General features: G+C 33.0%; 13 protein-coding genes across 17 annotated transcripts; 6 read left to right on the top strand and 7 right to left on the bottom strand.

The window, feature by feature from the left end:
• The first annotated feature begins 4,740 nt into the window (after positions 1-4,740).
• LOC130809072 (probable methyltransferase PMT2) lies at positions 4,741-10,346 on the top strand. Its single transcript, XM_057674701.1, has 7 exons — positions 4,741-5,204; positions 6,504-7,152; positions 7,278-7,488; positions 7,647-7,941; positions 8,677-9,051; positions 9,167-9,244; positions 9,417-10,346. The coding sequence occupies exons 2-7, from the start codon at positions 6,511-6,513 to the stop codon at positions 9,649-9,651; spliced, it is 1,836 nt and encodes a 611-aa protein (XP_057530684.1). The 5' UTR covers positions 4,741-5,204; positions 6,504-6,510; the 3' UTR covers positions 9,652-10,346.
• A 2,919-nt stretch (positions 10,347-13,265) lies between these two features.
• On the top strand, positions 13,266-15,077 carry LOC130809073 (protein PHYTOCHROME KINASE SUBSTRATE 1-like). The gene has a single exon (XM_057674702.1). The coding sequence runs from the start codon at positions 13,452-13,454 to the stop codon at positions 14,931-14,933; it is 1,482 nt and encodes a 493-aa protein (XP_057530685.1). The 5' UTR covers positions 13,266-13,451; the 3' UTR covers positions 14,934-15,077.
• A 1,237-nt stretch (positions 15,078-16,314) lies between these two features.
• LOC130809074 (sphinganine C4-monooxygenase 1-like) lies at positions 16,315-22,153 on the bottom strand. The gene is made up of 2 exons (XM_057674703.1): positions 21,369-22,153; positions 16,315-17,134 (listed from the first exon to the last, which is right to left on the bottom strand). The coding sequence occupies exons 1-2, from the start codon at positions 21,600-21,602 to the stop codon at positions 16,583-16,585; spliced, it is 786 nt and encodes a 261-aa protein (XP_057530686.1). The 5' UTR covers positions 21,603-22,153; the 3' UTR covers positions 16,315-16,582.
• A 3,010-nt stretch (positions 22,154-25,163) lies between these two features.
• Positions 25,164-29,788, bottom strand: LOC130809071 (origin of replication complex subunit 6). Its single transcript, XM_057674700.1, has 10 exons — positions 29,465-29,788; positions 29,325-29,371; positions 29,140-29,244; positions 28,801-28,881; positions 27,155-27,266; positions 27,014-27,076; positions 26,831-26,918; positions 26,662-26,732; positions 25,582-25,681; positions 25,164-25,488 (listed from the first exon to the last, which is right to left on the bottom strand). Exons 1-10 carry the CDS (start codon positions 29,690-29,692, stop codon positions 25,409-25,411), a joined length of 975 nt encoding a protein of 324 aa, XP_057530683.1. The 5' UTR covers positions 29,693-29,788; the 3' UTR covers positions 25,164-25,408.
• A 3,177-nt stretch (positions 29,789-32,965) lies between these two features.
• On the top strand, positions 32,966-39,280 carry LOC130809070 (UDP-rhamnose/UDP-galactose transporter 6-like). The gene is made up of 6 exons (XM_057674698.1): positions 32,966-33,170; positions 34,571-34,793; positions 35,613-35,797; positions 35,906-36,106; positions 37,666-37,827; positions 38,651-39,280. The coding sequence occupies exons 2-6, from the start codon at positions 34,667-34,669 to the stop codon at positions 38,966-38,968; spliced, it is 993 nt and encodes a 330-aa protein (XP_057530681.1). The 5' UTR covers positions 32,966-33,170; positions 34,571-34,666; the 3' UTR covers positions 38,969-39,280.
• A 695-nt stretch (positions 39,281-39,975) lies between these two features.
• Positions 39,976-47,140, bottom strand: LOC130809069 (DEAD-box ATP-dependent RNA helicase 36). The gene is made up of 6 exons (XM_057674697.1): positions 46,460-47,140; positions 42,440-42,762; positions 41,969-42,172; positions 41,725-41,806; positions 41,443-41,541; positions 39,976-40,365 (listed from the first exon to the last, which is right to left on the bottom strand). Exons 1-6 carry the CDS (start codon positions 47,063-47,065, stop codon positions 40,210-40,212), a joined length of 1,470 nt encoding a protein of 489 aa, XP_057530680.1. The 5' UTR covers positions 47,066-47,140; the 3' UTR covers positions 39,976-40,209.
• A 3,824-nt stretch (positions 47,141-50,964) lies between these two features.
• Positions 50,965-57,646, bottom strand: LOC130809067 (uncharacterized). 2 transcript variants are annotated; one of them, XM_057674695.1, is made up of 8 exons: positions 57,509-57,646; positions 57,200-57,287; positions 57,029-57,064; positions 56,776-56,913; positions 54,418-54,504; positions 52,279-52,326; positions 52,077-52,153; positions 50,965-51,449 (listed from the first exon to the last, which is right to left on the bottom strand). In XM_057674695.1, the coding sequence occupies exons 2-8, from the start codon at positions 57,272-57,274 to the stop codon at positions 51,308-51,310; spliced, it is 603 nt and encodes a 200-aa protein (XP_057530678.1). In that variant the 5' UTR covers positions 57,275-57,287; positions 57,509-57,646; the 3' UTR covers positions 50,965-51,307. The 2 variants fall into 2 exon arrangements, with proteins under 2 accessions (XP_057530678.1, XP_057530679.1); XM_057674696.1 differs by lacking the exon at positions 57,029-57,064 and having other exon boundaries at positions 57,509-57,629.
• Positions 57,647-60,618: 2,972 nt separating this feature from the next.
• LOC130809065 (cullin-3A) lies at positions 60,619-65,666 on the top strand. The gene is made up of 2 exons (XM_057674692.1): positions 60,619-61,190; positions 63,526-65,666. The coding sequence occupies exons 1-2, from the start codon at positions 61,033-61,035 to the stop codon at positions 65,564-65,566; spliced, it is 2,199 nt and encodes a 732-aa protein (XP_057530675.1). The 5' UTR covers positions 60,619-61,032; the 3' UTR covers positions 65,567-65,666.
• Positions 65,667-66,675: 1,009 nt separating this feature from the next.
• Positions 66,676-71,320, bottom strand: LOC130809066 (uncharacterized). Of its 3 annotated transcripts, none has more exons than XR_009040767.1 (10): positions 71,047-71,318; positions 70,770-70,889; positions 69,562-69,644; positions 69,266-69,349; positions 69,098-69,173; positions 68,929-69,001; positions 68,761-68,834; positions 67,617-67,657; positions 67,219-67,298; positions 66,676-67,120 (listed from the first exon to the last, which is right to left on the bottom strand). XR_009040767.1 is itself a non-coding variant. In XM_057674693.1 (10 exons), exons 1-9 carry the CDS (start codon positions 71,168-71,170, stop codon positions 67,232-67,234), a joined length of 795 nt encoding a protein of 264 aa, XP_057530676.1. In that variant the 5' UTR covers positions 71,171-71,320; the 3' UTR covers positions 66,676-67,120; positions 67,219-67,231. The 3 variants fall into 3 exon arrangements, 2 of the variants coding, with proteins under 2 accessions (XP_057530676.1, XP_057530677.1); XM_057674693.1 differs by having other exon boundaries at positions 67,617-67,710; positions 71,047-71,320; XM_057674694.1 differs by having other exon boundaries at positions 67,617-67,710; positions 71,061-71,312.
• Positions 71,321-73,160: 1,840 nt separating this feature from the next.
• LOC130809064 (uncharacterized) lies at positions 73,161-83,481 on the bottom strand. 2 transcript variants are annotated; one of them, XM_057674690.1, is made up of 23 exons: positions 82,999-83,481; positions 81,772-81,902; positions 81,186-81,270; positions 81,043-81,096; positions 80,862-80,953; positions 80,627-80,730; positions 79,830-79,902; positions 79,310-79,715; positions 78,481-78,804; positions 78,222-78,410; positions 78,031-78,126; positions 77,876-77,939; positions 77,110-77,237; positions 76,771-77,017; positions 76,109-76,337; positions 75,813-75,936; positions 75,674-75,732; positions 75,479-75,575; positions 75,216-75,405; positions 74,475-74,576; positions 74,265-74,389; positions 73,949-74,008; positions 73,161-73,505 (listed from the first exon to the last, which is right to left on the bottom strand). In XM_057674690.1, exons 1-23 carry the CDS (start codon positions 83,035-83,037, stop codon positions 73,401-73,403), a joined length of 3,123 nt encoding a protein of 1,040 aa, XP_057530673.1. In that variant the 5' UTR covers positions 83,038-83,481; the 3' UTR covers positions 73,161-73,400. The 2 variants fall into 2 exon arrangements, with proteins under 2 accessions (XP_057530673.1, XP_057530674.1); XM_057674691.1 differs by having other exon boundaries at positions 78,222-78,389; positions 82,999-83,358.
• Positions 83,482-95,916: 12,435 nt separating this feature from the next.
• On the top strand, positions 95,917-97,174 carry LOC130809063 (transcription factor TCP15-like). The gene has a single exon (XM_057674689.1). It carries the CDS (start codon positions 96,064-96,066, stop codon positions 96,958-96,960), a length of 897 nt encoding a protein of 298 aa, XP_057530672.1. The 5' UTR covers positions 95,917-96,063; the 3' UTR covers positions 96,961-97,174.
• Positions 97,175-102,351: 5,177 nt separating this feature from the next.
• Positions 102,352-105,113, top strand: LOC130809062 (40S ribosomal protein S9-2-like). The gene is made up of 3 exons (XM_057674688.1): positions 102,352-102,493; positions 103,202-103,583; positions 104,676-105,113. The coding sequence occupies exons 1-3, from the start codon at positions 102,466-102,468 to the stop codon at positions 104,857-104,859; spliced, it is 594 nt and encodes a 197-aa protein (XP_057530671.1). The 5' UTR covers positions 102,352-102,465; the 3' UTR covers positions 104,860-105,113.
• A 9,010-nt stretch (positions 105,114-114,123) lies between these two features.
• Positions 114,124-115,110, bottom strand: LOC130809061 (uncharacterized). Its single transcript, XM_057674687.1, has one exon. It carries the CDS (start codon positions 114,933-114,935, stop codon positions 114,402-114,404), a length of 534 nt encoding a protein of 177 aa, XP_057530670.1. The 5' UTR covers positions 114,936-115,110; the 3' UTR covers positions 114,124-114,401.
• Between the last annotated feature and the right edge of the window lie 3,412 nt (positions 115,111-118,522).

The raw sequence follows: 118,522 nt of genomic DNA, 5'->3' as shown, positions 1-118,522 counted from the left end.
TAAATCTCCATGAAGAAAGGCATTATTTACATCCAATTGATGGACAATCCAATCATGGTTGGCTGCAACTATAAGGATGCACCTAATAGTAGTCATTTTGACTATTGGGGAGAAGATTTCTTCATAATCCACTCCTTGCTTTTGATTGTAACCCTTAGCTACCAATATTGCCTTCAATCTTTCTAAGGTACCATCTAACCTTAGTTTGACTTTATATATCCATCTATTTCCTATGGGTTTCTTATTATATGGTAGGGAAACAACATCCCAAGTATGATTATCTAACAGAGCCTTGATTTTCTTATGCATTGCTTCTACCCAATTAGGATCTGTAGAGGCTTCTGCATAAGTATTAGGTTCTTCATACTTTTGACTAATCTTTACAGTTTGTTCGTTCAAGTTTGAGAGTGCACAAAAACTGATCAGGTTGCACCAATGTGTATATGTTTGTGCAGTAGAATTACAATGATAATCTTTTAAGTATCCTAGATATTTCTTCACTCTTTCTGGTCTACTGTGTGCATTATTATGTGAAGTCTCTTGTTGTACCAATGTGTATATGTTTGACACCTATAACTTTTCATGTGGTGTCATATTATTCAAAGGTATTAAGGGCATTTTATTAATTGTGTGTGCTGCACTAAGCACACAGTCCCCCCAAAACATTGAAGGGACTTTAGATTGATAATATAGAGTTCTAGCCACCTCCAAGAGGTGCTTGTGTTTCCTCTCCACCACTCCATTTTGTTATGGAGTTTCTATGCAACTTGATTGGTGTAGAATACCCTTACTTTTGTAAAAGGCTAGAGTCTCACCCTTGCTAAGCTCATGTGCATTAACGGTTCTTACAATTTTGATTTGTTTACCATTGAGTCTTAGCAAGCTCATAGAAGGTTTTAAAAACCTCTAAAAAATTACTCTTATTTTTTTTATGAATATCACCCATGTGTATATTGTGAAATCATCCACAATAGTGCAAAAATTATTGCATTTCAATCTTGTATTAAATTTCAAAGGACACCAGAGGTCAACATGAATTAATTGAAAGGAATATGTTGTTTTTGTTTGTTTCCCCAAGGGACATACAGAACATAAGAAGTTTCTATCATAATCTTTACATTATTGCAAATCTAGAAACAAAATTTCTAATCTACTAAATGGCATATGTCCTAGCCTGAGAGGCCATAGTTTGACCTTCTCTAGGCTTTGTGTCACCTTTTCTTGCAGACATACAATAGATTTGTATGTGTCTGTATTGTTGCTTTCATTAGTAGGTGTTCCATATATATTCAACAAATCTCCATTTTCTATAGGAACAAGTCTTTCTTCAACAAAATATAGGTTGTTTTTCAGCTTACTAAGAAGCAAAGGCTTCTTCAAAGCCTCCTGCATAACACACATATTTGTAACAAAACTAATCTTATTTCTGTCTTAACATAGTCTGTTCAAAGATATTAATTTGTATTTGAAGTCAGGCACATATAAAACTCTATTTAGTTTTAGACCATTATTCAACTAAACTGTTCCTATGAACTTTACCCTGACTTGTGCACCACCTGGAATGATAATAGTGTTTTGTTTTCCTATAAGAACATCATGTTTCTTGAATAAAGAAATATCACAACAGATATGATCAGATGTCCCACTATCAAGAATCCATCTTGAATGCTTTAAAACATTTAAACACAACTTACCTTCAAGATGTGTTGAGGCTGCCATTGAAGGTTCTTTGTTATTGTTGTGATCAGGTTGTGTATTCAGCAAGCACATTAGCTTATTGTACTGTTCTTGAGTCAACTTGGGCTCAATATATCTTTCTTCAACTCGAGTGTTGTTATGTGCAGCATTAGCTTTCCTAATAGGATCTTTTCTCCATGTATTTGGTTTGTAATTTGTAGGATAGCCATGAATTTTCCAACATCTCTCCATAATATGCCCCTGAATTTTACAATGGTCACAGTAATTCCTTCCTTTCTTGTTCTACAAAAATTTGCCTTTGTCCCCATATTTCTTCTTGTTGTCAACTCTGCATGCTATAGGAGTTTCTTGTTCATCACTTGATATGTTTTTACTAAGTTCCTGATGTGTTTGCTCCTGCATTAATATCCTGTATGCTTTCGCTGCTAATGGAAGCTCCTTCATCATCAAAATATTGCTTCTAATGTGTTATATTTTGGGCTCATCTTCATCAAGAATTTCATCAATCTTCTTGAATGTTGAATCTTGACAATCTTTTTGTTAACTTCACAGCTACATCCTGAGCAAACACAGGCAGGAGTTGGATCAAGATTGTCCAACTCATCCTATAGGCCTTTCATTTTGGTGAAAAAACTCTCCACACTCTCATCTGAGGATTGTATGGCTTTACTAATCCTTTCTTGGATTGAAAAGAGTTGTGCACATGAAGTTTGACCATATCTTTCTTCTAGTTCATCCCATAATCTTTGCTTGTTTTCAGCCATTGAAGGTTATTGCTATCTTCTCATCAATAACAGACAACAGCCAACCCATGACAACATTGTTGACTCTGTCCCAAGCCTTAGTATTCATAGTGCTTGTTGTGGATCTCTTTACTGACCCATCTACAAACCCCATTTGGTTCTTGCCATATAGTGCTATCACCATGGTCCTCTTCCAATCTTTAAAACCCACTCCATTAAAGATCTTTGCAATGATTTTCTGCCCTGAATCTGTTGAATGCAAAAAAATTCACACTAGAGGGATTTGATGTAGGGTCTACACTTTTTGTGAGACTGGTTCTAACCATTGTATTCATCAAAGAAAGAAAAAACAGAAGGGTAGAGGATGCAAGAACAGAAGGGTCGTTTGCAAAAGAGCCTAAAGCACTGATACCATGACAGAAGAAAGGAGAAAACAAAGAAAAAACAGGAGTAATCTTTATTTATTAATGAGAATGAATGAATTACAAAGTTACAAGAACAAGGTATTTATATACTTGGAAAGAAATCAAGAACTATATAGGTGTCCCTAACTAACTAAACCTAAGTAGTTAGTTATAACAACCTATAACTAACTACATATAAAACAGAAACCCACTTTGACACACAACAGCCTTCTGATATAGGAGCAAGTTGTTCTTGAGTAACACCTTGAGCAACATACTAGCCAACAGCATCATTGTCATCATCAGTAGTCTTAATAAAAAACAAATTGACTTTTCCAGGTTACTACTCGATGATACATTCAATAGGCCATCCTCCTCTTTTATAAGTTTGCTTCCATAGAGTAACACCATATTCAACCACTAAATTTTGAAGAGAGAAAAAAATTTCACATCTTTAATTTAGTGAAAATATTAATAATTTAAAAGGTATGAACTCTAATTTCTCTTTTTCTCAAAGTGTTGGTTTAATTTCCAGAACTAAAGTGAAATGTGAGCATGGTTTTGAAGCAAAGTTGCGAAGGGCAAAGAAAGTCTTCAACGGTGCTTCTCCACATCGAAAAATTCATTCTTCTATCAAACAATGGAATTTAAAACCTTGCTCCATCTCCCATCTTGTTTCTTCACCAAAATCCTATCTTTCACTCACAAAACTACCCAAGATTCTAACCTAAAGCTTTGATACCAAATTACTAATTATTGTGAATGGGCTATGATGATTGGTGAAGAACAATCAATAATAAAAATGCACAAAGAAACCACAAAAGTAGAGCAACAACAGTGAAGATTCAACCTTTAATGTCAATCTCTCACAAACAACCTAGTACAAAGGAGAAGGAACTCTAATGGATGAACCCTAGTTGCCTCTCTAGTATTAGTCTCTCCCTAACCCTAATGATGTTCTAAGACCCTCTTTTTATAGCCCCACAACATATTAGAAGACTCTAGGACAAAACCTGAAAAGCCCACAAAAGAACCCGCAAGAAAACAGAAACCGACTGTTTCGTGTGCTATTGGCCGCTTAGGTGAGCAGATCTACTCGACCGGTCGAGTGGTACTTCACCTGTCTCTAATCCTCGAGCCACAAGTTGCCTTGGTCTATTGGCCTCCTGGGTCATTGCCTCGTTCAAGGCACCTTGAACTCCTTCTTGAATGCTTCTTTGCCTTCAATAAGACACATTAGATCATCCACCTTGATCATTTCATCAAGTGATCCAAACTTCGATCTTTCATAACCCATGACAATCACATCTTTACTCTCAAGAGTGCAAGATAGTGCATGAGCTATGAGGTGATCAAATTCTTTATTAATGGCTTGAGATTTAAGACATGACACAATACTATGATATACAAATTCATACATTCTTAACCTTTTGTTGAATCATGCATATGATGTGTGTTAATATTAATCAATATGTGCGATGCATGTGTGAAATATACCTCAAGAATTTCTTTTAATATTTATGTAATAATTGTTATTAATTAGTTATTAACAATAAATTGAGTTGCTAACAACTCTTTATCAATCATAATAATCACATTTTATTTATTAGACGTAGTAATATATATTTTTAAATTTTTTTTATAAATCTTAAATGTGAAATAAGTACAATTTAACAATTTACATGAATAATATGAATCTTTTATCTATTCAATCTATACGAATAAATCTTTTAAAAAAAATTTATATATCCATTAAGAAAATGAATTTTTATAATAAAAATAATCGAATGAATAGATGTAAATTAATCACACTTGTGTTGGAAAAAAAAAGAAAATCAGCCAGGAAGTGAGGCCGACAAACATTTAACTAAGGAAAAAAATCCAAAACTCAAAGCATAACAACTCATGTCTGACGCCGTTGATTCCGATACCGCCATCCTCTGTTGCATATCTCTTGTCCATCCGATCTCCTTCCCTGCATACACCCGTGGGATCCACCTACAAAAATACAATATGATATCAGATCTTGCTTAAATTTAATCTTTCATAAATACATCCATCTACTTGTTATTCTTGTTCTACACTGCTATAATTGCACTGCACTCCCACACTCCTGCCCATTGGCCATTGCTACTCTTTTCTTGATCTCTAAAGTTGGGTCACAAACCAAAAGAAAAACCAAATAAAGCTAAAGTTTCCATCTTTCTTTTCTTTTCTTTTCTTTTTTTCCCTAGGAATTTCATTATTAAAACTGGTTCCTTTTCTGGGTTGACAGTAGCAGTGTAACAGTAGCAGTAGCAGAAGAAGTCACAATTGACAGATTCCACTGTTATTCTCTTTCATTTCTTTGATGCTTTTGGTCAGTTTTAGTCTTTTTTTGTCAATTATTGTTAGATTTTGTCCACTTTTTTTTTCCACCAATGAGGTTTCTTAATGGGTTTGTTGATTATGCTTTTGGAATTTTAATTTTTGCATTGGGATTCTATGTTTCTGGGTTTTTTGATGCATACATTGGAAATTTGGTTGATTTAGGTTAATGGGTATTTTTTAAAGCTTGATCTGGTTGGTTTAGCTGTGATTTTCCTAGTAATTTTAGTTAGATGCCAATGGATTTATCTTTACCCTAAAAAAAATTGCGAAATTTGCCACATATATGAAATTGATGATTGTTCTTGAAAAAGAACTGTTCTTCTTTTGGCTTTCTGGATTAAAGAATTGCCTTATACGTTTCCTAATTGGATGAAAGAATCAATCTTTTCCCTTTCTTATGCTTCATAGTTACATCGGAAATTTGGTTGATTTAGGTTAATGGGTATTTTTTGAGCTTGATCTGATTGGTTTAGCCGTGATTGGCCTTGTAATGTTGGTTTAGATGCCAATGGATTTATTTTAACCCTAAATCAAAATTGGCGGAATTCGCCATATGTATGAAACTGATGATTCTTCTTGAAAAAGAATTGTTCTTTTTTGGGTTGCTGGATGAAAGAATTGCCTTTTATGTTTTCTTATCAGATGAACGAATCAACCTTTTGCCCTTTCTGAGTGGGTTGTTTGATTATTACATTGCTTTTGAATTTAGAAATTCTGTACAGAAAAGTTATGTTTCTGGGTATTTTGATGCATACATTCAATATTTGGTTGATTTAGGTCAATGGATATTTTTCTTAGCTTGATCTGGTTGGTTTAGCTCTGGTTTCCCTGTATTGTAATTATATGCCAATGGGTTTATCTTAACCCTAGGCCAAAATTGGCGGAATTTGCTGTATATATGACATTGAGGAGTATTCTTGAAAAAGAATTGCTCCATTTTTGGGTTGCTGGATTAAAGAATTGTCTCTATTTTTTCTTATTGGATCAAAGAATCAACCTTCTTTCCTTTCTTAATCGAACCAATCTTTCGTTTTCATAGTATTCATAGGATTTTATTCAGATGGTGATTGATTTTTTTCTTAGATTGTACTCCAGTATGTTGTATCTATTTAACTAGTCTTAACTAGTCTTTTCCCTATTGGAATCATCTTAATATGCCACTTCTTTCATAGAACTCATATCTAAACTTGTGTGATTTCCCTTGGAATTGTATTCGGTGTTTGATAGATTATAATTATACTTGATATTTTATTAGAATAATCTTAAATATCCATGGTACGAATTGCAGGCAGAAAATGGCCCACAAAACATCTGGTGACAGTAGGACAAGGAGTTCTATATCAATATTTATCGTAGTTGGTCTCTGTGGATTCTTTTATCTATTGGGGGCATGGCAGAGAAGTGGATTCGGGAAGGGAGATAGTATTGCTATGGAGATTACTAAAAGTGGGACAGATTGTGCAGTTCTCTCGAACTTGAATTTTGAGACTCATCATGGCGGGGAGATTAAGACTGGCGATTCTGAAATTAACACTAAGATGATTGAGCCGTGCAAGGCTACGTATACGGATTACACTCCGTGTCAAGATCAACGGCGTGCAATGATGTTCCCTAGAGAGAACATGATTTACAGAGAAAGACACTGCCCTACTGAAGAAGAGAAGCTACATTGCCTTATCCCTGCTCCAAAGGGATATGTAACTCCATTTTCCTGGCCTAAGAGCCGTGATTATGTTCCGTATGCTAATGCACCTTACAAAGCTTTGACAGTTGAGAAGGCCATTCAAAACTGGATTCAATATGAAGGAAATGTCTTTAAGTTTCCTGGTGGTGGGACGCAGTTCCCTCAGGGAGCAGATAACTATATTGATCAACTAGCTTCGGTCATTCCGATGAAGAATGGGACAGTTAGGACAGCTCTAGATACGGGGTGTGGGGTATGTTGTACATCTCGTCTTTCAATTGATCTCCTTTATTAGTACTTAGTACACAATACTTGTTTCGTCAGATGAAATGAAATCTGTAATATTTGTTTCTCATGTTGACTTAAATTGCTGTGTAGGTTGCTAGTTGGGGGGCATACCTTTGGAGCAGAAATGTCATTGCAATGTCATTTGCACCTAGAGATTCTCATGAGGCTCAAGTTCAATTTGCCCTTGAACGGGGCGTACCTGCTGTTATAGGTGTTCTTGGAACAATAAAAATGCCTTATCCATCAAATGCTTTTGACATGGCCCATTGTTCTCGGTGCTTGATTCCATGGGGTGGAAATGGTAAGAATTTTTTCTTGGTTGCTATTTGCTACCAAGGTTGAATCGGAAACAATCTCTTTGTCATCACTACTGGGAGCCACTTAATGGCGTTGGGTAATGGAATGTTGTGTTGTTCTTTGGGTAGTAGCATTGCAACATTTTGTACTTGTGTTTTGCAGGTGGGATTTATATGATGGAAGTTGATCGTGTTCTACGACCGGGTGGTTACTGGGTTCTTGCGGGTCCCCCTATCAACTGGAAGAACAATTACAAATCATGGCAACGTTCTAAGGAGGATTTGAAGAGAGAACAAGATAATATTGAAAAGACTGCTAAACTTCTTTGCTGGGAAAAGAGGCACGAGAAGGGTGAAATTGCCGTTTGGCAAAAGAGTCGAAATGCCAATTCGTGTCGTAGGAGACAAGCTGACTCTCAGGCTACCATTTGCAAATCCACTAATCCTAATGACGTTTGGTACTGTTCTATCTTTGATTGTATACTCGATCTTCTTTTTACTCTAAAATTTTTAATTATAGGTCTCTGCTTTTAACTGATAGTCCTTTTTGTTTTTTTTTTTTTTTTTTGCAAATTGGGAAATTTATATATAAAGTAAGTCCCTAAGAAGAGACTAAGACACATTAAAAGGACATTTAATGTACCTCTCAGGCATATAAAACCACGTAGGGAAAAAGCCATTGAGAGAACATAAGATGTAGGGCGCCCTTTAAAGGATAGTGGACAAGCCACTATACACCTAGCTCGTACCTAAAGGTATGGTACAAAACACCTAGATCAAAGAGGTCATACACCTGAAGGTGAGTCACAGCCCGACTCGCCTAATCACCGGAAAGCCCAAAACAGATGGGCCTACCAAAAACACCTAGAACCTAACCCTAGGGAGCCCTAACCCTATATCTTTCTGTATTGCTTAGTGGAATTTGTGCTTATGAGTTCTGCTAAATCTTTTCTTTATCAAGAAAGATAATGTGTCCCTTCTATTTTTTGATATTTTTGGTTCTCGTTGCAGATCACTATCTGGGTAAGTTTACTTTAAAAACATCAGCTATCTGAAGAGAGTTTAGTAGGTTGTCCTTAACTATGAGTCTCCAATATAATTTTTGAAGCCAAAAAAAAGAAAAAGGAATGGAATATTTCGATTTCTTGTGGAATCAAAGTGAGTTAATAATTGGTTTGTCTTTTTGTTTCAAGGTACAAGAAAATGGAGACTTGTATCACACCATTCCCTAGTGATGGTGCTGGTGAGCAGGTCAAGCCATTCCCCGAGAGGTTATATGCGGTGCCTCCCAGAATTGCTAGCAGATCTATTCTTGGAGTTTCAGTTGATGCATACTTGAAGGACAATAGTTTGTGGAAAAAGCATGTCAAGGCTTACAAAAAAATCAATAGCCTACTTGATACTGGTAGATACCGGAACATCATGGACATGAATGCTGGGTTAGGAGGCTTTGCTGCTGCAATCCATTCTTCCAAACTGTGGGTCATGAATGTCATGCCTACAATCGCCGAAAAGGATACTTTGGGTGTTGTATTTGAGCGAGGGCTGATCGGCATCTATCATGACTGGTGCGTGATGACTTTTTAGCTAGCTAGATTTGATCTGTGCAGTGAATTTGCTGTTTTTACTTTTCTGTTTCTTCATCCATTCTTGGTTTCGATTGACTTAGCTTTCGTGATGCAGGTGTGAAGGTTTCTCTACATACCCAAGAACTTATGACTTCATTCACGCCAATCGTGTCTTCAGTCTGTACAAGGGCAAGTAAGTCTTCAGCTTAGGAAACTATAATTGTAGTAACATATAGGACAAATGCTCTGGACATGGGTACGGAAACGTGCACGGGTGTGGATCCGAGTATCCAGTATGGAAATTATATGAAAAGACGTGATCTTTTGTCCGTGTAATTCTCAATCGTTTCATTTGATGAATGCAGATGCAACTTTGAAGACATTCTTATAGAGATGGACCGTATTTTGCGCCCTGAAGGAGCAGTAATTATTCGGGATGAAGTGGACGTGTTGGTCAAGGTGAAAAAGATAGTAGCTGGTATGAGGTGGGACACAAGGATGGTAGATCACGAGGACGGTCCCTTGGTTTCCGAAAAGATACTGGTTGCCGTTAAGCAGTACTGGACTGTCGATGGAGGTAACAGCACATCTACCCAGTGACAAAGCTGAAACAAAACCTGCGAGTTACCACTGAGTTTCTGATAATATCACACGTTCTAAAAGTAAAATCACAGCTACTGTTACTGAAAGTGAGCGCTTCTTGTCATCGGTTCCTTCAGCCAATGATATTCTCGATAGCTTCCTAGGTTTGTCTGCTTCGACTTATGGCTACCCGTCATAGTAATTAATTTTAAGCGATAGATATATAGTCTCCTTTTGCTGGGCGAAAGAGAGTGATTAGCATGAACTATATTTACTGTCACAGTTCGATCACACTTCTCGAGTCTGTACTCCCCTCAATTTTTTTGATTCTGTGTACTGCTAATTTATTTGTCAATTTCTGTATGTTAACAGTGTCCAATCTCCATGAGCATACAAATTTCTAGTAGTAGTATTTCTAGTAGTAGTATAGTAGTCTAGTAGATGTATCTGATGGAGAATTTATTTGTTGTTTCAAGTTTCAACCCATACAACTGTAGAAAGAATTGAAAGGAAAAAGATAGATGTAAAGGAAGAGAATTGCTGAACAATCTAAAAATAATTGAAAGGAAAAAAGGTACTTGGTGAAGGGAGATAATTGCTTAACATAACATCATTTGGCTACTACTCGAAATTTGAGAAATTACATTGTTTGGTAATCGGCTTTTTGGTCATGTTGGGTGATATTTTCGGAATGTTTGGCAATTAGTTTTTTTTATTGGCATTTAGCTTTTGGCTTTTAATTTTAAGTCAAATAGTTAAAAAAATGTTTGATGAATTGCTTTTAATATAGCTAAAAAGCTAGCTTTTAAACCAAAATTAAAAAGCTTATATTATTAATATAAGAGTAAAGCTTATATACATTATATACCCGACCTCAAAATTGTGCCGAGGTGGGAGCCTAATAATGTTAGCTAAGTTAATGAAATATTGCTGTAATGAGTAGTTTACTAAGGTCATTGGTTACTGAAATTAGCGTTAATATATGTTGGGTCTTAATCATCAGGTTATAAGTTGAATTGATTTTTTGACATACTATTAAAAGCCCAAGTTAAAGATTTGAATCTCCTTAGTCCGTCCTTTCAAGTGAAATTAGCGTCAAGTATGAGCAATACTGTCTTATATTCACACTTTTAGTTCAAAGACTCTCACTTATATTGAGGTTTCAATAATAAACCTTGGTTGAGGTTGGTTCCTTGATACATTTTGGTAATAGGTCATACACAAACCAAGCTCTACCACAAAAACAGACAGTCCAAGAATGAGAACCACAAAAGCAGTTTTGGGACATGAAGGAGCCAGCAAAGCCAAAAATGTTGATGCCCAATCATGCACACCAATCACTATCCATTCGTCAATCTCTCAGTTAGTGTTTGTGAAATGTGCCCAAATATGACAGTAAGCATTCAATTTTCCTCTTTCAATGCTGCATAGATGGGAATTTGGAATGAGCCCGGGCCGGGTCTCCTTATCACCATTTTAGTCTACCAATTATATGAGTCTCTACTCTCTACTCACAGTTTTGTTCCCTGTTTTTGAGAGGGAATTTTTATTACATCATGAATTATTGTCAATTCGTACCTATTGTCAATGCCAGCATATAATCTGGAAAATACAAGACCCATATATTTCATAAGTCAAGAAGATACCATCCCAAAACCATATCGATTATGAAGGAAGCACTTCAATGACTTAAAATGTGCACACTATCTTTAATTCATCAATATGGACAAACCATCTCAACAATACTGATATAACTAAAGATTTAAAGGGCAGGAAGCCTCTTAACTTTTATAAGATGTCAAAAGTTCAAATATTTGTCTCCTCGGTTTCTAACCCAAATTTTCAAGTCTAAAGATTAAAATTTGTTCTCCTCAACTTTTGATCCAAGTTTCGCCATTTGGTAAGCCAAATACTCATATTTACTATATATACGTTGAACCAACTCGATTACTATAGTCTATATATACATAATACATTCTTCTATGTTAAATGTTCAAATGACCGAGACTATAACATAGGAAGACTCGAGCGAAAAATACTTTTTTAGATAAGTTAAGAATGAAATAATATCTTCCACTTAGGTTAAAAATTTAAGCTTATGTATTCCTTTTGAAAAAAATAGATACAAAATTTTACGATACTTTTCAGTCAATTCAGTTGCCACATAAATACATTGTCATGTAAAGCTTCTCTATAATTACAAACATTATAAAAAAAATTATTAAATAATATTGATAATGGCGTTATTTCAGCATGTCTTTTCAACTAAGTATATGTAACATGGTAATGTATACATGGTTTGTACATAAGATATTTATGGTAACCCAATCAGTTGGAACAGGCGAACAGAGATTATTAATGGAAAGTTATGTATAAGCTAAAAAGAATATTCCATTCATGAATTAAGATGCATGGTAATCAACTAACTATCACATTGGTAATTGTTACAAGCCAATTGGAGTAAACTTGTACTTTATATTCTTTTATAAATTGACATGCTTGCAATATCAAGTATAATCATAGGTTCTATACTTTTCTATATATGATAGCTTTTTAAGAAATTGTATATAATAAAAAATAAGGTTAATTTTTATAATTTTTCTTATTAAAATTTACAATAACTCATATGATTTAATATTGAAAAAATAAGAAATAATGTTAAAAGCTCTAAAATATGTTATATATTTTATTATTATGATAAAGAATCAAGTCAACCAACAGCTTAAGCTTATGGTTTAAGTTTAAGATATCTCATATACTCTATCATACCTCCTCACACTAGAAGTGTGTATGTAATTGATGTTCTCCTCATAAATGACGTTAAATATTTCACTTTGTAATGAGGGATGAACGAGATTTGAATCAGTGACATTTCGTTATATCGGTTTCTAATATCATGTCAAAGAATCAATTTAACCAAAAGTTTAAGCTTTGATTTAAGTCTCGTAATATGTTATATACTATACCATGAAAAAAGACCAACACACTCTTTTTGTTATGTGATATAAGAAAATATATATAATATACATTATAAAAAATTCAGCATGCAATTATGATTAGTAGCAAACTCAAGATAACAGAATAATAATATAGATGTTGATGTGTTTTCATTCAATTCAAAATATTTCTAATGTTGTAAGGATTTGTTTTGTTTAAACTAAAGAGAAGCTCCTCTTTCCAATTCTCTTCCCTCCATTTCTCTCTTTTTTTATTAGTAACGAAATGAAGGAAATGCAATCTCTCGCCTCTCCTTCTCTTCATTTCCTTTTATCCAAATATAGTGTAAGTGCCTATCACATAGGGAGATTTAGAGGGTCAGATATACGCAACCCTCTCTTGTTACCAATAACAAAGATATTTTTTCCGATAAACCCTGAAATTCAAATATCATCTGCAACAAAGTACAAATGTCATAACGAACCTTTTAAGATCATCCTTGCTTGACTACTTGGATGATACAAACAACAAACTTTGAATTCACACCTTAGCTTCTCCATGCGCAAAATTTGCAAACAATTCAATGAATTAATCATAAAGCTTTTTAATCATCCATTATTTTCTAGTGATAATATGCTCCTTTTCTTTACCTTCTTTTTCCTAGACAACACAAAATGTTTAGTCATTTTCAGTCGCTTTGTATTCATCTAACTGCTACAATTTGATGTTTACTTGTATATTACCTTTATTGATGTATATAATTACATTCCCTTCTCATTCTTTGTAGAGTCACTATCCTCCCACATCTTAAATCCTCTTTGTTATCCCAAACTACTCATAATCCTTAAAATTGGCCTAAAAACACATCTAAAAACTTGTACATGGCTTCACTTACATCATCCATGAACACCCCCCAACCGCCTTCTTCCATAAACAACACTACCACCCTCCGCGAAGCTTCCTTTTCCTCCTACCTCAATAACTCCGATGAAAAGTCCATTCGTAACCTCATCGAATCTAGCCAATCCCCATCAATTTTTAAGCAAAATCGTCAACAAAACTCGAGGCAAAACAAGGCTGAAGATGGAGAAATCGACGTTTTTAGTGCTGATAAGTACTTTAACAAAGGCTTAACTGAAACACCTTATAACACCAACTCAACACTATCAAGAAGTACAAAGTATCAAACTTTGAAAATGAATCATGAAGATCCTACTGAAGTCAACAACATGGGGCAGTCTAACAATAAACTTAAATTGATTCCATCTCGAACTCCTAGCAGTAGTCAGTCTGAACGCAGTGCGAATAGTCAGAGTGCACTACTCAGACGATTTCACAGAACACCATCGAGAATTAGCACCAACACTGAAACTAGCCGAAAATTTCAGGGTGCAGGAAAATTTTCTTTTCTTACCTGTTCTTGTTGTGATAAGAAATCGGTTGAAATCGATCCAAAGTTTACAGATCATGTTGATAAATTCAGTGAAATTCCCTTAGGGCCGGGGTACAGTAAAGCTGGTACAATACCAAGATCAATAAAAACAAGCCTAGATGCGGCTGAGATCACAAGAATGAACAAGCTTCGAGTACTCGACAACACAGATCAATTTGTGTATCCGATCCTGAATTCTCCCTCGTTGACAGCAATCGAAAAGTTGCAGGATCAAGGCGAGGACACAAGGAAATCACTAGATGTTTTCGGGTCTAGTGATTTCGATGAGGGGAGTAAAAGATTTAGTCTACAAAAGAGACTAAACATGTTAGCTTGGGATACAATTCCAAAAGCAGAGGAATCCAACACTTCTGGTGCACCTAGTGAGACTTATAAAGACGTAGAAAGCGATGCTAGTTCCGACTTATTTGAGATCGAGTGCCTATCCTGCACAGCAAACCCGGTAATGCAATCCCCTCGATTGGTACCATCAGATGGGAGTGTTACCCCCACGTCTAGGTATGCACCGAGTGAGGCTAGTATCGAGTGGAGTGTTGTGACTGCTAGTGCTGCAGATTTTTCGTTTGGTTCTGATTCTGAAGACCAAAGAAGTAGCACACTACGATCAACTCGACATAAGATGGGCTTAAAGATGAACACATCGATGAAATCGAGTGTAAATAAAGATGTACATAAACCAGTTTCGCGTAGTATGTTAGGGTGCCAAAGCCAGAAATCTGTGAATGTTGCTAGGGAAGTTCATAGCAAAACACCTCCTAGAGGGAAATCTGAGAGTCAGAGGATGCAGAAGGTTCCAGAATGTTTTGCTCCTGTTACAAGGTTTCAAGCAGAGACTAAGATGGGTGGATTTGGTCATAAACAAAGACAAAGACAAAGTTTTAGTCCTGATAATCTTTTCTATATCGAATAGCTATTTGTTGTCTATGTTTTTATTTACTTTTTTATTTTGTCATGATGATTTTTAACTTCTTTGTAACCTTAGATGTTTTAATCTTCATAATTCTTGACTAATTTTGTAAAATAAGTTTTATAAAATTTTTATGTTTGATTTGAGAATATTAACTAATTTGTGTCAAACTATGAAGTTTTAGAGATCATTTGCTATTATTATATATATCTATTATTAGTAAATAAATAAATGACTTAGATTTCATATTAGAATAATCAATGAGATTTAAATAATTATGGTAGTTGGCTTTAAAAGTCAGACACTATTAAATTGTCTAATAGTCAATAATTTAAATAGTGTACTAAATGTAACACATCAACTCCCCTTAGATTCATTATTGGTTCAAATTGATCCAAAATCAACTAAACTTTTAAAATTGAATAAAAAAATAACATTTAAGATACAAGATTGAAATTCGCCGTAAACACAGGAATACAAGATTAAACTTGTTAAAAGACAAGTGTAATGCATATTCTTTTGTGTTCTTTAATTTTTTTTTCCAAATTATAGGGCAGGCTGAGAGAGGATAAGGAGAGGAGAGGAGAAGGATAGATGAGAATTAAATCTATAACTTTTTTGAAAAGAGCGTGCTCTCTAATTATTGGAGTATAAGATTAGTCTTGAATAGAGCTGGTTAATTAGAAAGACGGGTCCTTAATAAATTTTATTATAGCATGTCAATAGCGTTGAGGGTACATATGATGTGCGTGGAGGAATATTGAACCAAACAAATTTCTAAAGCCAAGGAAAGCTAATAAATAAAGTGGGCATCAATTTCATTAAATTTAAAGGGAATATTTGTCAAATGTTCATTAAATTGGATTTAAAATACAGGGTAAGTTATACTTCTATAATTATAAACGGTTAGGTATGACTTTCTTCATTTATATTTGATGACAAACAATTATAATTGAGACTTGAGAGATATAGCCTATAGCTGGCTTTAGTGAGATGTGATCCAAGGTACTAATAATGGGTCCATGCTTGCTTGCCCATTCAAGTTTATAGCTAATTCCATAAGATAGGATTAGATTTTTAAGTTGGGGCATACTCTAGTCTGAGTTTATTTTATGTTGGATTATTAGTTTTTGATCTTATGTCGGTTTGGATTTTAATTTAACGGCTCATGTGTTTTAATATATTTTCTTATCTCTATAATCTTTTCCAAAAAATTATTTTTGGTATAAAAAATATCTTATAAAAATTCAATATAAAAATTCAAGATCTTCTAGTCAGAATCCATTTTAGTTTTGTACTTGTGTATTAAGTACTATCAATCCTTTCACGAACTGATTTTTTTCAGTCACGATGAATCAATTCAAATTCTGCGACTCGATGATCCTTATCTAAGAACATTTCGAACTAATAAATCAATACATTGTCGATGAACCAACAAAGGGAGGCCATCCCGGAAAAGGTAATGCTGATGTTTGCAACTCTACACGATTAAATTCTTTGTTCATGCATCAAAAAACTTCATATAGACACGAATAAATAAGATTATAAAAAACCAGCATGTACATTAAAAAGACACATATCGAAGATAGCTCGAAAGGAATTTAGAGGATCGGACTAGCAAATAGTGGTACATCACATATAGCACTCATTTATCAATCATCCTTACACTCCTTTGTCGGTCGTGCCTCAAATCCACCCCCGTCTCTAGGCTCTAGCGAATAAGGCATGTAGGTTCCAAGGATCTTGTCCCACATTACAAAGAACGGCTGCGAGAAGTTGTATTTGCTGCCGTAAAGCTGGTGGTGCACATCATGATATGCAGTATTATTTTTGAAAAAGATGTGGAAAAGATTACCGGGAAGCCAAAGGCCGCAATGATCATCCACCGTCTTGATGGTTGCAAACGAAAAGAAGAATATGGAGGTTCTTGGAGTCATTCCCGAGACAAGAAAGGATAAGGCTCCCCCAATAGTGTCGAGGATAAGTCCCTCTAAGGGATGGTTATAAAGAGCCCCGTAAGCATACGGGACAACAAGACGGTGATGCTGGGAATGGATATGGCGGTACAAAAATTTGTTATGATGCATGTACCGGTGCATGAAATACTGCCAGGTATCTAGAACCATCATTGCAGTAATAAATTGGCGGGCGAGAACAAGTAGATTCGGTTGCTCTTTTGAAGCCTCAACAGCACTTCCTGTCACCTACATGAAAGCAGTTCTACTCAGAAAAGGTGAAAACTTAACAGTTGTAATGCTAAAGAAAATTTCGAGACAATCGGCTTATTTACAAGAAAAGCTTATCCAGTCATAATGTCAAGACTTGAATCCATTACAATCGAAAACCAAAGTATGGATTCTTGGCTCCTGGGATAATATGAGTTAAAGTTGATTTATTATGAACCAGTTTCTAAGTCGTAATTAAACCCACAAAATTAACATTCGTAAACCTAATGTCAAGAGTAAAGACCTACTTCTAAATCCTTTAAGCCCCATTTTTTTCAGTTCTTGGTATTGAGTATTGACTAATGAGTATCATACATATATTTCAAAATGATGATACCTACACCCCAAAACCTAAAGCGTGTGTTCAACTAGGAAAACAAAACCTTCTCCAATCCAATGCCTCTGTTTTCTATCTCCTCCGCTCCTTTAGGGCTTCACCATTTCTCTCCCGCTTTCAGCTCCTCCCACCTAACTAGCAAAGGTTTTCCCACCTCATTCCACCACCTTAACTCAGCACCCCATGAGCGAAGTAAATGGACAACTTTAGATTAACACCTTTTCTTGATAGCCGACTAAAGTATAATGGGTCATAATATCATATGCGTTTCTTACTTATGTGAAATTGCAATTGATGTTTGCAATCGAAGGTCAATCTAAAACAACCTCCGCATTTAAATGTTATACTTTAAGAAGGGAATATAGTCTGGGTGTTAAATTTAGGCTGAATTTATTGTGAATGCCAGCATGTTATGGAGGAAACACGAGGTGAACGCACTCCTTAAGCCAAAGAGATATCATCCCCAAACCATGTGGCTATAGGAGATTGGGCTCCAATAGCTTATAAAATGTGCACACCATCTTTAATTCATCAATGTGAAATAAACCACCCCAACACTAGGAATTCATTGGGTAGAACGAACAATTCATTGTTTTTGTCAAAATTTTCTGAACACAAAATATGGGTTACAAATATTCCATGCCCAAACCTGATCCACATGCCTGAAATTAGTACACACCTTCATTAAACTTCTCATGCAATCATTCCTTTCCTTGTCCAGTTCTTCGAGTAAATTGATTAAGTTAAAGATTACATTAATATATTTGGTATTCCCAAAGGATCAAACACTTTGTACAAGGTACTTTCATTTCCATACACCTAAGTGTAAAAAATCTTAACACACCAGCTTTAGTGCACTATGGACGCCACATCACAAGACAGAGCTATTTTCAAACAAAAAAAAACATGCATGTCAAAAAAGATGGCACTTCAAATCAGACATGTGAAGACACCACACACAAGAAAGATTGCACTACGATCAGTTCACTTGATTCAACCTCCACAAAAATGCATATAACAAGACTACCAGCTTGATGGTTCATGTCCCATCTATTCCACCAATCAAGGTTTCCAATTAAGGGAAGACCCACAGTGTCTAGGATAATCACTCCATTAAAGATGAGTGGATTGACATTGAATCTCTCTTTAGCAAAATTGAGTAAAGGTAACCTCAGGCATAGAAATGTAAAATCGAGAACTACGGTGACTAATTTGATAGTAGGAGACTTATAAACTCAGCAGATTGAAAAAAATACATAAAGTACCACAAGTAACAAATTATTACAATATATAGTCTATAGTCATAAAAAATTCCATGGAAGAAAGAATATAATGAAACCATGTGTGTCCACATTTAAATGACACCACCTTCACTTAAGAAGCTAACTAAGTAACAATGTCTGCATACTCATGATCTGGAGCATGAGGTAGACTATAGACATTACACAACAAACTCACAGCAAACAAAACATTTACAATAAAAGTTCCACTCAAAATACATGTATTTTCAACTTTAATTAATATTAGACCTCTATAATAAACTTAAACCAGAGGAAAATGCCGGAAGGTTAGAACTACGGGGTATTTCAAGAAAGAATAAGTGAGACGAAAGATAACTTGTAGATGGGCGTGAGAAGCGATATGATGTATTTAGACTTACAAGATCATATGGTAGTCAATTAAAATGAATGGGAGAGTATATTGATGGATGACCATAGTATCTAAAATCTTGCTATCTTGGTTCATGCTATGATGCACAGTGCCACTTTAACTGCTGCATGCACTCAAGCGCACTTTTTAAAAATAAGAGGCGGCATGTGTTCTGGCGTTAATCATTTGACAAAAATATGCATGCATTGTTTTAGCATTTGACAGTTCATATACTAGTTAGAATAACAAAAGGGAATGAACCTGAGAATTACAGAAATGATCAAAATAAGCTCAATATGTTTAAAATTCTAACCCATACTGTCATACACTACATAAGTATATTGAGTATCGAATAGTCACCTGTCCAGACATCATAACGCCACTGAATCTTTCATTAGAAAACAAACTATTGTGTTTACACCAAAGCATACATGTATGAACCAGAACATTATTAGGGATTGGTAGCCCAAGAATGTGAAAACTTTCATTCAATAATTACTCAAAACAAAAAGCTATACATGCAACACAGCAGCTAAACTCAACTTTTCATCCTCAAAAAGTCAAGTGCTGAGCCACATAGTTGGTTGTGGAATTGCACCCACTTAGTTAATATATTTAACTTTTTTCTTCCTAAAAAAATTTTGAGATTACGCATTTTATATTCTATAAAATTGACTACTTAACTCCACTAAAAATTTGAATTGATATGAACCCACTACAAAAAATCTCTAAATCTGCCACTCATAAGTCCCCCATTTCGTTTCCCGTGTTCATCAACATTAAAATGTAAAATAAACGTTAAATAACATTATCATCCTTATGGTCCCCTTTTCATAGCATAACGCAGCCAACTACTTGAACAGAGAAGGCAGCACATTCGGGTGGGGTGGTAGGGGACTATCAAATTTTAAAATGTTCTCCAATAACTAAGTAATTTGTCCCAAACAAAACTCTTTTCTTTCCAAAAAAAAATGTCAGATTTTGTATTTCAGGCCACCTCAATTGAAAGTGAAACAGCTACTCCTCGTCATACCACATCATCCTCTCAGCCCAAACAAAGTCACTTTCCAATAGCAGCTGTCATGTGCATCACTTACAAACAAACATCAACAACATAAAGCAACTCTTCATGCTATCCTAAGTTATGTTACTAGGACTTAGGTACCAATGTCGGATACTGGTACGTGTCCAAGTATCGAATATGTCTAAATATTCAATTTTACGCCTAAAATGAAGTGGTCTAAGTATCATAGCAACGTAAGAGCATCAAGGATCAGACACGAGTACATGAAGAAAAATGAAGAGCCCGAGTAACATAGATCCTGAGCTAGCATTTCCTACTACTCAACCAATTATTATTTCCATTTGATTGGAAACTGGAGAAATATATTCTAAAGTTTACAATTCTTTCCAAAGATAAAGTAAACGCTTAAAAACAAAATAGCCTTCTTTCTGGTCCTCAGCAAGAGAGTCATAATGTGTGTCTGTACTAGATTTCTGAACAAATCCTCCTCTTAAAGCTTATCATCAATGAAAATTAAAACTCCTACAAATGTTCCTAGATGTCCTCTTTACAAGAATTTCATAAAAATCCCTTCTATTGCACAGAAAATATTCCTTAGAGGCAAAGTCAAATACATGAGTGATTCTAAGCATATCCAAAATGTCCGACTAGGGCTGTCTAAACTAAAGAGCCTCAAATGTTAGTTAATATTACTTTCCTTTAGCTTTTTGAAGAAAAAAAATTGCACCCCTGGTGAATTGCTCAAAGATTGTCCTTTGCCATATATTAATCATTTTCATTGGAGGTCATAATTCACTCTGGTCAATTTAAGCCAGAATCAGCCATGAACATCATCAAGACTCCATTTTAACACACCCAGAACCCAAACCAAAGACTGCAAATTGCAATAAGCTTTTACAACAGAAGAACAAGCCATAAAATTAAAGCTTTAATGAACAAGTATGCATAAGAGGGACTGAAATCATTCTTTTAATCATACCACAAACAAGTTTATAAAACCCAAGTCAAATAAAGCTTCAATTAATCACAATTAACTCATATCTCCATCAAAATAACCAATTAAACAAAAAGCTTTAAACAATTAAACTCAAATCACCAAGGATATCTTCTAAAAAAATTCAAATCAATCAATTTAAACACCAACAACATAAGAAATACTTTGATCAATATAACGAAGTAGAATTTTTAGAAAAAATACTAACCGCAAAGAGGATAATAGCGACAATAGCTTGAACAGTTTGTTGAAGAATAACACCCTTAATAACAGTAGATTTAGAAACTAAATTCTTCTCATCTTCATCCTTCCTGGAATGTAAACGGTAATTATCTAAAGAACCCATCATCATATAAATGCCAGAGTATACCCAATACACAATAATTGGTGCAAAAGTTCCCAATATTTCATCAGATACCTCTATGTTACCACCCATCTTCATCTTTCTTTCTTACTAAAAAAGATGAGATTTTTAACAATTTTTCTTCAAGAATCTAGAAAATATTGCATACCCAAATATTAATTAGTAAAGATAAATGAAAAAGATGAAGAATTTAAGATGAAGATGATCCGAACAAATAGAAGAATAGAGTACGAAGCTGAATGAAATGATTTGGCTGGAAAAAGAACAATAATTGGACGAAATTTGATTCCTGAGAGAGTATGAGGAAGAGAGAGAAAAATAAATTAGGGGAAAAAGGAGAAAATTCAGCCACAATAAACGTAAAAAGAAGGTGTAGATGTTAATTAGGGTTTTATAAAATTTAAATTGGGGAAGAAAAATTGAAACTTGAACACAGATTGAGATATTCTTTCTGGAAACTGTGGACCTATCAAATATCAAACAAATTCAACAAATTAGGAGTGATAAATGTGATATTATTATTCAAATATGTACGGCTGAGACCTAACAGAATAATTGGGCCATTTACTTCGTTGATTAGTCGTAATTTGACTGGGCTAATGGTAACAAATGTGTTATGTCTCCTACTTCTAGACCTAATGCTCAAGTCAAAACTATATGTGTTGGGAAGGAAAAAGGGACTATAAGAGGCCAATTCAAAATTTTATCTAATAAAAAATGTGAAATTCTTGTAAATTGTGTTAATTGTTTGTAGTGAAAAATACTCAATAATAGCAAATACTTTGTCTAATTAAGAGTTAATATCTTATTTACTTTTTGCATGTTTGGCAATGTAGTAATTTAATTTTTAATATCTCTAAATAATACAGAAACTCTTGCAATGTATAAAGTTATTAGTATAAAAGTATATATAAATATAAATTTTAAATAGAAATGCAATTACATATATCCATATAAAAATATAATAATTTTTATGAAATAGATAAAATTTTTTGAAATATATTGTGTTTTTGGTGAAAAATTTTGCAGATTTTACATTGTATCAGTCATAATTAGGGCGATAGCCATATAAATTTAATGGGCATTGAGTAAATATGAGTTGATAAGACTGATTTGTCATATGTGTGATGGATAAGCCTTGTGAATAAAAGATGAATATGAAAATTTTAAATAATATGAATATAACGAAAAAAACTCAGATCCACCTACAATTAACAAATAAAACTAAACTAATTTCTGATAAAAACCAACCCCAATGCCCAATTTTGATCACCAACATGTATTTTAGAATAAAAATATATAAAATTAAGCATCTTAAATTCCAATCATAATAAAAATTCATTCTTTCATAGAATGAATTTTTTTGACAGAAGAATCATTTCGTAGAATTTAGTAAATTCATGAGTAAACTATGAGCAAGCACTCTAAATACAAATTATTTAATGTCATGTTTGGGAACTATGATTTCATTTGAAAATTTAGAATTTGTTCAAATTTATTATTTGGCAAATTAAAAATTTTCAAATTTGAATTTGAGTCATCAAATTCTACCATTGTTTTTAAAGTAGTTAAAGTTGAGAATTTGAGAATAACTATCCGGACCTTATCATTCTCAAATTCTTCATTTATAATTTCAAATTGAAATTCATAATTTGAAATAAAATACTTGTTTCCAAACACAACATAAATTTATTTCTAAATTAATTAATTAATAATAGTTTTAAAAAAATATTCCACAACTCAATAACTCATCATTTTTTTCCATCTATGGATAGACATACATATTGATTTAAAACCAAAAGTAAATAGTTAAAAATTAGAAAAAATATTCGAAGTGATAATTTATTTTTCACTAGTGAAAGAGATAGTTTTTTTTCTGAATTATAAGGTGGTTAAAATGATCTTTAAAGTTAAATTCAATTATTTTTTTTACTATTGTGATTATTGTTGTTAATAGTTGTACGTGACAAACATGCCAAACGCATTTGCGGTGTGACTTGTGAGAGATTATAATAAGAAATTTCTAAACAATCACCGTAATAATTACCATAAAAAAATATAATAATAAAATAAATAATTAAAAACAAATAAAATAAAACACCAAAAATCCCCCTATAAAATTAGACCACATACAGAATTTTATATGAATGTTATAATGTATATAAATGGTTTAAAGTGAAGAAAGCTCTTTTGTAAATAGTAAATTGTTGTGTTTTACTCCTTCTTATTCACCATAATTGTCCTATTTGCTTTATATACTTTATCCAATGTACTTATCTAATCATTAATATCTCTAATTGTGCATAATTAAAAATTATGAAAAGTTGATGTAAATAATCCTTGCATTGAGACGAATTAAAAAAGATCTCACTTGACTATATTTTAACTTATAGATTAATAATAAAATGCAAACTAAGAATAAGAAATAAACAACGTTTAAAAAGCAAATCGGACACTTTTAGAGAATAGGAGAAAGTATTATTACTTCTTCCTTGTAAATGTTACAATGCCTTATTTAGGCTTCAAAGTCAGTTAACACATTTGTCTAGAATTTTCTATCTTTGACATTATATTTCATTAGTGGATGTGTAGGTTTAGGACTTTCTAGGATACTGTAGATTTATTATTATTTATTTTTTTACCCTAATATCTAAGATTTTTTTTTTTTTTTTTGATTTTTTAGAATAATTTTCTAACAGTGTGATTTACGTATCTAGTAAATAACAACCGAGACTTCTTCGATTGTGACTGCCGAAATTACAAGTGGAGATTGGAGAACAATAGTTTGTAGTTTCTTCCATTTGAAAATTCAAAGTTGTGGTACTGTTTCCTAATGTCAGGAGTCAATTTTCACCATATTTGAAGACCATAAAGCCACTCCTTTTTGTTTCTAGATGAAAAAATAGTTCAATTGGTACACCACTTTTGTTTTTAATAGCTGCCAACTTAGAATTTGTTAATTATATAACATACTACCAAGTTATTCATATAAAAACTAATTAATTATGAAAATTTTTAAATTAGGTAAATTGAAATAAACTTAAATAATAGTAAAAATTTATTTTCAACACAGACATTATTATATAAATCTATTAGTTATTTTAATAAAAAAATACAATATAAACTAGGTTTTAATCCTTTAAACTTAAGTTTCAAATATACTACTTCAACCTTTGAATTGTAATGTTTTTTGACATTTTATAACTTTTCACACTATATGAAATATATTAGTAAGGGCCAAGGAGAGTACCCTTAAGCTAAAAATACACAAATGAATAAAAAAAATAAATTTTTACAATAAATAAAAAATAGCGACGTTCTAACGTAAATCCGCCGTCTTTCATCTCTCTCAAATCCTTATTAAAACTTTTATGATTAGAATATATCGGATATAGAAATGATCTCACCGATAATTTTATACATAATCTAATTGAATTCTTCCTCAAATGAAAAACCATAAAGAAAACCTCAATTCCAATCATTGAATCACTAAATTATGTCAACCACAACTACCAGTTAAGTATTACATGGTTTGTTAGCATTTTAGAATCTGGCACATGCATAACATCACCTTTAATGGATTTATTCACATTTCATAATTTCACTAAATATCTTATCTGAAAGGATTAAATAATCACAATAGAAAACAATAGATAACGTGGAACAAGTTGTTGCTTTAAGTTCATGTACTTTGACAGCCAAAAATTATCAAATCAGATGTATTTTTCGATTGTTCTGCTCTGTACATTGCCATATGAAAGCTTAGGTACAATTAAAACGGGCAAATTACACAATTTGTAAGGGGTGCAAATTCTTTCTTCATTAACATTAAGAAAAGCATGATTAATATCTAAGATTTCGATTCAACGAGAGTGTGTATATGGCTACGATACCTCCAAGTTCTGCGTATCACAAGGTATTGTTGGAAAGTTCAAGCGCGCTTGCTTTGTCTTCTTGATAGTGACTGAAAGGAACAAAAGGAACTTTTTAGAACAGAAACAGCTTCATGGACTTAAATTGTTTAATTTCCCCATTGCATTAGAATATGAAACCATACCATTTTTATCTTTTTCCTGGTTGATTGATGAAACTACAGTTGATTTCCACTCATCATATTCGTGTTTCTCCATTTGCTTACGTTTCTTGCAGCTTGAAGGCTGCAGGTAAAACAACAGATTTAATTCCATAAGTAAAGACTACCTGCACTTTCATTGATGAAGTTTTCACTACTATTACATATAGCTCTCAAACTGCCAACTTACGACATGTGGGTGTAATGAGAAGTCCACAAAACGATCTGTTCATTGGTCTCGCATACATGTTTTTTTTTTACCCTACTTGCAGTGGTTGAATGAAGAGAAGCATATTGCATGTAGGAAAATAATTGTTTATATTACATCTTACTGGGCAGTGGACAGAATCCATTAACTAGATAGGTAAAATAGTGTCAATGAATTGCTTCATTGGATCAGAATCCTTTTACAATCCCCATTATGTTGTTTTGTGCATTGATTTCGACCTTAGGAATTCAGGAAGTGTTTATGGAATTTCAAGTTAAGTATCCATCTAAGAGGCATGTCACAGTAAATTGCTTTATTGCATCAGAATCCTTTTCAGTCCTTCAAGTAAAGCTCTCCAATAAAGTTACTATAAAACTAGGAGCATGTCAGGTGCAGTTACTATCAGACTTCATAAAAGACCTAAGAACACTACTGTAAAAAAGTTCGAGATGAAAATATAGATGATATAGATAGTCCAAGTAAAAGAACATTGGAGGGAGGTTTTCTGTAATCCTTTTCATCTGCTAAGCTTACAAACAGAGTATCTGTTCCTTACACTCCAAAACTAATGCGGCTAGATTAAGATTAGATAAGGAGAAGCTAAAATCAATACAACCAACTCATTAAAACTACAACATTTCACTACCCCAATGTTGTCCCACCTATGGTGGAGTTTGGGGATCGGATGTACACAACCTTCTTTGTCACCGATAGCAGTTAGCACTAACAAATATATTGTTTTCAATTGACCTAAGTAGCTAACATTATGTGCAACTTCAAATAAATGAACTTAATGAGTTATTTTACTATAATTCATCATAATATGAAACAAAAAAGTAGAAATCTTTTAAATGTACCTCTTTCTCTTCATCAGATATATAACCACCATCTTCATATCCCCTTTTTTCAGGAAACACATCCAATAGTTCTGTAATCATATGGCAAACATTAAATTAATTCTTTCTATGATCCAAATGTGGAGTACTTAAAACATCATGGCATAAGTCTTCTTTGGGATCTCTGTACCTCTGTTTCCTTTTACTTCTTTGGGATCCTTCTTCTCTTTTGAAACTCCAAAAACATCATGACATAAGTCCTTCATTGAGTTAGAAACCTAAAATTGAATCTTCAACTATTAACACACTCAGAGGATAAAAGGCGGCAGAGTAAAAAACAAAGTATGTACACTAACAAGGTATTAGAGCTTACACTAGAAAATTCAGCTTCTGATGTACCACAAAGCTCAATCAACTTGTTTTTGTCAGCCCTAAGCTATTCGTCAGAAACAATATGTAATCATTACACCATAGACACACTAACACGAGGTAGATCAAGTAAAATATTGCGCACCTTGTGCTTCTTAGCACATAAATAGAATGCCACAGCAGTAAACACTGGTCGAGTAAAATCAGTACTACTGCGTCTACTAGCTGGAAGTGAAGCAAAGAATCGCTCCTTATAGCTGAAATCAGAGCACCACAATCAAAACCTAAAATAAAACATAATTACAAAACTCTCATTCTATTTAAGAGAATCTAGGCCTGAGTCTGCCTAGGCTATGGCCCAGGTCCTTTGATTAACAATTCTATTGATGTTGAATTGTGTAGCATATAACAATGAAAAATAACAATCAAGTTTGTGCAGCAATGAGTGTTCAATCCATCCTAATCCTGTACTGTATATTAGATTCGCCTACATCATCATCAGCACCATACGTAGTATATCCAGATTATAGAAGCTATGATCCAGAGTATGGCAAGAGATTGAATACAGCATACCATAACCTTATTAAAAGAGATAAGGAAACTAAGCAATTATATACTCCAACCTATAAGCTAGATTTCTTTAGAAGTAAGGACAAGGGTTAATAGTTTGAAGGGATGCAACTTTGTTTGCAATTTACAAACCAGAGAAATTGAACTAATCAAATGGCAGAGAAAGTTCTTTGCTGTATTTGTAACTAACTAACAACATTCCATTACCTCGATGGCACAAATGACTTCCATGCCTATGGGGATTTGGGGGTCGAATGTACGCAAGATTGAATATACGCAACCTTATTTGTTAGAGATGAGAATGAGGTTGTTTTCAATTGACCCTTGGTAGTAAACATCATTATAACTTCACATAAATAAGAAGTGCTAGTTTCTTGGCATTTAGAATCCAAAGTCATAGCAAAATACTCCTATGATAACTATATAATTACATAAACTAAAAATTGAAATTTGTCTGAATTCTCTTATGTACTTAATAATGAAGAGAACTAATTAGGCTAAGATGCCTCAAATATTGATTCTAATTATAATCACAACTCTTAGGTGTCAATTCCCTGCATCAATGCCCAATTGCAGCTTGAAATTGCCCTAAATTCTGATCAATCTAATCATCAACAAAAAACATAACATAAACCTTTGTTCAAAGATATATACTTGTACTTTCTAGTCCGAAATGAGAAATTCAAGAAGTTCAACCACTTTAAAACACACATCAACCAGTAAAACCTTTCCAAATGCTAATGATTCAGGTTACTTCTTTTAAGCCAAGTGGTTGAATCGTTGAACCAAATATGGCAGTGACCGGATTACCTACTGCTACTAAAGTCGCGCCTAGGATTATTGGTATTGGGTAAATTTAAGCAAAGTCACGAACAGGCAGGGTTTGGCAATTATAAAAATGTATCTTTTATATATGTACTTAAGCAAAGTCACAATAGGATTAGTAGAATAAAACTACGTCTTGGGTAAAGATGAATTTGGGAATTATATGTTAATTTTTGAATTGCCAATATTCAGTTGCAGTTGTGAGGTATTCTCAATTGCAATTTTCTAGCGATGCTTGAAATAGGCCATCCAAGAATCACCATCATTTAATTGAAGCAATTTTACAAACACATGGAGGGAAATCACGAGTATCTGTTAATTTTCAAACCCAAGTCAAATTTCATAACTTTTATTCTTTCCTACAAACAACATTTTTGTGGGAATAGAAACACTTACAGTTTTAATCCTTTCCGCACAAAAGGGATTATCCGAACACATCCAAATTGGATAGCTAGTTCTCTAACATCCAGATTATTCCTATAATAACATTAAAAACTATCAGCATTTCAACTTCCAACGTCTGAACATTCAATTTCAACAATATCAAAGCCTAGGTCCCAAGTTATGACATAGGGATTCAGCTATATGAATCAAAATAAATCAATCAAAGATCCTAGGTAACATAGAATGTACTTTATACACTCTATTTAAGCCTTAATCGGAACATTCAATCGAATAAAATCAAATGTGTAAATTAAAAAATAGGAAAGAAAGAAAAAGTAAGAAGAAACCTACTTCACATCAAGAACATTCTGCAGAGAATTAAATGATCTATTGTAAGCTTTCTCAGACATCCCACTCATTTTTATCGCAGTCTGCCGATCAAAGATTACTTCATATCTACAAAATCAACATCAATTCAATTAATAACCATATCAATAAATTAACATCCCAAAATAAAGGGGAAAAAAAGAACAAACTTGTTGGCGGCAATTTCTAAGCAAATGATGGCCTTGCAAATCTCACCCTGAAAAATAAAAAATTGGGCATAAAAAAATTTTGTCTAATTTTCTAATTCAAGCTTCAATAAACCTTATAGAGGGAGAAATGAAAAACATACGACACCGATAGCGGAAGAATCAAATTTGATATCGGATAGACGACGGAATTCAGCCGCTTTACGAACGACTGGTTTATTGTCGGCTAGACCGAGCTTCTTTGCTAATCCGGTTATGTCCATCGATTGATCGATTGAAAAACCGGAGTGGGAAAGAGTAAGAAGGAGTAGAGAAATAAGCATAAATTGAGGTTGATGAAAATGGTTAATTAGGGATTTGATGGATTTCATGGCGGGATGAAATTGTTTTCATTTGAATATTGGGCGGGAGTTATTTTTTCGAATCGGGCGGGATAGAAGAGATGCCAACCATTAATGCTTAGTCTAGTTACGGGCTTACTGCCATCTCGTTGGGCAACGAGCTCATGCGTGCGGGCAGAAATGTTCATTCGGGTTATTTAAATGATTTTGGTTTAGATGTTTTGGGTCGGTTTGATATCGGGTTTTGTATCCATATGGTTTTTACATAATTGTAAATCATTTTTTAAATGAGGTCAAATTGATTTTGGTTATAAAGTCAAATAAATTTTTGGTCAACAGATATATTTTAAACACCTCTAGTGCTGAGTCGGAAAAATAAAACTTGGAGATTAGCAAATCATACAATGATGTGTTTAAAAGAACAAATGTACTTAATCTTATTCTAATTAGTTATAATAAAAAAACTTGTGTTCGATTAATCCTTAATAATAAAACAATGGAAAAAAAAAACACCATCCTAAATTAAATAACATAATGAGATAAATAAAAATACTGATATTTCATGATATACCACTGAGTTTCTTCGAAATTCACCATATACCACATGAAATGTTTTAATTCACCATATACCATTGAGTTTGCGTCCGTTAGCACAAAATACCATTAATGGCAACTGCCGTCAACACTTGCCTCGTGGTTTACACGTGCCTATTAAAAATCAAAACAGAAATCATAATACAGCAGCTCTTCTGTCAGTGTTCTTCTGCTGAATGCCCGACCTTCACCTCGATTTTTCGTGCACTTCCAGTTATTTTGAGGAGGGTTCTTGGGCCATGACAGCAAGGCCCATGTGGAGAGATTCCAATTCTACCCTCGAATTCCTCCCCTGACCTCCGGTCACTTCTGCACTGCTCCATCAAGGTGGCCTGGTCATCGATATTGAACAAAATTTGTTGCATGGCTGATACATAATCTAGTATAAAGGCTGCCGACTACATGACCTTGCACACGGATTTCAGAGTGTTGTGTGAGTTATTAATAGGGTTCTTGGCTCTCAATGGCTAGGTCCATGTGCCAAGATTTCATTTCTACTGCAGCTCAAGTTCTGGATGCACCGGTTTGGCCTCCACGTGTCGTGCAAGGTGGGTTGTTCGCTGGTTGTGCTTTTGTGTTGTTCTGATGTCAGAATTTGTGATGTCAGAATGGCATCTACAAGACTTAGCTTCAATGCATCTGAGTATTCAGATGCCACATTTGTTCCTTTACGTGAGTATTCAGAATTTGTTCATTTGAGAATTTGCGTGAGCTTGGCTGAAATAGAGCATCGGAGTACATGGCAACGACTCTGGATCTTTATCACCCTTCAGCAGTTCAAGCTTTGGATCCTCGTATGCCTATCAAAAAATAACCACCATAACGAATGTAATCCATTTTTCTTGTCTTCTAGAAAAATTACTTCTAATTGTCCTAATAACAGTATGAGCATCTCTACCAAGGCGAAAAGCATGAGACTTTGAAGAAAATCTAGACTGAAAAATGGGTTCAAGAATCAACAATAACACCTCTTGAACAACATGGTTTTGAAAAGGTGGCTTATTAGAATTCAAAATCTTCTTCAATCTATTCTTATAGGTAAATTCATTGATGGGTTTTTCAGTTGGACTACGAATATACAAATCAGTTTTCATGTCCCATTTAAATTGACCTTTTACTACAGCATTACGAAGAGGAAGAAGATCATCCAATACCTGAGAGTGAATGGCGTTACGAGAAGGGAAGAGCCAGTAAAATTTGAAGCTTGAATTTAATTTTCTTGATGATAAATTTAAAAATTAAAGAGAAATTAGTACCTTTTCGATGAGGAGAGAGAGAGGGAAATGGAGGAATTCAATAGAGAGAACCTAGAGGAAGGAAGTGTTGACGGCACACTAACGGCAGTTGGCATTAATAGTATTATGTGCTAACGGACGTTAAACTCAATGGTATATGGTGAATTAAAACATTTCATGTGGTATATGGTGGATTTCGAAGAAACTCAGTGGTATATCATGAAATATCCGATAAAAAAATATATATATATAAAGAGGTAATTTTGAAAAATAATAAATATAATATAAAATATTAAATATCAACTTTTTTACATGACTAAATAGTAATGACGACTCAAGACTGTTATGAGGTTCCTTAATAGCAATACAATTCAATTTAACAATGTTAAAATCACTAGTTTATATATTTATATCCATAGAACGAGAAGAACGAGTGAATCAATTATCATTTTTTTCAAATTGAGTTTTCGTTGTGTCGACTTTTGCTATTAGAAAAGGTCAAAAGTAATTAAAAAAAGTTAAAAGTCATTTACAAATTAGTCATCATAATTCATCACTTGGTTACAATAATTGCACTTTTTAATTTACAAAGACTATAATTTGTAAATAATAAACTTTACGACTATAATTTATAAATGACATAAATTTTAGATATAATTCATAAAAGATTATTATTAATAAGGGTAACATGTTAAGTTATAAATAATTTAATATATTAAGAAGTTAATAAGGTCATTTAAAATAAAAAAAATGCCTTTAGAAATTACAATACCCTCTTAGTAAAGATAACAACATATTTCAGACATTAGAGTTTGCAAGTAAAAGTATCTCCATATTGCAAAATCATTAAAAAAGGATAAATATAAACACAATCATAAGACATATTGGACACACTTGTTAACCATTTAATTCAGATCTTGCTCTTCATCATCAAACTTTTCTTAATCAACCAAGGATTCACCGTTGAACTTTGAAGATATGCTCATGAATCAGTTTTAAGACAATGTAAAACATCCCTATTCAACTTTTAGTTTCTAAAGCTAGTTAAGCTAAACAGTGGAAGTAAATCACTAATAAATAGGTGTTCAAAACAGATTTGATGATTTGATATTTATCCGATCTTGAAATCGAACTCGACTTCAAAATAATATAAAAATCAATGTGACATGAGATTCAATTTGAATTGTCCCAAAGCACCTGACCAGAAATTGACCCAAACACACAATGTCTCGAATGAATACCTATAAGTAGAATTAACCTCATGTGTGAACAAATGCACTTGAATTCTAAAAATAACCAACAAGTCTTGTATGAGACTATACAAGCCCATACAATGATACAGGCAATCTATTAGTAAAAAATATAAAAAACTAAATTCGCACTTATACTGAAAGCGATTATTTTTTTAACAATTTAGATTTATCCAATTGGAATAGCGTTATAAATATTGTCTATTATTTCCCATCTTTGTTTTATGTATTGCTAACATTCGTCCTCCCTCCCCCAAAATCAACACAGGCAAGCGACACCCAACACAGTCACAATGCCCCACTCAGTCACTCACCGCCGGTAACCGGCCACTTCCTTCGCCCCTCTCACTGAAGTCGCCTCGCAGCACCGCAGCAGCAAGGCCATTAGCCAGCAACCAGAAACGGCGGCACTCGGCACTGGCAACACTGGTACTTTTTGGTTTTCCTTTTATTCCCAAAATAAAACGGTTTATGATAAATTATTCTAAATTTCTTTGATTGCTTTGGCTTATGTATGTTAAAAATTGTTTGTTGATTTAATTCTACAATTGTTAATTGCCCATTAATCTTTGGTGATCGATTTAGGGCTTTTAGTTTAAGTGGCTAGTACTTCTTCAAAAACTCCCCACATTTTGCTGTCCCGGGTAGGTGGTTTCCCCACATGGGTTCATGGGGTGTACGCTAGTGGCTTGCATCAGTTTCACAAACATCTTTGAGTCGACATCAAAATTTCACCTTTTTGGAATTTGTGATTCATGGAGCAAAATGTGGAGGTTTTAAGCTTGATTGAATGGGGTTTCACTTTATATTGAGATGTCCTCCTTTTCTATCTGGAAGACCAGGGTTAAGTGGATTGGTTGTGTCACTAGGAATATATTTTGTGAAACTATACCTATTTGCTCTATGTTGCATTTTTCTTTTTTCCTTTTTTGATTTGTATTTTTCTTATTGATTTGTTTTTGTTCATTTAACCAACCCATATCGTCTGGATCAAGGCTTTGGCATTTTTATTATTGTTATTGTTGCCTCTTTTCATTTGGATATTGGAGATCTACTTGAGACTTGTGTTTGGCTGTAATATATGTTCATGGAACTTGAGTTTTGATATTGATTGTGTTTCGCTGTAATATATGTTTAGACTCATATGTAACTTTATAATAGTTATGTGTAGTAATGGACTATTAGTAATCCCGAAATCTTTTCTTAGTAAACATTCACAATCTTGGGAACTATTACTCTTTTTGGGAATGGTTGTCACCTATATAATTCAAGTGCATTTCTTTAGACATGACGTTTAATCTACTCTTGGAGCTGACTGATAGTTGATATCTTATCTAGCTTTAGAAACTATAAGTTGAATAGGGTTGTTTTACATTGCCTTAAACTGCCTCATGAGCATAATTTTAATAGTGAACCCTTGGCTTATTAAGAGAAGTTTGATGATGAAGAGCAAGATCTGAATTAATTGTTTAACAGTGTCCAAAATGTGTTATGATTGTGTCTATATTTATCGTTTGGAATATGTTTTTATCTTTACTAAGATGGGATTTTTATGATGAGTATTTGTGAATGTATTGCAACTTCGGAAAACTATCTGCGTTTTTATTTTAAATGTAAACCTTCCAAGTGCCCTATATGAGAATGCTGCAGAATCCAATTGCTGTTTTCATTTCTCTAAGTAAAATCTTGTATATTTCCTGAACTTTTGCTCTTGAGACCCTTGCAAATTGCAATGAATAGTTAATTACTATTTTTTGGGTTCTTATGAGTGTTAGTATATAATGTCACTTTTTGAATGTGAATTTCATTACTTTTTTAATTGTTTGCAGATGTGTTTTTGCATGCATGTGAAGGGATTCTTTGAACAACAAATGGTCTGGACTGTGAGGACTGTATATTGAATTTTGTGAAAGTATAAATAAACAATGGCTCCATCGACTAAAGCAGAGAAGAAAGTAGTGGATGCAGCTGCTTGGATGTTCAATGTTGTCACATCTGTAGGAATTATAATTGTCAATAAAGCTCTCATGGCAACATATGGCTACAGTTTCGGTGGGTATTCTTAGCTTTATTGCTATGAAGTATGCACTACACTGCTATACATGTGTATTGCTTTAACCTTCAGTTTAACTAGTACCATGTTCAGAGCTAAATTTTGTACTAATCAAAGTTAAGGTTTAAAAGCCACTTTGCTGTGCAACTTAGGATTCATTTTCATAACTGTCATTGTTGGACATGATTTCTATATTATCTATTGACAATATGTTAATATCTACACAAGTTGAGGCTCAAGCAAATTTAGTAAAATGTTTAACTATACAATGCAAAAAAAAGCGTTAGTGCCCTTTTTGGGTTTCCTCGAGTTTTCCAGTTTTGAGAATTGGTGATGAAAAGGGCCAATTAGCTGGGAACTTAACTTTAGTATTTACTTGAGTCTTGCCATTCTTGCTTCTATGCCAATCTTTCTTCCCTAGTTTTGATTGGCTCATTTGTGTTTTCTATATGATAATCTGCCCAAAAAGTGAGATTTGATGTAGGTTTCACGGTATTTGTGTGATCTTCCAAATTTATTACTACTTCCTATTCAGCATAAATGTCACAGACTTTTGACGCTATCAATCACTCTTAAGTTATACTTTATTCTTAATCTATAAGATATAGCATAGCCATGCTAAATCTTGTTTGATTTGTCTCAATACAAAGATTATTTATGCCAATCTTTCATGATTTTTAAATGTGTATGATTTTTAATTATACACAATTAGAAATATCAATTTTTCAATACAAAAAGTATATGTTATGCATGCTAAATGTCTTTCTGATCCATGGACATTAATTCAAAAGGCTAATAGAATTTATTTCTTGTTGCAGCTACTACATTGACGGGTTTGCATTTCACATTCACAACTATTATGACACTTATTTTAAGATGGCTTGGATGTATACAACCCTCTCATTTGCCATTGCCAGACCTGCTGAGATTTGTTATATATGCTAACTTTTCCATTGTCGGCATGAATGTTAGCCTTATGTGGAACTCAGTGGGATTTTATCAGGTAAAATTCCATAATTTTTATTCCAATCTACCTTACTCTCAGTGCCGCAAAGATCAGATTCCTTAGCTCTTATTTCACTTCTGAAATAGATTAACTTTCACTTCTCAGATTGCAAAGTTGAGTATGATTCCTGTATCCTGCCTGTTGGAGATTGTGGTAGACAAAGTTCGATACTCCAGAGACACAAAGCTCAGCATAGGTCTTGTTCTTGTAGGTGTTAGTGTCTGCACTGTTACTGATGTCAGTGTAAATACTAAAGGTTTTATTGCTGCGTTTATTGCGGTTTGGAGCACCTCTTTGCAGCAATATGTGAGTTCTTATTTCTTATTCTTTTGTTATTCGGTTCTACTAAAAAATTTTCATTAATGAAAAGGTTTGAATATACTGTATTGATTAGCTCTTTTATACCACTGTTTTTATGGTATTTCTGGTGCATGTGATGATATATGTTAATGGGGACTATTTCTTCACAAAAATTTTGTTAGGGAAAATTAAGAAATACTTTTTTGGATGTCAATTCTATGTATATTAGATGAGCCTTTACAAGGGAAAGCTTTTGGGCAAAATTCTGAAATATTCGTGAGTGACCCCTGTGTCAAGCTAGTTTGATTTTCTATGTCTATTCTGAATTTTACAAGATATCTTTGTGGTCCATATAGTAGGTTCGTGCTAGACTTGGTTATTGGAGGGCTGGGGCGGGTCCGTGCATGTCTATCATGGGCTGTGCAGGTCACAAGCTTTTAATGGGCTGATTAACACTTCCAATTGAGTCAGTTTACAGTTTCACTTGTCATCATCAATTTCTTAACTCTTGCCTACCCCATTCTTTCTCGGTCTCCCCTTAATCGTTTCAATCTCTCTCTGTCATCTTCTTAAACTCACAAAATCTGAAATTCCAAACTATATTACCTTTCTCCATTGATTTCGCATTTGAATTCTTGTAAGAAAAGATCAAGATGTAAATTATAACTCTTTGCAAAGAGAAGTATGACGACAAAGAGCATTGTTCAGCTCAAATTCAAAGTCATCTAAGTTTTGACTTTACCATCTCACCCATCGAAAAGTTATGTTCTTCGTTAGCATAGCATTGATGGTTTTTGACTCTGGGGCATGGAGGTTTAACTATTTAGAGTATGGGCGAATGAAAGTTAAGAGGGAATGGAAGCATCGAATTGAGAGAGGAGATGTTGAAAGCAATGAACTAAAAGAAATCGGGCCCCACTGCACAGTGTAGATTCTAGACTCTATAGACCCTTCTTTGATTTCTTTGATTTTTGGGTGGTCTCACTTATGGCCCTTATTAATTTGAATCTAGTTTTATATCCCACCCATATGTGCGTTGGATTAGCCAGGCCCCTGACTAGGTATAATTTCTGCACAATATTCCATTAGAAATGGTCACTAAGCCCTTAGTTGGCCTGATACTCCTTTTATGTTTGCATAGACAATGAGATGTCATATATTTTTGCAATTCTATATGCATTTTTTTTTATTCAACCCCCCTCCCCCTCCTGTGCTCTTGTTAATATCTTTGTAATGTTAGAGAAACCTCCATTTAAGCTCCAATTGGTGTTGAAAAGGTTAAATGATTACCAGGGGTGTTTCAAACTTGTTGGAATCTGCTATCTAGTAGGTATTTTTAATGGGGTTTGTAAAGGGTGGAGTTAAGTTAGTTTTTTGAGGTAACTTTTTTGTGGCTCTCTCTCTCCCACCTATCTAATTGCTATTAAAAGTGAAAACAGATGGAAGCACCTCTACGTCTTACATTGGTTGTACTGTTGTCGTGATTGCAATTCATATACATTAAATTGTGGTGTCGATGACTTTAAAAGTGTATACTCTGTCTAATTACTTTTGCCTCATTGCAGTATGTACATCATCTCCAAAAGAAGTATTCACTGAGTTCCGTCAACCTCCTTGGACATACTGCACCTATACAAGCTGGATCCCTGCTTATACTGGGTCCATTTATTGATTATCGGTTGACTAGCAAGAGAATCGATGCGTACAACTACACTTTACCAGCCGTGGTAAGGATACTAATTCTTTTAATTTTTATTCTTTTGCATCCTGTACCATATTTTGCCCTTATATTATAGTTGCAACGTCACCCTTATTTTATAGTTGCAACATCCCTGTTAAACTGCGTGTAGAGTTATATGCAGATTTTGAGAGAGGGTGTGGTGGCATTTGTCTCCTCATTTTGGCTTCAACGCCTCGACTTTTCCTTTCAAATTAATTCTTCATAAAAGGATTTAAGGAGTCCTCGTGGCCAATACATGCATTTAATTCCTTCATAGTGGGTCGCTCTAGGTCTAGTTCAATTGTCTAATTTTTGTGTTTTAAAGTATTTTCCAAATTTTTAGAGGGCTTTTAGAACTTCACTTAAATTTTGTCTACTTTGGATCCGGGTCAAGCTCTCAGGTTATGTGTAGTTTTTTGGGGATTGTAGTTGGGTTTATGATCTATGGTGTTAAATCTCATTTTCGAGGCTTAATGGACATTATAAAACTTATGTGATCAGATTTAAAAGTTCTAGTCATGAATATTGCCACTTTTTATAGATCTTTTTCTCGTGAATACCTAGAGTACTGTCAATTTAGTGAGTCCACAATCTGCCAAGGGACTCTTTGGCTGCGCCCGCGCTCTCTTTTGTGCGTATGAGTTGCCGCCTTCCTTCCCTCCCAGACCCTGACTATAATTTTCTATGGGCAAGATACACTGGGTATGATGATGATAACCTGCCATTGACCCGAGCCATTTTACTGTTGACGTATGGAAAAGTTTGTTAGTTATCCTTGACAAATTTTCCACAAACAATTGCTCATTACGGGTATCTTATTTTTTTGACAGATTTTTATAACCCTCTCGTGCACCATAGCTGTCGGGACAAACCTGAGTCAATTTATCTGCATTGGTAGATTCACGGCCGTATCCTTCCAAGTGCTTGGCCATATGAAGACCATCCTGGTACTCATTCTTGGTTTCATCTTCTTTGGAAAAGAGGGTCTAAATCTACATGTGGTTCTGGGCATGATCATTGCTGTAGTCGGGATGATCTGGTATGGAAATGCTTCCTCAAAACCGGGTGGGAAAGAACGTAAGAGTCTTTCCTTACCTAAGCAGCAAAAGAACGGAGCAGACTCCTCGGAATTTGATTCGAAAGTCTGAAACCTATTTTTCCCCCTTAAAATTATCGACACTCAAAGTGATATAGCAATTACATGAGACGAACTCGAGCGATTTTTATTGATAATATATGAGATGAGGATTCAAGTAGACTATATTGTCCCGTGATTAGATTTCTAAGAAATTTTACACCCTTCCATTTCTTTTTTTTTTTCTTTTGTAGTTTAATTATTAATATATTTTTTCTGATTTTATTTGAACTATAGTGTCAGTTTTCCCCAGAACTGATATTGATTATTGTCAATAAAATATAAATACTAGTACTATTCTTTTGGCATTTTTTTTGTCATTCTACCTTAAGAAAGTTACTAGTTACGAATGAAAATTAACAATCTAACATACCAAGTTTGAGTTAGGGTTAATATCAAGTCTAATTATGTTCAACATTCAAGTTATTCCGAATTTGGGTTCATTAGAAAATAATAATATATATTAATATACTCCTTATTCAAACTGAATGTACTATTTTATTTTGTCATATTCACATTAAATGTTTATTTTCTTATTAATTGTATTTTCAAACTTATGCCCTTATAAAATCCAACTATTTATAGAATTATTTTTAAATTACTACTTTTTCCAATTAATTTTTTTGTTACTCACTCCTCTCATGTTGTCTCCCTCTAATTTTCCTTAAAATTATTGCATTATCAAATAAGCCATTTGATTAGAACACCAATTCTCATTTTGAGACGATAAATAACCCAATTAAATCAACAAAAAAATCCACTTTCATACCTAAAATACTCACTTTTAATTGTTTAACATTTAACACATTATTTTGGTCATTAGATTTGACATTTCAATATAAAACACTCATATTTTTTAAAAAAAAAATAATTCTTTGTACGGACATATGTAATCATCAAATGGTCTCATATAAAAATCGCTCAATATAAAATGCTGGTCAATGTTTTTATTTTAAAATATAGGACGGGTTTTCTCTCAAGATAAAAAGAGTATTGAAGTGTAAAAAGTATCGTTAGGACTTGGGCCAAAGCAGCGCAATCATATATAATAAACTTCATAAAGTTAGTCTTCAAAATCATGGTTGCATTCACATTAAATAGGGAGTCGTAATTTCATATCAAAAATTAAAAACGAACGCTGCTGTGCAAAATGCAGCAAGAATACAGGAACCAGGAACCTGGGGTAAATGTATTATTACATTACCAAGTTATAGGGTAGGGGAGGGGAGGGGAGGGGAGGGGAGCGGAGGAGAGTTAGATATCTTTATTTCTTTTTCGCTTACGGTTTGTTTTCGACAACAAGCCTTTCTCCGCTAAAGTTTTCAGTTTTTGCTGCTTGCGCTTTTTCAATTCGTCCTCAAAGTGTTCATCCACCATCTTCATTTTTGCTACCCTCCTTGCCTTGAAAACCTTCGGAGATGCACACTTATTAGCTATAAAGTGGAGTACATGATTTTGAAATCTCCAAATATAAGATCCGGCAAAATTTATAGATGAGAGCACCAATTCACAAACAAAGTTTCAGATTTTATTTAACTAAGCAATTAATAATTTAATATAGACAAAACATGACCCACAAAAACTAGGAAAAATTGAACCATTTGTTTGGATAGCAAAAAGGGAGGGGAAATATTTGGAGGGAAGGAGTTTAAAGGGAAAATATAGACAAATTTTGCTAAGAATACAATCTCTTTTACACTATGTTTGGATAGGAAATTATGAGAAGAAAGAAAAGAACGGAAGGGGAAGGAAGGAAAAGGAAGGAGAGGGTTAAGGAAAGTGTTCCAACCTAATGTATGTTTTCCCTCCGAATCTTTTCACTTGAAGGGCTCGCTTGGATTGAGTGTAAATATTTAAGGGGTAAATAAAAGTCAAAGTAGAAAAACAAAGTTAATTAGAAGAAGATTGAAGGAATTTGATTGTTAGAGAGGTGGAAGAATTGGTTAAAAAGAAATGAAAATTGGATAAATAATAATTAGTTCCCTCATATTGGGGTATAAATGTACCCTACGGGAGGGTGGCGGAATATTTTACTCTAAATGAGTGAAATCCTCCTCCTTTTTAATTCATCTTTTTTAGTTTACTCTCATTCTACCTCTTTCACAAGTATTTCAACTACTTCATTTGCACTTCTACTTAGCTTTATTTCATTAGTTTGACTTTTTTTACCCCATAAATATTTACGCTCAATCCAAGCGATCCCTAAGAGAGATTGTATTCTTAAAAAATTTGTCCATATTTTCCTTCCAAATCCCTTCTCTTCTTTTGTTATTCAAACAAAGGATCTTACACCTTCCAAATCATTTCCCTTCCTTTCCTTCCATTTTTCTCTATCCAAACGCAATATTAAAGTTGTTGATATGAAGCATGGTGGTTGAGATTAAGGTTAAAAATGCTAGCTAGCTATCTGCTTAAGGAATAACTGAATAAGGACCATCTTTCACTAAAATGAATCAGTCAAGATTAAAATGTCTTCAACATACTCACCTTGGTGATGTCAGCAAGAACATCTTTTTCTTTACATTCAAATTCTTCCATTTCCTTCCCTAGTTCTGCTTCTACTCCATGTAAAAGTTCCAATTCTTTCTGCATTAACAATGGAAGTAAACATAAATCCACTACATACAAAAGTTTTAAACAAGAGTATGGTTGCATACAGTCGACCTCCCAAAATCCCACCCTAAGTGGAAGCCACTTAATGGCATTGAGATAATGGAATGTCGTATACAAAAGTTTAAAATAGTGTGTATGCATAGCGTTGATTCTCACCCCACTGACCAAGCTCATCGCAAGCCCTGTTCTTCCAGCTCTTGCAGCACGTCCCACACGATGAACATAATCCTCGGGAAGCCTGTAATCATCATAGTCAAGCACAATTTATTCAAAAAGCAACAACCCACTTGGTACCTGGAAACAAATAGTGGTATTGATGATGAAACTTATGCAAAAATTTGTAATTTCCATGGCAAACTTATGCAAATGGGTTAAGTATACAAATCATAGATTTCAAAACCTTGGTAAATCATAGTTTATGACTAGATCCACTGTTGGGATATCTAGCCCACGTTCGCCAACTCCTGTAGCAAGCAATATCGGAACCTTCCCAGATTTAAAACGGTGCAGTGCAGCAAGTCTTTCAGACTGTGATTTTTGTGAGTGCAGTTCAGCAACCTCTTGATCAAGATTTTCCAACAACAAAGCCATTCGACGGCACTTTCTGTTTTCAGGACGAATAAATGTTTTACTTTAGAGATTAAAAAATAAGCAGCTAATTAAGTCAACCTTTACTATCAACCTTCATGATTCCTATGGCATTAAAAACAAATAAATTTTGCCAAGGATAATCTGAAATAGACCCCCATTCAAAAATTCTGATGCTGTACATTATAACCAGATTAAACCAAAACAATATATTCATCTCAGTCTGAGCATTTGTTGTAATTCAATATTAGAGATTGGAGTAAGAGAAAAGAAGAAAACATACTTGCGTTCATTAAAGAATACAATGACTGAGCGTACACCCATATTTTCCTTCCTTGATAAGACATATAAAAGATATACATCCTTGACCTTCTTAGGAACACAAAGATACTGGTGTTTTAGGGAGTCTGGAGTCTTAAGGCCTTCATACTGCCCATAGAAATACGCTTTTTTGGAAGAAAGCTCGTGCAATGCTGTTAGATCATTTGTCATCGTCGCAGAAAATAATAAAGTCTGCCGGCTTTTAGGCAAACATTTGAATATAACTCTCAACTCTTCCTCAAACCCAACATCAAGAACTCTATCTGCTTCATCTAATACAAGAAACTGCAATATGCATACAAAACAAAAACAAAGTCTTTAGTTTTAAGCTTTGGAGTCAATTTTCAAATAATGCAAGCCAAGAACCAATACCATTTACAACAAAGATGAGTTTTCAACCCACACTTCATCAAAGTGTGAAACATACAACCATACCAAAAAAAACTATGAGCTCACCCTCATATTCTAGTTCACATCTTACATATCAAATATGAAAAGTGAGTAACCTTATTGCAAAAGCAACACATTATGCAAATGTAAAACGCAAAGAACCCATGATGGTGCAAAGATATCCATTGTCGTACGGACTTATTTTTGAGAATCACTTAACTTCAATTATTTCCATATAATTTAATTGAATGGGATTTCACTTTACTATGGCAAGTTATATAATGAAATGATCTTGGCTTGCGATCATACAGAATCAGAAGGCCTAAAATGTACTTGATGCTTGATCATGCCAAGTAAGCACGAGGAAGAAGTTTGAGAAAACAAAATAGCCCAGATCATGCACAATCACCTGTGCAGTTTTGTGATTCTGTGTACAAGATCAGGAAGCTTGTAAATGTAACTCTTAAGAGACTCAACCCAGTCTTTGCACAACCATATTATGTGTTATCTCAATACCATGCTTTGAACCCTTCAAGCTCAAATTCTTCATCTTTCTATCTATATTTGAAAAATTGATCTTGACCATCCATACATATAACAGCACCTATTTTGCTTTTCATTAGATATTGTCATACTGATGAGTGGAAAAATATGAAACACGAGATTTTCTCTCTTTAGTGGTAAACCCAAGAACTTAACCAATCATCTTTTTGCATTGGTTTGCCTAGTTCTTAATTTACAGGTTGTATTAGTGATAAATCTCTAAACAAGTTCACAGCTTTATCAGCATCTACTTCCCCCATTTTTTTTATTCAAGCGCACCCTGATCCCTTTCAAAAATAATCAGAAATACACACATCATCAAATTAGCTCCACAACATACCAAATGCAGTTCAATAATTGAATGAAAACTCAAAAACTGCTTAGATGATCCACAACACTAAAAAAAATCCTTTACTGTGTATCATAGTTTGTTAAGAGTTCTACCTTGTTTTAAAATCCTTCCCTTTCCTAGTTTGGTAACAAAAAATCCTTGTTCACATTTGATACATGTTGTACAAATGTGTATAACATATGTCTCTTTGATTCTACTACACTTTCCATTTTGAGCCATTTCTTAGCTTGTTCTTAGCTCCAAAAGCCATCCTAACACTCCTACACCAGCTAAGATAGTTGTTTCCATCAAAGGTTATGCAACCAAGTTGATAGGTAGATTCCTTGTTATATTCTCGTCAATAATTAAAAAAAAGTTGTTTCCGATGATCCATAGGATCATATATCATCAATAATTTCACATAAATATACATAATTTAATAAGTTGTTTTACTATATTCAATTATAATCCAAAACCACAGAATTATATATTTTTGGTGTTATCGCAAAAGGGAGCATAGTACAACATAATGACAGAGCCTTAATCTTGAAAGATTGGGGTCGGGTAATAAGGGAGCATAGTGCTACATTACATCAAATTAAAATTCAATATTGAAAATTTTGCTTTTGTTGAAGTCGCATGAGGGTATCAGATTTGAGACTCTACAGAATCAACCAAGGTTTGCTAAATCCATTTGCATGATGCTTGCAATTGATCACCCTTGTTCCAAAGATTCAAGGTTTACTATCCGTCTAAATTTCATTCATAAAAACTAGAAACATAAAACATTTTATAATTTTCACTTTAATAGTACGAAAGTACATTGCAAAAAATCCCTTCAATACCAATCTTTTTTGAAATATTTCCACACATTCTAATGGTTAGATCAAAGGTGGATTAGCATTCACACCAAATGCTAAACTGACACAACATTATGTGGCTAAAATAGGCCCGGGATGAGAGCATCAAATCCTTAATTTGAGCATCATCAACATTGTTTATCTGAATTCCGGTACTAAATTAAACTTCAGCTCAAAAGTGCAATCTCATCAGAGTTATAGTGCCTTGATGGTTGTTCCAGGTATATCTCCTGTTGGTGCCGCTGTAGCAAAAGCAGCGGCTCAAATCACACCTGTTCAAAAAGTTCTTGAGCATCCAGAGACTTAATAATATGCTGTAAGGTTGCCCACGGCAACTACATCAAGGTAATATGATACAATTGTTTCAGCTTCCTGAGCAATTTGTTGCTAGGAACAAAAAGTCTTTTTTGATGCCATTTCTTGAATTTTGCACCAAGTGTGTTGATATTTTTTTTACGACCCTCAACATAAGCAAATTTATTTATGCCTCCAAATGGCTTAACGGAAAAGCTAAAGAAGAGTATTTCTGACGAGACACAGTACTTGAGAGTGTCTGCATTCGATCAAATGGGGAAAATCATATTAGCAAGCTAGGCATACAAGCTAAAAAAGAAGCAGAAGAAGAGAAAATCCATGTAGCTATTATTTGAAAAGAAGGAATATAAATAACCAAGACGAGGGACTGTCTATGTCATCGACTCTTGAAGAAGTCATGCGGTCGGAAATTCAACCATGAAATACAAGCTCAGGAACCATAGTTGAGCCAAAAACCGAGTTGAGATGGAAATGGAGGTTATTATCCTCTGGAGAAAAGAATAGAGTCCAGGCTGATCAGATATGAATGAAAATGAACCTTTGATGAGAATCATCAAGAACTGAAAATAACACAAAGTTCGTTGTTCCCTGAACTGAGATGTCGGAGCACATGATGATTTCTCTAAGTGATTCGAAGTAAAAAGAGGAGAAGAAAATGTTTGCCAAAATACTAGAAGCAACCTTTGCTCGCGAAGATGACATCTCCATAGATGTCGTGGGACTTGAACTTACTCATCCTCATAGAGGAAGAAGAATTAATGATGTTCACAGCCAAGATAAAGAAGATCAAAGATGAGCAGCCTAAGCAAGTCATGTAGGATGGCCATTCGGGAAGAATTAATATCACAAAAATTGAGGGATTGTACGAGTATGGGTGAGCAGGTTCTGGATGAGGTCAATTATAATACTGGATGGCCTCTTTCAGGTCCAGCTGCTGCTACCCTGAGCTAATGAAGACCCCTAAATTCATCTCTACGCGTCCTCTATTTCCTATAAATTACTGGCACCTCCTATGCATCATTGCATCTCAATGCTTGGGGGGGGGGGGGGGGGGGGGGTGTCATCAAACCTTTAGTTGCTAGATGTTAAATGAACTATCAAGTAATCTATGTCCAGTTAGAGTTCCAAAATGCTAAGGCATCTAAACTCTAAAGAGCTTAAATGCCGTTTGAGATCATGGCACAAGCACTATAATACTTGGCTAAGGTGAGTGTTGCAAATGATAATTGGTACCAAAAGGTCAATAAGATACAACCTTTTTACATCGCTGAAAAAGGCTAAAGTTGTGTGCATCCGATCTCTCCAAACCTCTAGGTAGGAGCCACTTAATGGCGCCGAGTAAAGATATATTGTTCTAGAATTACCAATGGTTGGTCATACCTGTCAAATAGTCGCGAAAAGGGAACTCACAACACTTGCATTCAAAAAAACAACCAAGATAAGGAATCATCAAATTCACTCAGGATACAAACAAAATTCAATGAAAGACAAAACATTTAATCCAAAACCAAAACTTAAAGATACTAATAAACTGAATTGGTACCTTAGTTTTGGAGAAAACAGAAGGAATATCCGGGTTATCTTCAATCAACACCTTAATTCTTCCAGGAGTGGAAATAACAATATGCGGTCTTTGCATTAGGGTTTTAGATTGAGTAATCATATCCATACCGCCCACAATAACCGTACAACGAACATGTAAAGAAGACCCAAGAGCACGAAATTGCTCAGCCAATTGAAACGCTAATTCGCGAGTTGGGGTAACAATTAGGGCAAACACACCATACGGATTTTCTGCTAATCGGTCAAGAATGGGGAGTGCAAAAGCAGCAGTTTTCCCACTTCCAGTTTCGGCTATACCCAATACATCGCTACCTTGAAGAATCTTAGGGATGCAACACTGCTGTACTGGAGTTGGATGCTTCATTTTAAGCTCCAAGCAAGTTTTAATGGCGGATTCTGAAAGCCCTAAATCTGAAAATGAAGATGATGGATTTGTAGGGTGTGTTTGCTTTTCGATTTCTTGAACATCTGAAATTTGGGTAATTTGTGGTGGGGTTTCGATGATTTGTTGAGGCTGTTTGGACAAATACTTCGATCTCTTAGAAAATAATTGAAAATTTGTGTCAATTAATGAATCTTCCTCCATTGTTGCTACTGGGAAATTGCTCCGAATGAAAATTGGAAGCAGAGTTTTATAGAAAAAACTTAAGAGGGTTTTACTTTAAGTATTGGGGTTTTCCGTTTTCTCGCAATTTTATCCCTACTTAATTTGTACAATTATTTTATTAAAAAATTAGTAGTTAAGTTAGTTATTTAATTAATTCTAATAACCTATTACTACGTTAACTAAAATTATTTTTTAATATCAGTTTTTTAATTCAATTAAAAAGTTACAATTTATCTTTTGAATTAAAAAAAATCATCTTTAAAGATTAATTCCACATATCCGGCTGCCGATTCTCGTCATCGACTAAGAATAGGCATGGGTCGGATTGAATTTTGTTAGACTTAGATCTATATCTGTTTTTTTTTACTGGATTTAGACTCGAATCTAGATCCATTAACACAAAAGGATTTATGGGTCAGATTTAGGTCTCAAAAGTGTTAAGTCAAACCCAGGCTTGAACCCTAAAATCATTGACTCAAATTCGAGCAAATCCTTAAGATCCGAAAAATAGATTGATTAAGACCCTAAAATTAGAGTCAGGTTAATTCTAGACCCTTAAGTCAAAAAGTCATGTCCATCCTATCGGACGCTAATTATTTATGATATTATGAAAATTCTAAACAATGGTAATGTTATTGTGGAATAATTTCCCAACGATGTCACCCTTATTCACTTGCACTCTCTCTTGAATTTCTTCCATTACTAGTATAACACAGAAAAATAATTAAAACAAGAGAAAATTCTAACAAACTACCTATTCTATACATGAATTTGCAAAAAACTACCTTATCTATTTTTTTTGCAAAAAACTACCTTATATAATACTTTTTTTAGCAAAAGACTACCTCTTAACGGATTTGAGAGTTTGACCGTCAAAACTAACCTTTGACTATCACATGTGACGCATGTGACCCATTAATAAGCAAACCTTCTTCATTTCAGAACTGTTCTTCCCATTTCATTCCTCTTCTTCTTCGAAAAAACCCTAATTTTTTCTCCTTCCTCTTCGAAAAACCCTAAATTAATTCCCTACTTCTTCGAAAAACCCTAAATTATTCTCCTTCGAAAAACCTTCAATTTTTCCGAGATAATTAGTAATGTCTTCTTCTTCTTCAACCCAAAATTCGATACCTGAAAAATGTGGGTGTGGAGTTCCCTTTGCAAGGAGGGTTTCATGGACCAAGGAAAATCCAAGAAGAAGGTTTAAGACTTGCGTTTTTTATGATCCTGATACAAATTGGAGGGGATGCAAAAAGTTTAAATGGGTTGATCAACCTGAAATGGCTGTTTGGCAAAGAGAAGTCACGAACAAGCTTGTGGAGGAGAAGCGACAATTGGCAACCGAAATCAAGATTTTGACATCAAGGGTTTGTTGCTTGGAACATGAAAAGGAACAAGCAATTTCAGAAATTAAAAGGATTAAGAAGAAATGGATGAATGAGAGGAAGCATGGAAATCAGTTTACAAGCTTTGTATTAGGGTTTTTCGTTTGTTTTTTGTTAGTGTTTCTTGTATTAATCAAGGCTAGTATTTGAAGTTTAGGACCTATTTAAGAATAATTGTAACAGTGATTTGGGTATTGTAAATTGATCATTATGATTGAATGAATTAAGCCTTTATATTTTCAATTTAATTTCTTTTGCAGGAACTGTAAATACACTTGTGTTTATGTAATGTGTATTGTGTTTGCTGTTTGCTATTTGTTGTGTTTGTTTGTTTGCTGTGTGTTTGCTGTTTGTTGTGTGTTTGCTGTGTTTGATAAGGCTAGTAATTGTATGTTTTCTGTTTGCTGGGTTGTTTTTCTGTTTGCTGTGGTTGCTGTGGTTGCTGTGTTTGATGCATCTCCCAAACTTAAATTGTAATTGATGTGGTGTCTGTAAACACATTTGGTTTTGGTGTTTGCTGTGTACCTATTCTATGATGTTTTCAACTTGCTGTTTGGCTCAGTAGCAATGTACATTAGATGAACATGCCATTTCAGCCATTCAACATTCAGCTCTAGTGTGTGTGGTGTTTGTGTTTGGTGTTTGCTGTGTTTACTTAACCTTTTCAATCATTCAGCAAGTTGCTGTCATACTCAACACAATGCACTTTGCTTACATGCACATACAGCACAGCTATTGCACTTTGCTTACATTCAACACTGCTGGTTTTCATTACATGCTCAACACAATCAGACTTCCTTAGAAACCATATGGCATTAAACATACAGCATGAACATTGATACAGCTATTATACTGGTTTTCATTCAGCATGAACAATGATCTTAAATGCCTTTAATTCCCAATTTGGATTTTCCCTCCAATCCTGTATGTATTTCTCAGCTAAATACAAAGCAGTGACTTTGTTATTTTGGTGTTGGTGACCACAAGTGTGCTCGGGAAAATAACTTCTTATTTGAAGTGTCTCCTCATCTTTCAACTTCACAGCATGAACCTTAAAAAAACACTTCTTATCCTTCCCACAAACACAGTTCAAAATTCTAGCTTTCGATTTCACGCAATCGCATCTATTGTAGCAATACACAGTTATCCTATTTCTACCATTATGCAGGTAATAATAATTGTAACCACATTCAATAGCATGACCTTAACGCTTTTCTAAAAACATATGTAGAAGGAAACTTAAGGCCTAAAGACAAATTGATCTTACCCTTAAAATCAACCTCAGGATTGAATGTAGGATAGCTTGCTATACCTTCCTCATCAACATTCAATGCACCCAAATCAACATCATCATACTCCAGTTCATCATCATTAACGTATATGTCTCTATTGTTTTCCTCATCAACCTCCTTATCTACTAACAATCTAATTTCATCATCACCTATAAACACATCATCGAGACTATAAACTACATTTTCTGCAAACAAATCAGAATCATGCTCATATTCATCCTCATCACCGCAACTGTAATCATCATCACTGCTATCCTCAAAATCAGAAAGTTGTTGCTGTAAGGTTAAACCTCTCTCAATTGGTGTAAGGTTTAGGGTTGAAATAGCATCTGAGTTATTTGTTTTAGATCTAGGGTTAGCACTTACACATTCTTTATAACCCGTATATGTGTTGGTGGTCCCATTTCCCCAACATCAACAACTATATTTGCTCTTTCCAGGTCATCCACAACCTCATGTGCCACATCATTTCTTTCAAGCTCCACCTCATATGTCCTAACATTGACCAATTCATTTGCCAACTCAGAATGCTTCATTTTCGAAGTACTTGCTTTTTTCCAGATTTTCAATTTCTTCATGTTACTGATTTATCTAATTTTAGGAACCATTATACATTATTCTCACACAACAATAATCAATTAACAAATTACAAGATAAAAACAGGAAATTAAATCCGAAAATAGCAGCAGCCAAAGGAAGAAGGGAGCGAAATTAAAGACAAAATAAAATACAACAATGAAGAACTAAAACTTAATTGAGTAGTACTACATACCTCTAAAGGTTACATGCTTCAGCTAGAAGATGTCTCAAGGAAGAAGGGAGCGAATTTAAGAACTTTGAGAACCGGTTTTTTCGAAGAAGAAGAGGAAAGATATGGTTTTTTCGAAGAGCAGCAATGAAGAACGAACAGTTCTGAAATGAAGAGCAGCAATGACGAAGGTTTGCTTATTAATGGGTCACGTGCGTCACACGTGATAGTCAAACGTTAGTTTTGACGGTCAAACTCTCAAATCCGTTAAGAGGTAGTCTTTTGCAAAAAAAAGTATTATATAAGGTAGTTTTTTGCAAAAAAAAAATAGATAAGGTAATTTTTTGCAAATTTATGTATAGAATAGGTAGTTTGTTAGAATTTTCTCTTAAAACAAATTCTTACATGAGACACAATACTTATATTCATTCAACAAGCTCATCATCTTCTCCATGATCCAACGAAAATAACTAGACTAATTTCCTTTAAAAATAGCGAGAACAGGAATGTAATAGCGGGAAATTACTATTTCTCTTGCACACTAACTATTTTTTCGTCAAACCGAAATTGATAAATACATTTCTTCTATATAAAAGATAATCAAAAGAAATGTAGCCATTTCATTATGTATTTATTCATACTATGAGCTATTATACAAGGTATCACTGACAGCTTCAAGCATCAACCTTCTTTTTACAGCAAGCCGCTACTAAATGAGATGTTCCGATCATGGTTTCCTGAAAACAAAGCTCGGGAAGTAGATTGGCGCTATTTACCGGAACAACCAACTCGACTTTCAAGCATTAAAGAGATTCCAGTCATGGACTTTGAATGTAGAAACGGAAAGCTTGAAGACCTCAGCCATCGGCATATATCCAGATTGTTCAGCAGGTGCTACGACTCCAGCACCAACAGAACTAGCACTTTCACTCAATGGGCTGAAATCAGACAATGGAAATTAAACAGTTACAATTCTATACAAAAAAATCAAAATACAACTATATTCTCTAGTTTAAACTATAGGGAGCTATAGCATAGAAAATCTAATGAGATTCAAATTTTAATACCAAGTTTAGATCTCTCGGCTCTCAATAACTCAACAGTTAAACTAGTAGGAATAATACCACCCCAGTAAAATCATACAATAACGGCCCATTTGGTAATGGATATTTAATGATGGGAATGGAAATGATTTGTAGTATATATGCAAAACCAATCAATATTTACGAGAAGGAATAAGATAAAACTTTCAGATTGCACTACATGATACTGTAGGGTGTAGAAGGTTATTATGTAGGGAAGTTGGAAAAAATAGTTGGAGTTTTCCAAGAGCTACTAAGCTTCAAGACTTTACATTGTCGCAAAGTTGTTGGATAGAAGGGAGGGAATCACAACTGGTACAATTCAATAGTCAGATGTCAAGAAACGATTAAGTTTGAGAATTCAACAATTTTAAGTTGATCAGGTCTCCAATATTTTAACGTTCTAGTGAAATCAATTACTATATGTTAGAAAATTAGTATAGGAGACAAGAAAAAGAATAAATAGTTATTTGGCAAGCTTACTTTATAACAACAGGCTCATAAGCGACGATCAAAACATCTGTGCCAACTTCTTTAAGACGTAAATTAGCCAAATAAACCTGCAATAGAAACACAATGACTTCAATCAAATTTAAAACTCTGTATAATCATGCAAATATATCATATATGAGAAAGAAAAGAAATTATAAATGATGAAAAGTAAAAGAAAGTGATAAGCATGTACCCTGACTATATTTTGTGCCTCTATACCTTGGCGTCCTTTAGATATGGCCTGCATAATCATCACAAAAACGGAACTCAATAATCGATAAATCCTAAAAGTAGGCTTATATGCAGTGATCAGTGGAGCACTCTTAGTGGACAGTGGTACCACAACCTATTAATGTTCCTTAGAAATACATGTTTGCCGAGAATTCCCAAATAAACTGAGAAAACAAATAGACTTGGCATTAGGAAAAATGCATACTTGTCAAAATTGATTTTGCGCCACTCAAGAAAGGAACTTGAGCCAGTGATTCTAAATCATAAACATTTTCAGTTCATCTTTGACATGGAAGACGTACATTTAGGTAGTGTACTGAACGGTAAGGTGACGGGAAGAAAAGAAAGATGTTGCAAATGAACATGGACAATATGACCAGAATAGAATTCACCAACTCATGATGCAGTTCTTAGTATTTCTTAACATCATTCTCGGAAAAGAGTAAATATACTTTCCATCTGATCACCAACAGCTACAGCTAGACAAAGCCAACAAGGTAAGAACTTCATAAATTGCTGATCCAGTATCAATATAAAATTATTTTTTTTTGATTGAGTATAAAGCAATAAGTTGATAGAGAACCCATCTCATTGAAGATTCAGAAACTAATTCCTAGATATAACTTCATACAGCACAACAAGAATGAAGTGCGTCAAAAATCTTGGAATAACGTCTGGAAATCTCAATCAAATTAAGTTCACAAAGTACCATCTGCTTAATCCCTTATGCTTCATACTTCAGTATACCACTAATTCAACTCTTGACTTTAATATGTGCATCAAGGCTTTAAATTTATATTACATTAAATGCGTCAAGATCAAATGCAAAAATAATCTTTTCAATACATACAGCTGCGATGAGTGACATGACACAAATAACTAACCTGAGTTCTCAGATGGATGGTCTTTAGAGGCACAAGAATACTGGAACATGCATTATATTTTCAAGTAAAATTAAAATCTTGGCATCATTCTAGAAAGATAAGAATAGCGGAAATGCAAATGGTTAGATAAATGAGTAGACATGCTTTGAGGGATAAAATTCAAAATGACTAAGGGTTTAGGTGTTGCAAATACTAAGGACAAGATAAAAGAGAATCATTTGAGACGGTTTAGGCATGTGCTACGACATGGTATTAGTCCGGTAAGGATGATAGAAATTTGGAACTCAGTGGACTAAAAAAGAGGGTGAGATAGACCGAAGATAACCTGGAGGGAAGGAGTGAAAAAGGATATAAAGAATTTATATTCAAGGTTGAGATGTTTGAAAATCGAAATTAATGGAAAAGGAGAATTCAAATGGACGACCACTAAAACTAATCTATTGCCTCATGTAGCCAACATCAATCATTTGGGATCAAGGCTTTGACATTGTTGTTGTATTAGAAAGTCGAATGCAGGCTTGCCAAGGAAGGTAAAAAAAACCCCGAAGGAATGACTCTAAGCACAAAATTGCACCTATTTAGATCTCAACAGCATCAACGGCATGGTCTCAAACTTAAAAGATTCCATCCACTTTCTTACACATGTCAGGTCGTCTTCATCCAAGACTCGCCTCACCAGGAATAATAGAACTACAAGAATAATCTGAATTTAACAAACAAAAGAACAACGATAAGCTAGCTAATCTAAGCCTCCAAGGGGGTTAACTACAGTCACTATTTCTTTTATATATTTATCTAGTAGTCTCATGAAACAGAACACCGCAAAGAAAGTAGTTCAAAAGAAAGAATATGGCACAAAAGCAGTATCACCGTCCGAACAATTCTGTGATATTTCAAGAAGCATTTACACAGTAAACTTAAAGTTTATGAGATCTGCAAAGCATTTGGAATCACTATAATAACCATCATATATCTACAAATTTCCACCATAGCAAACAGGGCCACAGAATTAGACAACTTCAAATAGAACAAGGCAGAATATGTACAACTAAGTTCACAAGTAAAAACTGGAATGAGCTTATGCATCACGTGTACAATACACAATCACTCTGCATCTGACTTTGTCGGCTAACCAAGAGATGGGCTTTTCAAAAAGAAAGATAAAAGACCAAGGAAGGGAAGCAAAATGAGACAGATTATTAATCTAAATTTCTTACCATTTGACCAACTGCACTGGTCACGACTGCAGGCATGCTTCTGTAGCACAATCTAGGGGCCTCTAACACTCCTGACTGTTCAATCAACTGCACATGAAATGTATTTAACAAGGTTAAAATATAATTGTTCAAAAGAAAAAAATTCTGTTTCTCATATATAAAGTTTGGAGTTCATTCCTCTTTTGTGGTCTAGTGTTCTCATATCCCATATCCTGTCTTACTGCATCTTTGTTATTGGTCTATGTGGGGAATGTCGAGACTTTAACAATTATGAATTAGTGGAGGCAGCAGCCGACTAAGGGTACGTAAGTGTTGCGAAAGTGAGCAGTGGTGCTGGTGAGCGACTGCGGTGGGTGGTTAGGCAATGGATACCAAGTAAAAGTGGAGAAGGCTGGGGCTAGTTATAACTTATAAGCATTACAAGAGAAAATATTTGCAGAACGGGGAAAGGAAAAAAAACTCGTGCTTGCTGAGTGTTGAGAGCAAATTCTGTTATATTATATAATCAAGGTGTCCCCGAGCAAGTGTTATCAAATGAACATTCGATGGCGCTACTACGTGGATCAAAATGTTGGGCTTTTAGAAAGGATTATAGTAGAAAGATGGAAGTAGCGGAAATGTGAATGCTTCGAAGGATAAGTAGGCATACCTTGAGGGATAGAATTTGAAACGAAGATATAAGAATAAGTTTATGAGTTGCAAATATTGAAGGAAAAGATGAAAGAGAATTATTTAAGATGGTATGGCATGTGCAAAAACAGGGTATTAGCAAACCGATAAGGAAGTTAATATGTTGAAGCTAAGAAGACTTACAAAGAAGCCGAGGAAGACCAAAAATGACTTGGAGAACGATCTAGACTTATAAATCGAGATGGTAGAAAACCGGATCGAATGGAGAAGAAGATTCAATGTGGATGACCATTGAAACTTATATATTGGTTCATATAGTCGAATTCCTGCCTTGTTGTTATGTGGTAGAGAAGCAAATGTCTTGCTAACTTGGGGACATTCTAAATTAAGTAAAGGTTCGACTGTTTAAAGTTCAATGGGCATAATTATGAATTAGGATTGGTCTTATCGATTTTTCTTTATTAAAACAAAATTTTCTCATTAAAGGGATGGTGTGCAATTGATATGGTGAACAAGAATAAACTAAACTTCAAGCAGCTCAGTATTACTAGGTTAGTACTCTGGACGACTGTGCGCAGTTTGGCACCCAACAACTGAATAGCTTACAGAAGACTATATGATAGGAATGTGCACATGACATAAAATAGGAGACTATACAAGTCAAAATAGCTCTTAACAATGTTGAAACATGAACAGTTTGTCAATGAAAAAGTACAGGCATAACCATGTGACTGGTCTTCAATCTTTTGACACGCACAAGTCTCGAAAGATTTCAAGAAGTAATGTAAAACCTGAGTCAATTCCTCCACACGTCCAACTTCTAAGATGCTATCATTAAGAGCAGTTTTTTGCATCAACTTCATGGGGGGCTAGTCACTTATCCCAGCAAAAGCTTTGACACAGAACAGAGAGACTATGGCATGCAAGAAGTATACCCAATATTCAAGGAAACCTTCAAAACCTAGAGATGAAGGAATTATGAGCCATAGCCTCACGATCAATCTAAAGGTACAGCATTCGAAACCAATTTTTAGCACTAAACACGAAAAAAACTATCATTCAACTGCTTGAAAACTGATCCCTTAAGCTAGGTGGCAATGCAACTTCCTGTCAGCACTATATATGTCCTTAAACTCCACTGAGTTTAGCAGGAAACATGACTGCAACTACTTTGTGACCTCGACACATGATATTGCCGTGATCAAGTACTTATTTGGATTTTAATCTAATAAAAGGAAACTTCATCAACTGCAACTCCTATATAAGTCTCTCGTAATCTACCATGATACCAACAAACTAACTTTTTGAACCTTGTTGAGCCTCTAGATCAACAGTGGTTTCAAGATAAAACTGAGAAATGGAAAGCAGCAGCTCTCTCCATCAAGAGACACTATGACACTAGAAAGGATGACATATACAGTCTAGTACTAGTAACCCTTTTTACAAGATACTATTTCCAGGCCAATAATCCTAAACCCTAATTTTCAGACTCGTTGACACAGTATACCCCTTGGGGATTAAAAAAATTCTAATTCCCAAATATACCAAATACTACATCCAGGTTATAGCTTTAAAAGATACTGATTTCAAAATAAACAAAATATCATTTATCAAAAGTGTTAGCCCTCACCCTAATCCAGATAAAATTCAACAAATTTACAAGCCATCACATTCTGCTATAAATCAAAACCAACCATAAAATGATCAGAATATCATTCAAAGACTCACCATTCCGCCTTCAGCATCCTGTTCCTTGGCCAGATCTTCAAGGAACCACACAGCACTTGCTTCATCAGCCACATCATGCTTCAAATCTAATAGTTCAATGATGAGACTTTCATCTCGGCTAGGGTCAGCAAATGCTTCCTATAAAGGGACAAAGGCCAAATACTCATTGAGCAAATTGCAAAAAAAAAAAAAAAAAAAAAAACCCCACAAAACCCATTACTTCAAACAATGCTAACAAACAATCTAAATTAACCTGATGATCCGGCACTTGCCGCACATTGCTCAAATCCTATTCAAAAGACCACCACAAAAATATATAGCCCAAACTTAATCAAAGTGCCACAAATATTATTAGAACAGTCCATTAATTAGTGAAATTTAAACTAATTATTTTATAAAAATTCAATAAGTTTGCATTCTGAACCTGAAGTCTAAGAGGAAAGGTCATTGATAGTGCGCCACCATATAAAAGGCGCTCAACACAAGCTTCTTCAGGCATTTTTTGAACAAACCTACCAAATTTACCAAAAAAAAAAAAAAAAGCCAAAAACCACAATCAATCAAGTAACAAAGTCACTAAACTGCGCAATCCAAGTCTCATTGAAAATCAACAATAATACCCAAAACCATGTAAAAGTGAATACTGTAAATTTTAACTAACAGATATAATTGATATCAACATTTCTGAAATGGAAATAAAACTTGAAAAATCAAAAAGAAAGAAAGAACTCACTAGAGTTTTTCCAGAGGCTGCTAAACTGTTTTGGAAATTTTGAGTCGGAGCTTGAGATTGACGCAACGGTTGTTCGGGTTATAAGTGGGAGATTTTAAAATAAAGCGGTTTAAAAATTTATCAGAGCCAGGTTTCGATACTGTCGCTGCACCACTCTGATTTAATAATATTATTTTTTTTTATATTAGATTTGTTTATAAAACAGCTATTTTATTAATTAGAAATTTTTAATCAATTACTGTGACTTGTAATCACTATAAAAAAGGCAAAATAAATACTAATAAAGTAAATAAAATGAAAAAAAATTAATTAAAATCCTAAAAGATCTAACCTATCAAATTCATCCACATAATAATTATTTGTTAATATTATAAATCACCATTAAGTATTTATCTAGACTATTTTTTATTAGTCAACTTTGTCTTTTTTTTTTTTCGTAGACGTATGATATTACTTGTGCTTAGTATAAGAGTATAAATATTCCCATCCCTAAAATTAAAATTTTACACAATTATTATTATTACCAAAAAGCTACAATAAAATTGAAATAACAACTGTATGAATAAAGTTATGAACATCCTTCCTCTTATTCGTTATGATTGACCCATTTGATTTTAGCATATTTATTAATGCATCATTTCAATCTTAATATTTTTATTGAGTTTGAGTAAAAATTATAAAAATTTATATTAAGACGAATTAAATAAGATCTCATTTGATTTTATTTTAACTTATAGATTAAGAACAAATAGATATTAAGAGTAATTGATGAATAATATTCAAAAATTAAATGGAACAATTATATTCATGTTCTTCCTATTTAGAATATTCTATTTTAGAGAGAGAAATTTGATTAAGATTTTTAAGATGATAACATATATTCATGTGAGATCTTGTTAGATTCGTCTTAAAATATACTTTTTTATTATATAGTTTTATAATTTTTTATGATGTATATTTAGATATATTAAGATTCAAAGTTCACTTTGAGCAAAAAGTAAATGAGAAGAACATTAGAAAACATAAAGAAGAGTGAAGTTTTAAAAAGCTACATAATTGTTGATTGCTAAATTCTTTAATATGTCCATGCTTAATAATTATAAAATATTAGTATAGAAACTCGTGCAATGCACGATTTATGAGTGATTTATGAGTATGAAATATATAAAAATATAACTTCAAAGAATAATGCAAGTATATATTGTTGTGATTAAATTTATCGAATACATAATTTTTTTTAAGTAAAAATTAAATACTGTTTTTTTTATTATTAATTTTTGAGTAAATTATTTTTTAATTCAATTAAATATATCAAATTTTAGGTTAGCGAATTGCTATAATAAATTATACTGTATACTATACCTAAATTAGCTTCCACTCAAATAATTACATTTGTCATGCCACTTTAAGGATGACACTTGAAATTTTCCAACATTTTAAAAATATTTCATGATAATTATAAACTTTAGCAACTGTAAACATAATTTTTTTTATATGTTCAATTAAATAACGTAAAATAAATAAAATAACCACATTACTATTTATAAACATGTTATATAACTAAACAAATAAATCAAGCAAAACATACGTTTATAAACACAAATTGAACATGAAAGGGAACTAAAGAAAGTGATAACGTGGGATATAAGATGCAATAAGGAGTAAATTAGTTTACTACTCCTTCCGTTTTAGCAACACGACATTATTTACAGTTCACTCTTAATTTGTATTTTATTCATAATTTATAATTTATCTCAACTTAAAAATTATTAACAAGAACTTTTTATAATTTAATTATGTACAATTTAAAGTATTACGTTTGATAGTTACATTTGACAAATGTGATATAATCAAATGGAATAATGTTGCTGAAACAGGAGTAAAAGAAAGAAATAATTATAATGAAGAAAAATATACCGTTAAATAATCAAATTAATTTTAGGGGTTAGGTTTGAGAAATGAAACTATTGTTGTTAAAAAAAAATGTCCAAAAAATAAAAAGAATTATATCCGAAAGAACTTGTGATTTTTTCATTTAATGAAGAAAATAGAATAGATGGAGTAATGTTGACTAAACTTATTTATACTTTTAAATTTTTTTTAGTGAACCGGACAAATAGCAACCACACAATAAGAATATTAAGTAGGCATTTGAAATATTGTAAATTATATGCTTATTTAGTGGGCATTAAAGATGTTGTAAGTAGATATTAAAGATGATGTAAATAGACATTAAGAATGATATAAGTACACATTAAAGATATTATAAGTAGGCATTAAAGATATTATAAGTAGTCATTAAAGATATGGTAAATAGGCACTAAGAATAATGTAAGTAGACATTAAGTATGATATAAGTAGATATTAAGAATATATAAGTAGGCATCAATTTAATAAAGGAAAAATTATTCTGAATAATTCGACTTATTGTTCATCTGCTATGAAGAATTTCTACTATTGATTACTTTTAAATAATCTAACCTTTGTATATTTTTTTGTTAACAACACCCTTTTTTTACATTTTAACCGGCTATTATAAGTACATATTACCAAAGAGGAGTAGGGGTATACCAAATAAGAAGCACAAGGAGGAAGAAAAAGTGGGTGTAACAGCTAGTAGATATCAATAATAGTCAATGAAATTGTGGTTAGTAGTGCTGTCAGCAAAAAATATATAAAAGTTAGATTATTAAGAAATAATTAATAGTAAAAATTATTCTCAACAGATCACAAATAGGTGAGCTAGACAACTTTTCCTTTAATAAACTGGACCTAATAATTAGAAGGAGAAAACACTAATTTTAAATGAGACGGTTTTACGGTGAAATCATCTCTATTGGGTTGGCCCAATATATACTTTTTGTCTTAAAATGATCACATGTTAAAGTGATCACTTATAATTTTAATATAATTACCTTTTATAGTGTTAGAGTGAGTGCTTATAACCTTGTAATAATTACTTATGATCTTAAGGTAATAAATTGAAAAATGGGCTATTATATAGATCCGTCTCATGACGAAAGGTGTTGGAAAAATCGATCACAATTGTAAAATTTTGAATATCGAATACCCTTAAAAAAATAAGGTTAGGAGTAAAACGCAAAAGTAAAGAAAAACAAAAGGAGAGAACCATCATCTTCCTCTTACTGCTTCGCATTTTACAGAGACATAAATTAAAGAAAATAAAAATCTTTTCATTTTGCATTTTCTCTCTCTTCCTTCTTTTTCCAATTGCTTATCTTTTCCCCAATCCAACGAAACCCTAATTTCTATTTCCGATTTTTCTTTTTTTAAATTCCTTGTTTTTGTCACAAATCTCTTTTTTTTGTTTTCGAATCTAATACTTCCCTTCTTGGATCTTTTCTTAAAACCCTTGTCGATTTTGGCGCATCATTTTTTGTCATTTTAATCAACTTTCTTCTGTATATATACATTTTTAGGTCTTGTCGGCGATCGCCTCTTTGTTCTTCGATTTTTAGAATCATCTGCTTTGAAAGGGAAAGGGAAAAACCAAGAAAGAGAAGATGAATCAGCGGAAGAAGCCATTTCAAATTGAAGCGTTTAAGCATAAAGTTGTGGTTGATCCAAAATATGCTGAGAAAACATGGAAGATTTTGGAACATGCTATTCATGAGATTTACAACAAAAATTCTAGTAATCTTAGCTTTGAGGAGCTTTACAGGTTTTAATTTTCCTTTTTTTCCTATTTAAGTTTTTGTTTTTGAAAATCTTTTTACAAGGCAACATGACCGGTTCTATTGGGAGTCTTCTAATTAGATGATTATTGTTATGTTTTGTTATTGATTGTGTTTGGTGTCACGGATAGTAGCTAATTATCCATCATTTTTGTGTTAGTGATGAATATTTGAAACTTTGGTTTGATCAATTATAAGAACGTACTGGTTCAAAGTTACATCATTGATTATGAGCAGGATTTGACGTGTTTTTTAAGGGCAATTAAGTAGTGGCATATGGATGATAGAGAGTTGAACCCTTTGATTTTATCATGGATAGATATGTATATATGTCCATGCTTATCTTACATTTGGTAAAAATTGTGATCGTGATTTATGTTTAGTACCTGAAAGCATAAACTTAATAGAACAAACAGGATTCATATTTTGCAAATTGCAGATGCCGACTAGCTTGGTTCATTAAATATTGAGGGAAATACTCCAAACATGGGATTGCACTAGTGACGTTGGTGGTAAAAATGTGAATAAATTGTCTGACTAGTGCGTCTGTTGTTTGTGTGGACTAACGGGGCATTTAGTTTAAATGCTGGTAATGGATGAATTTTTGTTGTAGTTTTTATAAAATGTATTATGTACTCATCAAAAAATAAAATATTTTATGTACTTATGTCATTTCCATGACAGTTAAGCTATCATCCTCAATCATGTGTTCTTCTCATAATTTTCATTAGTACTTTTTCAAGATGTAATGAATGATAATGAATTTTGTGAAGAAAAAGAATAAATAGAGTAGGCCAAGCTTGATCTTAAACCTTGTCAAGTAGCTTTTTCTACCTAAATTGCGTGTAGTTTTCATCACTAATCACTATTCTCATTGTTAAATACCAATAACCAAACAGGTCGAATGATGTGCTAATGATGGAAAATGGTAGTTTAATGATAGGATTTGTTCCCTTTTTGCTGCTATTTTTTTGTTGTTTTCAAATGATGATTGTGGTGTTTTGTGGTGGACAATTATTGATGGATGCATGTCTAGTTAATCTTGGACTCTGAACTTTAAGTTCATTTTTTGTGTCATTGTTGTGCTTATGCTAGAGGATTGGTGAGTAATTGAGAATGATAACCTTTCTTCATTTTTGTGTAGAAGGTTTTTTTTTTTTTTTCTATTATGGTCAAAATTGTTCTACTATTTTGTTCTTCAGTTTAAGCTGCTTTTACGATTCATGATGGAAACTGTTTCTAGACCAACTAGCGATTTTTTGTAATATTATCTTTGTTTCTTAAATGTTCCAGTTATATTCCCACTATTGATTTGTGTTTATCACTTCAATGTGACTATACCAAAATACTGTGTTTTTTTTTTGCCCACGTGAGATGTTGTCAGTATTTGGCTTGCTTCGTGAGGCTCAATTATCAATTAATAGACTGGGTTAACTACTTCAGATTTTCTTTGTCGATGATTATTCTTTTTTGGTGATCTTTTCTGGGGGGCAAGACTCTGTTGGCATGATTTTACTTTTCACGTTCTCCAACTGTTCAGTATTTTTAGGAAATCTATTTTAGCTATCATATAAATATCAATACATGAATTAGAGTAAATTAGCATCTTTCGAGCATGCATCTTGCAATTCTTGCTGTTGTTATTAAAGGCCTTAAGCATCTGCTGCCTTTGCCCTTTGACATGGATTGACATGGATCATGCAATAATCCTCATTGTATTGTTATAGTTTCATTTATAACAGTAGTTTTTTGTAGTTTCATTTTTTTGTTCCAAGTAATGCAACGCCAATGATGTACTGTTAGATACTGCAATAAACTGCTCTCTTGTGTTGTGTGGCTCATCAGCTGTAAAGACAGTTGTGATCTATAGCTTTTTAGCTCTGTAGTTTCATGGGAGATTAAATTATGCCAAAATTTATATCGACTTTTGGTATTTCTAATTCTTATCTATGCTGGTATCAAAATGAATATGTTTTAGGTCTATGAAAGGAGGCTACATGACATTTGGCTATTCTAACTTTGTTAAAAAATAAATTGGCTCTAAGAAATGATTCTCTCATTAAGGCTGTTTTCGATATGGGTGAACAGTGGAGTTTTTCTATATGGCTTCTCTTCTGTGGTTTCTTTCTGTTTCTATCTCCTGTTGCTTGAATTTTTCACCTACTATTTGATTGGTAGACTTTATCAGCTGTGCAGAATACATGCTCAGATACTATTTTTGGTTGCTTTGTGTCATTGGCTTGTGCTATACTCTTGCTGAATCATTGTTATACGTTGTCTGTTTTGTCATTCATCTTCTGATCTGTCTTTTAACTGCTACAGAAATGCTTATAACATGGTTCTCCACAAATACGGTGAGAAGCTATATTCGGGTCTCGTGACAACATTGACTGCTCATTTGAAAGAAATATCGATACACATTGAATATAATCAAGGAGATTCATTTCTTGAAGAGCTAAATCAAAAATGGGAAGAACATAATAAGGCTTTACAGATGATACGAGACATACTGATGTACATGGATAGAACTTTTGTCCCTGGCACTCATAAAACTCCAGTTTATGAACTTGGTCTGAATTTATGGAGGGATTATGTCATCCATTCTAACGGCATTCAGCCAAGGCTTCAAAACACACTTCTCAATTTAATTTTGAAAGAGAGAACTGGTGAAGTCATAAATAGGGGCCTGATGAGGAATATAATTAAGATGCTAATGGATCTAGGTGCTTCTGTCTATCAGGAGGACTTCGAGAAGCCTTATCTTGAAGTCTCTGCTAATTTCTACCGAATTGAGTCTCAGGAGTTCATCGAGTGCTGTGATTGTGGTGATTACTTGAAGAAAGCTGAGAGACGCCTAAATGAGGAAATAGAGAGGGTTTTCCATTGTTTGGACCTTAAGAGTGAATCCAAGATAACGAAGGTGGTGGAGAGGGAGATGATTGCTAACCACATGTCAAGGTTGGTTCACATGGAGAATTCAGGCCTAGTGAATATGCTTCTTGATGACAAATATGAAGATCTTGGGAGAACATATAACTTGTTTCGTCGGGTTGACAATGGTCTTTGTAGCATTAGAGATGTGATGACCTCTCACATTAGAGAGACTGGTAAGCAGCTTGTAACTGATCCAGAACGTGTGAAGGATCCTGTAGAGTTTGTTCAGCGTCTTTTGGATGAAAAAGACAAGTATGATAGAATCATAAGTTTGGCATTCACCAATGACAAGACATTCCAAAATGCGTTGAATTCCTCATTTGAGTACTTTATCAATTTAAATCCCCGTTCTCCCGAGTTTATCTCTCTGTTTGTGGATGACAAGCTTCGTAAAGGTCTTAAGGGTGTTAGCGAAGAAGATGTGGAGGTCGTACTGGACAAAGTAATGATGCTTTTCCGATACCTGCAGGAGAAAGATGTGTTTGAGAAGTATTATAAACAGCACTTAGCTAAGAGACTGTTATCAGGTAAAACTGTGTCTGATGATGCCGAGAGAAGTCTGATCGTGAAGCTTAAGACGGAATGTGGTTATCAATTTACTTCCAAACTAGAGGGTATGTTCACTGATATGAAAACTTCTCAGGACACAATACAAGGATTTTATGCAAGTCATGGTGCTGAACTAGGGAATGGACCCTCGCTGGTTGTGCAGGTTCTGACAACTGGGTCTTGGCCCACTCAACCAAGTGTTCCCTGCAACCTGCCAGCTGAGTTGTCATTACTTTGTGAAAAATTTCGCTCATACTATCTTGGAACTCATACTGGAAGAAGATTGTCCTGGCAAACTAACATGGGTACTGCTGATGTAAAAGCAACTTTTAGCAAAGGTCAAAAGCATGAATTGAATGTCTCGACCTATCAAATGTGTGTACTGATGCTTTTTAATAATGCTGATAAACTTGGCTACAGAGAGATCGAGCAGGCTACTGAAATTCCTGCCCCGGATCTGAAGAGGTGTTTGCAATCGCTAGCCTGTGTCAAGGGAAAGAATGTGCTTCGGAAAGAACCAATGAGCAAAGATATTGGTGAGGACGATGTATTCTTATTCAATGACAAGTTCTCGAGCAAGGGTCTCAAGGTGAAGATAGGAACAGTAGTTGCTCAGAAAGAATCAGAACCCGAGAAGCAGGAAACGAGACAAAGGGTGGAGGAGGATAGAAAGCCACAGATAGAGGCTGCAATTGTGCGAACAATGAAATCTAGAAAAGTACTCGATCACAACAATATCATTGCCGAGGTCACAAAGCAGTTGCAGTCACGTTTTCTACCAAACCCAGTGGAGATAAAGAAGCGCATTGAGTCCCTCATTGAACGTGAATTCTTGGAGAGAGATAGTACAGACAGGAAGTTGTATCGCTACCTTGCTTAAGGGATCAGTTTTCTAGCATTTGAATAGTGGTTTTTCATGTTCAGCTGGATTTGGATGCTGCTGTACCTTTAAAATGATAATGAGTCCGATCAGTTGCTCATACATTGCTTCAGCTCAGAGTTTTTAAAGGTTTCCTTCAATATTGGGTATACTTTTTTACATTCCCTAGTCTCTTTATTCTGTGCCAAAAACTTTTGCCAGGATAATTTACTTGCACCATGAAGTTAATGCACAAAATTTGCTCTATAATAGAATATCTTGGAAGTATGGATGCATTGATTTGGGGATCACATTACATTATACCTGAAGACCTGTTACCTGTTTATGCATTTACTTTTCTTTTGAGTAGCTTTTGTTTCTTTAATCTTATCGAGTTTTTTCACTTGTATAGTTTGCTGTTCAGTGTTGTGCGCTATTTGTCTCGTAGCCTGCTGTAAGCTATTCGGTTTTTGGGCGCCGAATTGCGCAAGTTATCCAAGGTCTGCTTAGCATAGCAATACTGAATTAATTGCTTGAAGTTGAATTCATTTTTGTTCACCATTTTTAATTGCTCACTCGTTCAACCAAAAAGATACAAGGGAGAATTGACAAGAGTCCTAATTATGCCCATTTAGTGAGATTTACTAAATCATGAATTGGTTTAGTGGTTGAAATCTTTTCCTTTCAACCCTTATGATGGGGTTTGATTTTCATCATCTATCGAAAGATTAATTCTCCTTTTCGTCTTGTAGCAAATTATTCTCCGCCTCACGATCCAAAAGAAATTATATATTCATATAGATCGGAACAATCTCAATCTCGCATCTTTGAAATTGATTTCAACCTTTTCTTGAATTGATTATTAGTGATAATTTTTTGTAGAATTTTTTCTTTGTCTATTTAAGGGTAAAATATTGTATTATTGATATTAGTGATTTGAACATTAAAAATAAAAGTGGAACTTGGACTAGTTTTCCAATTTCCATCCTTTTACAATTTCTTCAAATTTTTTAAAGGTTCATTTTCCTTCACTCCCATTTTCAACATCTACCAAATTAATCAATAATTGTATGAATATTACCATTTAAAAGCAACCAATAACAAAAAGCAAGTACGGAAAACACGAAGTGGGTGACCTCAAAATTCTGATTTAAGAAACAAAAAGGACTAGTACAATTGAATTAATCAACATTTAGCTGGTTAGAGTTAATACTCAACACTAAAAACCCAAAACAAGACTATAAGAGTATAGAATACAATTTGGCTTTCTGAAAATATGAATTGGCAAAGAGCATTCCATGTAAGGTAGGTTGTTAATTGCAATACCTCATCTCGGCAACATAGACAGGCTAACATTCGTAGCTATGAGCTATCCAACTCTTAAGCAGTTTTATTAAGAACGCTACTAACTCGAAGCGAATTTTCTGTGCGACACTTTTTAGACTGACAATGAAAAAAACAGTGAAGATTGGATGGAATCAGTTGTAGTAGCTAAATCCTAATATTGGTGTGGTATAATTGCACGAGGCTTATCTGATTCAAGATCCGACAATCTATACAGCACAATTGTCGATCCTGAAAAAAGAGGAGAAAGAAATTTAAGATAACAAGTAATTTAGGAACATGTGAGGCAAGAGAATTGGGATACTATTTGGAAGGACAAAGCAGGTTACCGTGTTTTGAGAACTATTGGTCCAGCACAAGGATACGATCTTGTATTTGTGAAAATGACTTGACGTCCTTTCCCCATAACCTGCAAGTTGTTCCCAACAAGATGAATCGCTTGTATGAAACATATAATTACCATCATCTATCACGAATTTTTCAGTTTATACTTCACAAGAAGAAATGTTTCAAGATTACAAATATTGTTTGTGTATTGAGGTACAAAAAAAAATCTAATTGGCCGTACTCTCCTTTATGGGTACGAGTTGCTGCCTTTCTTCCCTCCCTAGACCCTGATCATAGTTCTATGAGTAGGATACACTGAATATGATGATGATTGAGGTAGAGTGTAGAAAAGCAGAATTCAGGGAACTGTGTAAAGATCTAGTTTAACAATCTAGCTCACCAACAATCAATTCCAACTGCATTAGCTCCATTCTTGTCCGCCTGTTCGTCGTCCCCAACATGAACAGCTTTGTGAGCATCAACACCAATCTCGTCTACAATTTCAGAAAAGTGCAAAGTTGAATATTTTAGCATGCATTTGCTCATACATATATATGCATATATGCTAATAAGGTAAATCGGTAAAGCGGAACAATATGACTCATGGTGGATTAAGCTATGTGGATGTTTCATGCTTCTATGAAAACTTCTCTGAAATTTCATAACCACAGCACAAAATCATAATTGTCAGATGCAAAAACCTTAATCCCAGAGACAAGCCCAAACTTACACAACTTTTATCGGCTCACAAACTCCTTCAGGTGCTCTCAATTCATCCAGAGCAAAGCCCAATTACTCATCAGCTCCCTCCCTCGAAAAAACCTCCCTCCAAATAATGATTTGTATTGAAAATTGGTATTTAAATGTTGAGTCTCATGAAGGAACCAAACAGGGTTAAAGGCCTTTCATTATTGTTTCGACCCGGAAGAAGTGTGGAGAATTCCTACAGGATAGAGAAGGGGACCTTCATGTAGGTGGAGAAAATCGAACTCTTGTCACAAGGGATGATAAAATAGCCGAGCGGGTGTGTATACCTCTCCCCATACCCACCACTTATCCACTACCCATGGCGGGTGAAATTTTCATACCCATGCTTGCCCACCTGAGTACGTATTCAAACACATCTCTACCGACTATGGCTAACTGAGTATACCTATCACAGTTACATCCACCTTGTACCCACCTCACATGCACTTAATGTTTGCGTTATATATGCCCTATACTTTCATCATTCTTCAAAAATAGTATATTATGAATAAAAGGCGGGTGTGTATGAGGGCGGTGGGTATGGGGAGGGTAAGACCTCATACCCACCACCAAACCACTACGCATGGCAGGTCAGACTTTTCCTTTACCCGCCCATTACCTACCAAATTCATACCCACACTATGCAGTGCGAATATGCCTTTCAGACCTTAACCACTAGACCAACTCATGAATCTCTTCTATCGTAATATTATCATCAATATACCATAAAACAGATTTACAACAGATTTGGCTAATCAGATTCTTCCTGCAGATAACAAGGTATGCTAGAATTATACCTAGAGCTCTTTTGAATATCTGAGCATCTGGTTTTTCAAATCCGACCTCAGATGACACCAACACAGCATGAAACCTATAGGAATTTAAGAAATCAGTTTCTTATGCAAGAGGAGAAAATTCACACAAGTATCTTTCAGTAGACAGAACTATGAGATGATGGTGCATACAAATCTAAAACATCGAGTTCCTTCAATAGCTTCCTTAATCGAGTGTCAAAGTTTGATACAACAGCCAGCTTAACTGCTTCAAGCATGATATGTCAGAGGCGTACATAGTTTGTTATAAATAAAACAAGAAGTTACTACTAATTCGTGACGAAATTGAGCAGAAAAATACCTCCAGCATTTTTTAGGCATAACAATGTCTCATGGGCACCATCTGGAAGATGCCATGCATTACCATTTGCATAGTACTGAAGGGAAATGTAACAAGTAGTCAGTATTCAGATTCAAGTTACGTAAAACGCACAAAAAAATCATGATTTCTGAAGCTCAGGCCAATCACCTTATAAACTTCATCAAAGTAGTCATCATCAGCACAACCAGTAGCTTCGGAAACAACTAGTTTCCAGAATGGTCTCCCATCACCCTGTTGATGATACAAAATTGCACAGGGGTTTTATCATGTATAAGGTCTTCTAATTCATCTAATCATAACTAAGGAGTGTGGACGGTATTTCTTAAAGTTTACATTCAGAGTTATGAAGCGAATAACTATGACATTGCTCTAATTGATCATTTCAGCATTCAGTAAATTTTCTTACCCTAAAAGGTTCATCATTCAGATAAGTACAAAGATACCTGGTAGCGAAGTTTCTCAGGCCACGGAGCAGAAAAGGCTCTCTTAAATCCTTGCCTAATTTCAGGTGCAGTTGCACTTAACCCTATCAGTATTGTATCACATCAGTTTCTGCTATCCATGACGGCCTAAAACAAGTAATTAACCTAAAACAAAATACAACAATTTTTGTATGAGACGGTCTCCCCGTGAGACGCACATATGAAATTCTTGTTTTGAGTTTGTATCAACGAGAGACGGTTTCTCACAAAAATAGCTCAAACAAAATATTATAAAGTAAAATTTGGGCCTCTAAATTTAGGGACCTAATGCAAGCACATGCTTAGAACCACCTCTGTTCGTCCTACTTACTCTAACTTTCTTTTTTCTTTAAAAAACTCATTCCTGCATATTACCACTTGAGGAAGTAGTATTACGTGCTAATAAAAAATTGTGAAGAAAAAAAGCATAATTGAAAATGAAACCTTCATTACGATGGGAATGACATAGCACATCTCATCAAAATTAACAAAACCCATTTTCATTACCACCATTTAACGCCGTCAGCTAAACACATCACAAGAACACTACGAATAAAAATGCCATATTGATAGACTCCTTAGTTAAATTTAGTTGAAACACTAGACAGAGGGATAATATTGCAGTTGTAGTCTTGCAGCTGCAGATGCCACATGGGTTTTTAACTAATTTTGCCTGCCCTTTTCCATTGAGAAATCAAAACTAGAAGCCTAATAATATAATGACTATATGCAAATCAATTACAATAAAACCAAAGACTTCACAATTCATAGCAGGGAATCTAGACCGAGTCTATTTGATTAAAAACTCTACTCCCTCCAATTCAGAGTTAATGTCCCTTTACTTTTGGCACATTTATCAATATATTAATTCAATCCATAATATCTCTAGTTGAGTACAATTAAAAGTTATAGAAAGTTATATTCTTTATATTGAAACAAATCAAAAATCTCAATCGACTATATTTGAACTTATTATTTAAGAATCAAATATGAATATAGAGTGAAATGTAAATAGTGTTTAAAAAGCAAATGAGACATTAACCTGTGAATTGTAGTGAATATTATTATTGAATTATACACATTATACACATTATGCAGAATTGATTCTTCGGCGCATCCTATACTATTTTGAATTGACCATTGAAATTCATAAGTTGAAAAAAATAAACCCAGTAAAATAGAAGACATACCATATTTCAAGCCAATTTTAGCATAGGTTTGTTCGACAGGCTCAGAGAGTTGCAAAAGGGTACCACCAGCATCTAACAACAATCCATCATATGCTTTCTTCTTCATTGACCTTCCATTATCTGCAGTTTAAGTAATTTAATTCAGATTTGATATCTAAGACTGTAATTACCCATGTAAATTGCCTTAATAACAGATAAATAAAATCAGGAAATTGCAAAAAAAAGATTTTGATTGGCAAATTCATGATAATGGTGATTATGGAGAAGAGTAAACAACCAGTATGAAGAGACCTTGAGGAAAGATGGGATTTTTTGATGGTCTGCAGAAGTATATGTTGGAATTTGGGCGGATTCAATTTGTAGAAAGGGAAATTGGAGCATCGGATCAAACTTGCTTCCATAGTTTCTAGGGACAAAAGGGTGAATTCAAGTAGACGAGGTTGCCGGATTCATTGTTGGCTTGTTGCACAAAGCCGTAAAACAAACCCAAAACCAAACACAAAATCTTAACAAATTTTAGGTCACAATATTCTCACTCCATTTTATAACATTTGCAATAAGAGGGTGTTTGGTAGATGGGAATAAAAATTGTGAGAAGTATATTTAAAATTTAAAATGAGATTTGGGATGAGATTTTAAAAAAAATGTCTTATATTTTTATTTGGTAAAATTTTAGAATGGGAAGGAATTTAATTATAAATAGTTACAAAGTTATCAATAAGCCCTTTATATATCCTGTCCCTTTTATTTTATTAATGGCTAAATTATCATTTTCAAATAAATTTAAGTCTCATTCAGTGACGGATCCAGAGTTAAAACTTAGTGTGAGCATAACTAACTAAAAAAATTCAAAAAAATTATAAATATATAAGTAAAAATAATGTTTCAATTGGATATTTTATTAAGAGTAAAAAAAGGAGATAATTAAGAAAAATGAATTAGATTTTAATTAAATAGGTATTGGGAATTGTAACAATGTTTATTTGAGCTTTGTTGTACAACTAAACACATATTAAGTACAATTAAAATATCTTATTAGTAAAGAAAGTTGAATAGCACTTGGTGTAAGCATTGATTCACAACCCACAAGTCACAGGTTCAATTCCTATTGTAGCCATTTATATAATTTTTTTATAAATGCAACACCTGGATCCCATTGTCTCATCCCTAATGTCCTCTTACCCCTGGGATATTAAAATGTGGAACTTAAAGAGTTGAGACTTGAAAGTCTCATGCCCATTCCCCCTAAACAAACATGACACTTGACTTAATTAAAGTCTCAATCTCAAAGTCTCAACCCCATTCCCTAATCCGAAAACACCCCCAAGTATAATTGTATAAATATAAAAGGAAAAGGTAAAAAAAAACCCTTAAAAAAAAGGCAAAAGTGTGTTGTTTAATGGAAAAATAGTTGAAATATGTAGGTGAAAGTATGAAATTAAAACCAAATTAAATATGTAGATGAAATTAAAATAGAGAATATAACAAAATTTGTTGATGAATAAAGTACTTAAATGAACCAAAAATTTCAATTTAGTGCTAGTTGATTTTTATTTTTAGAAATAAATAGACAATTTTTTATTTAAAATTGCTCAAATTTCTATGGATGAATTGGTGATATTGTTGATGTTTGTAAAAAAATGTCCAGTATGTAAGAATGTTACTAACAATGAAAGAAAACCTTTGAAGAGAGGATTCTTATTAGAGAAATGCTATTTTTGTGCTTCTATTTCGTCCATTAAAACGCCTAATATTTAGACGGATTTCCATTTGATGATGGTCACAAAATAGAGTAAGAAGAAATTCAATTAGGATAAAGTCCAAGTAGATTAATTAACAAGCATTTTATTTTTTTATAATTCTTTGCTTTTTTTCTTTAACTTATAGAGTAGAATAAGAAAAGATGAAAGCTAAGTAAGATTTAATTTTACGATTATTTTTGTAAAAAAAAGGCAAATTTGCTGCAATTTTAAAGAAAAAGAAAAAACATTCATGTTACACTCACTTAAAAATAATGATGTTGATTGGTTTTGTAGACTATTAACAAGGAAAAACATATTTAACTACTTTAAGTGATCAAGTCATTGCTCTTCAATTTTTGTAGTAAATTTAAAGGGATATAAGAGCACTTATTTATTAATTATGGTTGCAGTCTTAAATTGCACACGCCGACAAAATTTCTTTTCTTATAATTCCTAAGTAATGAAAATATTTTGTAGGCAAGATGACGAAAGAGAATTAATCTTTCTGTATATGGTAAAAATTAAACCCTAATCACTAAAAGAATTAATAAGCGATAAATTCCCACTCTTCCTCTTGTTGATAGGGGATTGATCTTACCCAAAATCCCAAAAGAAAAAAAAACTTGAACTACTGAGTTTGCTCTTTATATACTTAGAAACTTAAAATATATTGCTCTATTCAAACCGAAACTTGGTGATTTCCCATGTACCTATACCTTTACACTTGGGTTAAAATAAACAATTATAAATATACTTATATACTTTATACATAGATGATCATAGAAGCCAACAAAATAAAGAAAATTTATCCTCACAAAGTAAAAATTCCAGCCAAGATAGACGCATAACCATAGTTGATAGTCCTTAAATCACAGAATATATGATGGTTTTACTTGGTTATGTTTTTCTGTTCAGCTAATCGTAGCGTCTCTTTCGCCATAGATGAAAATGTCTGAGCACTATCCTGCATCTCTGTAGTTTTCAAACTAATACCCTGAAAATTTAGAATTCAAGAACATAGACAGTGTTACAATGATATTAATAATCACTTCCTAGACACAAAAATCAAAGTTAAGTATCTTCTTTTCTTGATTTTGGCTACATGTTAGTTCAAGCATTTGGGTTTCCAAAAATAGACATGCCTTATGCATTTCATGTAAAGCTTCTATTGTCCGATTTCAAAAGGCCCTTTTCAGGACTAAGTAAGATGGTCATATGAGAATTATGAGTTAATCTAGTGGCTCAAGCTTTCTCTTGTACCCTTAGCATGGGGATTTAATTCTCAAAACCTACAAGTTGATCAATTCCGCTCTTGTCTGTATGAATTATAATTACCCCCGAATAAATAAAAGACGGGATTAAGGAATAGACTATTTCATGATCAAAAGACGCTTTTAGCTAAGGAAAATGTAGCAAGCTTATGCACACATTTCGTACCTGCAATTTCTTCACATTCTCAATGAGCTTGCTTTCGACCATTTTAGCAGCACTTGATTCCTGTAAGTGAAAATTTAGTTGCAACTTTTATGATATTGAACGCACAAATACGTTTAGTAATTTTTTATGTGAAGTTATAAATGATGTTTGCTACCAAGGGTCAATCAAAACAACCTACTTGCTATTACTAACAAGGGTAATATACATACATCAGACCCCAAAACCCCGCCTAGGTGGGAGCCACTCGATGATGGAATGTGGTAGTTGTAGCATAAAGAAACATTAAAGTCCGAGAAAAAGAAGGGGCGATTCTTACACAAGTGGGACTAGATGAGGAGTATCCATATTTCTTCTTAATTTGATCTACTGTCTCAGCCTTTTCATATTGTGGTTCTTCTTGTGCTGAAGATTTTTCAGTTTTTACTGCTTGCTTCAGTCTCCCTGGAAATATTAGTTTGATAATAAGCACACCTTGAAAGGATTGAAACTTGCTTGTAAATGTGTATTGAACAAAGAATGTGCACACCTTTGAAGGATTGGAACTTGCTTGCCAATTTCTGTGTATTTAGTAATGTCCTCACATTGTTACCTTTCGGTTTCTCTTCCTGATCATCAAGATCAATATCGTCTGCAGAAAGACCCGAATAACATTATGCACTAATACGATTCAACCGTCTGAGGTATTTTAAAAGATGAAGCTCAAAATGGCGACAGCTATATGCAAACAGGATAGGTACTAAACATAGCTGAATCTCATTTTCTCTATTGATTGCTGACATCAAATCAAGTCGACTTGTTCCCTTCGATCTCGACCTCCTCGAAATGAGGGTATTGGTCTGCCTTCTTTCCTACCCTCTCCAGACCTTGTCTTGGGCGGTAGAGGTGTTCAATGGGGCGAGGTGGATCACATTTTTAACGGGTCATTAGTGGGTCGGGTCATTAACGGGCCTTGGTGTAAAGGGTCAGGCTGGGCCGGGACGGATAATTATAGGAATTGGTTGCAGAAAATATTTTTACCACTTTTTTTAAAAATTTTTATATGATATTATTATACGCATAGGTGGGTCGACTCAACGGACCATAAAGTAGAATAAAAAACTATTTTATGAACTTTTAAAAACGGGTCAAAGTGGGTCTGATTTAAACGGGCTTTGACCCGCCCCACCCTGACCCAGCCCGTTGAACACCTCTAAGCGGGCCTCATTGGGATGATGATCTAGAAGGCCAAACATGCACAGGTTAACATATGATCTAAATAGGGGCTTACCAATATCTAAGTCATTATTTTCATCCTCCACTGTAGTGTTAACAAAACCTTGTGATTGAGTAGGAAAGTTGGAAACTGCAAAGTGTTTTGTTAGTTCTTCAGAAATTGTTCTCCCATCTACAGCTTCAGGATCAGCTCCATGGTTCATTTTACTTCCACTTACATCTTTGAATAGAGTGCCAAACATCCCCTGATAAAATATAAGCAAGCGAAGGACATTCAGTCATTCTGAAAATGGAAACCGAAGACTCACAGATGACAACCTTTTTCTTTTCTTTCTGATGGACGGAAGGAGTAGTTGTTGCATTCTCCAAAGCGGTAAGATTTTCATTATACACTCGAGAAAGAGAGTCCAAGAGTCTGGTACGATTGAAAGAACAAGTCAATGTAATCAAGAAATCTGTTGTAAATGTAGATTGTAAGAGTCTGATACGATTGAGAGTGCAAAAAAGGCATACCTGTACGTTCCGTTTTCCAGCAACATTGAAGCCACAGCAACTTCTTGATTGCTCCTCATCTGGATAAGTTGCAAAACCCAAGTAGCCTAAGTATAAATTAATCGAAAATTCCCGAGAAAAAGAATATAAAGCGTTGTACCATTATGACTTCGCCGTCAGCTGAAGAGCAAACGAAGTAGTCAGGAAACGCATTTTGCTTCAAGGTTGAGCAAGTAAAACTTCTCAATGTAGTTTCTTTCACAACAGATAAGTCTGGGAGTGACCTACAGTTTCAAGGAAGACTTTATTGTCAATTTGGACTAACATAATTCAGGAATACGATTACGAGCAATAATTGTTCATCACCAAGAAAAGGGAACGGTTTTCTACAAATACAAGCATCAAGATAAAAGGATACTCAAAATTCATGATATACTCAAATTGATTTGAACCAACCGTATTTCGATTCTTCCACATGAAAAGAGAAGTATAAGTCCTATACTGGAGGTAGTGCAGATCGTAGAAGCCCATAAACACGAAGATGAATTAAACTTCTTTTTGTTGATAACCTTCTTAGTCCCCTGAATTATATGTGGTAAAGAATAGATGTATACAGCCTTCTCAGAGCTAAGCAACACTTGCTGTTTTTGTGGTGCTTCCTCTGTCGAAGATCCCCGGCTTGCCTCTGAAATAAAACTAAACCCACTTAAAACTCCAAAGTTGTCACAGAAACTAGATTTCTGAGTTCAACAACCCATTGAAGCGCACCTTGTCGCTCAAGCCAGAACTATACAAAAACGCGATTCCAAACACTAAAATAATGTTTTTCGATTGCATCAAGATAGAAAACCTTGTCTTTCTGTTTTTTGCCTTTATTGTTATTGTTATGTTCTATTCTACTTTTATGACACACAACTTATGCATTGTGATCAGTGTTATGGTTATATTTACTGTTTATGATCATGGATAAGATAACACCATGACTTATATTAGCTTCTATTGGATCAAAGAACGTTTCCTAAGATTCCAAAACACTAATATATAGCGTTCGTGTAATATGATTCAACCAATTGAAAGTATGACATTAAACATAGTTCTGAATGAGAGATATGGGTAACCTAAAATTTGCATAAACAGAGTTCTTGATGGTTTCTTTGGGTGCACTGAGCTACCGCTCAGTGTATGTCCGGTATCAGCATCAAGTGCCCACAAAGATGAATCCTTTGTCATGATAAGCAGTACATTCTTCTCAAAGCCTTGAATGTTAGGTGATTCAAATTTCAGAGATATAACATCTGCCGATAACTCGGTTGCAATTTTTTTCTGATACAAGATGGCAGAACTCTCTATATCAATCACTGAAATCTGCAAAGAATGTAATGCAAAACTCAATAAATGCAAAGTGGAACGAAATGAAAAGCTAGATATTAAAGGGGAAGAATAATAGACAAGCTTACATGCCCTTGCTCGGAGCCGACTGCAAGGTGCCTTGAATTGCTACTTATGTCAAAAGACAATACAGACCCATTGACCTTTATACACTTCACACCATGGATCATATGATTGCTTCCTTTCTTTGAACTTCCTGAAGTACTTAGCAAATCAATTATGTTTAATGTTTAGAAACTAGTCATTTGTATCATGTATAAAATATGAGTTCAATGAAAATTGAGACATGTCATGGCTACGGGTGTTCAATAGGTCGAGCCCCCATTTTGAGCCCTTAACCGGCCCGTTTTTAGGAGGGCTTTGTAAGTGCCGGGACGAAAATGGGCCGGGTTGAAAACGGGCTCTACTATAATTAAAATGAAGCAGGCTATAAAAAGGCTTAATAAGGGTCGGAAATGGGCCTTTGTAAATAACATAATTAATGTATAATTTAAATATTATAAATGACAATGTCGATGGAGATTATTAATATTTTTAAAATTTAATTGCTATAAATTGATAAATGGGGATTAAAATATTTTTTAGTAATAAGATGGGCCAGATTGGGCTCTCAAAGCCTAACCCATTTAAAGCCCATATCATGTTTAAAGGGGCCTTATCCAACTCGGGCCACATTTACTTAGACCCGGCCCGGCCCTCATTTGGCCCATTAAACACCCCTAGTCATGTCCCAACGGGGCCAAGGAATGTAAAGGTGGGCTTCGTTTGGGCAACTTGAGACATTACACAAATCATTGTGGCTAGAAGTTTTAGGTATGGTCAATGAAACTCTACCTGATAAAGAGAAAAACCCATTTTCCACAGGAAATGGTTCAGGCTTAAATTGATAGATACGGACCTGTGTGACAATGAAATTTTTTATAAGAACAAATGGGCTAAAACCCAATAAGAAATTAACTTCTTCAAAAATTCTACACCAGAAAATTTACCATTCCGTTTTTGTCTCCAGAAAATAGCAGTCGTGATGAAGTACAATAATGAATTGCTGTAACTGCTATGCCACTTTGAGATGATTCATCGTCGTTCTGTGCATCAAGATCATAATTCATAAGCCAGGATTCTGTGTGATTGCATTCCAATAAAGTAAACAATAGCTATTGTTCATACTGTGCATAATTACCTGCTGTGTTAATGATACAAGGGGGATTAAAAGCAGGCATGTAACATCCCAAAATTTGATAGTTCCGTCATCATGTCCTGTAATATAAAGGTTCTTAACCTTCGCGAATCCAGTAAATTGAGGTAAGCCAACATGCTTTGCTACAGAAGGAAGTACAGATGGGAAATTCTTCAGAAGAGAATTGTAATCCTGCATAAATCTTACTTTTATGTAAAATCGACAATAAAAAAACAAAGAGTTGAGAATAGTTTTTAATCACCTCATCCTTTGCATCCGTACTGTTGAAATGGTTAGTGATAAATTGCGCGGTAGTAGTAGTTGAAGCAGAAATTGGAAGCTTTATCATCAGTTCACTTGGTAGTGTTACCGAAGATTTTGATTGGAATTGCAACAAACACTTCTCAATAGAGTGATCATCATATGCATATATGAGACCTGATTTTCCGAGCAGAAGCAAATACTGTTGGTAATGTTTGCTTTGTTCATTTGGGCATGAAATAATTTCCAAATCAATACATGGTTCTGGCAGCTGAAGCCCTACTTTGATTGTTCGAGATTCTGCGTCTTCATTCAACAAGATCACCTGAATTTCCAAACTTCAGTTTTAATAACTAAAAGATCATCAAAAACAAAAAATTCCGGATACTTCAATAAAATATGTCCATCGTTTCAATTGGGCCTAAAGATTTGTAGTTCTTTGGTTACAGATTATTCATGAAATCATATACACTTCTTATTATGTGAAGTTTCAGATGATGTTTGCTACCAAAGGTCTATTGAAAATAATGTCTTTGTTATCATATCAGGGTCACGTTGCATACATGTGACCCCCTAAATGGGAGTCACTTAATAGCATTGGAGTACTGGAATGTACTACAATGAAAGACCTAACCTACTGAAGTATTTAGCGGTAATCGTACTTACAAAAGGAACTAGCCAAAAGTACACAAGCTGAAAAGTAGAAAAATTAAGACCTAGTTCTACTGTTTTAGTGCCATTTCCATTACTTGAAAACCACGGTACGTGTATAGATCAAAACAATAAATTCTGTAAGACGGTTGAAAAGTGATCAGAATTGATCCAAATACCTGAACCAAGTTTGTCGATGAGTCATCAGAAGCGCCAATAACATATAAGCGATTAGCTTTTCCACCCGAGTACACCCACTTCAATGATGCTATAGGAGTTTTTTCCAATCTATACCCGAGATTAATCTTAGAAGTATTAACAATTTGGTTTTTACAGGAGTCTCCACTCACTGGCGAACCATTTTCTGCGTCTGAACTGGAGACGGTATAGATCAAAATATCCCCAGAGTCATATCCCAGAGCAACTTTAGTCCCAAAAGGACATATCCAACATGCAGAGGTTACTCTCTTAGCTTCTTGAGAAGACAAGTGACTCGTGTTTCCACTACTACATACGGTAAATACAGCTTTGCTTTCCCGGATTCCCCACAATATCATCAATACATCAGCAAAGATAAGCAGAATTCTACAGTTGCACATAAAAGTTGTCAGTAATTAGCGTATTGTTAATGATGTTAATGTCTCAAACGGAACAAGTTGAGAGAAAGAGTTGGGCTGTTGCCCTCATTCGATGAACTACCTCTTGTTTTCTGCAGTTGGTTGAGGCAATATATACGTTACAGCACGATCAACTGGACCCTTATTAATACATCCTGAAAGCAACAAAGCTCTCATAAGTCATTCCTATTCTCCTTCCAAACTCAACCCAATATGTCAGAGTAAATCAACACATTATGATAGTATATAAATACATGTAATACTTTCATTAATGTATTCTTCAGGTATACATCTTTGTTATCACTAACAAGGGTAAGGTTGCGTCAAACCACCCCCGAACCTTCCATAGGTGGGAGCCATTAATGAAACGGGGGTAATGGAATGTACAAGTATAAGTCTTTGTTATTATCACTAACAAGGATAAGATTACGTCAAACCACCCCCAACCTTCCTTGGATGGGAGCCATTAATGAAACATGGGTAATGGAAAGTAAAAGTATAAGTCATTGTTATTATCACTAACAAGGGTAAGGTTGCGTCAAACCACCCCCAACCTTCCATAGGTGGGAGCTATTAATGAAACAGGGGTAATGGAATGTACGAGTATAAGTCTTTGTTATTATCACCAACAAGGGTAAGGTTGCGTCAAACCACCCCCAACCTTCCACAGGTGGGAGCCATTAATGAAACGGGGATAATGGAATTATACGTCTTAGATTTTTTTTTCTACTATCCCACTATGGATTCATATTGAGTCCAATATTCCAAACTCGGAAATTAAATGTAGATACAAACTCTATGTTCCGACTTCAATAACAATCTTAGCAAAAAAGGATTCAGAGGTGAAGAAGTGAATTGATTTAAAGGGTGTAAACTCACCATGTGAAGCAACAAAAGGGATCCAATATTTCATTTTTTCCATCTGGTATGATTCCTTGTCAAGTTTCCACACCATGACATTACCAGCATGATTTCCTATTAATCTTTCATTGCAAAGAGAATCATTTAGCCAACACGTCTTAGTCCATGAGTCAAATAATAAGACCAAAGGGCATCATGTCCTAGAATGAGGATCTCGTAGAGTTGTACACAAATGTAAGGATGATGAACTTACATGAAGAAACAATGTTGCATCACAGCAAAAGATGTGATCACCTCATTGAAATCAACTACATGGCACAAAATCTTCTTATCTATGTCCCAAACCTAGTTATAAGTCATGTCAAAAAGTGAATATAAGTGTAAAGAAACAAGCAAAAGAAGAGGTAAGGAGATAAGTAAAAGATTTTAGCTACCTCAATCTGGTCTTTAGAAGTGACATTCAAAAGAATACCTTGGTTTTGAATGAACTAAAATGTATAAAGGAGAAAAACCATGCATTAGTTGATGCATTGTATCGAGTAAGAATAACGTGTTTTGATGCAAATCTTGAAAATACCTGCAAAAATTTACTAGGTTGTGCATCATTGGACTGCAACAGAGCTTGTGTATTGTCTTTTCCAAATAATTTGATTAGCCCGTTCCTACCAAAAAAAAAAAAGCATCAAGACCATTATAAAGCATTATAAAGGTAAAGGACACTCCCAGTTTCCCGCACAAGGCAAGGTTCGAATGGGGTTTTTTCCTGAAAGATGCGGACAAATCATATCTGTTCCCCTCAAGAAGGGAGTTAAAAGGATGCGTGCAGTCAAGAAATCCCCCATATGATACCTGCGCCTAATAGGGGTCGAACCCCAAACCTTCTGCATTGAGCAGATGCTCTATCCATTGAGCCACAAGCGCTTTTGGTCAAGACCATGTTAACATAATTTTAACAAAAACTACTGATTTTGAAATTTCTTTACAAGTAATACTATTTGTACTCTCTTATATATACAACATTCATAGAACTACCAAAACACAAGAGTTCAGGACATGAAGCGCGATGTTTGTGATGTTAAACCCATAATTCTTAACAGGATTAGACATTTTGCCAAAAAATGCAGCTTAAAGTTGTATTTAGTACAGAAATAAAAGGGACAAACTTGGTGGAAACAGCAAGTATCTTTTGTACTGGATCATAAGCGAACATAGCAGCCGAAGAAGGGAGTCCATAATGAAAAGCTAGACGAGGGTTTACATCTTCAGGTTTCAAGCATTCCAAGTTCTCTCCTGGCTGCACCATAATTTTAGCATCATATGCATCAGTTTTTATCAAATGATACACCACAACAGTAAAATGTCATATATTCGACCCTTTAAATTTCGTCTAGATGGAAGCCACTTACATGCTCGAACATTGAACAAAAGAAGGTTCAATCATAGGACTTTTTTTTTTTTACCATCCTATGAGTTTTACCTAAAATTGCTCAATGTTCATCATAAAACAAGCCAAAATTTTCATATAATCATCTTGTACTAAGAAAAATCACTAAAACTAGCATATGATATACAATACTTCTATTAAAAAGGATTTTTGTTAATGTTTCATCCAACCTTGAATACAACAGGCTCAATATATAATGTAAGTACAACTAATATGTAAACAATAAATCATGTCTTATCACCCTACAAGGCTACAACAACACTCCATTACCCCATTGCCGCTTCATCTAGGAGCGATTTGTAGAACGAATGTATGCAATGATTTCAATCGCAATCTTATTCCTACCTTTACGGCCAGTTTGTTAGTGATATTAAATGACGGTAATGGAAATGATTTAGATTGATCCTTAAAAACATGTCATCACTCTAATTTTCAACATTTTATAAAGTTTAGACCATAATTAATATGATAAGACATTATTTTCCCCTAATACATATAATATACATGAGGATTTAAAAGGAAAAGTTAAAGAATGAAGAAAAAAGACAGAAAAAGATAATTATTAACTACCAATTTCGTGGCAATTGGTTCAACAAAAATCAAACTCAGTCCCAATCAATACAGAAGAAAATTCAGAAATGTGCAAAGGACACACACCATTACTGACCAATAACCCAAATCCCAATGGGCCAACCCGCCCCATTAACCACCTCTACTTTCTAACTTAATGACACAAAGCAAGCAACATAAAAAGTTAATTTCATGGCAGCACATCACAATCAGAATTTGAAAATGGGTTTATACTTTACACCCATAAAAATCCAATTCCATCCATCACCAATTCACCATATATATACACATATTTCCAAGAATTATTCATAAAATTTCATTCAATCAATAAAAAGCAAGGATTATGCAAAAAAGAGTTAATGGGTAGTAACAAAACCTTCTTGGTTGCTCTATCCACAAGTTTCTTTACAAACATCCTTATAGGAATAAGAATTCAAACCCACAATTCCACAAACTAAATCAAACCCAGAAAAAATGAAGAAAAACAATTGTTTTTGGAAGAAGAAGAAAGTGGTTTGATTGATTGATTTCAGTTACTAGTTTGTCTTACTCTTTAACAACGAGAAACTCCCTCTCCCTCAGTCCCTCTGAATGAAAATGTAGGTGGAAAATTGACATTGGACAAACAAAACAATAAAAATCATTTCTTTCCTTTTGTTGTTATTTGTTTTGAATTATAAAAATAATTGTTTCCTTTTTAATAGAGTTGGATATGGTCATTGGTCGGTGACTTAATTGTATTTTATTTTTACCCTTTCGAAAGATTTGGATTAGGATTTGCTCCTAGGATTCCTACACGTAATTAAATTGATTGTTGCTTGATTTGATTGGTTGATGAATGATGAGTCAAGGCTTGAGGGGGAGAAAGGAAGAGACTTTTGACTTCTCTCCATGTGTAGTAGAGTACGACCTCGTATATAATACTCCTAATAGAATACAAACTAATACATGATTTTTAAATATGTTAATATTTTAATAAAATTTAAGATTGTAAATTATACTTTATATTTTTTTTAAAATTTAAAATTATAATTATGGTAGTCTAACAATGTAAATAATTAATTTTAATGATCAATTAATTGAATTTTATGTCATTTTAGTTTTAAATAACAATTGATGAAAAAAGGAGTCATTATATACTTCAAGTAATTTCCTAAATTACTATATAATTCTATACACAGTGTAATTTTGCAGTATAATTTTCTAAAATAGTGCAATTCCAATTACACTGGAATAAAGGAATAAATGTAATTTATTCTGTAGTATAATTTTTTAAGCGGTGTAATTCCAGAATTTTATCAAACAATATATAATATTCCACACAGTATATTATATATTTTCCATTATAATTTTTTAAACAGTGCATTTATATACAACTGTGTAATTGGAATAATTGTGATTTATTGCATCCATTAATATGAGTTTTTTTTCCGAAAATATAAATTTGTAAATATGGTTAAGTGTAAAAATGCAAATCAATTAAATTTCATTAATACTATACAATGAAAAAAGAAAAATAATATGCTCACAATTAAACTTCCTTTTTGCTATTATACGATAAAATTAATAGAACGTATGATTTATTCATTATTTTTAATTTACAATTAATTTTTAATCAATAATTGAAAAATAGTCAAGTGGAATTTTGTTTATTTCGTCTCAATGTAAAGATTAATAACATTAAATTTTTATAATTTTTTATCATACGTAATTACAGATATTAACGATTAAATTAGTGTATAGGATTGTGTGAAAAATCAAACGTTATAAGTATTTTAGAACGGAGAAAGTAAATGATAAATGGCAAACGCTAACTAATGTATTAAAACATTCATTGACAATAATAATAATAATAATAATAATAATAATAATAATAATAATATATTTAAATAAGTAATTAGAAAATAAAATATAAAGATAGATATAGTTAATCATAAATTCTCATATGAGATGGTTTTAAGGTGAGACCGTCTCTATTGAACTAACCCAATACACTCGTAGTGTCTTAAAATAATCACCTATAAGTAAGTGATAACCTAAAAGTGATTATTTACAAATTAAATTTATCATTTTTTTTTTCTTAAAGTGATTAATTATAACCTTAATAAAGTAGTTATTTATAGTTTTTAAAATGATAAATTAGAAAAATGTGCTAATTGTATTGGTTTGTCTCATGATGAGATAGTCTCGTACAAGACTTTCTGGTAATATAATATATTTTAACATGATTCGGCGATATATTCCAAATTTTATGCTAAAATAAGTAATTGATATGGTCTCATCGTAAAACTGTCTAATTTGAAAAGTTTTATATATTTATTTGCTTAATTAGTATAAAGTATAATAAAATCATTGTTAGCCGAAAATGTTTAAATAATTTTATACAAATAGCCGAAAATTGTACAATATATAATTTTTTTTTTAAATTCAGGAAAAAAATAAAATTGTTTTAGACCCAGATTCAAACCCTAGACCCGCCAAAATCTAAGGATTAGGGTCCGGGTCCAAATTTTTTAGACCCTATGGATATGGATCTAGGTCTAGGCCCAATAAAAAATTAGGGTTTAGATCTGGGTCTAGCTGGACCCGACCCATGTCCATCCCTACTAACAGCGAACAAACGGGAGAAAATGTTATAGCGTTGTAAAGGACGAAAAAATCTAAACATGTTTTTTCGCTGTTAGTTACACTAAACATATCTAACTTTAAGCTCAGACACGAAAACGCTTATCTTGGAAATTAAAATTTTTCGAAGCTTATTTTCGTGATAATAAGTTTCAAATGGGCTAGATTTGGGCTAATGAGTGATGGACTCCTCTGATCATTTTCACTGGGCCATGCTGGAAGAGCATCGAGTGATGGACTCCTCTGATTATTTTCACTGGGCCATGCTGGAAGAGCTATGATTGAAAATAATGATTTTTTTTTTAAATAAATCTCGAAATAAGTTTTGATAAATTTGAATTTTCAAATTAAGTGTTCATGTGTTCGAACCTAAAATCAATGTTTGTTAGCTATTATTAACAACGAACAAGAAGATATGTAACACGACTTTTTTGTTCGCTGTTAACACGACTTTTTTGTTCGCTGTTAGTACTTAGTAACAACGAACAAAGTCATAGTACATATTTTTTCTCCTATTCGCTATTAGTAACAATGAACAAATCCATACTTTAGGCTTGAACACGAAAATGCTTATTTTAGAAATCAAAATTTTTCGAATATTAATTATTTTGGGTATTTGTTTTTTAAAAAAAGCTCATTTAATTTAATTTTTCGCTATTTGTGGGCCCGATTTGCTGGGCATCTGAATCAAAGTGTCTTCTACAAGTTTTGCATGAGATTGTAAAAGTGATCACTTTAAGGTTATAATTGATCACATAAAGATTGTAAATGATCACTTTAAATCTGTAAAAGAGATCTTTTTAGTTTGTAAGTAATTACTTCGAGGCATGGTGTACATTGTGTTAGCCCAATAGAGATAATCTCATTTTGAGATTGTCTGATTGAGAACTTATAATTTTTTTGCTTTATTTTTTTGCTTTAAGACGATCTTATCAAAAAATTAGATTGAATAATCCAACTAAATTAATTAAAGTATAAACTTTTATATTTGAACTACATACTTTTAAAAGTTTAGTGTTTAGCACATTATTTTGACTCTTTGACACTTTTGAATATAATATACTCTTTTTAAAATTTGAGCTCCTTGTATGAACATGTCTCACCGTGAGAGACAATAATTGCGCCGTTGTTTTTAAGTTATAGTTTCTAAATAAACGAGAAAATATTTTCAATTTTCTTTTATAGAATTTAGCAAGGAGAAATTAATTTAAAAATCCAACCTTTAGGTACTTGCTTTTAAAAATCTCATATTTCATTTATCCTACAAAAATTCAATATTTACATCATTTTTTCTTTTAAAGGACTTCAACAATCAACATCATTTCCTTTTAAATTTAAACTGTACAAGTTAAAAAGTCTTGTAAAAAAATAAATAATACAAAAATTCAAGTTTTAAAAGATAAATAAAAAGTAAAATTTTCTGTCCTCATGATATCGAGTAGGGCTGGCAAAAGCTGACCCGACCTGCTAACCTGATCTGAAACCGACCCGAAATTAGCGGGTTTGGGTTTAGATTTTTGACCCAATTAATTAAATGGGTCAACCCGACCTGATCTGTTTATTTAATGGGTTAGGTTCAGGTTGAATATTTAAACCCGAAAAAAACCTGTTTAACCCATTTATTAAATGGGTCAATTAGGTCAGGTCGACCCATATTTAACCCATTGAAATTTTTTTAAAAAGTCATAAAGAATAAAGATAACTAGGATAACTGGATAAGTGCCAAGGCCCAAGTGGTATATCATAAACCCTAAAAACATAAAATAATCATAAAACCATTGAAAGTTTGAAACGGCGCCTTCCTCAATTCCTCTCCACTCCAGTCTCTGTGCGACAGTGCGACTGCACCTTCGCCCTTCTCCTTCCTCTTCTCTGCGGCAACTTCTTCTCATTGTGACTGTGCGCCTTCTCCTTCCTCTTCTCTGCGGCACCAAGGTAAGAATTATTTCTTTGTTTTCCCATTTTTCTTTTTTTTTGATCGATTTTTTCTAATTTGGAATGTTTTCAATTTTTTTGATTTTTCAGTTTAAAAAACTTAATAAAAATGCTTGTACTATGTTCGATTATTCTTCACTAAAATGGTATTTGGATTGAGATTTGGAATCTTTCTTTATGAAGCTTGTACTGTGTTCGATTTTCAACTCCATTAATGGATGCAAGTATGTTATTACAGTGTTTTTGTCATATTTTACAGTATGTTTTAGAGTATGTTTTACAGTGTTCAATTATTCTTAGAAAAATTATCAACTCCATTAATAGATGCAAGTATGTTTTACAGTGTTAGCCATAAATTAGTTTTTATAATATATGGGTCAAATGGGTCAAATGACCTGAAATATATGGGTTCAATGACCTGAAAAAAAAAAGCAGGTTAAATGGGTCATTATCAGTTTAACCCGACCTGCTACACATCAGGTCGGGGTTTCAATTTTTGACCCATTTAATTAAATGAGTCAGGTTCAGGTCAAGGGTCTACTGACCCATTTATATATGACCTGAACCTGAAAACGACCCAACCCGACCTGTTTGACACCTCTAATATCGAGGTCATATTAATTGTCGCTTTTCAGTTTTCATCACCAATATAAATTATCGCTTATTTTTTTTCTACCAATTACTCAATTTTTATTTATTTTTTTTTATGAAAACTAGGGAACAAAATGAAAAATGGCCAAATTTATGGGAGGAGTTGGCATTTGGCAAGTGGAATAACAAAAGCTATGAATATCTTGGAAATTGATGGTACATGATCCAAGCATGGAAGGAAGTAACCTAGTTTTCTTTGAAAATAGAATGTTAGTTGGCCTGTGTTTTCAGTTACAGTGTAGTTAATAGTTTAATAAATTTGCCCTCATCTGGTGATCTAACTACATATATTATATTACATTATAATACATCTAAAAGATTCAATGATTTAACGTATATTATCCAACAAGATACAATTATTAATCCTTATCGACATACTATATATATAGAGTAGTGTCTCTAAATTGTTGCTTGGTTACTCCCTCTATTATGTAGTATTTGCAATAATAAGGATTGGACAAAATTTAAAAAAATTAACAAAAGACATAAAAGTGTTAGAGTATATAACTCATCAGTTTAAGCTTTGGGTTGATTTTTAGAGTATATTACCTCTGCCTCATTAAAATTGAAACATTTTTCATTTTGATTCGTTCCACTTAATTTGCATCATTTCTATTTTTGAACAATGATCTATCACTTTCTTTAAATCTCATCCATCCATTTCAACGCTTCTTTAATTTCATCCTTACAATTCATTTTCTCTTTCATTTATTACCACTTTCTTAAAAATCTTCCTCTTTCTCTTTGATTCAATCCTATCAGAACAGATGGGTATGACATATCATGGGGATATATGTTATATAATCTAACAAAAAGTTGATAAAAAGTGTAATTTATGAGGAATTGCAAGAATGTTTATTGCGTCTGTGTGGGCAAGATGAAAAGATAAATTAAACATATAAATGAAAAATAAAAAATTGTGAATCATAACCAAAAGTAGAAAAATAGTAAAAATATCATAATTAAGAAGGATCAAAGCGTAAAATTTAACAAAATATGTGGAACAGAGGTGTATATTAAGTACCAACATAATATTTAAATTTCCTCTATTTTCTTGCAATTTCAACTCTGTATAAAGAATCGAAAATTAGTCAATCATATATGTGGAAAAAAGGTGTATATCAAATACCAATATAACATTTAAATTTTCTCTATTTTTTTACAATTTCAATTCTGTATAGAGAATCGAAAATTAGTCAATCATATATAAGATGTCATTTCTATTTTACTATCATGATTCATCACCCCAACAATTTCTTAAGCATTGTATTTAACGCGGTAAGGAGTACTACGTAATTAGTGTTATCATCATTTTTGAGTCTTGACTCTCACGGTTAGATATATGGTGAAAATTGGAAACCTTATTTACTATTATCTTTCATTAGTTTGTTTGGTATTAAATACTTAGTAGTAATAGAATAGTTTTTAGTGATATTTTTCACATATGTTGTCCTTTTCTTAATTAAGATTTTTATTTCAAACTACTTTTTAAATAAATGAATAGTAATTCTATGAAGAAAAAATGATTAATGAAGGAATTTTAAACCAATTTTCTTAATAAAATAATCTGAGTAATAATTATTTTATTTAATCACATTTATTATTATTTTTTTTTGGAAAAATGAAAACTTTCCATTGCACCAAAACAAGACAGTACAAACACAAAGGAGGAGAAAAAAATTCCCCCTTCTATTGCATCAATATAAAAAAGAGACCTAACTTCTATGAAGGGTTGCCTCAACTCACTGTTCATGTGCAAAGGGGAGAAAGCGCCTTAGAGACAAGATCAAAAATAATCAAAAGCTAAACAAGAGTCTAAACAAACAAAAGTCTACATCCCTCATCTGAGTGAGAAGGATACAGTGCATTGATCCTCCCTTTAACCTCTTGTCGAATCTATGCAAAACAACAAAAAGAGTGCTCATACTAAGATTTCAAATCGCATCATTTCAAGCCTTCCAAATATAATAGCAGAGAGTGTAGAGACTAGTAATAATTACTTTCCTTCTTATACTTGAAACTTTCCATTTCCCTATTAAATAATTACTTTTAACATTTATTATATATAAAACTATACCAAATAATTGATTGATTGATAGTTAGGGAGGTTTAGAGTGGCTATCTTCAATTCCCTAAGGATATAACCACTAGACTATTATCTAAGCCTCATCAGTCATTACCTTCCTTTTTTTTTTTTTGAATTAAGTCATTACCTTCATTTCATTACAAAACAAAGGAGACACATAAAAGTTTCTGACTAGAAGAAACATAAACATAAATAGAAATAAAACTATTATTGAGTACAATATATGCCCCTTCTTGTTCCACAAAATGATAAACGACATGACAAAGCATGAAATAAAAGTGGACAACCTAGCACAAATATCAAGAGTTATTACTAGCCTTAGCGCAAATTGACAAATGCATAGATGGTGGAACGGTTAATCAATCACTATTAAAAACCAATTGAAAGTAATAGGAGAAACTCATGAAATTCTTCTCTTTTTTCGATGAGAAATGACTCATATGTGGGTGTCTTGTAATTTTTTTATCCATTAAAAGGGTTACAAATCTTATTAGACATGAACCTTTAATCAATGACCCTTTAATAAGTAGTTTAATTTATGACCAGTTATAAACGTCTAACAACAAACTAGCTCTAACACCAAGCTAGATAGAATTTAAAAATAGACATAAACAACTCAAATAAAGAATTGAAAAAGTAACCTAATATGCATAATGGTTAATGACCATGATAAAATTTAGAAAATAGGTTTGGACAACCCAAATAAAGAGAAAAAGAAGAAACCTACTTACAAAGCCTAAGAGGGATCACTATTAAAAGCAATTGGTTTATGTATGGGTTTATGTATGAGTTATTCTTCAAGTTTATAAAGTGTCGTATACTTTTTCTTTTTTTCGATGTGGGACAACTCACATCTGGATAACAATTCGAGTTCTATGTTATAATTAAGGATTACAATTCAATATAATTAATATCATTTTGATTCAAATGATTCAAATCATAATTTATAACTTACGTAGACTCGAACCTTTATTTTCGTGTGAAAGAGAAGGAGGAGGAGGGAGTATATCATGTTTACAAATGAGTAAACGACGGTTATGAGTGATAAAGATGGCTTACCAAACCAAAAATGAAAATGGCCATCCTTTTCGACTTAATCATAGATGAAGTCATGTCGGAATGTTGGTGGTTGTTCTTGTTTACCATTTTTTAACTTTCAATAATATAACACTCATAACTTCATTCTTTCTTTTTTTTTTCAAATATATAAATGGGAACACACTTAATTAGGACAACTCAATATTAAAAACTAATACTATTAATATAAAGTATATATATCTTTATTTTCCTTAGAATATCACATAATGCATGCATTTTATGGAGTACATGAACACCACATGCATAGGTATGGAACTATATTGAAAATTTTGTCTAACACCCTTGACAATGCACCGCCTACATTATTTTTCTTTTGTTTTTGGGTGATACCATGAATTCATAGGAACTAAGAAGTTTCCTAACCAAGATAGCATTAAGGAATATTTCTAAAATTTTAATTAGCCACATCGAAAAATACTATTATCTGATCTTGCTATTAAAAATAATTCAATTAAAACGACTCAATTTATTTAATATAGAGTTTAGTTTACTTCAATAGATTACTTTAACTCCCACAGTCAGTTGTTAGTGATTAGTAGCTCTAAGAAGTAAATCGTTACAAACACTAGCATCCGCACATACATCTCATTAAGGTGGTAGAGTTTCCGAAATGTTCATGTATCAACTTGTTAAGCTTGCTATAAATAAAACATTGAGTCTGTTGCCGTTTGATTGGATTAATTGATCAAGAATAGTACTTCCTCCGATTCACCTTAAGAGTCCCATTTGACTTTTCACGGATTTTAAGGAGAGTCAAAAGTGGGACTCTAAGGTTAGGAAAGAGAGTGGTATTATGGGTTTTTTAATGTAAGGAAGGAAAATTAGTATGGGTAATGGAGGGTATAATTGAAAATAGAATAAAGTTACTAAGGGTATAAAAGTCAAAAATCCATACCAAAAATAGAAATTGGACAATTAAGATGACTTGACCATAAAAGAAAATGAAACACATAAGCTGAATAGGAGGGAGTATAAAAAACATAAAATATATGGATAACATAAATATAGATTATGGAAAACTAAAAACACTATTTTTTCATGTATTACAAAGTAAATTATATGGTTAATCAAGCTTGAAAATATACTAAATTGGTTGATGTTTGGCCCATTTAAAAATATAATTTTGACTTACTAATGGTCCACAATAATAAAATTAAAATTTATTAACAATCCGTCTCACTAATGACCCGCTAAAAAAATTCAAATCTAAATTCCTAATCACAATGAGTTGACCCAACCCATTAACCAGCTCACTTGAGTTGACAGTAGTGGATACTATCACGTCGTCAAACTTTTACTGTCCTCTTCCGACTATGCATTTGGCTTGGATTAGTAAACGAGTTACTAAAACTCAAAAGTTGAAAGGTATAGAACTGTAGGTGATCCTGCTAACTGCTGAGACTCCCTACCGACATATTTTTCCGTTTTTTAAAATTGTTACTAATAGTGATATTTTTCCTTATAACATATCACTAGCTATTAATAGCAATTTCAGATGGACTAACTAATTTTCTAATTTTAATATATATATATATATATATATATATATATATATATATATATATATTTATATTGGAAAGACATTGTGATATTCCGGGTTGATAAGCTTTAAAAAAAGATTGATAAACTACTTATATTAACAAGATGCATATTCTTTTCAAACGAGCTTATTTGCTAAGAACTCTATAGTTAAGTGTGATTGGTGGAGAGTAATTTTAGGATGAGTGCACTTTTGATAAATTTTTCCGGCGTACGCGAGTAAAAGCAAAGTGTGCTGAAATTCTGAAAGGACTTGTGTTAATCTGTGAGGCCAATGTATGGAATCAAAAAATAGTTACACATTGTGGCCTTTGTAGGCCCCAAAAATTTGTTAGTCCATAACTATATAATAGTTTTAATTATCCTTGGGCAGATGGGTTAAGAAATCTATATTTAATTCACTTTTAGCAATACGTTCTAATTTAATTAAAAATCTAAACAAGGTCAAAAATTGAAGTATTTGAGTTATACTTTATTATTGTGTTAGTTTTTAAGTTAATGGATATGACAAATGCTCACAGATTATGCAATAAGTCAATCGCGTACCAATTTAATAAGTCCAAAATGGAAAACTTTACCTATAAATAGCAATATTGATTTATAATTTATAATCATAATCTTACTTTTAAGGTTATACCCGTATTAAACAACTACATGTCTATGTAATTTTTAATTTAGGTCGGATCGGGTTAGATGAATTCTGGACTGCAAACTCAACCTATCCATAATATTTAATTGGGACTTGCGTGCATAGGAGGCTCCTTAATGTTTTTTCTTAAGGATAAAGTTTTAGAGACTTCATATAGACAAGGAAACGGAAAAGAGACAAAATAATTATTTTATAGAAGATGAAAATTATATACTGATGTGTGTGTTTTATATATTATTTTCTACCATGTCCCTATTGTATTTTCATAGCATTTCTCGCGTATTTTGGTTAATTTTTTATTGGTTTTTATGCTTGGTTGGAGTGTTTGTTTCCTATCTATTTTGTAGGTACAAAGCTCTAATTATGCTAGGAATCGACTCTTGGAGCGAGATTTGCAAGTTGGAAGGTCATAACCTACTCAAAGGTCATTTTTGTGTTGACCAGGTCTCAAACCCGGGTGAGTGTTCACATACCCGGCCGGGTGAGCCTCTCATACCCGGGTGGGTTTCCACATACCCGACGGGGTTTGTACTTGGCACTTAGAAGAATTTGTAGATGCCATTTGGAAGAAAAAGTTGCCACTCACACCCGGGTGGGTTTCCACATACCCGGCCGGGTGAGCCTCTCATACCCGGGTGGGTTTCTAGACACCCGGTCAGGCTTCCATTGAAGATCAAATTGCTCTGCTGCGTACCCGGGCGGGTTTCCACATACCCGACCGGGTTTACTCTTGAACTTAGAAAATTTTTGGTCTTGAAGATTTAGTTTTGCTTCGCACCCGGCCGGCTTTCCACATACCCGGCCGGGTCCAGCAATTATTTTTGATAGTAACTTCCCATATCCTCCGATCTCTTTTAAGGAGGATATAAATAGCTTTTGAGGGGAATTTTGGGAGACAGTTTTTTTTTCTCTGTTTTGAGGGTTTGATATTGAAGGGATTTCTCATATTACTTGCCATGGGGGATTGTTAATAACACTTGGACATTGTAATTTTAATTATATTGAAGGTATTAGTTTCAATTCTAATCTCTTATTCTTGTTTATCATTGTTATCTTTGAATGTTTGTTTCTCCATTAAATTTGAATTTGATTTTCTCCATGAATTTAATTGTTGAATCTCTTGTTAGTTTTAATATGCTTAGTGAGTAGTTTTATTTCTAGGGTTTGGTGAAACTATGCAAAAGGTAATGATTCTTGTTTGATTTTAGGATTTAAATTTGGTTTGTCTAGGCGATTCAATTGATGGGTTTTAGATTGATTGCATGTTTGGCTAATTTGCAAGTTTTATTCGCTCAATTCTATAAGCGAGAGTTGCGAGTTTGAGTGAACGATTTCCTTCTTTGAACAATTAAGCTTTAATCGCGATAGCTTGTTTTATTGTTTGATTGTCGAATTTGTTTGCGAGAGCAACATCTTCCTTCGCCTATATTCATTCCTATCCCAATTATTGTTCATGAATCATGATCGATGCATAGTGAATCCTTTTAGCCATAGGTTTTTAATTATTGAATTTTATTCATCTCTTGTTTTTGCGTTCTACTTAGATAAACAAAAATTCAACATTTGATCGTTAGCAATATTGAACTTGGTTCAAATTGTGACTTTATTTGTCCTTCCACAGTGGTTCGACCCTATTTTACCAACTATACTAGTTAGGTAAATTAGAAATTATTTTTAGTAGTAAAACGACCTATCATATACACAAAGATAATAAAACATTTTACCACTAAATTAACCCATAATTTTAACCATTTCTATTTCTTTTTTTACTATTGAAACCCCAAAAATATTCAATAGCCTTGATCATCACCTGTCTGTGCATGGACAAGTACGTTCAAAACCTAGTTCAGGTGAAAACAGCATCTACTCCACTGCTCCACTGCTCTACAGTCTGAGAAATACCTAACAAAATAACTTTATAATATCACTGAAATTTTCATCTTTTTCTCAAAATAAAAATTTTAAAAATTACTTCTTTCGTTCCATAATACCCGCTACATTTTCTATTTTTGGCAATTTTATATTACTTGCTATATTTTTGTTTTTAGTAATAAAACAATTATTTAAAGTTCTTCCTACCCTATTTTTATCCTACTCTATACTCTATACTCTATAATAAAATACTATACTATACTCTATAAAGTAACCTAACAACCTATTTTTCCTTTTTCTTTTTCAATAAACAATAATAAAATACTATAATCTATAAAGTAAACAATCAGCTACAGTGTAGATCAATCACTTTTCTTAATGCCCGTACCCATGCCCATGCAAATATAGCGAACGAAAGAAGTATTTTTTTAAAAAAAACTTTTAGAAGTACTATATTTCCACTTTTCTGACTTTCTCCCTCCAACAATCCATCCATACCAATTATTTCTTCCATTTTAAAATATAAGTACTTGTTAAATTAGAATAATTAATATTATTTATCGTTTAAACTTATTTTATATATTTGGGTTAATATATAAGAAAAAATATCGTATCAATTGGAATCTTAATTAATTATTTGAATCATATATACACATACTCACAAATTTTGTATAATTTTTAGATGTGCATATATTAATATGTATATAAATAATTAAAATAATATATTGTATTACTTAAAAAGTAGAATATAATAAAAATAATGGAACGAAAATAGCACAACTTATCTTCCACTACATATTAAACCTCAATTTCCCTCGTACTCTTCCCCACCCCACCTCATCATATATCACTCCTACTCTCCCGAGTCCTCCCCTCTCAAAAAAAAAAGTTCTACTCTCAAGACCCACCATCAATTTGGCGGGTCTACAACCCAACCCACATCCCATTTTTTTCTTATAAAAAATTATAACAAAATAATTAGAACCATGGAAAATGATCAAACTACGTCCCTTCCGGGCCCAAAAAAACCGGCCCCTAAGCGAACCTCAACCAAAGACCGTCACACGAAAGTTGATGGTCGAGGTAGGAGAATTCGAATGCCGGCGCAATGTGCTGCGCGCGTCTTCCAGCTGACCCGTGAATTGGGTCACCGGTCTGATGGTGAAACTATCGAGTGGCTTCTTCAACAAGCTGAACCGGCTGTTATTGCTGCTACAGGAACCGGGACTATTCCAGCTAATTTTACTTCCCTTAGTCTTTCGGTTCGTCGCTCCGGTTCAACCGTTTCTTCCGGTTTACATTCTAGACCTTTTGGGTATAGTAACAATTATTTTGGTAATAATAACTTGTACGTTAGTCCTCCTAATTGGTTGGGATTTTCTAATATGTTGATGATTAACGGTGATCATCAGTTGAGTGATCCAAGCCATCAAATTAATATATTTCCTAATAGTGGCTTGGTGGAATTATCCTCTAGTTCTTCCCCTACGTTACTTAATCTACACCCTAGTGGAGATTCTAACACGTATGATGGGAAAAAATGTGCTTCTGAAGTGGACGAAAATGATGATGATGACAAAGATCCGAATCAGGATTTAAATGTTGGTCATGGGTCGGGCCACGGGCCAGGATTTGGTACGAGTAATAGCAACAACGGTACAGTTGCAAGTGGGTTGCATTTGATGAATTTTGTCAATAATAACAACAACAATAATACGCCAATGGGATATTTCACCGGACAGTCGATGGCGGGTCCTAGTGGTGGCGGTTTCAATGGGCCGTTTGGGCCGAATAACGGTCTAAGACATGTGGCACCGGGTACAATGATAGGATCCCACCCTCAAGAAGGATCTAATAACGTGAATCATGGAGACGCTAGCTAGGAGCTAGCTAGTAACTATAAGCAACTAGTTGCTAGGTATGTTATTTAATTTGTAGATCAATCTAAGTAATTAATGAAATTAATCAAGTGAGCATAAGAAAGTTATTGTTGATTAATTGTGTTGATATAATTAAGTTTTTGACTTTTGTTTCTATTGAATTATTGAATTATATAAAATAAGAATTTTTTGTGTGAATTTGAAAGGTGAAAATTTCGGTTCTAAGCATATTAATTAGATCTCTTATTCTGGAGACATTATGCAATGAAATAGTTATAGAGTACATTATATTTATAAATTAGACAATAAATATTGTAATGAAATAGTTAGAGTGAATTATATTTATAAATTATACAATATATATTGCAATGTAATACACCGAACTTTGGTAAAAAAAAAATATTGTGTTTAATTATTGGGATAAATGTTGAATTGAGTTTTAATCCAATAGACTGTTACCTGTTGATGATCAAAACACTTGATCACTTGATGAAAAATAACAGACTAACAATATGATTATTATTATCATCATCGTTCACCGTGCATATATCTAGTTCATAGGAATTATATATGATCAGAATCTAAGGAGGAAAGAAAGACGACAACTCATACCCATAAAGCAGGATGCAGCTAAAAAGTCGTCTCTTGATTCGTTAAAAATCCTTGGGAAGAGAGATAAGTGAAAAAGACAGAGTAAAGCTGATTCTGCAAGTCCTCAGTAATGATTTCAAACATGACTATATACATTTCAATTAAAATTCTATTGTTTTTAAATGAAATATTTTTGTAATTTAAGACAAAAGTTCATCAAATTTTAACAAAATATTAATTTTATAGTTTACATATATAAAGATTTGAAACAAAAACCATAAAATTTTCATTTTACTACTTTGCAGTTTGTACCGTGCATTTTACTCTTTTATTTTAAATTAGTGTTGGTACAATATGAATTAAATTGATCGAAGTCTATCGAAAGGCTGAGTCTGCCCTGCCCCTGATGTGGCTATGCCACTGATGGTCATACTATAGCCACTAGGCCACCACTCCACCACCCACCATACTACAATCAACTGGGTTATGAAGCACGCACGTAAGCTGAAAGATTGGGAGGATCTAGGATTAATAATGTGATCAACTGACAACATTCAACTTATATATAAAATCATGTACTTAGAGATATTTAAATAGGTGCTGGTATAAGTTGCTATAAGTTTTGTCATGTGACAACGCTAATCTGAGCTCAAGACAATAAACACATTTTATAAAAACTTGAAAAATACTTACATTTTCATTTTAACAATATTCTTTTAAAATATTATTGATATTATAGTATTATTTTGTTTTAAAGCCGCCCGGACAAATTAAGAACCATATAAGATCAGTCCTCTAACTATCCTTAGCCTTACTCCATAAAAGATGTACTGTGTAGATAATAGAATAAGTAAAATTTGAAATCAATAAGCAAATTTAGATAAAAAAAATCAAAAAATATGTTCGAAGTAAACTAATTTCAAAAAATAAGCGCATACTAATCTAATGCTAAGGTTTGGGTATGTTCGCATTTAACAACAACGAAACATTATTAAGGATGAGTCAAAAAAAGTCAGCCAAAGAATCGTCCGTTGTTACTATCAGCGGGCCATTTATTTAAGCTGAGTCAATAAAATTCAATCAAGTAATCTGCCGCTCTTACTAACAGGGGGCGATTGAGTTGACTTGTAGACTGTTGTTAAATTTGGATGTTAATGGCCCGCTGTTAGTAACAGCGGGCGGTTGCTCAGCGCTGTCTTGCTTTAATAATAACCTGCTGTTAATAATTACGAACAAATACCAACCCTTAGCATTGAGCTGGAGGCACTTATTTTTAGATATAATTTAACAAAAGCTTATTTATGAGTTTCTTTTTTTTTTCAAAAAAATACTTATTTATTTCTAATTTTCACTCCAACCTGCTTGGAAAAACCCTTTGCAAGACTAATGCATTATGGAACAAAATATTATCCACGCAAATGATATAGGTTTCATTTTACGAATTAATAGTCCACTTAGAATGACCCACAAAACAAAGACGAAGCCAAAAATCTATTTTTCAGCCAATCTTACATAAGACCGTCTCATTATGAGACGAATCCATACAAGTAAGCCTATTTCTCTATATTGGAAATATAATGCAAATACAAATAAAACAAATCGATTTGTATTTCCCTTGTGTGGATGGCAATAGAACTCCTTGCTTTGTAAATCACCAAATGGACACCATGAAGATAAGGTTGTGACAATTAGAGAAGTCGCTCGGAAACTTGATATGAGTAGAAGGCGTTCATGCACTTTCCTATTATGATATTTCTCCCACAAAGGTGCTTGAGATAATAAAATGAAATTCACAATGAGATATAATCTAAACAACAAAATCCTAGCACAAGAAAATTGCAATAGTAAATACAAGTGCTGTAGTGCATTATGAACTTTGATGATATTAAGAATTAATTATTCTCTCAATATTATCTCATGAAAGGAAGAACAAGAATAAGAGTATTCTTAAGAGAGAAATCATAAATGATATGAAATTGGGATTGAATGTCCCTTGGCATGCAACCTCTATTTATAGAGCTATGCATCAAACAATACCTCCTTTTGAAACAAAAGTGTTTCACCAAGCAAAGCTTATGAATCAAAGTAATGTTAAAGTAATGTTTCACCAAGCAAAGCTTATGAATCAAAGTAATGTTTCACCAAATTCTTTGAGGCACTTAATTGGACTTATAATATATTTATTTAGTCCCACTACTATTCTAAGTATGTAGTATACAAATCTAGGTCTATATACTTTAAATTTTCAACACTCTAAGTGATCACTATGAAATTGTAAGTGATCACTTTAAGGTTATAAGTGATAACTTTAAGACTATAAAAAGTCATCACTTTAAAAATAAATGTACATTGAGCCAATCCAATTAAAATAATCTCATCATGAGACCGTCTCATATGAGAATTTGTATATAAATTAATAACTGGGACCAAATAGTAGAATATTATAGGATTAAAATTATATGAATTAAAATTGCATAGGATCGGCATGCTTAGAAATTAATTACCCCTAAAGAATTGTCATTTCGTTTTGGATTTGTGAAGTTTCAAGATTTGTGGATGAATATATTAAACATGCTATTAACAAACCCATCTTGCTCGTTCACATAGTAAAACAAGTAATTAGTATGTAATAATTAACGAAAAAGTATGAATTATGTTGTATAACATTGTTTGATCTTTTGGTATTGCATGATTTATTATATGTTGAGTGTTACATGCTGATTTATTATACAATGAATATAAAGTAAAATATACATACAATTTCTATACAACAACAACATTGAACATATCCATAAAATTGAAGTATTCAAAGCATTATATGAAAATGAAAAATATGCAAGAAAATGTTACTACAAATATCAGGCATGCATATTGGCATATTGCATCAAGTACGTACACTTATATATATATATATATACACTATACAGGTAAAAAGAATCCTTTCTATTTTTGAAATGCAAAGAACACATGATGAAGAGCAAAGGGCCGGGCCGGGCCGGGCAGCAAATGTAGTGGCGAAGTAACAAAAAGTTTCCATTTTGATCGTGTGCAATCAGTATCAGCAATACCGCCCGTTCACCTGAAAATCTGAAACCATGACTTTATACTGATTATCACTGTACTTGAAATAAGTTTTCTAGATTAAATACTCACTTTATTTTTTCAAATTTACTACTGAAATATGATATTTTTTCTTAAATTATATCATTTTTAATGGCAAATTTAAAACCGTAAACTCGTAGGAAAGTAACCATACATTAAATTTATAGTATAATGATACTCTTCATTATTGATAGTAAAGAGGTAAATGATTAAGTGAAAATGAATGTGACAAAGCATAAATAATAATTATATTGAATGTGGTCACTGATTACTGATGATATCAGTCCTGTTTTGGTGTTGTGTATCTGCATCTTTGTCCCCCACTTTTTACTACCTATAAACTGTTCTACAATGTCTCATCACTTCATATGCCTGGTGACTCATAGTTTTACCACTATTACAAATTACACTTGTTGTAACACTTTAAAAAGTTGCATAAAGGTCTTATGTTTCTATATGGTTGTTTGGATGTTTTTTTAATTGAATTTTAGTTTTTGGCTTGTTGATTGGTCAAATAATAAAAAAAATATTTGGTAATTGGGAGGTTTGGCAATTTAGCTGTTGGTTGTTAATTATTTAATTGGCTTTTTGAACCAGTTGGAAATATTAACTTTTTTATTAGCATTTAAGCTAGTTGGAAAAACCAGCTACTGGATTTTAACCAAAATAAAAAAGTATTTCAGTTAGCTTTTTTGTTGTCTTTTGGCTTGTAGACTCATTTTTTCTCTAATAAACAGTCAATATACCTAAATTTACGAAAACATCTTCATAAGCAGCTGGTTTTTTCAGCTAGCTTAAAAGCCAAAAAAACATCCAACATTTCCAGCTGGTTATAAAAGCCAACAGCCAACAGTCAACAGTTAATTGCCAAACACCGTCAATTACTATAGACTTTTTTGGTTGTTTGATCAATCAACAAGCCTAAAGCCAAGAGTCAATCAAAACCCAATGTAAAAACCAACATCCAAACACCAATTGTAAATTAAAAGGGAAATAAAACCTTAATGTAACGATTTTAAAATGTTACAACAAGTGTAATTTGTAATAGTAGTAAAACTACGAGGTCCAACCCAATACAAAATTATTCATTACACATAAATGAAACAATTTATCCATTATATATCATTCTCGAGCGAGTGTATCACTAATTGCAGTTGCTTATTTCTTTTGATAAGGATATGATCTGTTGTTATCTAAATCAATCCAAATTCAAATCTAAATCTAAACTCTAATCATATTGTTTATGAGTAGGATATGCCTAGTATAATGGTGATTGATATCATTAATCAACTAGTCTTTTATGAGACTGTCTCACCGTGAGACAGATTTATATAAGCAGTCCATTCGTAAAAAGACATAAAAATAATAAAATCTGAATTCACACTTATACAGTAAGCATTTTTTTAAATAGATTGGCCTAAACCAATTGAAATCGTTTCACGGTGAAATGACTTCAATAAAAAATTAGTATCACTAAGCACAAATTTTTGTGAGAAACGGTCTTTTTGAGAGACCATCTCTAATTGAGTCGGCCCATAAAAAAGTAGATTAAAAATATAAATTAAGCTTTAATGGACTAGGTTTAAGAGATGTCAGGAGACCGACTCATCATTAAGTACTTCATATTTCACAAATTCTACTTGTTAGAGGCCCGTTTCGGATTGGACTGTGTAACCGGATTTTATATCAACAGCCCAAACAATAAAACTAGGGTTTATATAAAGAGGGAAGCACCTATATAAGTTTAATTTTCTCCGCTCCAGCACCCCTTCTTCCATTCTCTATTTTCTCCATTATCGCCGTTCGTGAGCAATCATGGTTCACGTTTCTTACTACCGCAACTGTAATTTCCTTTTTCTCTTCTCTATTGTTTTTATTCTTAACATTTCATTTTTGTGTTTGAGGTTTTTAATTTTGAATCGATATTTTATTGCTTGATAAATTATATCTTTTTGATGAACATTTGATTTTGTGGGTTTATCTGATTCTTTATGTGATTGACGATGTAATGTGTTTGGTTTTGGTCCTTCCTTTCTATTTCTACGATGATGATTTGTTCGTATAATAATTTGATTCATCACATATTTTGGTTTTGAACTGGGGTCTGGGGATGGATATTATTAAAATCTAATATATTTGTTGGTTTTATTTGATACTCTATGTGGTTGGTTTGTTTAAATTTGGGAGTTTCTTTTTAAATCTACAATAATGATTTTGTTATTCTAAGAAATCCTTCAAGTTGGTTGTTTTGTTGCTTGATTCATCATACAAATTGGATTTTGGAATCGAGATGGGTTTGCTCAAAGTTAGTAAATAATGTTTTTGTCATTATAGATGGGAAAACCTTTAAGAAGCCCTCTCGTCCATATGAGAAAGAGGGACTGAATTTATTTACCATACAATTGGGTTGTAAATAGAAGTTGATTTTGTATGCATGGATTAATTTTTTCTCAATGTATAAGGAATGAAAGAAAAGCATGTTAAATTGTTGATTTATTGTTAAAATTGGCCTTTTGCTTGTTGAGTTTTGAGTAATTTCTTGCTATTTTAGATGGGAAAACATTTAAGAAACCACGTCGTCCATATGAGAAAGAGCGATTGGATGCTGAGTTGAAGCTTGTAGGAGAGTATGGTCTTCGCAATAAGAGAGAGTTATGGAGGGTTCAATACGTTTTGAGTCGTATTCGTAATGCAGCCAGGCATCTTCTCACTCTTGATGAGAAGAACCCTCGCCGTATTTTTGAGGGTGAAGCTCTTTTAAGGAGGATGAACAGGTATGGGCTTTTGGATGAAGGCCAGAACAAGCTCGATTACGTGTTGGCTCTCACTGTTGAGAACTTTTTGGAAAGGCGTCTTCAAACTTTGGTCTTCAAGTCTGGTATGGCCAAGTCTATTCACCATGCTAGGGTGCTCATCAGGCAAAGGCATATTAGGTATTACTTTAATCCTTCTTTTATGTCATTTTGTTGCTTGATCTTTGCTTGCTGGTAAAATTTAGATACTTTCGATGTTTTTGAATCTGCTGCTAAGCTTCGTGATTTCTTTGCATTGTGTACCGACATTGCTTGAGGTTAGTTGGTACCTGGTGGTGTTGTTTATCGATCTTTTAATCAATTTAACATAGTTCGGTTTGGAAGAGTTTTATGGAGCTCATTAAGGGTGGGCTTGAAACTGTTGAACTTATAAATAAGTGGCTTTTTGAATAGCTCATACTATATCTCCTGGGCAAGGCAGTGGTTCTGAAAAACTTATGCGTTTTAAAGTCTGCATTGAGTGTTGTGGATTTCTGAAGATATTGGGTCATAGGTTTGAACTTTGAAGTGATAATGCCTCCGAGCGATGCTAAATGGTGTGGTGTTTTTATTTTTATATTTGAAAATAAGCTGAGGTGCAAAAGTGAGAATGGAAATGGGATAGTTACCGTGGAGTTGATTGTTGGATGTAGTGAGTACTTGGAGCATGTAGGTGATGGTAACTATCGAATGCCATTGAAAAATGGCATTGTAGAAGTAGTGGATGTATGATGCATTCTCGAGTTTGGCTTCTTGGATCTGCACTCTTGAGTACAATTACAGGTTTTGCTTGTTATATAGTTAGCTTTGGCTGCTATGTGTGATCTTTTATGACAATAAGCCTTCTTGGATACTGGTTTGATTCCACGATCATTCCAGACTTTGGTTGTTCTGCCATTCATTCTAAGTCACCCCACACGGCACACGTGGACATTGGTTATTCTGCCATTCTAAGTCACCCCAAACAGGGAAATACGTCATGTCTCACTAATGTTATCTTTCGGCACAATTAAGGATTCTTTGCATTGTATGATCTATATTGAGAAAAAGCCTTGTTGATATGGTTTAATTCCCTGGTTGTTCACCCTGAACACGACACATTTGACTGACATGACATGGATACATATGACCTTTTACTCATTTTTTAAATGTAGTGTGTCGAGAGATGTACTTTTATTTTGCTTATGCTTATTCAGCACTTGCTTTCTCATTCTGTGGAGCTCATTGATTCAGGGTTGGGAGACAAGTGGTGAATGTCCCTTCATTCATGGTGAGGCTAGACTCTCAAAAGCACATTGATTTCTCTCTGACTAGTCCCTTCGGAGGAGGCCGCCCAGGTAGAGTAAAGAGGAAGAACCAAAAGGCCGCAGCAAAGAAGGCAGCTGGTGGAGATGGTGATGACGAAGATGAAGAGTAAGCTATTACCAGCCTCTCATTTGTAGGCGTAGGCATTGAGATCATTTGTTAGTAATCCTCTTATCAATCTCCCAAGAGATCTACCTTTTTCATGTTTCAGTCAGATAATTTTCTTACATCATCTTAGGAAGTTTTGAGTGCTTGCTTCTGTTATGTGTTAAATTATTCTTAGATTTTGTTAATTTATGTTCACCTTGTCAAACGCAAATGTGTTTTTTAATCAATTTACCATATTTGGTACATCACCATGCTGCAGACATATTGTATTCACTTGTTTCAACACACACCAACCATTAGTTGGTGTTGCTCATAAGAATTGCAGTCACCAATGGCAATCTAGCCTCATAGGAAAGCTTGTTAGCATATCAAGATCTTAATTGTAGAAGCCATTCTGCTCACCGTTTCACAATCAGCAATAAAATATCTCCTCAGTGTAAGAGGCATCTCCATGTAGATAATGACTTACCGGGAACTATAGGATGCTGTTAGTGATGTGGAATATCAGTTCTAACCACTGCAGTGTATAGGCTTCTTTTAGCACTATAGCAATCAAAACCAAACAAGCCGAGAAAAGATCCACACTTTATGTAGTACAACTCATCTTATATGAGACCGTTTCATCGTTAGATGTGCCCATACAAGCAACTCAAATTATTTATTTTTGAAATAAAATTGAGTTAAACTTACACATCAAATTAACTAAATAAAAACTATTGTTTTTATTAATTTTTAAGGAAAAAAAATTAGATTAGCCCATATTAAGCCGTGTCAAGATGAGATGGTATTAATAAAGAATTTGTCGGAAACCAATTGTGATCTCTATTCTCTAAGAGCTAGTCTCTTGAGAAACGTATCTCAATACTAGCTCATTAAAGATTAATGTCTACTTATCGTATTCTTAATGTCTACTTATACTATCCTTAATACTTATTGTATTATTAATGTCTACTTTTAATATCTTAAATATCTACTTACACTATTTTTAATGCCTACTTATAATATTTTAAAAAGTATATAATGGACAGGCCTAATTAGAGATGGTCTCTCAAAAAGACTGACTCACAATAATTTGTGATTTCTTAATGATGCCATCCTCTAGAATAGACACATTAACGAAAATTTGAAATACATAAGAGAAAAAATAAAAAAAAATTAACAAAATAAACTAAGTTTTAAACTTATTCCAAAAGTAAGCGTGAAATTTGCTGTTCGCAATTAGTAACTGCGAACAGGTCAAAAAAGACAAAATAGCTGTTCGCAGTTAGTAACTGCGATTCTGCGAACAACTATTTTGACCTGTTTTTGTGCAGCATGCTGTTCGCAGTTATTAACTGCGAACAGGTCAAAACAGATCAAATAGCTGTTCGCGGTTACTAACTGCGAACAGTTATTTTGTCTTTTTTGAAATGTTCGCAATTACTAACTGCGAACAGCTCCAAACCTCAGGTTTTGGAATTTTATGCTTACTTTTGGAATAAGTTTAAAACTTAGTTATTTTGTTAGTTTTTTTATTTTTTCTTTTATGTATTTCAAATTTTCCAGATTAACACGATAGTGACACAGACCGACCCAATACGTTGGGCATAAAAACACACAACAAGACCCACACTCAACATCAGGATTCTTCTACAAGACCCAGATGAAAGCAGCAAAGGTGGCCTGCTTGAACTGTAGTGAAGAGTCTGCTTTTTCACACTTCAAGGCCCACTAACTAATCATGGGCCTTAATCTGTTTTAGCTCGAAAATTTGAAATGAATAAGTAAAAAAATATAAAAAATTCACATAATAGCCAAAGTTTTAAACTATTTTTCAAGATAAGCAATTTTTTCCCAAAATTTACATAATGGCCCACAAACTATCTTCCTATATCGGTATCTACCCATGCAACAAGTTGGTAATGTTCCAACATGAAAACAACTACCTGATCGTTTCAACTTTTTAGTAATCTAGTGCCGACGTCTGAGTAATGGTAGTGTTTTGAGAAACTACCTGATCGTTTTTACTAATCTCTTTATTACTTTGACAAGGATATATGTATTGTCGTCTATCGTCTGTGGGCTGTGGCCTTTCATCCTCCCAAAACTCCCATCATGATATGTGAGATATATTGAGTATAGTGACTTTAGTATTGAATTTTTTAACATATAATACAAAAAAAAAATTAACATATTGAATCATTCGATAAATATGTAGAGAATAATATTTACAATATTCTATATAAATATTATAAATTCGCCCTTGTCCACAAGGAAATGTTTTGGGGTCTAATTAATTGTAAATTATGGGCCTAATTGCTTTGACTAAGGCCCAAGGTAAAAAAGTATAATATCAGCTGATGTCGTCGGCAGATTACATCCTTCGTTCATGTTATTTTTCATCACTATAAAAAATAACCTTAGTTAATACATCATTTGATTTTTGAATCACTGACTTTAGCTTTGGAGGGATTTTCCGAAAGACTTCTCTAGGCAAGTAACTCTGTGTGCTTGTTTTGCGGGTCATAGGAACCTTAACCTTTTCTTCTCCAACTTATATAAATTTAACTTAAGTTTTGATCCAAAAACAAAATACATACGTGAACTATGGGATCATCGTAGTAAATACTCATTCATGGCACGTACATCAATTGAAAGAAACTTGAGAAAGAATAAATGAACAAAACTATAAAACCATGCTGGCCAGTGAAGAATATCAAAAAAATTTATTCCCATGCATAAATGAGTAAAGTAAGCTTTACTCAATTTTATTTTTAGGCCTTTTGGAATTTAAACCCATCCAACAAGTGGTAGCGAATAAATAATAATGGTCCCTTAAGATTTTGGTACTTTTCTTTTTGGACCACAATTTTGACATTATTACACATACGTTTCAAGGCCACCATCAACATTTCACACATCATATATTCACATAATGGACCAATTATATTATTTTTTATAATCTTTTTCTAGTTGGAATACTTATTTATTATTTTGATGAAATTGGTAGAGGGTAGATAGTATAATCCAATATGAAACTCTCTTCGTTCTCTAATGTTTTTTCCGTTGAAATATTCAAATTTTAGGAGAGAGAAATTTGATTAATGCTTTTGAGATATATTTAGAAGATAAAAATATATTCATGTGAGATCTTGTTAGATTCGGCTTCAGGTATACTTTTTTAGTATGTGTTTTTATAATTTTTATTATGCATTTTTAGATATATTGAGACTCAAAATTTATTTTAAAAACTGTGAAAAAAGTAAATAAGAAAGATGGAAAAAGAACGGAGGGAGTGTAAAAGAATTTATTTATCACTTGTTTCCTTGTCATGATTATATATCCGAAATTAGCAAGATATGTAGAAACTTTTTCTTTGGCTTAGGAGTTGTTTGGCGGGTGGAGATGTGTACTGTAAGATTTTAGGTAAGTTTGGGAATATTTCATGTTCAAAGTTTTAAGAAAATTGACTCTTTCAATAATGACTCAAGTCGCACTTTGGCAACGTATTATACAACATAATCTGGGGATTTAGTATTCAAATTGAGATTGTTGCTCGACAGTATTATAAGTCAATGTGACAAAAAGTCATAAATTTTATTCTCATCCACCTCTTTTTTATGTGGAATATGGTTAAGTATGCATGAAAGAACATGTGACGTATCTACATTTCTAGCTTAAATTGATATTGTGTAAAGGAGTGTGTAAGAGTATATAAGATATTATAAAAGCTTGAATCAATTAACATAAATTTTTAGTTGATTTGGTTCTTGTCAGTTGTTGGGCTTCATGTTGGTTCAATTGGACATGGGTTGGTTTGTATTTTAGGGGTGATTAGACCAAATGAATTTGTGGATCCTAACAACACACTTTTGCACTGTAATTAATAACATGATGGCTGGTGGGAATACTAAATTGTGTAAATATGATTAAAAGTAATAGAAAATAAAAATAAAAATTTACATAAAAGTTAAATAAAATAATAAACATACAACTTAACATAAAATATTATAAAATAAAAAAAAAACAAAATAAAAAATACTAGCAAACTTATAAGAAAAGAGGGAGTAGTCACCAATTGAGTTTGCATCACCTTTTAACCCCTTAGAAGTTGCTGCTATCCTGACTAACAGGGTTTTGAATTTGTTCCTACTATTTAGACCATCATTATATTTGCATTCTTAATTGAATTAAAAATTTATAGTTTTTAATTTTGAATTATGTTTTATTCAATGACTTATTATTTATTTAAGCGCGTCAATATTGTTTATGTGAATTTGCATATGTAATTTACTAAAGATCAATTAAAAATAACCTTATTATTATAAAAAAATCGTTAAAATTACTTATATCTAATTCTGTACCGTTAAGATATTCCTGATCTTGTTTATAGTACTCACCCACCACACAAGTTATTTTTTCTTCAATGCCACTTAATCACTTACCCACATACTGCAATCTGTGCATAATTCTCTTTATTTGGAATTTATTTTTTTTTTACCATATTTCTCCCATCCCTCTCTTTGAAGAGGGTATGGATATGGCATTTTTGTCTTTTATCTCGAACTCTGGTAGTCAAGAGGATTTAGTAGGTATGACAGTATAGTATGACTGGTATAATATGGTGTGGTATGATATGGTATACTTATAAACTTTATCAGACAATTTTTCTACTTAAATTTTTGTTATATTTTGATTACCATTCCTCAGATTTTTTAGACCGGAAGTAAATTATTAGAAATCAGTTATGTTAGATAGGGAATTCTGACCACTAGAAAATGAGATTAAAAAGATAATTTTAGAAAAAAGAAAAGGACATAAAAGGAAATAAAAGAAAGAAGACATACACATAGCTTTAGTGACAATAGAACAAGTGTAGGGCATAATATGAAAGGGCAAACATAGAAGTATGCATTGCAGTATGATTTATTAAAAAATTAAAAAAAAATAAATAAAAAAAAGGGAAGCTAAGGTATTTAGGTAAATTGCAACTATCAAGTGAGAGCCCACCTCTGTTCTCTTCTTAATGGCAATTAATTGTCCTTCATGGTCTCATTAGCTGGATGACATGTCATGATGTCATATAGTCCCTCCTATTCAGCTTATGTATTTCATTTTCTTTTATGGTTAAGTCATCTTAATTGTCTCATTTTTATTTTTGGTATGAGTTTTTAACTTTTATGCCCTTAGTAGCTTTATCTTATTTTCAATTATACCCTCTATTACCCATACTAATTTTCCTCCCTTACATTAAAAACCCATAATATTCTTACCCTTAGGGTCCCACTTTCGACTCTCCTTAAAATCCGTGAAAAGTCAAATGGGACTCTTAAGGTGAATATGAGGGAGTATTATTCAAGTACATCAACGTATGAAGTTTGTAACAAGTAACTAACTCAACCAAAAAATTTAAGTTAAATGATTAAATCTCTATATAAATATACTTTACATGAAATCATTTTTATTAGAAATGTGGATTAAGCACATGCTATCCTCTTATATGAGACATTATATTCCACTTGAAATAATAAGAGTGGATGAAATTTAAATCTGTAATCTTTGTCTTGTTGTCTTTTGATAATCGGTAATAAATCAACTCAATTAAAAATACAAGCTGATGTTTTAAAATCTGAAATATATATTTTATCATCAAATATAAATAAAAAGCCACACCGATGGCCGAGGGAGTAAAACTATCGAGCGGTAGTCCAAACTCACGAAATAGAGAAAGTGGATATTTTAATGGGGTGTTATAAACATGATATTCTTTAGTGAATTGGTTATTAGAGAATAAAGTTAAAATGAATGTGAGAGAAATACATTATTATACTTCATCTTATTGTAATTAAGTAGTTACTATCTAAATGTAGCAACTAATTTCAACTGAAAAAACTAGATTTTAGTATGGTATTGTTAGCATCATGTCCATAAAAGAGGATATAGCAAATTATGTAGGGGGAACTAAAATACATAAGTTATAGGAATATCAAGGAATACAGAAAGGGAGTATATCATTTTTAGCTATAGATGGATTTTTTTAATCCATCTTTCAGTTCCTTTACTTTGTTATAATTTTTTAATGGAAATATACTTATTATTTTTTTTTATTTTTATCCACATATTTTAACTCTATTTTCATACTCCCTCTTATTACTATTATTGTTCCATTTAATTTTTTGATACTAATCATCAATCACTTTTAATTTGTATTTTATTCTTAATCTATAAATTAAAATATACTCAAATATGATCTTGTTTGATTTGTTTTGATGTAAATTTTATTAAAATCAATATTTTATTAACATACAATTTAAGATATTTACGATTAAATATATACATTTACAAACGTACAAAAAGTAAATAATACAATAATAATAAATAGGAGGAAGTATTGTTCACACAATTAAAATAATCTCATTATTTCTTGATCTTTGTGCAAAATATATTGCGGCATACGGTGAAAGGTAGTAATGAAAGATCATATGCATAATTGCATACCCACGGTTTCCCCTTAACTTTATCTCGTTTTTCTTTTTAATATATCTCATTAAATTTATCCCATTGGTATTTTAAGTCATACTCACACTAAATTTTTAACTATTATCATTTATCTAACTTTTTTTATTTATTTAATCTATGTTTTTTTAGTTATCCATAAAAAGGGGCAATTTTTGTGGGATGTATTTTTTTACTTGTCAAAAAAAAGAAAATTTACACTAAATAAGCAAATTTATGTAAAAGATTTTAAGCAAAGTATGGGGAATTTTAATTTTTAAAATAAGTATGAATTTTTCAAATTTGTGATTAGGATCTGTTCGCTGTTAGTAACAGCGAGGAAAGGATACCCAGTCAAAAAAAATCAAGCTCTTTATTCAATGTTACGAACAATGACTATGACTTTTTTAGCCAGTTCTTTATTTGTTAGTTAGTAACAACAATCAATGACAAGGCAAATTATGCAACAGAACAAAAGACCTAGTTTAAAAAGTCAAACTTTTTGTTCACCGTTAGGAACAACAAATAAAGAGTTTGACTTTTTTTGACCAAGTCTCCTTTGTTCGGTATTACTAACAGTTAACAAATACAAACCACAATTTGAAAATTTCATGTCTATTTTGGAAATTAAATTTTCCCATGCCTAGCTTAAGAATTTTTTATATAATTTTACTTATTTGCTTTAAATTTCGTAGTAAGAGCGAATTTTACTTATTTGCTTTAAATTTCGTAGTAAGAGCGACCGAGTGTTTTTGATTTGAAGTAGCTATTGCCTCTTCGCTTGATCCGAAGTAGAAGTAACCGCGATGTGTTATACTGCCTAAGTCTAGGAGCATTAAATTAGTAGGGATGTGGTTTTTTCATTGAGAAGCCTAATTAGTGGGTGAGTTAGATCAAAAATTGAATTTAAAGTGTTTTTAAAAGTAATATTTATATATAATTTAAACAAACTCGATTTGTACATATTAAAGATACACTTTCTCTTCTTCATTCTAAGGGCATACTTGGATTGGATATAAATATTTAAGAGCATACAAAAAAAGTAAAAGTAAAAAAATGAATTGATAAATGAGAAATTAGTGAAATTTAATTGTTGTAGAGGTAGAAGAATGGTTACAAAGTGATGAAAAATAAAAGGAGCTCTCAATTTTATGCGATAAATATTTATCCTATGAGAGGGTGGGAAATGTATTACGTCCATAATAGGAGAAATTATCTTTTTTTTTCCTTTATTATTTTTATTTCACTTGAATATTTACAGTCAATCCAAGCATGCCATTGGTGTTCTATTTCCTTATTTGGTAAAGTCACCCTAAATATCTCATTTTAATTTTGGACATTTTTATCTTTACACTTACTAACTTCACTTTACCCAAAATTAAATTTAAAATATTTTTCTTTCACGTGTGGTCTCATGAACACCTAAAAAATAGTAAAAAATCAAATAAGACACATTCGATAAATAAAAGGAAGTATTTAGTAAGGGGCAATTTTAAATACTGGTATAGGGAGAGATGAACATTTATTTTTACTATGCACAAAATTAATATTTAATTCCATCATCATCTTTTTTATTTTATACTACTATGTTACACAATTAAATATTAATGTAATTTTTAATACTCTAGTCATAATATAAGAAGTCTCGGGCCTTAACATCGCCGTCGATTAACAAGGACTAAGTGGACTAATTCAATTTTTTAGGACCCAAAATATATATTTTCTTATACAAGATTGATATTAACTAGAATTAGATTTAGATATAAAATACTCCCTTCTATTCATTTTAGGTGTCCCATTTATTTTTAAAACGCAATTTCATATATCATTCGTAAATTATATTTTGTTATTAATCTATAAGTTGAAACATAATCATATTGAATCTTATTTGATTCATTTTAATATAAAGTTTATTAATATCAACTTTTTATAATTTTAAAATATACATAATTAAATATATTAAAAGTTAAATATATACATTAAATAAAGTGTATAAAACAAATGAAAAACTTAAAACGAATAGGAGAGTCATTTTTTTGCTATGTAATAGAGATATGAGTTATGAGTTTTTTAACAAAATAAAAAGCGTATTATATTACTTATAATCTCACGTATTTCTCACAAACTCTACTTTTTTTTAATAATTATGGCCTTCACATTTTTCTAATATTTATTTAATTTTTATGATCGCTTTTTCTTATTAAATTTATTATTATTATTATTATTATTATTATTATTATATATATATATATATATATATATATCATTTAAATTATTCTATTTTTCTATAATAACACAAATATTTTTATGAAATGGTAGAAGTGCCTCATATATGAGTTAAATAATTCAACTAATACAAATTATAAATATATATTAGCTCATCTTGTATAAGACCGATCTCACCATTAAACAAATATATGTAATTAGCTTATTTATCTGATTGATCAATTTAAAATTATAAGTAGACACTTTAATAGACTAAATATCCAAAGATCAGTTCAACAAAAAACTATCTCAATTAAGAATAACTCCTTTTAAAAAATCGTCTCTTCAATATCCAAAATCCGACTCAAACCCAAACCAAAACCACCAAAACCAAAAACATAGATTTTATAAAAAAAAGTGTCCAAATTTTAAACCATAATCTACACCCTTAATTTTGAAGGCTTTAACCCTTAAATTTGATGAGATCAGAGTTGTTAGGGTTTAAATAGGGTGTTTAGACACAGAAAACCAGCTGTCTTTAAAAAAGATCAACAAATAAATAAAATAATTTAAATGTAGAGGGATATGATTAGTAATAAAAGAATGATTCTATTAATAATAATCCTATAACATAAACAAAAATAAAATTAGTCAAATAATTTGTCATCCTACTTTTTTTCATATTCTACCACACAATTTACAAAGAAAGAGACATAGGGACCAAAATGAAAACACCCCAAAATCAGCTTTTCATTTCTCTCTAATCCTCCCTAATTTTTCCTTTTTCTTTTTACCCCCTATAACTAAATAAAATACCCCCCTCAACAACAAGGACGTCTTTGCAAATTCAGGGAATTTAAAGGACTACTACAGAAATATCTCGCAAGACTGTAACATATTGTAATAATTAGCAGCTTCAAAATCTTCAAACTCCCAAATCCCTTCACCACCGACAGGTGAAAACATATCTCCACCGTCCACCTGTCCTCCAACCACCTCATCAAAACCGTCGGTTACGTTACTACTGTTGGGTATACCCAACTCGTCGTCAGAAGCTTCCAGAAGGTGCCTCATAACGTTTTCCTGTTCATCCTCCTCCGATCCAGATCCAGATCCAGACCCAGTAGATGGAATTTCAGAGCCGGAGCGGGCTGGGTCATGGGTCGGATCGGGTACTGATGAAGATAAAGAGGAGGAAGAAGAAGAAGTAGAAGAAGAAATCTCTTCCTGGAGGGTAGAGATTAAGGAAGATAAGTCCTCTACAGGCTCATCTTCTTCCTCCTCAAGAAGGGTAAGTATTTCTTTGTAAGATTTTTGGCGTTTAAAGAGATCTTCCTCTTGTTGTTCAATCACATCTTGGGTTTCTTCTCTTGGCCTTTTTATTAAGGTAATTTCCGCCATTTTTTAATATTTTTGCTTACTTTTTAAAAAGCTTTTTCAGAGAAGATTAATGGAGAGTAGAGCAGATTTGTGAGAAAGAGATGAAGAGAGAGAAGTGAGATGTATATGAGGAAAGAGAAGGGGGGAGAAGAGGAGGAATATATAGAGGGGGAGAAAGAGGTGGGGTAGAAGTGTTTTCTGGTCAAATTGGAGTGCAAAAAAGAAAGCAAGAAGGGAATATTTAATGCACCCTATACACTTTGGGTCATCCCTTGATGTGACATTTTGATATTAGAAAATGCTTAGAAAAGTGAGCCTAGATTTCCCATTTTATTTGGGCATTATTAAAATTTTTATTTTATCCTTTATTTAATTTTGAAATAAAATTATTTTCATAATTTTCGAATTTAAAAATTCTAACATCTCTCTAAAAACTCTTTGAAAACACTCTTTAAATTAAAACAAGTTAAAACTTGAAATCGAATCACAATGGCGAACCAAAATGAGCTCGATTCGATAAGTAATTTAATCGATTCGAATTTTTTTAAAAAAATAAAAAAAATGAAGAACACTAGTCGCGTGCGACTGGACTGGGGGTGGGTCACGTAAAACGCGCAACTGAACTGCGGTTGCGTCGCGTGGAACGTGCAACTAGACCGCGCCTCCCTTTTTTTTTCAATTTTATTTCTCTTATTTATTTAAATTATTTTTTATTTTATTATTATTTAATATGTGTTGTATTGAATTATTTTGTATTGTTATTGTTAATTTATTTAAAATTTTAATTATAAAACTAAATTATTATTTATTTAATATTTGATATTTTTATCTTTTCATTATTAAACCTAATTATTATTTTATTTAAAATTTTTATCATTAATGTTTATTTATTTAACATTTTATTAACTTAATCTATGTTTTATTTTAAATTTTAAAGTAGCGTAATATTTATAATTTACATACTATTTATTAATGTTTGAAAATTATTTTACATTTGTAGGATTTTGAAAACTTAGGGAACAATGTAGATTACTCTGATAGATTTGTTATGGATAGGAAATTTGATTCTGTAGATGAATTACATGCTTGGGCCGATGAGATAGCAATAGGAATTAGTTTTCAATTTACACGTGCTTCATATAAACATAAAGGACGTTCTAGAGTTAGTTTGTACTTAAAATGTCACCGTTATGGTAATATTAGGGGTGATTTGTATAACCTAGATAATGCTGGTCGACCTGGTTCTAAAAGTAGAACATGTGGGTGTAAATTTATGATAGTAGGAAATAGTCGTAAACCAAGGGAAAGACCTTGGACGGTGAGGGTGTGTCCTGGTGAAAAAAGAAGACATAATCACCCGTTCTTAGTGTACAAAGATAATGCTATGTTCATAATTGGTTCACGTAGCAAAAGGACTGGCACCGTTTATTCACTGGTTGGAAGCACCGATGGGATTGTACTCTGCGGCAACGTTTCTTAACATTGCCATTTCGTACTATAGTTATGTTGATGATAATCCCACTATAACTGTTTAGTTCTTCCATTAAGGAGAACAACGGGAGTGCATGGCGTAAATAAAGTTCTACATATTTGTTGGGTGAATATAATTCATTATGTTCAACTTTTAATAAACGATGATTCATCTTCTCTGCCGCCAGTCCAGCGATCATGGAGCGAAGCAACTGACAATTCATGCAGACATTTAGAAACACATTTTCGTAGCAAGATTTCATTTTTGGAAAAGACTATATGCGGTACAACCACCACAAGGTAATAACACCGCTGAAAATGCACTCAATTTAGATAGTCCATAGTACAATACTGTATATTAATTTAGAAATTGCATGTCCATAGTACAATATTGTATATTGATTTAGAAATTGTATTTATTGTGTAATTATTTATGTTACCATTGTATCTAGATAACTCTTAATATGTATAAAAAACATGTGCATAATTTCACCAATGTTGATGCTCCTGCTAGTGAAGTACCCCTTCCTTCGCAGCTCATACATGGCTTCTCCAAATAGACCGGTCAGCGCGAGCTTCCACTCCCCGTCAGTGCGAGCTCTCTAAATAACCCCCTCTCAGTGAAGTTGGCCTAGAACTATTTTCGCTCAACAAGCCTCTAAAAAAACCTTTTCCTCTTCATTTGTTACTAGCTATTTACTACAATTTTGATAATTTAATTAACTATTAATAATAAATTAAAATAATAAAATATTACGTTAAGTTAATTACATGAATAAAAAATAATAATTAATTAACATATTAATTCATGATTCGAAACGAATACTTAATTAACATTAATAAATTTCCGACACTAAAAAGGCTATTATATTAATTTTGATTACATTAATAATATTAATATAATAAACATTTAATAATATAAATTATTAACAAATAATATAATTCATATATATAAACTAATAAACATTTCAAAATTATAATTATTAAATTAATAAGTTAAATTAATAAACATTTAATTAATATATTATATTAGTTAATAATTATTAATTTAATATTATTATTATTATTATTATTATTAATATGATTAATTTTCAAAATAATAATACTAATAAGAATAATATTAAATTACTTATTATTAACAAATATAATTTATTAACATAAATATTATTTATTATTAATTGATAACATCAAATGCAAAATTTTTTTTTAAAAAAATTATTCGTCACGCGATTGAGCCGTGGTCTAGTCGCACGTTTTGTGCGACTCATCCGCGGTTGGGTCACGCACGAGTGGGGTTCGAATAATTTTTATTTTTTTGAATTTTGGAATGAAATTCGATTAGAATTACCTCGAATTGTTGTTGGGGATTTTATTTCCTTAGCTTTAGCTCCACAAATTTTAAGTTTTGATTTAGTGTTTTTAGAATAATAAAAGACTAAAAGTGTTATTGAGTGAGATTGAAGTGTTTTATACAGTTTAAGTCTAGGGGCATTTTTGTCATTTCATTTAAATAAGGGGTGACGATAAAATGAAAAGAGTCCGAAGTTTAAGGATTGAGTTTTATTTTTAAATACTGTGAGTATGATAATAGAAGTAACACAAAATCTTGTTTGACACGTTTTTATTGTGAGATATGCCTTATACTTGGGTAAATAGCCCAGTAAAGTAAACATTTAGCTAATAGGCTTCTTATTTTGAAGTCATTTCACTGTGAGACGGTCTCTTACAAAATAGGCTAAGTTAAGTAAGTAATATACTCCTGGTTTTCTCTCTGCCCTTCTCAATTTACACACTTTTAATTTTGTTTGTTCAAATTATTTTGCATTTTTTGTTAATCGTTTCATTTTCTTTCTTTCTATTTCTTTTACAAATTTAGTATCCTCTCTATTTATCTATAGGCATTAATTATTGGTTTTATCAGTAAAAATTTTGCATAAAAAGTCAGTTGTTTAAGTTAGATACATAAACCAACTTATAAAAAAGTATTCGATAAAACTTATTTGTTTTTAACTATTTATTAGAAAAAACACAGCCTAAAAAAACTACTACGAATAGTTTATTTTAATTTAAAAGTTACTTTTTCAACTAGCTTAAAAGTCATGGATCAAAATTTTTACTCACTATTTAATGAAACAAAA

This window comes from Amaranthus tricolor, chromosome 3 (genome assembly GCF_026212465.1).
Source record: "Amaranthus tricolor cultivar Red isolate AtriRed21 chromosome 3, ASM2621246v1, whole genome shotgun sequence".
Classification (NCBI taxonomy): Eukaryota; Viridiplantae; Streptophyta; class Magnoliopsida; order Caryophyllales; family Amaranthaceae; genus Amaranthus; species Amaranthus tricolor.
Note: the sequence above shows the minus strand (reverse complement) of the source record. Positions and strands in the feature narration are given on the sequence as shown.

Excerpts from the sequence above, each read along its gene's own strand:
- LOC130809070 (XM_057674698.1), top strand. The coding sequence starts at position 34,667 with ATGGCTCCATCGACTAAAGCAGAGAAGAAAGTAGTGGATGCAGCTGCT. Across the intron at positions 35,798-35,905 it reads ACTCAGTGGGATTTTATCAG|ATTGCAAAGTTGAGTATGAT; the intron begins GTAAAATTCCAT and ends TTCACTTCTCAG. Across the intron at positions 37,828-38,650 it reads ACTACACTTTACCAGCCGTG|ATTTTTATAACCCTCTCGTG; the intron begins GTAAGGATACTA and ends TTTTTTTGACAG.
- LOC130809061 (XM_057674687.1), bottom strand. The coding sequence starts at position 114,935 with ATGGCGGAAATTACCTTAATAAAAAGGCCAAGAGAAGAAACCCAAGAT.
- LOC130809071 (XM_057674700.1), bottom strand. The coding sequence starts at position 29,692 with ATGAAATCCATCAAATCCCTAATTAACCATTTTCATCAACCTCAATTT. Across the intron at positions 29,245-29,324 it reads TTAGAAATTGCCGCCAACAA|ATATGAAGTAATCTTTGATC; the intron begins GTTTGTTCTTTT and ends TTGATTTTGTAG. Across the intron at positions 28,882-29,139 it reads CAGAATGTTCTTGATGTGAA|GAATAATCTGGATGTTAGAG; the intron begins GTAGGTTTCTTC and ends ATGTTATTATAG.
- LOC130809066 (XM_057674693.1), bottom strand. The coding sequence starts at position 71,170 with ATGGAAGCAAGTTTGATCCGATGCTCCAATTTCCCTTTCTACAAATTG. Across the intron at positions 70,890-71,046 it reads CTCAAGGTCTCTTCATACTG|ATAATGGAAGGTCAATGAAG; the intron begins GTTGTTTACTCT and ends CTTAAACTGCAG. Across the intron at positions 68,835-68,928 it reads GAACTCGATGTTTTAGATTT|GTTTCATGCTGTGTTGGTGT; the intron begins GTATGCACCATC and ends AAATTCCTATAG.
- LOC130809065 (XM_057674692.1), top strand. The coding sequence starts at position 61,033 with ATGAATCAGCGGAAGAAGCCATTTCAAATTGAAGCGTTTAAGCATAAA. Across the intron at positions 61,191-63,525 it reads AGCTTTGAGGAGCTTTACAG|AAATGCTTATAACATGGTTC; the intron begins GTTTTAATTTTC and ends TAACTGCTACAG.
- LOC130809067 (XM_057674695.1), bottom strand. The coding sequence starts at position 57,274 with ATGCCTGAAGAAGCTTGTGTTGAGCGCCTTTTATATGGTGGCGCACTA. Across the intron at positions 52,154-52,278 it reads AGGCACAAAATATAGTCAGG|GTTTATTTGGCTAATTTACG; the intron begins GTACATGCTTAT and ends TTTCTATTGCAG. Across the intron at positions 51,450-52,076 it reads TATGAGCCTGTTGTTATAAA|CCCATTGAGTGAAAGTGCTA; the intron begins GTAAGCTTGCCA and ends GTCTGATTTCAG.
- LOC130809064 (XM_057674690.1), bottom strand. The coding sequence starts at position 83,037 with ATGTTTGTAAAGAAACTTGTGGATAGAGCAACCAAGAAG. Across the intron at positions 79,903-80,626 it reads CCCTTTTGTTGCTTCACATG|GATGTATTAATAAGGGTCCA; the intron begins GTGAGTTTACAC and ends TGTTGCTTTCAG. Across the intron at positions 76,338-76,770 it reads TCTGTTTATGCAAATTTTAG|AGGCAAGCCGGGGATCTTCG; the intron begins GTTACCCATATC and ends GTTTTATTTCAG.
- LOC130809069 (XM_057674697.1), bottom strand. The coding sequence starts at position 47,065 with ATGGAGGAAGATTCATTAATTGACACAAATTTTCAATTATTTTCTAAG. Across the intron at positions 42,763-46,459 it reads CTGTTTTCTCCAAAACTAAG|TTTCTTGTATTAGATGAAGC; the intron begins GTACCAATTCAG and ends TGCATATTGCAG. Across the intron at positions 41,807-41,968 it reads ATAAACTATGATTTACCAAG|GCTTCCCGAGGATTATGTTC; the intron begins GTTTTGAAATCT and ends TGATGATTACAG.
- LOC130809074 (XM_057674703.1), bottom strand. The coding sequence starts at position 21,602 with ATGAAGATGGGTGGTAACATAGAGGTATCTGATGAAATATTGGGAACT. Across the intron at positions 17,135-21,368 it reads TCGCTATTATCCTCTTTGCG|GTGACAGGAAGTGCTGTTGA; the intron begins GTTAGTATTTTT and ends GCTTTCATGTAG.
- LOC130809073 (XM_057674702.1), top strand. The coding sequence starts at position 13,452 with ATGGCTTCACTTACATCATCCATGAACACCCCCCAACCGCCTTCTTCC.
- LOC130809062 (XM_057674688.1), top strand. The coding sequence starts at position 102,466 with ATGGTTCACGTTTCTTACTACCGCAACT. Across the intron at positions 102,494-103,201 it reads CGTTTCTTACTACCGCAACT|ATGGGAAAACATTTAAGAAA; the intron begins GTAATTTCCTTT and ends TTGCTATTTTAG. Across the intron at positions 103,584-104,675 it reads ATCAGGCAAAGGCATATTAG|GGTTGGGAGACAAGTGGTGA; the intron begins GTATTACTTTAA and ends TCATTGATTCAG.
- LOC130809063 (XM_057674689.1), top strand. The coding sequence starts at position 96,064 with ATGGAAAATGATCAAACTACGTCCCTTCCGGGCCCAAAAAAACCGGCC.
- LOC130809072 (XM_057674701.1), top strand. The coding sequence starts at position 6,511 with ATGGCCCACAAAACATCTGGTGACAGTAGGACAAGGAGTTCTATATCA. Across the intron at positions 7,489-7,646 it reads GATTCCATGGGGTGGAAATG|GTGGGATTTATATGATGGAA; the intron begins GTAAGAATTTTT and ends TGTGTTTTGCAG. Across the intron at positions 9,245-9,416 it reads TTCAGTCTGTACAAGGGCAA|ATGCAACTTTGAAGACATTC; the intron begins GTAAGTCTTCAG and ends TGATGAATGCAG.